This window comes from Hesperophylax consimilis, chromosome 26 (assembly GCF_061612785.1).
Source record: "Hesperophylax consimilis isolate HC1 chromosome 26, BYU_Hcon_1.0, whole genome shotgun sequence".
In the NCBI taxonomy this organism is placed as follows: domain Eukaryota; kingdom Metazoa; phylum Arthropoda; class Insecta; order Trichoptera; family Limnephilidae; genus Hesperophylax; species Hesperophylax consimilis.
This window is the reverse complement of record NC_142861.1, coordinates 1,624,691-1,768,869: the sequence shown is the minus strand read 5'-3', so window position 1 is coordinate 1,768,869 and position 144,179 is coordinate 1,624,691. Positions and strand designations below refer to the sequence as shown.

The 144,179-nt window shown below is 35.0% G+C and overlaps 5 protein-coding genes and 1 non-coding gene across 8 annotated transcripts in view; 2 read left to right on the top strand and 4 right to left on the bottom strand.

The window, feature by feature from the left end:
* The window catches only part of LOC149410960 (uncharacterized), a 6,991-nt gene extending 961 nt beyond the window's left edge, over positions 1-6,030 (bottom strand). Inside the window, exons 1-3 of the mRNA XM_089647604.1 lie at positions 6,016-6,030; positions 4,592-4,936; positions 3,877-3,973 (exon numbers count right to left, since the gene is read on the bottom strand). Of these exons, the coding sequence (XP_089503730.1) occupies positions 3,877-3,973; positions 4,592-4,936; positions 6,016-6,030 (457 nt within the window). The remainder of the gene's footprint in view (positions 1-3,876; positions 3,974-4,591; positions 4,937-6,015) is intronic.
* A 26,153-nt stretch (positions 6,031-32,183) lies between these two features.
* On the bottom strand, positions 32,184-59,012 carry LOC149410959 (uncharacterized). The gene is made up of 6 exons (XM_089647291.1): positions 58,615-59,012; positions 54,527-54,740; positions 51,718-51,845; positions 47,004-47,067; positions 38,794-38,902; positions 32,184-36,417 (listed from the first exon to the last, which is right to left on the bottom strand). Exons 1-6 carry the CDS (start codon positions 58,625-58,627, stop codon positions 36,235-36,237), a joined length of 711 nt encoding a protein of 236 aa, XP_089503417.1. The 5' UTR covers positions 58,628-59,012; the 3' UTR covers positions 32,184-36,234.
* An 8,641-nt stretch (positions 59,013-67,653) lies between these two features.
* LOC149410958 (uncharacterized) lies at positions 67,654-75,427 on the top strand. The gene is made up of 7 exons (XM_089647603.1): positions 67,654-67,738; positions 69,341-69,572; positions 70,236-70,363; positions 71,587-71,650; positions 72,423-72,534; positions 73,226-73,417; positions 75,416-75,427. The coding sequence occupies exons 1-7, from the start codon at positions 67,654-67,656 to the stop codon at positions 75,425-75,427; spliced, it is 825 nt and encodes a 274-aa protein (XP_089503729.1).
* Positions 75,428-76,894: 1,467 nt separating this feature from the next.
* Positions 76,895-114,985, bottom strand: LOC149410957 (uncharacterized). The gene is made up of 6 exons (XM_089647216.1): positions 114,850-114,985; positions 104,865-105,111; positions 103,427-103,554; positions 100,596-100,659; positions 88,303-88,414; positions 76,895-78,548 (listed from the first exon to the last, which is right to left on the bottom strand). The coding sequence occupies exons 1-6, from the start codon at positions 114,932-114,934 to the stop codon at positions 78,363-78,365; spliced, it is 822 nt and encodes a 273-aa protein (XP_089503342.1). The 5' UTR covers positions 114,935-114,985; the 3' UTR covers positions 76,895-78,362.
* A 2,198-nt stretch (positions 114,986-117,183) lies between these two features.
* TRNAR-UCG (transfer RNA arginine (anticodon UCG)) lies at positions 117,184-117,256 on the bottom strand. The gene has a single exon. It is a non-coding gene; the product is annotated as a tRNA-Arg (tRNA).
* Positions 117,257-118,334: 1,078 nt separating this feature from the next.
* Positions 118,335-140,930, top strand: SelR (methionine sulfoxide reductase SelR). 3 transcript variants are annotated; one of them, XM_089647531.1, is made up of 4 exons: positions 118,335-118,432; positions 118,687-118,788; positions 128,757-128,918; positions 137,566-140,930. In XM_089647531.1, the coding sequence occupies exons 2-4, from the start codon at positions 118,704-118,706 to the stop codon at positions 137,748-137,750; spliced, it is 432 nt and encodes a 143-aa protein (XP_089503657.1). In that variant the 5' UTR covers positions 118,335-118,432; positions 118,687-118,703; the 3' UTR covers positions 137,751-140,930. The 3 variants fall into 3 exon arrangements, with proteins under 3 accessions (XP_089503657.1, XP_089503656.1, XP_089503655.1); XM_089647530.1 differs by having other exon boundaries at positions 118,414-118,544; positions 137,602-140,930; XM_089647529.1 differs by having other exon boundaries at positions 118,414-118,544.
* The last annotated feature ends 3,249 nt before the right edge of the window (positions 140,931-144,179 follow it).

Genomic DNA, 144,179 nt, shown 5'->3' with positions numbered 1-144,179 from the left:
AAATTTGGGAAAATATAGACATGTTTAAAGATTCCGTATTAGTTATAAAACGAAATCTTTTTAGTCATTTTACTGAGATGTATGAATGACTGATATTTACATACAGAGACATGGAATGACTCCGTAGTGAATACACTTTTGTTTTTATATTTATATGTTCCTTAATACCAGAGATGAGAATCTTCCATTTTGCATTTTAAATACTTTTCTCAATGCATTTTACATTTTAAATGCTTTTTTGCAACATTCTTCCTACTATCTCCACTCATCTTTTTTTCATAAGCCCCAAATATCAGTCGGTCCTCAACCTCGCTATGAGAGATAATTTACATTTGTCAAGTTGCTCCCTGGTAGGAGCCCTGGAAATTGAGTGATACCATTACAAAAAATACTGATTCAAATACTGAACATGGGGCCATGACGCTGTAATATTAAATGTTAGATAGCAGTTTCTATGTTTTTACGTTGGCAACATTAGTCCCGCGCAAATTTTTTGAGGTTTCATAATCCGTAGTCGTTGTGTTTTTGGATTTACCATCATGTAATATGTTTGTTCTACATTGATGTCCATTATTAAATGACAAAATTGTTTAAAAATTCTATAATTATTTTGATTGTTTAACCTGACAAACCATTTTGCATTTTCAATGCATTTTTTAAATAGGTATTTTGCATTTTGCATTTGAAATGCTTTTCTAAAAAACATTTTGCATTTTCAAATGGAAAAGTTTTGACCCATTTCCATTTTGCATTTCAAATGGTTTCGGGTACCCATTTTGCACATCTCTGCTTAATACATATTTAGTTTTCCGTACTCCACACTATTAATTTGAATTTACCTTAATTTAATCAAAAATCATAATTTATTGTAAACTATGTAACACAACTGTATTACTTGTTAACTACTTTTGTAAAAGTCCATTAGGCCGTAAATAAATAAATAAATGATACTAACCTAAATAAAATCCATTAGGAATACCAGAAATAAGTTTGGTAATTACAACAACATTTGGTAATTGGTAACAACACAACTTTGTTTGCAATGATTGATTGGAAAGCACGGTTTTATAAGTACCATTTTGATTTTGGTAACTAAATATGGAATAAAATAGCAGTTCAAACTTTAAAAAGTCTAACTACTAAAACTAAAATGACATCATAATATTTATATCGAAAATGGAATCACTAGTTATTTTATTTTCAATTATACGTTATTTTGTGGTTAAAAGAAGTAGTTAACTGATTATGATACAGCAATAGCAAAATTACTTTATAGTAAGCGAACTTGGGGCCCTTGTGGAACACCATGTGTCATAATGAAGATTTAAAGTGTTGTGGTCGCTTTGCGTCGGCAATATAAAACACTACTGTTTCAATTTAAATCTCAAGCCGAATTCATGTTTTGAACACTATTATAATTTTTGGAAACATTGCTTTATCCATTGAGATCAATTGAATGAATTTCTCGATTCATCGGGCCATGTGATAAGTCAAAATAACATAAAAGTATGTATGAGTGCAATGTATATTAAGGTGGAGCGGTCTAGTATGGAGAATTTTTTTTTTCGTAATATAGAATTCGACATACGCGGGATTGGTGCTCCGTTATGTACTTATCTTAAATAAAAAATATAAAAAAATATTTATTTTTAATTACGACATCGCCACCACTTTGAATTTTTGATAAAAACACTGAAAACACCAATAATGTTCTCCCGATTCTTAGAAATGCTTATAATTATGTAAAACAAAATTGTGTGTTTTTTTATTACCTATGATATAATTACATTTTTGTTTTATAATATAATTATTAAGTAGGACTGTAGGAACAGTTAAACTATTCCCACACAGCAACGAATCCTTCTACCCCAAACGCGTATCAAACAGAGTGAAGTGTATCGCGTATCATCTTGGCGAAGTTTCCGATCCGCTAGACATTATCTAGTAGATCGGGGTACTGACGCTCTTCCTTCTTGTAGTTTAAACTTTAGACTCTAAAAAAAGGTGCTTCGTCTTCAATTCCTCAAGAAATAATGCAAAGTGAAGCACAACCAAATAATTCTCACCATGAGGTGAAAGACTTCCCTGTTGTGGCCAGAACACTAGACAGATATTGTATTTCAGATCGAGCAGGAGCTGCAATTGTTTTCGCTGTATTACAAGATGTTGGCTTAATTGAATGAATGACGGAAGGACAAAACTTTAAGCATGGAGGACAACCGGTGAAAAATAATAACTGAAGAACACGTTAGTTTAGTAAAAGAACCAGGTAGCGAGTACATGGGACAAATTTCATTAAAAACCGGAAAATCTCAAGCAATAAGTAGTGGAATTATTTCATTACTGTCTTCGAAAGATGTTGCTTTGGAAAAAATGTTGCAATTGGATGCGACGGAACTGCAGTTAATACGGGGTACAAAGGAGGTGTTATTCGGCGCCTTGAATCACATCTCAAACGGCCTTTACAGTGGATTGTCTGTCAATTACAAGCAAACGAACTCATTTTGCGACATCTCTTTGAGAACATCGACGGAACCACGACTGGACCGCAAAGTTTCACTAGAATTATTGGTAAATCTTTAAATAAGTGTTAACAACTTCCTGTCGTGAAATTTAAAATCATTCAATGTTCATTACAAAGTATGACAAATACACAGGATTTAAGTACAGATCAGCTGTATCTACTGAAAATGTGTAAAACTATTGACTCCGGATTCTGCAATGAAAATTTATCAAAAACAAATCCCGGTAAAATTGTACAATCCAGGTGGCTCACTACAGCGAATCGAATTCTTCGGCTTTACATTTCTACCCTAAAACCATAAAAAATATGGTAACTTTAACGACATTTGTACAGTTTACGCACATATGTGGTTCAAAATTAAGACCAAACCATTATGTCATTCCGGTGCAAGGCATTTACACGAAACAATAGTGCTTTCACTGTATTTGCCCAGTGATTTAAAAGATATTATTGATCCAGTAATCCAGCGTAATGGTTTTTTGGGCATCACGAAAATATAATGTTAGACATGTTAAACGACAACCGAAAATACGAAAGAAAGTTGGCGTTGAGAAGAATATTGAAAGAATATTGAAAAATAAATGAAAATGCAATCAGACTTTATTCGTACCTTCAAAGTGCCTGTTTTTGATTTTTCAGCAGATGATTATATTGATGTTATAAAGTGGGAAAATATAACCGAGCCACCAGTAACCAAATTTTTAAGTGACGAGACAATTTTACAAGCCATTACCGATCACACGATAATTGAGAATGTCATACTACCAATGATAAAGAATTTTCTTTGCCACACTCAAGCTACAGAGAGATGTGTGAAAATTGTAACAGAAGCCTCAGCCGTTGTTTGTGGACCCTTGAGGCGAGATGGATTAATAAAAACAAGGTTAGAGTCACGACACCTTATGCCTATTTTTAACACCAAAATGCAGTACCGTTCATAGTAACTTTTGTAAATTTCAAGTTTTTCAATGCGGTAAATAATATATGTACATTTTTTATTTCCACTATTTGTTCCATTTTAACAATCTACGAATGTATTATCTGTAAAATACAAATTTTATATGTGTTTTATTTCGCGTACATGAGCTATAAATACTTAGGTAAAATCGTGAAAATGATAAAATATAAAGCTTTGGCGATGTCCAGGTATTGTGAATATATTTTTTTTATTATTTTTGTTGTAATTTTTAATTTATGGAGCATCTTTCCCAACTATGTCAATTTCGAAATTCTCAAAAAAAAGATTTCACTCCACCTTAATGTATATATGTTAATGGTACGAGGAGTGTGCAATCATCGAAAGTTTGGTTATGTATGTTATTTGTTATATTATTTTTTAGGTTGATTTTTACCTTTGACTACATCTCCATCCCTGACTTCAGACTGTGTTTTCACATCTCCTGTGTGGTGGTCCTTCACTTCGTAGTCGTAGGCGTATGCTGGATAGGCCTGCAGAAAGCAAACAATGTTACAATCAACGTCACAATAAAACCTGAAAGGATTAAAATTAAAACAAAAACAAAAAATAATAATAATAGGAAATAATCGAGTGGAGGCAATTATCACAACCAGTCCTATGGGCAGAAACTGACTTTCTCCATGAAAAACACTACGAAAAGTTAAAACATTATTTTTTTATATATTTTTGAGGAGTTTTTTGTATTGCAGTTGAGAAAACTTTCCTCATTTAGAACATTCAATCTCTTTGAACCTTAAAACACAATGAATGTTCGTAAAGACAATATATTGGTAAATCTTGGTATGAAACCGACACTGCGTGAACCATTTTTTTCTGCCCTTTCTTTAGCAAAGAGCGCAAAATATTGTAGGTTAAGCCCTGTTGTTAGATATTTCATCGATAAATTTATATGACACTACTAAACGAGGGGACGAAGACTATTATTATAAATATTTAGTAAATCTCGGCCACGGAAAGGGTTATTGCATGATACCAAGTTCTGCACTGTAACAGTTCACATTCTGATCGGTAACACGCTTCGCTGGTTGTACCATTATCAAGAGATGAGCTCTTGTGAGGTGTCACATTAAAAAAATATAAATTCTTACATAATGGTCCTTATGGTGTCCGTGTTTTTCCCAGAGACCTTCGCCTCCAAGTCCGCCATATCCCAAACTGTTGCCTCCAAGTTTTCCATAAGCCAAACCAAGTCCACTATGGCTCAGCCCTCCATATTCAAGTCCGCCATATTCAAGTCCACCGTATCCCAGACCGCCATATTTAAGGCCTAGTTCTCCAACACCCAGACCAAGGCCTCTTCCTAGGCCAGCTCCTCCGTAGCCGAGACCTCCTAGACCAAGTCCCAAGGATCCATGACCCCTGACTATATTACTGTGGGAGATGGCCGCGTGCCCTCTGCACAAGGCGACCAGAGCAGCCACGCATACTGACAACTGGAAAAACAAGCAAAGTAATTTAAAAAATATATAATATGTGACTTTGAAGGAAGGTGAAGAAGAAAATGTGACTTTTCAAATGGGTTCCCGAGAGACAAGCTGAGGAATATGTGAACTGACTGTGTAAAAGAGAATTAAAGCCATAAGGAAAGGCTAGAGGACTGAACCAAAATGACTAAGAACCTAAGCAAGTCACTAAGAATATAGAGGAAGTTAAATCTCAACCGGTAAATAAATATATTAAAACTTATCAAATTTAAAATACCATCTTGTTGACTTATAAATGCAATAAGGAACAGGAAATGTCGAAATATGCGTAAGCAAGTACGCATGAAATATTAAAGAATTCAGTCCCTGGAAAAACCCGAAAACCGCAAAACAGATAATATAACAAAATACATACATAATGCCAATAGAATTATGATTAAAATAGCTACTGATGAGACTAAAGTTGTTGATTAAGGCGAAGCACTACGAAGTAATACTAATCATGTGTTTTTGGCTTGAAAATTTGATTGCTTAGAAATATTTAGATGTTTATTAAATACTGTGACTAAAACACATCTTGGTAATTGAAATAATCAAGCACAAGTCTTTTCATAAAACCATGAAAAAATAAGTATCAGACCTATAAAAATTGCTTTAAAGTTCATAATATCCTACTTACGAATCCATTTTCGATTATGGTTTTATTGTATAATGTGGCAAAATTAATTTCTCTAGAAAATGATAGTAAAAAAAATTGAATATAACATACTTTTTGATGATGTTTTTTTCTTTCATAAATCAAAACAGGCGGATGGTGTCAAGTGAGAATTTAAACCTTATTGCCATTTACATAAGGAGTGTTATTGTTTTCATGCTTGCAAGATGTGCATGCATCAGAGTTTCTTGCAATAAATGCTCATATTATTGGGTAATATTTTTCTTGAGAATTACTATAATTTTTTCGATATCTGATGGTGTGTTTTGAAAAATTATTAAAGCTATATTCTAATCCAAATTTCAAGAACCAAATTTGTTGTATCTTCTATAAATATTTTCAAAGTTTAAAAAATTGAGCAAACTTAACTTACCTTGATTGAGATCATTTTGTTGAATTGTAAACACTATCGACTGATTACAACTGATGCATTTCCAATAAATCCACATCTTTATATAACCAAATTGCACCAGCACAGTTTCGTGTCGAGTTTTTGGAGTTTCGTTTCGCTTGAATGGACAATGTTGCGTTATTTACAGGCATTTCAGTTACCTACTTCAACACCTTAATGCATCACGCACTTACCCGTAACATCCGTCGACAAAATGAAGGTTGATCGAAACGAAATTTAATATATTTAATAAATGCAAAGTGTTATGTGTGTCGATTCTGCGTGTGAAGCAGGGTTGGGAAAATGGGTGACCAAATAACTCATCAAAATGACAATTCAACACACATTTAAAAAGTGATATAAAGTGATGAAACAAAAACTAGGTTAAATAGATGAGGAAGGTTAGTTTTTTATAGCTATTATAAATATATTGACTTTATATCACTAAAAGTGTGTTGAATTGACATATTGATAAAAACACACTTTTTAAAGTGATATAAAGTCATGAAAAGAGATGAAAAACACGTCAAAAAGGTCATGTTAGGTTAGGTTACTTTTTTCATCGCTTTTATTGACTGTACATCACTCTTTAAATGTATGTTAAATTAGGTGATCAGATAACTCATCAAAATAACAATTGGAGCAAATTAGATAGGTTGTTAATAAAAACAGCAGAATGTAGATAACTTAAAAATATAAAAGAGAGTGTGAGTTTTATTGGACGTTTGGCTTCGCTGAAATCGGGTTGAGCTTTCATTTCAGACCACGATTCAAGACTATCACTCAGAATTGAAGCGTTGCTTGCAATCCAAATTATGAGGTTCATTCACATGCGATTGAAAGAATCCAAAATAAATTCAGGCTTTCGTAGATTTATTCTGAAATCAAAAACTGTATAATAATGAAATAAATACAAAATCATCCATGTATAAAAATTCTTCCAGTGTCGTTTGTACAGCGCTAGCTAACCTAGTTTTTGTTTCATCACTTTTAATGACTTTATATCACTTTTTAAATGTGTGTTGAATTGTCATTTTGATGAGTTATCATGGAACCGTTAAATTATCATTGTGTCAAGTTATAGTGGTATCGTGAAAATTTGATTTGACGCGTCAAATTGACAACCTCAGCAGGTAAATTCACGTAGAAGTAATGATCTAACTATGAAAGGGTAGGTAGAGAGGAGTGACTGCCAAACAACTTGGTCTTTGCACACACTCTTTGCTTCATTCACATTCATACATCCTCTCATACATACCTATATGTTTTTATTTGTATTTTGAATGTGAATAGCACAAAGAGTCCCAATTGCTCCCAACCGTTTGGAGCCAGTGATACTACGGCATCGGCAAACGTGAGGTGGAGAAGAGGAAGGTGGGGGAGTATCTGGCTATTCTGATCTGGTCACCAAACACGGCCAAAGCAATTTCAAACAACTTTTCAATTCTGAATGGTGGTCTTATGCCAGGGCGATACTTAAGTTGTCTTTCACTCTGGAACGTGCCGCAAGTATAGTTTATATTATTTTAAATGAATCAATTGCGAAATAAGAATATAATATGCAGAATAAATGGGCGCCTATTTGGCACAACCCTGGAATACAAGAAGTACATATTTTCACGGTACAAATGTAGCAAAGGTTTCTACGTTTAACGGGCATGAATTTATAAATATTAATTACACAGTTAAAGTACGCAATTATTGTATTTTTGTTGTTTTCCCGCGAGTACCAAAACGAACTGGAATATTAATTTGATTTAACTTCTGTACACAATAATAATTTTTGTATTGCATCTCACTAAACATAAATCATGTTTTTTTTTCATAAAATAATCAACATCACTAGGACTAAGCCTGTATCGAGGTTAGCAATTTAAATTCGAATGAAGCAAACATAGAGTGATCACAAACATAATACTACATACAAACACAAAATATTTTTAAAATAAAGAAAAAAATATGTATTATATGCGATACCAGATGGGTAATTTGACAGTATATTGTAACCATAACTAATCATTAATTATTATTCCCAAGAAGAAACAAAGTAGATAATAAAGACAGCTAGGGTGACATCCAGTTTTTAGCAAATGGGTCTTATAAATAAAATCTTATTATTTAAGAAAGGACAAGGATGAAAAATATTAAGAAAATCGTCCGTCAATACAAATATCTTAATTAACTTTTTTAATTTAACTAAGGAATTGGTAGACTCAATATGAATTGGAAGAATATTAACCATAAGTGGTGCTTATAATTGTGTATTATAAGCACTCCAGTATATTATATTTATTATTCCATAATTCAGTCTTACGAAGAACGACTCCAATACTTAAACTTTACGACCCTGGATAATTTGCCGACAAGACAAGAAGACAATTTGCTGACTTATGAGGAAGCTACAAGCCAAAAATGTTTACATTCTTGGTGTACCTTATATTGTAGGTAATAGGCATTAAAATAGGTTGACAAAAAGATTCTAGAAACTTTCGATTCCAAGCACAAAACTGGTTTTTATTTATTTTGTAAATAATTTTACAAGAAAGCGAAAAAGTTAATCAAGTGAAACTGTCATAGATAATCTTAGCTATAATAATGCATTTTTTAAAGTTGTTTCATTTACGTGTTCATACATTTATTTCTATTGAAAAATATTCTTTTAGTGGTTTACATTTATTTAATAATTAGAGTAATTTATTATTTTATTTGTAGTCTACTCAAGCGAAACCATAGGAAAACCTTCAATTTATCTAAAGCATATTTTTTGGTATTCATAATGTACATCGATTCGTTATAAATATTAATCAAAATTGTGATTTAGCATTAAGCTTCACCTTAATATGTCTACACAAAATTATTCATGACAAGCTTGAAGCAACTCATTGTGTGAGCAATATTCTTATTAAAGTTCCTAATAGACGTAATCTAAGGAGTCAGAATATATTCCATCTAGAATTATATAAGAACAATTTTGCATACTTCGATCCATTGTCTCGAATGTGTCGTCTGTACTTATTGAATGTAATTACATAGATACTCGTATATACACAAATAGTCTCGCTTATTTAAAAAAGCAAATTAGCAATAGATTCTGAATGTTTGTTTGTTTTTTTTTTATAACTCTATTTGTTTTCTTTTTTTGTTTTATTTTTTTGGATCATATATTGTATCTGTATGTTTTGTTTTTTTATGTATCTTTTTTTTGGAATGGTTCACGTTTTGTTGTATATATTTTTTGTTAATACATAATGTATAATGATACTTAAACTGTACATGATGTGAACATTTTTAAGTACCTGTTGACATCTACGTTTTTTGCAGCGCTTATCTAATGACTTTTTCATGTTAATAGTCTGTAAATGTTCCTAAACAATAAATAAATAAGTACGTGGTCCTGACCAAAGATAATAGAAACAAAAGAGATGGGCCATGAACAATTAATATTATGAAAAGTATCGCCAACATAGTTCACCCATATTACTGCAAATCTCATGTGCGCACAACACCCGCCTTCGTTTCTACCTACACACAAAACTTGTCACATTTATTTCATAGGCGATTTTTAACAATCAATTCAATTTTGTCATAGCTTAGCAAAATCGACACTCTTCCATTCCTAATTTACTTTGTTCACATATTTTTATTTACTATACGGTTTCACATAAAAAATTAAAAATCTATCAACGGTATGCCAATGTAAATGCCTTGTTAATAGAAATATGGAACAAGTTTCATTTTTATCAGTGAGTTGACGAGTTATTTAAATAAACTATATGAATTTCAAGGCGCCAGAGGTCACCTTTCATTACGTAACACATGAAAAAAAGAGTTCAGCTCATAGTGGAAGCTTGGGAAAAAAATAAAGTTGACAAAATTTAACTTAAAAAATATTTATTTTTTACACAACTTTTAATTTTAGTGATTCACATTATTAAAATTATTGTGTACCCCAACTGACAAACAAATTGAAATCATCTGTCTAGAGAAGTAATTGATTTTGTGGAATCACATCCAAAAGATGCAATGTTTATTTTGAGAGGAACGTTTGTGCGGTCATTTTCATACAAAACTTAAATTTGGATTTGAGGTCAAAATACCCAACATAACTGAATAATTATTTTTTCATTCAAAGAGTGCAGCAAAAATCTAGTACATATATATGCTACTTTAATTATTTGTGTTTTAAATTATAAAATATTGGCAGTTAAATAAATCGATTTTTCACAATTTTAGAGGCAAGTTTGGCAATTATTTGTGACATAATAGTAATTACTAAAAAAAAAAAAATTTTTACTACGCAATTAGAATGAAATATAACATAAAAATTTTAATTAATAAAAAACAACTATTTTGAGGTGTTTAAATTTCATTTTCAAACAACCGAATTTATGTCGAATACAAATTTGTCGCATATAAATTTTAAACTCCGACACAAAAAACGCATTTTTAACGTGTTATATTTTTAATTTATATTTCATTGTATTTAAAAAGTAAAAAATACCCACAAAACATTGTTAAAGTTGTCATTGTCAAATCCTCTAATATCGTGAAAATTTTAATTCTTTAATGGCCTATATTTACTAATTAAAAACACGAATAAATAAAGCAGCACATATTCGTACTAGATATTTGCTATTTCTTTTGATAATACAAATAATTATTTGGTTTGGTCAAGTATTTTGGCCGCAAATTCAAATTTAAGTTTTGCTTGAAGAAGGCCGTTCCCCAAAATAATAACCTCTTTTCTTTGAATGAGTGTTCCCGCCAATGTATGACAAAGATGAATTTATAAAAGACATAAGTAATAATTTAGTTTCGTAAGAACTTTAACCACATACTGATAATAAAATCACTTATATTTTCTTCGTTACATTCTAACCACACCTAAAAACACACATATATATTGTTATAATTTGTCGCTGGGTGTAATTAAAATCCTTTGGCAACATCAGTATGTTGTTATCAATATAAAAAAAATTTAAATCACTTAATCCGAAAACACATCATCATTGATATTGTCTCTGGAAGCTTGTTTTTGGTTTGCCGGCTCCGTGCTAGAGCTCTGCCTGACCGGTTTCGGTGGACCATCGTGTATATCAGAGATAAAGAATCTGCTCACTGACTCCTTGGTCAAACTGCGAAGTTCTTGTGTAGAATTCTGCTCCGAGAGAGAACTGATATTGCTGCGAGGAGAGAAAGACTTCCTCTCTCCAAAAGATGGGTGCTTCAAGGAATCCGCTTCTGGGGTGCTTTTCTTGATAGTGCGAAGTATTTTGACTGTGGTTTCTTTAGCTCCATCGTCTCTGATGATTATTTTCTCGTCATCATCGTCTGCTACTGAAGCGTGCAGTTTGATTGATTCTGTCAAAGCCAAAATTCTCGGTGATTCTAAGTCTTCTACTACTAGTCGAGATTTCCTGTTTGGATTCTCCGTTGCTCTCACGTTGATGGTGTGACGTTTGAGAGCTTCGATTTTGGCTTTGTCGGGTTCTTCGTCTAGATTCACATCCGATGAGAGAAGTATATGGGAGACTGGCCGTTTCTTCTCAAATTGGCTGTAGGCACCGAAGTGGGTGCTGTCTGGACTGTTTCCATTGTCACATTTCTCCGCAGCTTGGATAAGATCGTAGAAGAATATCTCTCGAGGACTCATGGGTGGGTTGTTAAGATCGTCGTCTTGCGCGATAGTTTCTACCGGCGTAAATGGGGTATTTATTTCAACCAGATGCAAGAATTGACTGAATTTTTGTTTGTCCATCGAATTCATGCTGCCGATGCTTCCGCTTTTCAATGCCACGGTGTTCGGCGACTGGTTGTCTGCGGGTTGGAAAGTCTTGGAATAGTGTACATTTACAACAGTTGTAACAGAAGGGGGAGTCTTAACACTCTGCTGCCCGAGAGGTATTTTTTCTCCGAAGAACTCCACGTTGGCGTGACGATTTGCCAACTCGACATCAACAGGCTGTAAATTAACGGGTTTTCTATTCTTAACACTGCTAGTCTTCACATTTCCATCTTGGGGTTTGGCGATAACTGGACCAGACGTTGTCACTACTTTTTCTGTTGTTATAGTGACTTTTGTGTCTGATATCGGTTTGGGTGGTGGTTGTGGGGCTACCCTTTTACCTATATCTATCTTTCTACTAACCAAATCCTTTGTACCAGCGTCGTGAGCAGTTGTAAGAACAACAAAACCAGAAGAGCTTGGGCTTCTACTCTTGACGCTTCTCAAACTATGCCTCTTGTTGTCGCCTGAACTAGGTATCCTGGGTCGATCTCGAAAATCCGGTTCATCAGGTTGCTGCTTTCTCAAAGCCACATCGTATCCCGGTCCTTTAAGGATCAAGTCTTCTTTAGGCTTGAGTTTTTGGCAACAGGTGTTAAAACTTTCCTTATTATTCCCACATTTATTGCAAATGTCTGCATCCTTTAAAGTGCATGGACACTTGGCTCCTCCTAGCGGGTGGAAAGTCATGCAATGAATGCAGAGAATTTCTTTCTCGTCTCCATATTCCGGATTTAGAAAGATCTGATCATACTTACTCTTGCTAGACCTGGGCACAGCGCACTTCCAAAGCACCAGCAATACGGCGAGGATGAGGCAGAAGATCAGCAGAGCGACACTCCAGAATAAGTAAGGAAAATCTATCGGCCAATCTGGATTATAATTGTGAACCTTAGACCAAGTAATTGGACAAATAACGAACCAGAAAAGCAGAAACCAGATGGCAACGAAGTACGGAAAATTCGCCCATTTAAAGGGATGAGATCGAATCACATCAGGTTTATATGTAGAACTCCTTTTGCAGCACTTTAAATGCTTGACTTCACTTTTTTGCTTTCCCATTTTCAAACGTTTCTCACACCACTGAAATCCTTTTTCACTACTATATTTTGAGCTACGCCTTTGTTTTACAAAACATGGATAAGTTTAAAGGACTTTTCTATTGAACAATTTAAAATAGACTGGTGCCAAATAGTGGTCAGCTAAAAAGCAAACACAATTAATCTCAGATCCGGCGAGAAATAAAATATTTTATCATAACCACATCCTGTTAATGTAAACCTAACCCAAGGTGCCAACACTTATCAGCGTTACATTATTCCACAATCATTCAGCAGTTCTTATGATCCTGTGGGGATTTGTCAAAAATAACATTATTTATAAAATTTAAACAAACTCTTTTTATTTTAAAAAACTATTCGTTAACTTTTTACCGGAAAGTCTTTGATTTGATTGTGACTTATAATATCGTTGTTAGTTCTGCTTGCAATTAATCTTAAATAATGCTTATTTACATACACATATGTGCATATATCTCCAAATCACGATTAGATGGCATAGCACTATCTTGCACGAACTCCTTCAATGAAATATAGAAAAAATGGTTGTTTGTTGTTTTTCTGTCGGTTTACGGGTTTCAAAAGGCGCCAATATGCCCATGGGCGCCTTTACAGCTTAAGACGGCCCTGTTTATGTTTAACGTCGGGTACACGTCAACTTGATTGATCCTGACTACTTCTTTGTTCCTTCCCTGTAAGCTCTATAAAAATTCAAGCTGCTTAAATTTGCTCCCTAGCTTGGAAAGGGTCAACGCCCATGCAATTAGGTACTTAGGTATAGTATGAAATTGATCCAACTCTATGGCCCAGTTGTTTTGCAGAAATTTACGTGTAACAAAGTCATCAAATGGCCTATCAGTGCCATTCTGTTTTTTAACACTTGAAAGAACCCCGCTACGCCGATTCTAGTTACGTATTTGCATTTAACGGCAACCTTTCTTTCAACCTTTTTTTCTTCAAAATTTTATTGATGTTGAATTATTGATTCACCTACTTTACTACAATTCCTCCCTTTCAATATTCCCTCCGTAGACTGAGAAATAATGAAGTGCTCTTCCTCAATAAACACTCAACTAATTATGGATATTATTCGCCACTGTCCAGAATGTGTAGGCTGGTCAACTCAGGTCAAAACCTAGAATTTTTTGGTGTAAGTCTAAATTATTCTTGTCTGTCACTAAGCAAAAGAAAAAAATTATTATCATTTTGAATTCTTGAGAGGTTTTGACTTGACTTGACCCAACTACTAATCGGTCAGGCGCTATACCTAATGAATTAATACCATTAGGTTAAGTATATTGCCGACCTACAAAGCTATTTTCTGGTTACAGTAAAATGACCGTAAACAAAGTATACCTACGAAATGATCGTAATCAATTGATCGTAACTCTCATTTGATCGTAATCAAATGATCGTAAGCAAAATGATCATAGGCAAATAAAAAGCATATAATAGTGTCTGCTTGTCATGTTAAAATGAACGATACATTTTAATACTTGTCGTTATTATCATATTAAATGTTACAGTTAGCGGATAACTCATCAAAACGACGATTTCACACACCTTTAAAAAGTGATATTAAGTCCTGAAAATTGATGAAAGAAAAACTAGATTAAATTGATTGGGTAGGTTAGGTTTCTGGATTAGTCTTTTTTAATGACTTTATATCAATTTTAAAGCGTTGAATTGTCATTGCGTGGAGTTGCCATGGAACCAAACGTTACGATCAAATGAAAATTGTGATCTTTTTTACATACGATCTTTTGCATTTTGATTAGGATATTTTGCATACCATCTTTTGATTACTATCTTTTGCATACGATCTTTTGATTGCGATCTTTTGCATACAATCTTTTGCATATGATGTTTTGATTACGATATTTTGCATACGATGTTTTGATTAAGATCTTTTGCATGCGTTGTTTTGATTCGGATATTTTGCATACGATCTTTTCAGAGGCGGATTTGCCCTTAGGCCTATGTAGGCCCGGGCCTAGGGCGGCCAGATATTAGGGGCGGCCAATCGTGACAAAAAAGTCACAGATGATAACAAGAAATGACTTCCTAAGTACCTAAATATTGTACGTACGAAATAGCGATATGCAAGAGCGTGTTCACACACAGCACACAGCGCGCCCCCACGCCCCGCACCCACCACACCTATCATGCTCCGTCGCTCGCCCGCTCGCATATTTCCAATCCATTCAGTTGCTCTAGTGACTGAACCGCCTTAGGTATTGTTATGCATAATAGCGTGTTCACATACAGAGCTATAATATGCGTGGGATGGCGTATTTCAGCATATCGCTCGCCATACCTTCCAATTTGGAATGTACGGCAAGCGATATGCCGAAATACGCCATCCCATGCATATTATAGCTTTGTGTGAACACGCTCTTAATCACCTTACAAAAGCTATAATAAATAAATAAATCAGATATTATAAAATAATACAATAATAAGAGGTTATTTATGCCAATTATGAACTTTCCACTGATGATAGTTAATAATAAAGTGTGACATTATAAAGGTATTTTCTTTAAAAAATAAAAAAATATATATTTTTAGTTGAAATCTAGAAAAATGGGGGGGGGGTGGAGGAACGTAGGAATTGGATTAAGAGGCAAAGGATTTTTATTTCTTTTTAGCATTGTTCTAAAGTAGCCTACGGAGTTCGGATTTGTGACATCTATGGTCAAAATAGATAAAGCATTGCAATTTGCAATAGCTCCGTGTTAAAATAAACGGCTGGCCAAGAAAATGTTTTAAATAATTACAATAAATGTTTTACGAATGGTAGGAAATGTGGTCCATTTTTGGACCGAAATCCATCGCAGAAAAATAAAAGTGGTCCGTTGTCCATTTTTCGACCTGTGAAACACTTATATATTATTGCATGAGAATAAACCTGGAACTAGTTAAATAAATTAAACCTAAAACTGTTTTAAATGTTTTATTCAAATCCTTGAAACCTTAAAAGATATTACAAACTAGCAGCTATTATAGTTAACTAAATTTCTGAATCGATTTCGATAAAAGTTGTCAATAAAGTAAATTCATTATGTAGTCTATAGTCTATATCAGGGGTCTCCAAACAACGGCCCGCCAATGTCATCAATCCGGCCTGCGACAATCGACAATTATACAGTAATTGAACTAACGAATTTAGCAAGCGTATTTTTTTACATTAATTCCACACAGGAGGCTTTGAGGAAAATATTTTCCCTCACGACCTATGTCATCTTAGGTGATGCTGTGTGGAGGGTCTTTTTAAGGAAGGGAAGGATAGGAAGTTCTGAAAAGGAAAATGTATGAGGGGTGGGTAGGAATCTGGGGATTAGTGTGTCCAGGAGTGACATACGTATGAATACATCCCTCCAACTGCGGTGCAAGGCGATGGGTCAAGATAGTCCGGCTGGAAAGGTCAAAAAGCCTCCCTCACCCAGTCTCTCTCGATCCGGCCCGCCACGCAGCAGGTGGGCAGACGTATCCACCGCCAAGACCTGGACAAATCTCACCCCATGAACCATGAATGATAATGGCAGGAAAATTAAAACGGTTTTGACCCTAGGAACTTACTGAAAAGTTTGGATACTCCTGGTCAATATGATGGGTACTGAGAAAGGGGCGGCTACTTGGTCTGGGGCCTAGGGCGGCCAGGACTGCAAATCCGCCTCTGGATCTTTTGATTACGATTTTTTGCATGCGATGTTTTGATTGGGATATTTTGCACACCTTCTTTTGCATGCGATGTTTTGATTAGGATATTTTACATACGATCTTTTGCATGTAATGTTTTGAATAAGATATTTTGCGTACGATATTTTGCGGACGATCTTTTAATTACGATGAAAGCGTTGTATACCCTATTTTTCACCTTTATCTCTTTTCTTTCACATACAATCCTTTTCTATTAATTTTGTGTCACTTATTTTGTAAATTCGACTATGTCCGTTAGTAAATAAATAAATAATAAGCGTGTAATGTATGCATAAGTGTCAATGTATGCATGTGCAATGGTGGGGGACTCGGTTAGCAGATGAATTGAACCCACGACGCCTGGGTGGGAACCTGACGCATTTGCTAACCAAACTACGAATCGGTCAAGCGCTAGGTTAAAGAATTAATATGACTCGGTTAAGTCCCTGTAGTAAACGTTTAAAGACGGTTTAAAAGGGATATATATATGTAAATACGAATGTTAGAGGGAGCGCGCTAATATTAAAAAACGATAATATTTAAGCGAAAAAGTTCCCATTCATTCTGATGGAAACTGCTACACTAGCGCCTCCTAGCGGCATGAGTTTTGTGCCTTGGTTTTCTCTCATACATTTTTTTGTTTAATATGAATTCCGCACAAGACTCCCAACTGCTCCCGACCGTCTGAAGCCAGTGATACCATGGTATCCCCAATTGTGGTATGTTGTGAGGCTGATGGTAGTGGGGAGGGGAATGAGATGGGAAAGAAGTTGAGGAAGTACCTGGCTTTTCAGATCTAGTCACAAAACACGGCCAAAGCCATTTATGATCAAGGAGCGGCGGGCGGTCACTGGTGACTTCGTTCGTTCGTGGTCGGCAGGATTTGGGCGACATCGACAGCCGCCACACCCCCCCTCACTACTTGCCGCACGGGAACAATATTTTACAGGAATACCAACAAGAGAAAATGTCATCAACAGAAATCATTCCAGCTGTCATCCCATACAACGAAAGTGAATTTACGATTTACGTAATTAAAAATTAAAATGCTAAAATTAAAAAATATCCCAAATGCAGTCAGATTCCTTTTATAGTAATTAAGGTAAATCAGAAGGTTTTATTAAAAAATATTTCGTATAATCCGTGTCCAGCGATTCCGAATATTTACCCATTTTTTATTGTATTTTTGAGTTAAGTATGCAGAAATGTTCCTGGATATCATTTTATTCTTAAAAATATTATTGTGCATGCACTTATTATTGTACTCCTGAACAACTTACCTACAACAATGTAAACATGTAAATGCCTTCAAGGCATAAATAAAATTATAATTACTTTATTAATTTTTTTTTCTTAGATTATAGTGAATAACCCAAAGTTTCTTTCTCGTTATGAGCGTGATATAAGGTGGCAGGTAGTTTATTGTCTTCCCCAAAGCTGAATATTGGCCAGTACGTCGTTAGCCACCACGAAGATGTACGCGCTGACGACGTCGCTGAAGGTGTTCTTGAAGAGGACCAGCCAGGCGTTGACAAACTGGCTGATGACCCAACTCAGACCGGTATCCAAGAAACTAAGGCCAAGGAGCTTGCTGAATCTCAACTGAAACATACATTTTCACAAGTGCTTAATTGTAGGAATTATGAATCAATATTTAACCGTGAAAAAAATACCAGTAGGATGAATGTAATCCGCATAATTCTTAATATGCCCGAATTATTTAAATAGCACTTTATTTCACAGTGGCAATAATTGGGGCAAAATTTTATTAAAGTGTCTTCTTGTTCCCATGATGTAACACAGCTTTACCGTTGGATTTTGAATCTCATAACCCATATCTATGAAGAAATATTGTTCTGAATGTGTATGCATGCTAAAATATGTGTTTTAGGATTACTAAAAATATTGATTTGTTATTTCCTAAATTAATAGAGATAATGTATAAGATTTAAGAAACATGGTAGACTATGGTTGTATGATGGATATAAGACCAAATTGCTCAGGATTCCATTGACAGCTGAGAGCACTAAATTATCAGTTCTTGGTATCTAGCAAGGTCGGTGGATAAATCGGATAAATGGTTCATCGTCACCGATTATGACTGCAGATCGCTAACAAACAAACAACAGTTTGCAATGACTAAGTGTTGTTGATTCATTCCACATGAACTTTTGTCTGTACGTTTTCAGGAACAATGACAAGTTTGTTATCGATGGACGGTGCTAGATAGACCTTTGATCCGCGGCAAAACCGACAGCTGTCGATCCTCCGCGAGCTATACACCTACACCTACATACAAAATGCTATCTCAAGCACTCACAACAATTGAATTTGGGAGCCACCTCTGAGCTGAAGCCCCACATTATTTGATAAACCTATGATTCTGTGCAAAGGACGGCGGTCCGTCTGATTGACAATCCGTTGTTAACAGAATTTGATGTTTTTTCAGACGTTGTTTTTAATTTGGGAGGTGGTCAATGGGTACCGCCGCCCCGGGAACCATACTCTGGGTTACCAACACCTCTGCCACAGGTCACCTGAAGTGGTTCGCTACATTTGGTGACTTAGCAGGGGTGCCCGGGCTCATGGAGGGTTGTGCGTTCTGGATCACACTGATGAATGGGTCGGCCTACTTACTGCGGGGCGGGCCGGGCTGGGAGAGGCCGGTTGAGGGAGATCCAGTAAACCGGTTATCGCTGTCCGGGCCGCTGGATAGTACAGGGGCCCGACCCTTGGGCTCACGACCAAGGGTGGGCTGCCCCATCAGCCAGCGAAAAAACCCTGCCGCTGATGTTGTGCCGGTTCGTGACCGGTGAGGACCCAGCATCCAGCGTTTGGGGCGCACTGGGCGACCTCCACAGCCGGACTCTCCTGCCCATTGCCTGGAACCGCAGTCAGAAGAACATACCTTACATTTGGTGTATCCAGTTGCTCCACTCTCCAACTCCCCACCCAACCTTTTTAACCTAATCCTTCCCAACCCATCCTAAATCCCACAAACAAATAAAACAAACTTAAAAACTATGAACTCACAACAAATTAATATAAACTCAGCGACAGCGAACAGTAGGAGTCCTCAGTGTGGACTGAAGATGAAGGTGAATTTCGCTAACATTCGCGGTCTGCACACCAACCTAACTCCTATCGACCACCACCTTCTCTCACAAAATCCCCATCTCCTCTTCCTTACGGAAACACAGATTGCCGAGCCCCCAGATACCTCCTATCTGAACTGCCCAGGATATCATCTGGAAAGCCTTTTCAGGCCAAAAGGAGGTGTCTGCCTTTACAGTCGTGCTGACATCAGCTGCGCTCGTCTCGCAAATATCAAGAGCGCAAAACACGAAGTGTTATGGGTACGTGTGGATCTCACCGGTATGATGAGAATTTATGCGTGCCTATATCGCTCACCAAACCTTGCCGAATCAGACACTGTTGAGTTGTTTAAATACTTGAGTGACACTGTAGATATTCTCTTGCCCCGTTATCCATCGGCCGAGTTTGTAATCCTGGGGGACTTCAATGTTCATAATGAACAATGGCTGAAGTTCTCGGGCCCAACAAACTCTGCCGGTAGATCAGCGGAATCCTTTGCTCTTATCCATGGACTAAGCCAACTCGTAGAATCTCCGACCAGAATACCAGACATCCCATCACATCGAGCCAACCTACTCGATTTGTTTCTCACTAGTGAGCCACTCGGGTACAGAGTGGAGGTGACAGCGCCCTTAGGATCCTCTGACCACTGCCTGATTACCACCTCTGTCCCATCCTCCATGAACCGTCAACCCGACAAACATGTAAAGAGGAAGGTATGGCACTACAGGGCAGCAAAATGGGACGGCATGCGGTCTTTCTTCGGCGCCTTTCCTTGGAGTACTGTATGCTTTAGCTCCGAGGACCCATCAATTTGTGCACGCGAGGTAGGAGAAGTAATCACATCAGCAATGGATTGCTACATTCCCTTCTCCGTCAAATCCTCTGGAGCAGGCACAAAACCTTGGTTTGACCATCGCTGTGCTGAAGCTGTCAGACTCAAAAATACGGCTTTTAATACACTCCGGAAGATTAGCTCCATGAATAACCTTTCGGAATACCGAAAACGGGCAAGGGATTGTAAGAGAGTTCTAAATAGAGCTAAGAGCGATCACGACCAGAGAATTGCGAAAAAGCTGGCCGACTGCCCCACTGGTAGCCGTGCTTTCTGGTCACTCTCTAGCTCGATCGGAAGAAATTTCTGCAGAACCACTTTCCCACCTCTGACCAAGCCTGATGGTCGGCTGGCTAACTCGGCCCGCGAGAAAGCTGAATTATTAGGCAAAATTTTCGCGGAAAACTCAACTCTTCAAGATAACGGAGAGACTCCCCCTTCCATTCCGCACTGCGGTTTTCAAATGGAGGAACCGAAGATCCGGAACAGAGAGGTTCTCCGAGTCTTGAACGAGCTGAAAGTCGACAAAGCCAGTGGGCCGGACGGAATACCTGCCTTGGTCTTCAAGAGGTGTTCTGCAGAAATGACTCCAGTGCTCGCGAAATTATTTAGGCTCTCTCTCAAAGGTGGAAAGGTGCCAGATCTTTGGAAAAAGGCAATCGTCCACCCAATCCCAAAAAAGGGGGACCGCTCCGACCCTTCTAACTACCGCCCCATAGCCATCACTTCCATACTCTCGAAGGTATTAGAAAGGGTGGTTAACAACAAATTGCTCACATATCTCGAGAATAACAATATCCTAAGCGATCGGCAATATGGATTTCGTCGAAATCGATCGTGTGGCGATCTACTCGGATATGTAACGCATATTTGGGGGCGGTACATGGAACGTTTTGGTGAAACCCAAACCGTAGGGTTGGATATCTCCAAAGCCTTTGACAGAGTCTGGCACCGGGCGCTTATCGGGAAGTTACCATCGTATGGGATCCGCCCAACCCTGCATAGTTGGATTGCGGACTTTCTGAGGGAAAGAACAATTCAAACCGTGGTTGACGGCTCTTCTTCCTCACCGCACCAAATCAATGCGGGGGTGCCACAAGGATCTGTGCTGTCTTTATTCCGACGCTGTTTTTATTGCACATCAAAGATCTCGTCGAATGTGCACCAATTCACTGCTAAGCTGATGACAGCACCGTTCACGAGGGTTATCTTTTTGACAGGCCCCCTTCCACCTATGATGTCCGCTCGATAACAGCTCGGGAAGTTTTGAAGCGAAAAATTGACCACCACCTCGAGATGGTTCGTGCCTGGGGTAAGGCCAACTTGGTCAGTTTCAACGTCTCAAAAACCCAAGCGTGTCTGATTTCGGCAAAGAGGGAGATCAATGACTGTCTGGTGCAATTTGATGGGAGCACTCTCCCCAATAAAGACTCCATTGAAATGCTTGGAGTTACTATATCAGACCAGCTCAAGTATCGGGGATCCATAGAAGCCCGAGTAAATCAGGCCTCCAAAAAGTTGGGCGTCTTGTACAGGGCTAGGAGATTCTTCAACAGTGACCAGCTGCTGACCCTGTACAAGTCTCAAGTCCGCCCAACTATTGAATTTGGGAGCCACCTTGTGCAAAGGAGAGCGATCCGTCTGATTGACAATCCGTTGTTAACAGACCGATTGCCTTCTCTAATGCATAGACGCAATGTAGGCATGCTGTGTCTGTTCTACAGGTATTTCAATGGAGCCTGCTCCAAGGAGCTAGCAGCATTGATCCCTAATGCACCGGTGCACGTGCGCGAAACTCGACGGACACGAACTGAACACCCGTTCACGGTTGACGTTGGCTTCATGAGAACGGGCCGTTTTTACGACTCGTTTTTGTGTAAGTCGGCTCGTATGTGGAACGAGCTACCGGCATCTGTTTTTCCTCCCTCCTATAATCCGAGTCTCTTCAAGGCCCGCATTAACAAATCCCTTCCTACAGCCCCTACCTTACTCCGCCTCACAACGCCGCCCAACCGGGTGGTGACATAGTTCCCCTGTCTGTGCACTGCACAGGCAGGGACACTCTTGTGAGGTGTCACATAAAAAAAAAAAAAAAAAAGACCGATTGCCATCTCTAATGAATAGATGCAATGTGGAAACGCTGAGTCTGTTATAAAGATATTGGAATATGAATTGATCCTGCTCTAAGAAGCTAGCATTATTGATCCCCGGTTCATCGGTGCAAATGCGTGAAACTCAGCTTAATGGAGCATAATTAGAAAATACACGATGAGATTAAATCGAACTATGAAATACCTTAAATACCTTATTGTTTCTTATATCCAGAGATACCTCGAACCCATCGAGAGACAGTGCTAGATTGGGGCCCGCAATGTTCAGAGCCCCCACTACCTTACCTTTGATGTCTGTGGACACCCAACTGGAAAAATATCATTATTTAAAATTATAACTCCATTTTGTATATCCATCCTATCCACATATTCCTGCTTTATCAGATTGTCATTTTCGTGTTCTGTATGTATGCAGTGCTGCCATCTAGCGAACTTCCAGAAACCTGGAGAAACCTGTTGCTTAAGTACCTACCTATCGCTTGCTACCAAACCCCTAAGTATAAATTACATTTAAGGCTCCATGGTGAGCATTCAATACGAAGAGGAAGATGCTTTAAAAGGAATATATGTAAATATCATTGTTACATGAAAATAGTGAAAATATTTAATAAAACACGACTTATTTAAAATAGGGGAAAAATCTCTCGGCAAATGCCTAAATTACATTTGAAACACTGTGAATTTTTTCAAACCTATAACATATTAAATAACAGAACAAAATGTGTTTTTAAAAAATTTTGGAGCATACTTTGCGATTTTTTTCTATCGTTTCGGCTCTACAAATGTACAGATATTATTTTCAAAAATAACATATATACTTTTAGGAACTCAAAAACTTTAATTGTTAAAAAGAAATATGTTAGAATCAGTAGAAATTCGGAATGCAGGGCCTTAACAACGACGCTGCTGACATGATGTGATTTGAAATTTTCACGGCCAAAAGTATTATCGTGATTTATTTTCGGGGTGTCATGCCAGAACGAAAAGAATCTTAGAACACTTTCGAGCGTGTAAACTCGGCCATCCTGACAAATCGGAAATTGCCGAGTACTTAATTGAAACCGGCCATTACTTTGGATTTGTACCGAAGCTCTGGGAAGAACCACGAACATCGAGCGTGTCCAATTACGGAGGCAATTGAAATCAACACAAATCTGATAAATGTCAATAACGCTGAAAGCCATATTAATTTAGCTAACTATGCTGAAATACCAGCCCTTTGAGGATTGGAGCGCAAGACTGCATAGCTTCACTCGTACCTACATAAATACACACTTAACCACCATCTACACATTTGCCCTGATGATGGGCGCTGTAATGCTGTCCAAAAAGTTGGTTAAAGAAAGAGGAATCGCAACACGGCATAATACCCCAAAAATAATCATGATAACGATGCTGCTTTTCAAAATTGATTTCTCAAGACTTCTCAGTTCACTTCCTAGATACGACCGTAATATTACATTTTGAGGTTTTACTAATTAAGTTATTCCAAAAATATATATAATTTATTATTATACGCTATGCACTTTGCAGCAACGCAATAGTTGTTGGAAGTGGCAACATTATTTTCTGAGCGTTATGGCGATAAAACAAATTGTTGTGTCTCCGGGTTTTTCTCACAAACTCTCTTATTCAATAAAACACCGGCTTCACCAAAACACTTTGGCGGTTTGGAATAATCTGGACCCCGACCTTGAGATTGCCAACTTATCTATTATTCTCGACAGCTAACGCCATCTATGGTTCACTTCACATACTAATCTAGTGATATCTATAATAAGCGAGCTAATATACTAATATCAAGGATATTACACAAAGTAGGTACTTACGTCACATTTCCATCCAGCCGAAACGGGACAAATCTTACAATACTAGCGTCAAAAATATAATCCACTGAAAGTATTAAAAAGCAATTAATATCATATTCAGAAATTCATTTCAAATACTTGTTTTGCACATATTTTTTCTTCAATAATTGAAAATTTACTTTATGGCATCATTTTAATTAAATAAAATTATACTTTGTATCCTGATGAAGAAACCATTGGTTTTGAAACATATTACATTCAAATTGATAGGGGCAAATTGACAAACTACAAATCGAGTAAACAAAAGTTCGGGCTTCTTTCAAAAATTGAAATTACCATTTAGTTCATATAATTTACCCATCTCATTCATTTTTAGCGTCGTTTTGCCAGGCGGTTTGTTTAAAAATCGACATTCAAATTCTGTGCAGAAACGTCCCACAACGGACTGCGCTGCAAACCGTTGGCTTATTTCAGCGAACTTTACTTTTCTGTGCAGGGTCTGATTATTTCAATGTGCGCTCTTCGGCGGTTAACTTATGACTGACGTAGTTTATTCGAAGCACTCTCGGACACTTCTGGTGCCAAAAATATGGTCACGTGCTTTGCCTCCAGCACGTCGAAATGATACCCAGATTTTATGTTGGGGAAATTCTATCAATTTGAATGTATATGCATGCAGATAAATTTTATTAAATAGTGGTGTAAATACAGAGTTTTCCAATAAGAGGTGATATTTTGAATAGCCCGCTATTTCGGTAGATGTTACTTTTGAAACTGTCATTTTTTGACATTTGACAAGTAAAAGCTACGCCATTAATAAAAATGGAACAATACACGCTTCAACAACGCATTAAAATTCACTTGAGTGAATCAAATGCAAATCATCTTGAGTGATGAGGCCCATTTCCACCTCGGCGGCTTCGTCAACAAGCAAAGTTTTCGCATCTGGGGCTCGGAAAACCCTAAAGTTATTGTTGAAAAGCCTCTCTATGGTGCGGTTTACGGTCCGGCGGAGTCATTGGACCTTACTTTTTCGAAAATGAGGCTGGAGCAACAGTTACGGTGAATGGATTGCGCTATCGAGAGATGATTAATGATTTTTTATGGCCGGAATTGGATGGTATTGATTTGGACAACGTTTACTTTCAACAAGACGGCGCTACGTGTCACACAAGCAACAAAACCATTGATCTTTTACGATTGAATATCAAAATAACACCTCTTATTGGTACCTGTATGTACACATATTTGTGTTTCATTTTCATTTCATTTCATTTTCATTTCAACAAATTGCTACATACTATAAGTTAAGTGACATTGGTGAAAACGGTTCTCACATTTGACTATTACTTCTGGTAGAGTGAATGCAAAATAAAATCCATACGTATCGTAGTCCACCTCCAGAGCTGTAATTTCTATAATGGACAGTCCAAAAACGTTCATATTCTCAAAAATGATGTGTGCCCTGAAAAAGTACTTATATTATTACTTCTCACTGTACATTTTCTCACAAAACAATTTTTTTCACACAAAAACAACCTCACTAGAGCTGTATCGAGATTAATAATTTACACATTTGAGTGAGGCAAACAAAGTAATCACTACATAAACATAAAATATTACAAGAAAGAAAAAATATTTCATGAGTGGCTAGATGGGTTCTTTGAGAGTATATTGTAACAATATAAGAATAGATTATCAATCATCATCCCCATGAAAAAACAAACTAAATGTGAAGCGTACATGATGGTAAGTTTTCAAAAACGTTTTGAGCGATTTCTTGCCATTATATGCCAAATTTATAGAACCTAAAGATATGGGATATATGGTGAAATCAATGTGGATTCATTGGCTTTAAACCGCAGTAGTTTTATATGTTTGCATCATCGACTAATTATACATCAATTGTTTACATAGTAATATATTGAGGAATGGTATTGAATAAATAATATGGTAAATGTATATATATGACAATATAAAATCTTATTATTTAACTCTATGCACGCGGCCGTATCAACTGTTGTTACGGCAAAAAGTCCATACTCACACGCGGCCGTATCAACAGTTGATACGGAAACTTTGAATGCCGATATTCCAGCGGTCTTTTGACATAAATTTATTTCCCGCTCGCTTGAACATTTGTAGAACTATCACGATGCTGACATCTACAAGAATTTCTCGAAAATAAAATTGTGTTTCATTTAAAAACATCGATAATCAAGTGAGTCTCTTTGCGCCTTCGAGTGCCATAGTTTACAATTTTGTCAACGGATGGCGTTAGTTCAATTTTGTTATTATTTTGTGACATAAAATTTACGTCTCCAGTTTTAGAAAAAGTTTTCATAACAAAAAATGATAAGTGCTCATGGTGTTCCACTTGTGTCTATCAACGCAGTGGCCTAATTACACACACGCCGAGCGAATGGCGGGACCACATTCAAAAGATACGGTACGTCTTTGTATGAAATTTTATGATTTTGTTTTTATAAACATCCAAGAGTGTTGACACACGAGGATTTGTTATCATATTGTGGAGAATAATCTGTTCTGTCTATATAGTCCAATAAATCATGCCAGAATGCTATAATTTGACATTTAATTGCGTGCATAGGTATTTGAAAATATGTACCGCGTACGGGTATAGATAAAACGGAGCAAATTAACGCGTTCAAAAGGTTAAGGAAGGACAAAGACGAAAAATGTTATAGCATTCCTCTGTCAAAAGAAACATCTTAACAATCTGTAAATGTTCTTTAATTACAAGTACCATTTATATTTCTTGCAATATGAATTGTGTGATTGTTCAATGAGTTATACTTGGATGATCTGTGATCACTAGTTAGTTTATTAAAATAATGTTTACAATAATATCGTCGCAAGGGAAGCGTCCTGTAGTCTAGGAGTGATTCTGATCGTTGCTCAACGCCTTCTGTTGCCGGTGGTCACCATTGGTTCCGACCGGAAAGGTTCAAGAATGATTGGTTATGTACGCACCGCTAGTTGCGAGTTACTAGTCGGCAAATGACAAATAATAAATAAGGCCAGTACCTACTTGAAAAGACGCTACACAAGCATTTTATATTTAACCGAAATTTTAATTATTGTTGAATAAAATAAAGTGAGACAGCAAACGCAGAAACACATGCTAAAGACAACCTAGTGACAGTACGCCATATTCTATGACTCTGCTTGCTCGTTTGTTCGTCGAGAAGTAGAGGAAAAGTTGTTTAAAGTGGCCCACTGACAGGGAGCATGTCCGCGGCGAGCAATCCAAGCACGCAATTTATCCGATGGACTTCCGTGCAAAAATGCTCGTCTCTCTCATGTGACGTCATGCTTGCTGCGGACATGATCGCCCGCTAGTGAGCAGCTTAAACTCGCGGTGTTGTAAGGCATGCATACAGAAATGTGGGTGTTCGTAATAATATAGCTGTTACACCCATACACATATTCTTTAAATGACTATCTCTTTCTAATGCGTTCTGTTCCATTTAGTAATGAATGATTTATTTTTTTTAATTGGTCGATTTTTATTTATTTATTAATGTTACTTAATTAAAACAAAGTCCCGTTAAACTGCTAGATACGGGTTCTTAATAACTTATTAAATAACATTACTACATCCGTTTGAAAAGTATGCAAATAATGGGTAGTAACTTACTTCAGTACAAAATCCTTGATGTCCCCTTCAAGAACATCGATTTCCAATGGATCCAAAACTGGACACCCAATTTCAGGAATTCCAACTGCAAAACTAGGCCTCAGTTCCTCAAACACCCCTCCGGCCAGGGGGTCAATTGTCCCCACATCATACGGATAGTCGGACAGTTGCTTGGGCAGTTCTCCTACCCGCATAGAAAACTTTTTGAGTTGGGTGTCTTTAAAACTATTTATGGCCGATGTAATGCTGCTGAAGGGGTTTAAAAATGATAAAACTGAAAGAATGAAAAAAAATTGTTTGTTTTTTTACTATGTACTTAGTCAATATATTTAGCTCTGGCAGTGGCGTAGCTGGCCCCCCAACTATCAATTTTGGAACACCCCTACCATAGGTCAACACAAGTGGTTCACTACCTTTGGTGACTTAACAGGGGTGGCCCAGTTTCGTGGGATGAGGTTTAGACCTTTTGACCTCAACGGCAGGACTCTCTTACTGTACACCGCAATGGGAGGGATGGATTCGTTCCTGGATATATTGACCCCCAGATTCCTAACCAACACTCCTTTCTTTCCATAAAAATACCCTCCACACATCATCCTCAAAGATGACTAAGACGCTGACCCTCCTGTGTGGAACTAATGTTAAAAAAAGGGAGAAGAGGGGGATTGGAAAATTTATTAGAATTTTTTTGGGACTTCTACTTACCACAACTAAATTACATTGATAAAACAGATAGTGCAAATAATATTGTTGTACTTTTGCAGGAATGTAATCTACAAGTACTATTATCTTTTTTTCCTATGCAATACCGAGGCTGAAAGGGTGGTTTTCTGATGTGCTGGAGAAGTCGTCCTTTCGCTGGAGTGAATTTTTTGGCTATGGTTGTTTTGTGTGCTCGTCATTTTTGCGATGGCTGATTTTCATGAATAGCGTGCAGCCGTGAAGTTTTTAAAAATTGGCACAGAAACTCTAAAAACGGCCATCAGAAATGTTAAAAACGGCCTACATTAAAACACATCACATCAAAAAAAACAAATCAGCATTTTCTTGATGTTTGATCTCACTTGACGAGCTATTTTTCATTTCTTTTGGGTACCCCTTATTAAAATTGTTGTAAGGCATATAAATTAGATAAATAAATTTGAACGGCCAAACTAACCATCGCGCCGGCAGAGAAGAGGAAAGAAATCTCTGTGGAATATCAATAACACAAATACTTACACCTTTCTTTGGGACGAATACCGCTACGGAGACCGAGAGATCCTCCTTCTAGTCCAAAGGGAGGTGGAGGAAGTTCATCGCTTCTGAGAAGTGGGAGTTTCAAAAGACGTTTGGAACCGTCTAGTTCATTCAAATCTGGTATCAACTCGTGTTTCAAATCTGGTTTCAAACCTTGTTTAGAACCTTTTTTCAAACTTTGTTTCGAATCATTTTTAGAATTGTGCTCCGACCCTCGAGTCAAATCACTTTTCGAATGTTTTAAATCTTGTTCAAAACCATGATTCATACCTTGCTTCAAATCTTGTTCAGAATCGTCTATCAAACTTCGCTTTGAACCTTGTATCAGATCATCTTTAGAACTGTGCTTCGATCGTGGTGTCATATCGCTCTTTAGGTTTTTTGAATATTGTTCGAAATCTTGCTCCAAACTTTGTTTCAAATCTCGATTCAAATCATTTTTGTGATTCAAAATCAGATCTTGCTCAAAATGTAATTTCAAAACGTGCTTTAAACATTTTCCAGTACACAAATATGTAAAGACAAGGAGTAAAAACATGTACTTTTTCATTTCAAAGTTAAAAACGTATTAATCAAGAATGAAGAAACTAAAAGTTACACATTTATCGTCAACCGATTCAAACAGAAATAACGAATTGTGATTGGCACGAGTTATTGGATTTGATTGTTGAATAAAATAAAATAAAACATCATTGTTTTATTTGAACGTGTCTAATTGCAATTTTGTTCTGCTTAATATTTTAATTGTAGGTTTATTGTAAAATAAGAGTTGATATAACAATAATATTGTAGCATATAATAATTTGACGGTAGACACGAGGTTTGGCATTTTTATCAGTTTCGCTCCAGCATCAGATCATAATTTAGTATTGAAACATTTATTTATGGTACATATTATAATAATGATTTATTTTTGGGGTATTATGCCATATTGCGCTATCTCTTTCTTTAGCCTTCTTTAGATACAGAGAAAAGAAAGCTTCAAGACTGTCTTCGGAACCATGATAAAAATACAAGATTTACTGAGGCCGGCAAAAACCAAGTTTCCTCTCGAGACAGGTGGAGTTTAAAAACTCAGCTGTTCCGATTTGACAAGATTCATGTAGAATGGACGATCTTGAAAAGGATATCGAGCATATAAACTCGGCCATCCTGACAAATCGGCAATTGCCGAGAATTTAATTGAAACCGGCCATTACTTTGGATTTGTTCATGAAGTCCTGGGAAGTAAATAAATGTACAGAGCACACCTAATTGAAATTCACAAAAATCCCATTTATATTAATAATGACTAGGTAATCCGGTAATTGATGGCTACACCAAAACTAAACACAGAAAACCATTTTAAATTATACTGTAATACTAGTACCTAGAGGATTGGAGCTGGCATCACATATTCAGCGCCCTTGAGGTGATTTTGCACAATAACGGCGCTATACAAATCAACCAAATATTATTACTATACACACTTCACCACTATCTTCGATTACACATCTTGGTGATGGACACTGTAATGCTGTCCGAAACGTAGGTGACGCAACACGGCATAATACGCCAAAAATAAATCACTGCAATACTTTCAGTTCAGTGAAAATTTCAAATCTTATCTTGCATATTATAGGATTACAAAATATAGCGGGCTTATCGCTTGGCAACAAATTTTTCAAACCAAATCATTGTTGCGTGAAATGGCTTTAGCCATGTGTAGTGAGCAGATATAATTAGCCATCACCTTTTTCTTGCCCATCTCCTTTCCCTTTACGGACTCCTTCCTTTCCCTTCGCTCTACAAAATTCCCATGAATTGGTGATGCCATGGATCGAGTGACGCTGGTAGGTTGGTACTTTTGCACAGTGTCACATTTAAATATCATCGTCATTCGGCATGCAATATCACGAATGTAACAAAACAAATTTTTCAAGAGAGAGAAAAACAACAACACATATTATGCAGAATCGTCGCCGTGTAAAATTAATATTGTCCAAAAAAAACTAAAAGTTTTAAACAAATATTCGGCTTACTGTGAAATATAAATATAAAAATTCTAATATTAATTAAATATAACCACAATTTAAGTACAGTTTTTTGTTCCTGTTCCGAGTCAGACTGTAGGTACAGGGTTTTCCAATAAGAGGTGTTATTTTGATATTCAAAGAAAAATGCCATTTTTTAATATAAATGATCGAATGTTTATTTCATTATAAAGAAGAAGGTATGCCGTAAATAGTGAAAAATAACATCAGTCAAATGACCACCACGACCACGCCTACAGGACCATATCCTTTTCATGAAATTTTCCATAACCAAATCGCAAAGTGGCTGCCTTATGTCCTCGATAGCCTCACGAATTCCATCTTTGAGGTCTTGAATCGACGCTGGGCTGTTGGCGTACACCTTCTCTTTCACGTGGCCCCAAAGGAAGAAGTCGCAAGGTGTTAAATCACAAGATCTCGGTGGCCAATTGTGATCACCTCTTCGAGAGATAGCACGGTCCGGAAACTTTTCCCGTAAAAGATCAATGGTTTCGTTGCTTGTGTGGCACGTAGCGTCGTCTTGTTGAAAGTAAACGTTGTCCAAATCAATACCATCCAATTCCGGCCATAAAAAATCATTAATTCCTTAATTAATATTCAAAATAATACCTCTTATTGGAAAACCCTATAGCTATATTGATGTTACATCACCATTTCCTAATCTTCATATTTGATGACTGCGAGTTGTGTTACTAAATGTTTTTTCTAAACTTGTTTATCTCAATGTTTTTTGATTTCATTTGATTAAAAACACATTTGAAAAAATTGTCACATTCGCAGAATTGCACGTCGTACAACGATATAGAAATCAATACAAACACAGAATTAATACAAAATAATTATTTATTAATACAAGAATTATGTTAAAATTCGATAGATTCAAACTTAACAGAGGTAAGATCAAATTCAACAGATAAAAACCACACATAGAAAAATACAATATACAATAACTATGAGTATAATTATTATTAATACAAGAATGAGAAGCATTATCCAATTGAGCACTTCTTTGGCTATTATGGTTTTCGTCAAAGTAAAAAAGTTTTTGTTTATAAATCTGCTGTCTCAGTTGACCCAAAGTTGCGTATTATTATTTACTTTACTTGAAAAAAAAGGATTTAAGAAGAAACAGTTGCGTTGCCTTTTTTTATACAAAACTTAAATTTGGATTTGAAGCGGAAATACTTAACAAAAATTATATTTTAAATCAATGTTTAGTATGGATATGTATTTATTTACTAACGGACCGTGTCCAATTCCAACACATTACACGTTACACGAAGTTAATACAAGAAGAAATGTTACAGTACAGAGTACAGAGTTCAAGACTTCTGCCACATCAATACAATATTACTTGACTTTAACCTTCCAGCGGGCGCGCTGTCGTAAAATTTACGACAAACGCGCCTTATCGCTTCCCCCACTCTTGCGACTTAGTTGTAAGCATCGAGCTTCAAGCTATGCTAGAGTCAAATCAAATGTCAAACATTTACCGCAAGATATAAATGCTTTTCTCAAAGTGAATTACGGTAGGGCAGTTGAACCGATAACAGAAGAATAAAACAGAAGCTTTCCAAAATGCGGTGTTTGTCGGTTATGTGCACTGAATAAGAAAAGATCCTCCGCATCAATAAAGTGCTGCCGTTGCCAGTCCTTTACATGCAAGAACCATTCTTCAGTTGAGGTGGTTTGTAACAATTGTAAGGATGAGAATATTGATACTGACTAAATAGGTCGATAAAATATTTTGTTTTGAAATATTTACATGTTTAGAGTGTTGCTTCGTTTTTTTTAAGAAAGTCAAATATATTTTTTTAAAGTACTGCCTATTATGATTTTTCATATCCTTAAAGAAATTCCCTAACGTTTGTATAAAGAAAACACCACTTACATGGAGAAAACTTGATGACGTAAAATTTACGACAAGCGCCCGCTCAAGGGAAATTCCTCAACGCGCCCGCTGGAAGGTTAAGACTTACACCAAAAAATTCAAGGTCCTGACTTGAGTTGACAACTCTGGCTATTCTGGACATTGGTGTATGGTATCCATAATTAATGGAATATTTATTGAGGAAAAGCAAATCATTATTTCTGAGTTTACGGGAAGGGATATTGAAAGTTGATAATGAGTTGCAACAAAGTAGGTTAGTCAATCAGCCTGTTAATAATTTTGAAAATGCAGATGAGATCAAAGCCTTTCCTACGATTTTCTAAAGAGAGATATAATTTTACTTCAAGTTCATCGCATGAGCCCTAACCTCCAAGCAATTTTCCTTAACCTTTTAAACGCGTTAATTAGCTCCGTTTTATCTATACCCGTACGCGGTACATATTTTCAAATACCTATGCACGCAATTAAATGTCAGATTATAGCATTCTGGCATGATTTATTGGACTTTATAGACAGAACAGATTATTCTCCACAGCATGAAAACAAATCCTCGTGTGTCAACACTCTTAGATGTTTATAAAAACAAAAACATAAAATTTCATACAAAGACGTACCGTATCTTTTAAATGTGGTCCCGCCATTCACTCGGTGTGTGTGTACTTAGGCCACTGCGTTGATAGACACAAGTGGGACACCATGATCACTTATCATTTTTAGTTATCAAAAGTTGTGAATGACATACTAGTACTAACGCCATCCGTTGACAAAAATGTAAACTAAAGGACTAAAAGGCGCGAAGAGGCGCACTTGATTATCGATCTTTTTTTATGAAATACAATTTTATTTTTGAGAAATTCTTGTAGATGTCAGCATCGTGATAGTTCCGACGAATGTCCAAGTGAGCAAGAAATACATTTATGACGAAAGAGCGCTGGAATATCGGCTGTCAAAGTTTCCGTATCAACTGTTGATACAGCCGCGTGTGAGTATAGACTTTTTGCCGTAACAACAGTTGATACGGCCGCGTGCAAAGAGTTAAGAAGCGATGCTGTACGGATTCAATATGATTAATGTGAACATCAGAGAATGGAGACCGAATAACGGATATGTGCTACTTTATTTGTTTGTATTTTAAATAACTAACAAACTAACCATCACGCCGTTTCCCCGCAGGGGTACGCAAAGAGTACGGATTGCCAAACAAGTCGGTCTTGGCACACACTCCTTGCATCATTCACATTCATACTCTTCTGTTATTCTGACTCTTGACATGGCCCGAATCAAGTATCTGATTCACTTAATCGTTCCATGTCTTCCTCGGGCCTCCCCGACTTCTGCTATCATTCACATTTGCATGTTTTAAATTATAAAATAAAAGGCCATTATAGAATTAAATTTTTCATGAGAGGCAACTTTGAAAATCATTTGCGAGTTTGATAATTATTTAAAAATAATAATTTTGCTACGCAAATATGATGAAATATAGAGTAAAAATAATGATTAAAAATCAGTTTTTATTGGTGAAAATTTTAATAACAAACGACCAATTTATGTTGGAACACAAATTTGTCATACATAAATTAAAATTTTCATGCATAAACGTATTCTTTATACAATGTTTTATTTTTAACTTAATTTTTCATTATATTAACACAGTAGGAAGGGTAAGATTATTTTTTAATAATTAAAATTAAATTAAATATGATTAAAAAATCCCAAAGTCGCTTCTATGTAAAATTGAAATCTCTAAATAGTATAAAATAAAGTCGCGTCTGTCTGTTTGTGCGCTTAGTTCTTCTTAACTGCGTAACAGATTTTGATAGGGTTTTCACATCATTTAGAGAATTTCTTCCGGAAGGTTTATGTATATAATACATAGATATTATATTTGTAGAAAATAGAGAAAAGTCCATGTTTTGTAATCAAGTCATAAAAATATATGTTTTCGATTGTTTACATTGCTGATGCTGGCTAAACCTTATGAGATACATCAAAACAATGTACAACGGAATTGTATATCTTAAAAAGGCTTACAGAAAAGTTTCCGATGGTATATGTCTATCTCCTAAGGTTAACCCCCAGCAACGCCAGGGGTTAACCAGCTATTTATCTAATAGCTAGGTTATGTCAGCTAGTCTTTAATAATTTAAAACACTAATAAATTAAATAGCACACCCGTACTAGATATTTGCTGTACCTTTTGATTGAAAAAATTATTTTTAAGTTTGTTTGGGTATTTTGGACTTAAATCCAAATTTAAGTCTTGTATGAAAAAGGCCACGCAGCTGTTATACTTAACACATTTAGAGGAGATGTGATATGACACAATGTTTATTGACGTTGTTTTAGAAGAGATGTGATGTAACACAATGTCTATTGACGTTGTTTTATAAGAGATGTGATATGACACAATGCCTATTGACGTTGTTTTAGAAGAGATGTGATGTAACACAATGTCTATTGACGTTGTTTTATAAGAGATGTGATATGACACAATGCCTATTGACATTGTTTCAGAGGAGATGTGATAAGAGACAATGTCTATGATATGACACAATGCGTATTATGTCTTTTAGTCAGGATCGCGAGATGACACAACGAACAAGGAAGACAAATTATGTATTGTAGTAAGCCCATCTACTTGTGTCAAAACGCAGACATTTCTATATTTGATAGAGTGTCAGACCCAAGGTTAACATTTTATATTACTTATTTTCATCGTATCGCAAATCTCTGTTTTCCAGCATGTATCCATCAATGTGTTAAATATGTATTATTAATATACAAATGTATAAAGTCAAAGTCAAGTTATCAGTATTCAAATGCACAATCTCTGAGACCCCTGATATTAAAAAACAAAATTAAAGCTTTGATAGCCCTTATAGCTTTCCGTCAACTCAAAATACATTCTCCGATGAGTTTTGATATCTTGGAATGAGAAAGGCATTGTCCAATGAGATCCAATGTCTTGGAATGAGAGAAGCACTATCCAATGAGATCGGAGAGTGTGAAATGCTTTAGCATGTCGTTAGCCATCTCCACAATGTATTCAGCCGTGGAGGCGGCCATCCAATCCTTCTGTTCCTGCATTGCCTTGTCGCTTATCCTCGTCATGACCCAGTTGCCTAGAGAGTTGAGGACCCCGTTGCCCAGCCCAGTTAACGTCACCTGATAAAGAAATGCGTGAATATAATACAGAGAGAAACATTTACGATAAATCGAAACATTCATTCCTAAAGCTCGGGTCAAATGGTGCGATTCTGTCATAGCTACGTTGGTACAAATGATGGCCAATTCTTCTAGCCACTGGTAGACAGTGACACGGACCTACTGGAGCTGCTAGTGAAATATCCTACAGTCTATGCCGATGACAATTTGAGAAAGCTATTTGAGATGTCAGACAAGATGACAGTAGCTCTGTGTAGTGGAAACTAGGTGCTTTAACTGCCAAGCTCACGCGATTCTGGCGACTAGAATATAATCGCCATTACGTTCAGTAGTTGGAAGAGTCACTCGAAGCGACTTTCTCGTCAGATAAAGCGATATCGTTGCTACCATTCCAATAAAACAAAGGCCGTTTAAAATACAGGATACTTAAAAATAAAATAGGGGTTTTGAAAGCAGATGATTTCATTCCAAATTTTAGTATTTCAAATCGGAATACGTAAATCAAAATATTAAATTTTGAACTGGGTTTAAAATATGTTTTTTTTAGTTTCATGTAAAGTGGTAATTACACTTTTGTGTAAAGTGTAATTAAAAAAAACATATTCAATTAGACAAAGGTATTATAAAAGTTATTGTGAATTGGCTTTTTTTCATAATCAATATATATTATAAAAGTAAGTGTACAATGTGCGTGCCGTTAAAACTCAGAAACGAGTCACGGTACGATCAAGGGAGTTATATGGTGTGTTAGCCCTCTATCCCCCATCCATGAAGAAGATTCCCATTTTTACCTGAAGGGAGTGCCTTTTAAGATATGAGGGCTGGAAGTTTCACCCTCTAGAAATTTCTAGAACAGTCCAGAACATTCGAGAGCATTCCACAACATTCTAGAACATCCCGGAACATTCTGAAATGTTCAGGAATAGTCTGGAACGTTAGGGAACATCCCAGATCATAATGAAATAAAAACGGAATTACAGGCCATTCCTGATAAACTTTTAGTAAATTCATAATCGTGACAATACATTGATATCTCTAAATAGTATATTTATTGAAAGTAGAGAAAAGTCAAGCAACGTCAGGTACACGTCAGCTAGTATAAATATATTTATTACAAAGCCATTGAGGTGATTTTTATTACTATATACACAGAATTATTTCAAATTTTTCGGGACTGCTATGGTAAACTTTTATCTAACAAACAAAGCTGGGTTTCTCTCTTTCTAAAACTGTTTAAATCATAATACAAAATGAGATAGCATGACTTTTACAAGTTGGTATCAGGCTGGGAGAAATATCTCCCAAAAAGACTATACAGGCATGCTGGCCTTAGTAACACCCAGATGGCTTTGCGGCTTGGGGTTAAAAGAATTACGCTCCTTCTTTTCTCGTATGCCGGGGGACAGAGGAAAACATCCAGGTCTGAGAGCCAGTCGAACTTCTTCTCCCTCTTTTCCTAAAAAAAACATCCACACAGCATCCCAAAGATAACCTCCTGTACAGAGCTAATGTAAAAACAAAAAAATGTAGGCACAACGGCTGTGAGAGTACATTATCCTATTTATAACAACGGTATAAATATACCATAAACAATAAATCAAATACAATGACATCAGAAAGTATAAAATGATCAGAAACTCTATAATGATAAGTAAGAGATGCAGGTACACGCAAAACTTCTAAGTAGACTTTCTAGGTTTAATTCATATTTATTGAAAATATATGATATTATAGCCTTCTTGCAGTCAAATAGATCCGCCACATCTGCTTATCTATTACTAACTTCATGTAATTTAGGTATATTTACATTTAAACATTATTTTGGAACGAGTAGCTCGCGCAAGTACATGAAATTCATTGAGGCTAAGTAAATTAGGGCTGCCTATACTACCAATTACGATTTTGAACATTGACAGAGGACCGGAATGTACAAGGCAGTGAGAACCGAGGCTATCGTCATTTTTTAACATGAGTACGACAAAACACGGAAAAAAAGTTACCCAAAATGCGAATGAAGTTAAAAAGGTTAAGGTCCTGTAGTAAGCGTTCAAAGATGTTTCGAAAGGGGGATATGAAAATATTCAATAAAACACAACTCGTTTGAAATAGAGCAAAAATCTCTCGACAAATGCTTTAGTTGCATTTAAAGATACACTGTATTTTTTCATGTCTATAACATATTAAATTACAGAAAAAATGTGTTTTAAAAAATTTTCAGAGCTTACTTTGCGATTTTTTTCTATCGGGGAATTTCATATAAGTATTAACGTTAATTAACGTTTAATAATAATTAACGTTTCTGCATAACAAATGTACAGATATTATCTTCAAAAATATTTTTTTTTTGTAACTTAAGATATACACATAAAACCTTACCTTAGTCTTCTTCAGATCAATGCTATTAGTGAATGCCTTAATATGTAGATGTCCGTGCTTGGTCTCTAGAGTGACTACCACCTTCCCCGTTACTTCCCAAGTATCCATGCTGTAACAATGTTTTATTTATTATTATTTTTATTTATATTATAGAAACAAAACAGTATTTGACCCGGTATATCAGTCGGTCCGTATCCTCGCTACGTGCGACATTCCTCGCTCAAATTTAAATAGTAAGCTGCAGAATACATAGTTCACTTTTTAGACACCAAGGCGCTAGCAGAAACAAATGTCAAATATGCAGTAGGAATTACAAACTTCAAACTCAACAAAATTTACTTTTTTTTATATTAACTCCACACAGGAGGCCCTGAAGAAAATAATTTCCCTCAGGGCCTATGTCATCTTTGGGGATGCTGTGTGGAGGGTCTTTTTGTGGAGAGGAAGGAGTGAACATGGGTCTTGAAGAGTCCCATGTTGTAGGAGGGAGGAAACACAGAGGCCGGCAGTTCGTTCCACAGCCGAGCTGTTGAACTTAAGAACGAATCGTAGAAGCGACCCGTTCTCATGTGACAAATGTCAACCGTGTACAAATGTTGGGCGCGTGTTTGGCGTTTATCCCGACTACGCACCGGTGCCGAAGGGATCAATGACGCTAGTTCCTCAGAGCATCTTCCAATAGCCTAATTTAATAACCTAACGATTCTATTCATCGAGCGATGAAGAATGTTAATGATATTAATTGCTAATCAATCTAAAACAGACAAATAGTCTAGTAAGGTATTATAAGAGGAATTTTTCAACGCCAGGACAGTGTTTTCAGCGGTTTTTTTGTCATAATTTCATGAATAGTGCATTTAACTCCAGCAAAACAAATACTTTTTAAAATTAGTATCCTTCATATATAACACCGTGCTGATTGAAGTGGGGAACTTTATCAAAACATCAACTGGTAAATTAAATCTGCCAAAAATTTTTACATTTTGAAAGCTCTCGATCTCCTAATTACAATAGAGAGCATATATATACCACTCACGTAGACCGTAATTTGGTTTAACATAGAAAAAAGAAGCTCATTCCTCTACTAAAATCATAGACAATATATATAATATTACTGATATCTAGGCTTACGACCTATATACGGATTATGTTCCAAGCCATGATAAGCTTGATATTCCAACCTAGCCGAGCTTAAAATCAACTGATATACCGGGCCTGCAGGTTATGGTGGAAGATATACAATATTACACACTTATATTTCATAGTGGGTGCCAATATTTGTGATAAGTACCAGTTGCGGTTCTTCCCTTAGGTCAATTGGTGTTCGACCCCCCAAAATTATAAGACAACAATAATAATCAATTACTTGCATCAAAACAACTGGTCTTATTTTTAATTTATTTAAAATGTAACACGAAACAGCGGCGGCGACGAGTGACGAGTAGTGACATCTGTTGTCTTTAATAGAAGCATTAATTCACAAGTCCACACGATTCGCTGGGTCAATTTAAAGAATTTCCACTTTGGCATCTTTTGTCCCTATGTGCGCCATAGAATAACCGAGATGGCACTATATTTTTCATCGAAGTAAAAATTTGGTACCGAAGAAAGCTCAGAGATGCTTAAGTCGTGACCGTGGGGGAGACAACACTATGAATATTATATGTTTTACAGAGATTTTGACATAAAAATATATCGGTTTTTCATTTTACACGCTTGTAGTGTGTGGAACAATGGTTGTTTTTCAATTGGATAGTTCGGGAAAGGTTTGGAATAATTCTTTATGTTGTTATAGATTTAGAATGAAGCTGAAGAATGAAACAAAACAAAAAACGTAAAAGATCATTGTCAAATAAAATAAAACTCTTATTTTATTTACTTTAATGTTGTACACAAATACAGGGTTTTCCAATAAGAGGTGTTATTTTGAATAGCCCGCTATTTCGGTAGATGTTACTTTTGAAGCTGCTATTTTTTGACATTTGACAAGTAGAAACTACGCTATTAATAAAAATTGAACGATACACGCTTCAACAACGCATTGAAATTATTAAAATTCACTTGAGTGAATCAAATGCAAATCATCTTGAGTGATGAGGCCCATTTCCACCTCGGTGGCTTCGTCAACAAGCAAAATTGTCGCATCTGGGGCTCGGAAAACCCAAGAGTTATTGTTGAAAAGCCTGTCTATCCTCAACGTGTGACTGTTTGGTGCGGTTTATTGTCCGGTGGAGTCATTGAACCTTACTTTTTCGAAAATGAGGCTGAAGCAACAGTTACGGTGAATGGATTGCGCTATCGAGAGATGATTGATGATTTTCTATGGCCGGAATTGGATGGCTTTGATCTGGACAACGTTTACTTTCAACAAGACGGCGCTACGTGCCACACAAGCAACGAAACCATTGATCTTTTACGATTGAATATCAAAATAACACCTCTTATTGGAAAACCCTGTACATTAAAACTTAATTTCATAAAAATAATTTTGCCGTAAGTACATGGATTGTGTATTTATTTCCAATATACTATATTAACATTGATGTAGATAATAATATATGGGCATTTTTCACAATATCAAATAACGATTAGTCACACATTTTTTTCAAATGACCTACGACGCCTGGATCCCTAGAGTCGCCTCTGTAAAGTGTGTGTTTATAAGTGTGAGTCTTGATGGTATATAGAAGTACAACGATACATATGCGCATTGTATTTATCACTGACAAGATGCTTTTTTCAAAATATCGATGTTAGAGTTTGGGCTTTTTTTAAATTTTTTATTATAGAAGGTAAGAAGAACATGGTTGATTGGCAAATTTGCTTTTACTTTTGTTTTGTAATTAGTGCTGTATGATTTTTGAATAGTGCTGTATGGTTAGTACATCTCAAAGGTTTTTTTTTATTGTACAACAGAACATTCATTCCAGTTACAGTACAATTTTACAATACAGTACAATTTTACATCACATCACTAAAATCTAAATTCTTTGCTAGTTCGTTCAATAGCACCACTCCCCACGTCATGCTATGCTTTGCCAAGACGTCGGTTTTGCCTTTTGGTACTCTGAATAGGTCATGGTATCGACTTCGGCTGTAGTGGACTGGTACATATAAATCATAGCATCCCAAGAGGAATGGGCTATCGATAAAATTGTTCCAAATTTTGAAAGATATAATGGCTAGACTTGCTTTCCGCCTAGTTTCAAGACTCACAGAATTAGTTTCCTCAAGTAAGTCGATATGGTGCATGAACCTAGGATAGGTTCCATGCGTCCGCATATAGACATACCTAAGAAATTTCTTCTGGATTTGCTCTATCATATCAATGTACTTCTGGTGGTACGGTGCCCAAACATCGCTCGCATACTCCATCTTGCTTCTCAGTATGCCATCGAACAATGCTAACATAGCATCTTGGTTATTGAACTGCTTGCATGTCCTAATGATGAACCCAAGAAGTTTGTAGCAAGACTGAGTGAGCTGCAATATGTGGTCAGAGAATTTCAGTTCGGGATCAAAGACAACACCGAGATCCTTTACGGAATTTACACGTGATAGTGTTTCGCCCTTTATCTTATAATCGTAAAGTATAGTATTTAGAGAACGAGTGTAAGACATGGTGACACATTTTTTTGTATTGAAATCTAATTTGTTTATCAACGACCATTCAGATAGTGCATCCAGATCATCTTGCATTTTAAGACTATTTTGTTGGGAGCTTATTTCCATTAGAATTTTAAGGTCATCTGCAAACAGTAGACATTTACTATTCTTAACATAGTTTTGGATGTCATTTATTAGTATTAGAAACAACAGCGGTCCGAGATTAGACCCTTGAGGAATTCCAGAATGTTAAAATTAATTAGGGAAGAAGTTTGGTACGATCAATGTTTTTGCTTAAAATTCTATGCAGAAATGTAAAATCAGCTACTGTTTGCTTTTGTTGCAAAGATTGAAATGTACATTGAAAGTCATAGGTTTTTTTTTTAAATAAATTCATTTTGTTATCACCAAAACTACTGCTTAACCGCTTGAATGCCAGCGTATCCGTAGTCGATATGTTAGCAGCTCAACTGCACTCGACTCGATTTTATGGTATTTTGAACCTTAAATAATGCTCCTAACATCATAAAATATATTTTATTCACTTGGCAAGGAAATAAAATTTCTTAATATTATCTTGTCTTTTCGTCACATGCAAACCAGTGGCGGCCAGCTAATATGTGCTCCCGAGCGCCGAACAACCAACAAGATTTCCGACATGGCTAATCACAATACGAAACTCGGTTCGGTTATAATATCTCATACAAAAGGTACCTACTTATTAAGCGCGCTTAACTTGCAGACCGACTTTGACTTGTGCCTATGTTCGTAGCAGTTCGTTTTCGATTGCGATCCAAAATTTAACTGCTTTGTCGCATATTCTGTGGAACAGTCGAAAGCGTGGGTACATACCAGTTCATGCTATTCTTTGCAAATAATACCTTATCAAGGACGGCGTTCGGGGTTTTACCACCACATCAGAAGGAACGGTTTATTCAGTAGAAAGTTAAACTAAAACGCGAATGTTTGATATTATTGTCAATATCGTGGTTTCAATTTTCCATCTGCTATTTTTCAGCGAGTGTTCCGCTTCTTCGATACAAGCATACAGGATAAAAAATGTCATTAAGAGATGAGTGATGGTCAGATTACTTATTATCAGTTTAGTCAGTACTCGCCGTTGCCGGGTTGCCTCGTTTACTCGCCCATTGTCTGTTGAATAAACTTTTCTTACTCTGCGAAAGTTTTGAAGTTTAATTGCAGGTTATATCGATCTTGTGTATCAATTATTAATAAGGCATATCAATTGCAGGTTGTACTAATTTATGATTACTTTTGTGTTTGTTCAACGTATAAATTAAGAATGAGTTTGAATGTGGAATACATTAAGAACAATAGGTCGAGTTATGAAAACAAAGTGATAATAAAAAATACCGGTCCACCTAAAACCTGAACTGATAATAAAATAAGAGTGCAAATCTGGATCGAAGAAGTTTACTCGATCATTTAACAAAACAATGTATAACAAAGCTTCGTAGCTCTGTGCATGTGATCAATTGAATAGTTTATTTTGTTTTCCGTGTTTAATTTACGATATTGATTCAGTTTGGACAATCAGCGGTGTTACTGATGTAACTCACCTTTCTGAAAAAATCAAAAAACATAATTCTTGTCATTTACATTTACAAAAAGTTTTGAGCTTAAAGGTTTTAGGAAAAGTTGACATCAGAATGCAGTTGGATTCAGGCTACCGTGCCTAAGTTAAACACCATAATGAGCTATTTAATAAAAATCGATACAGGTCAAATTTCCCAGAACATGATTTCAATGTGACGCTTACGTATGACTTCCTAAATAAAGTTCAGTAAAAGGTGAACTCTGTGCAATTTACGTCCGCAACGATTTTTCAATTTTACAACTTTTTTATAGTACTTGTTTATTAGAAGACTTTCCCGAGACTGTGAAATTACTAACTGAGTGAGCTGCAATATGTGGTCAGAGAATTTCAGTTCGGGATCAAAGACAACACCGAGATCCTTTACGGAATTTACACGTGATAGTGTTTCGCCCTTTATCTTATAATCGTAAAGTATAGTATTTAGAGAACGAGTGTAAGACATGGTGACACATTTTTTTGTATTGAAATCTAATTTGTTTATCAACGACCATTCAGATAGTGCATCCAGATCATCTTGCATTTTAAGACTATTTTGTTGGGAGCTTATTTCCATTAGAATTTTAAGGTCATCTGCAAACAGTAGACATTTACTATTCTTAACATAGTTTTGGATGTCATTTATTAGTATTAGAAACAACAGCGGTCCGAGATTAGACCCTTGAGGAATTCCAGAATGTTAAAATTAATTAGGGAAGAAGTTTGGTACGATCAATGTTATTGCTTAAAATTCTATGCAGAAATGTAAAATCAGCTACTGTTTGCTTTTGTTGCAAAGATTGAAATGTACATTGAAAGTCATAGGTTTTTTTTTTAAATAAATTCATTTTGTTATCACCAAAACTACTGCTTAACCGCTTGAATGCCAGCGTATCCGTAGTCGATATGTTAGCAGCTCAACTGCACTCGACTCGATTTTATGGTATTTTGAACCTTAAATAATGCTCCTAACATCATAAAATATATTTTATTCACTTGGCAAGGAAATAAAATTTCTTAATATTATCTTGTCTTTTCGTCACATGCAAACCAGTGGCGGCCAGCTAATATGTGCTCCCGAGCGCCGAACAACCAACAAGATTTCCGACATGGCTAATCACAATACGAAACTCGGTTCGGTTATAATATCTCATACAAAAGGTACCTACTTATTAAGCGCGCTTAACTTGCAGACCGACTTTGACTTGTGCCTATGTTCGTAGCAGTTCGTTTTCGATTGCGATCCAAAATTTAACTGCTTTGTCGCATATTCTGTGGAACAGTCGAAAGCGTGGGTACATACCAGTTCATGCTATTCTTTGCAAATAATACCTTATCAAGGACGGCGTTCGGGGTTTTACCACCACATCAGAAGGAACGGTTTATTCAGTAGAAAGTTAAACTAAAACGCGAATGTTTGATATTATTGTCAATATCGTGGTTTCAATTTTCCATCTGCTATTTTTCAGCGAGTGTTCCGCTTCTTCGATACAAGCATACAGGATAAAAAATGTCATTAAGAGATGAGTGATGGTCAGATTACTTATTATCAGTTTAGTCAGTACTCGCCGTTGCCGGGTTGCCTCGTTTACTCGCCCATTGTCTGTTGAATAAACTTTTCTTACTCTGCGAAAGTTTTGAAGTTTAATTGCAGGTTATATCGATCTTGTGTATCAATTATTAATAAGGCATATCAATTGCAGGTTGTACTAATTTATGATTACTTTTGTGTTTGTTCAACGTATAAATTAAGAATGAGTTTGAATGTGGAATACATTAAGAACAATAGGTCGAGTTATGAAAACAAAGTGATAATAAAAAATACCGGTCCACCTAAAACCTGAACTGATAATAAAATAAGAGTGCAAATCTGGATCGAAGAAGTTTACTCGATCATTTAACAAAACAATGTATAACAAAGCTTCGTAGCTCTGTGCATGTGATCAATTGAATAGTTTATTTTGTTTTCCGTGTTTAATTTACGATATTGATTCAGTTTGGACAATCAGCGGTGTTACTGATGTAACTCACCTTTCTGAAAAAATCAAAAAACATAATTCTTGTCATTTACATTTACAAAAAGTTTTGAGCTTAAAGGTTTTAGGAAAAGTTGACATCAGAATGCAGTTGGATTCAGGCTACCGTGCCTAAGTTAAACACCATAATGAGCTATTTAATAAAAATCGATACAGGTCAAATTTCCCAGAACATGATTTCAATGTGACGCTTACGTATGACTTCCTAAATAAAGTTCAGTAAAAGGTGAACTCTGTGCAATTTACGTCCGCAACGATTTTTCAATTTTACAACTTTTTTATAGTACTTGTTTATTAGAAGACTTTCCCGAGACTGTGAAATTACTAAAACTTTTGTGCACCATTCATGACCTTTGGATTGACCTCAGTTGAAAGCTAAAGATGTTTCTCAACGTTAAAAAGAATAAAATCTTTTTTAAACACGTTGAGCCAGGACATACTGAACGCACTATCAGTGTTTAGCATTGATAGAGGTCTTCGCTAAACAAAAGGAACAGAGAATAGAACTTCTTTATAAATAGGTATGTACCTATATTTAATTTATTTTATGACTGTTGTAGTCCGGTGAACCCCCACATATTTTGACCACCGGCCGCCACTGATGCAAACATATGTATTTTATCTCTGAAAAAGTGCATTGTTATCGTGGAACCATTACTATTGTATTATATATTGTAATTAGGTAGGTACTATGTTTTTTTGTGTTTTGGGTGTGAATACAGCACGAGAGTCCCAACTGCTAAAAATTATCCGGAGTCAGTGGGGCTATGGTATCCCCAACTTTGTGAGGCTGAAGATAGTGGGGAAGGGAAGGATAAGAGGAAGAGGAAGGCTGGGAAGTACCTGGCTATCCAGATCTGGTCACCCAAGCATAATTAAAGACATTTAAAAGAAACATTTCGATTCTGAAAGTTGGTTTTTCACCAGGGCGATACTGAGAGTATCTACAACTTTGGATAAAACATAAAACTTACTCAGCTTCTCCGGTGGGATTGAAGGGAATGAAGGTGGCCACTTTTCCTATTATTTTGTAATTGGCTGGAAAAAAAAAATAATTCAATTTAATATTATTGAGAAATTTAATTAATCTATATTATCTTTTACAAACATTATTAAAGAAGTAAAATTTGTTAAAGTAATTATAAAATAGAAAATATGCAAAGGGATAGTAAAAAAAGGATAGCTAAACATTAATATGTATTTATTTATGAGGTAGGTATGTTATTATAACCTTCTTGTAACTAAATTCCATGCCGTTGACACATCTACTATTTCTGAGAAAGTATTTCCAACTGCTTGCCATCTAGGCATAAGCGACTAAATCATTACTCACTATTATCCAAAGAGTGCAAGGCTGATGTAAGCGTAATGAGTAAGATCAAGAAAGGGGCGCTTAGATGGTTTGGGCATGTAGAGCAAATGAGCGAACAAAGGAGTGTAAGGAGACTATACGATGCAAATGCGAATGTTGGCAGAAGTCAGGGACGCCCGAGAAGACATGACACAACCAAGTGAAGAGTATGTATGAGACAATGTATGAATGTGAATGAGGCAAGGAGTGTGTGCCAAGACCGAGATTGGCAGCCGTCCTCTCTGCCTACCCTTGCGGAGAAACAGAGTGATAGTTAGTTAGTTAGTTACCTTACTAGCAAACATGTTTTGAATATAAATGACCTAGTTGTGATATTGTTGTTGCAATCAAAATGAATTTTTCATTGAGTATTTCTAGTTAGTGTATGGTAGTAAATCTAAGCTAAGTAAATCAGGGCTGTCTATAAAATCATCAACAAATTTTAAAGTGAAAGGAGAAAATGCAGAAAAATTAAAATGCTAATGTTTGCATGATAAAAGACGCCATGAGCAAAATGTAAAAGATGAGTGGTGATGAGAGTAACTAGAGGCATAACGAATTTTAAAATGAGTATTACACCAATTTTGTTGAACTAAAACACTATTTTAAAGTAAATGAATAAGCCTTTGGATTCCACTACGTAATACTACAAGTCTGGATTTATTTCCGTACAGAAATTCTGGGACTAACTACCATTTGTATACCTCATTGCACAGAATACTTATGAAGGGAAATAATTATACCCAGTCAGTGGAGTAATTGGTAGTGGTAGTAAGTGGTAGTAATTTATCACTTAAGGCGATGCACTACGTCGTGTAATATTTTAAATTGAGCCGCTATCAATAACAACCCTTACGTAGATGGCGATAAGGTTTAAATTCCCGCTTAACACCATCCGCCTGTTTTGATTTATGCAAGAAAAAAACATGGCCAAAAAGTGCCTTTTATTTTATTTTGTGGATATTCAGGCATAAATATTTAAAAAAATTTCGATCATTTTATAAATAACTTAATTTTCCACATTATACAATAAAATTATAGCCAAAAATGGGTTCGTAAGTAGGAGATTTTGAACTATAAAGCAGTTTTCATAGGCCTTATACATTATTTTTTTCTGGGCTTATAAAAAGACTTATCTAAAAAATACTCGATTATTTCAAAGGCCAAGATGTATTCTACTCGCAGTATTTAATAAAAGCATCTGAAACATTTCTAGGCGACAAAATTTTCAAACCAAAAACACATGATTTTGCATTACTACGTATGGCATCGCCTTAACAAATACAAAAGATTGTTACTGAGACTGAGAGTTTTGTTATTTATAATAAATATGTACTGTATCTTAATATATAAACATCATGTGTCACACGCTAATCTCCGAAACCGCCCAAACAATTTCAATGAAATTTTGTGAATGTGTATAGTTGGTTCTAGCTTGAAACATAGGATAGTTTTGGACTAGATAGGTGGCGCTGTAGTCAAGATCTAAAAAAAAAAAAATTTCAAAAAATTCTGTTTTTTTTTTGTTAACTTTATCATCCAAAAATACGTCAACTACAAATTTTAACTTCTTTACACCCCTTCCCCCCCTCAATATTTTTAAATGGGATTTTACATATTTTTTATCGGAAAAAAGGGTAGTAATTTATTTTTAAGTTGTGTAAGCTTTATCTATTCATATCGGCAAAAGATGGATTGACAAAAAATATTGTCAACTAAATCGCACTACATTAAATTAACATTCATTACTATAATTTAAAACAACAATATTGTTTAGCTTTAAGAATAAATTTTTATTTAGCTCATTTATAACATTTAATTTTTATCCGTAGTGAATTAAGAATTATCATTTTATTTATTACACTAATCTAACTAATAAAAAAAGTATTTCGAAAGTGTTTTCTATGCATCATATTCGTACGGCAATTTGTCACATTGAGTATAGAATGGTACCGGTCGCATTTTTACTTATTTTCTATCGTACTGAACAATAATCATAATCTGCTGAAATGATCGATATCAAATGAAACTTCAAAAAAATATCTATATGACTTGCGCATGTATTCTATGTATTTCAAATGCATAAAATATCCGATAACTGCGACAACAGATAAAAGGCGGTCTACGTAAAATGAGACAATATAAAATGTGGTCTACATAGAAGGCGATCTGTACTATAATTTTTACTATTCATTTGTAATAATATATAAATGCATCAAAAGAAATATTATATATATGTAAAGAAAAATATAATTTTCTTTAACCCCTCCGACTTTTCGCGAACTTGAAGCTAAAATGTCTTTATCGAAATGTCAATTTCACGAAAACGTTGTGTTATTACCGCCTCACAATCAAAGCTCTATAAATGAAACATTACTGAACGGAGCCGAATAGTAAAAACTGTTTTAGAAAGGTTACAAAATAGGCTTTCAAATTGTTGTATCATAAATAAATATTAACATTTGTAAATATTTAAATTTAGAATGGAAACATGAAAAAATTGTAAAAATGACTCACCTGTAATGTTTTATGTAAAAACGATACTAAAATCACGGATAATGTAAAAAAAAAACACTTATTTCATCGAACAAATGTACAATAAACAATTCTGTCACTTCACTTTTTGACCATTTCATACAAAATATATTTTTAAAAAAATAATTAAACTTGCGAGGCGGGTCGGCACGTCAAACGGCTTTCTTGGCGTCGTTTTACGATTTGGCGGGTAAAATTTGCTTCCACTGAGTAGGTCTTTTTACGGGTTTCTATGGATAACTTTGAATAGAGATGTGAAGCTTCATTCAATACGAATATTCTACTTTTTGTTTTAGGGATGTCACTAGAAGAATAACGGAGTTATGACGATTTTTGTGGAAACACACGCGTTGACGTGTAAACACGCTTATTGTACTTGACTGCTATCGTTATTTTATCGTGTATATCTGCTTACGTTGCTGACCGGTTAAGGGGGGGCTAGGGTTTAAAATTTTTTTTTTTTGCATTTTTTTTTTTATATTTTTAAATAAATGCTTAATATGTTAAGAATATTGTGTTCAAATTTCAAGTTGATTGGAGCAAAATTGACGAAGTTACGAGTATTTTTATACCTGTCGGAATTTAATCCCTACCCGACCCTACGTATAAGCCGAGCAAAGCAGGAAGCTGAGAGACAAACTAAAGAAGGCAGGATTCGTCGTAGACAGGAGCAAAAAGGTGCTTTAGACATCATGGATGATAGCAACATCCTTTATGGACCTGGCATTGATGATTCAGTGTGAGGTAAGCCGATAAAATTTGCTTATAAACGTTTAATACCAGATTTTTTAGTGTTCAAAACTTTATAGCGTTTTTTCCACAACTCACGTTTTCAAAGTCGGTGCCCGTCATAACTTCAAAACTACTGCACCGATCCTTTTTAAATTTTGAAAACTATTTCTGTACATAATTTACGAGGTAACGCTGGAGAGTTTTTTCAAATTTGTTAATAATTATTATTTTACAATAACAAATTAGCCGATTTTTTTCACTAAAAATAGCGTTTTTCCCTTCAAAGTGTTCCAAAAAAGTGAATAATTAAAATTTCGAAAAACCCTCCCAGCGTTACCTGGGAAAAACTATTATCTAACGAATGAACTTTGATTTTTTGATTTCAGATGACCCAGCACCGAGTTATGAGGGGCACCGCCATTCTACTTTTTTTTGAGACACGTCCGAATAATTGCTGCCATTGCCGTGTTTTTTAATATTTCGCTGTGAAAATTTTATACAACATTCTTAAAATGTCATACTTTACTGTCCTATTAGATTTAATAAAGAGATTTTAACTGTGTTGTCACAAAAAATTCACAAAAAAATGCATTTTTTCGTACGAATTAACCCTAGCCCCCCCTTAATTCAAGGCAATGCCGAGCTTGTCTCGTCATTGTGGCTGTGTGTGTCGTGGACTGTCACTGGCTGGATGTGCGCCACAGTACCTACACAGTCGACTCGATATTTCGTAATCTATGGTTTAAGACATAGTAAAAATTATCTATGGGTTGTGACAAGGCAGATTGATGGGAATAATTTCAATAAATGGAAATTGCTATCGTGATTGTGATTAAGGAATTGACATAACAATTAATAACATTAAATGTCGTTTCTTTCCTTACAAGTAATATTTTGTTACTGAATACTTTTCTTTATGTTTACATAAAGAAAAATTTTGTGAGATTAACAAAATAAACCTCTTCTTTTCTTACAGAGAAACTCAATTGTGTTTTAATTGACTGTGTCGTTCAAATCACAGGGAAAATATCATTATATATATATATATATATATATTGTGTTTAACTCACATTTCAATATAAGCTTGGGGAAGCTGAAGTCAAAGGTCACGGTGAGTTCTGAGACGTTAAATGCGAAGCTCTCTATCACATATGTTTTGAGGCCATATATTTTTATGTGGTCCATATACAAATCAGCCCTGCAAACAGTATTACAATAATCATTACCTCATTATACAACATAAGTAAAATAAAAGCGAATGAATAGTTAGTTGGTACATTGTATGCATAAAAATTATAACAGTGAAACTCTTTGGAGGTGATGCACCACAGATATCCCAATTTGCGGCACATTTCTATTTATTTAGAAAAGACATATACTGTAATTTTTAACAGGACAATATAAAAAATGAACTAGACAATTCGTCCGTATCTAGTGATGTGCACCCGGGAAAGGGAATACACCCCAAACTCAGGAATTTATTTTTTACTAAGAAATTCTAAATGAGGTTGTCTCCTCAGTGGTCGAGAGGTAAGGCTCTTGACTAGCAAGCCGGGGGTCGCAGGTTCAAATTCAAGTTTGTTTTGTTATTGCACAATTTACTCATTTAAAATAATATGCAGTATATTTGCGGCAGGTTTCATAGTGGAACATACTCTTAGTATGGCCCTGGTGTAAGAATGAAAACATTGCTAGAAATGGCTTTGGCCGTGTTTGTTGACTAAATCTGAATAGCCAGGTACTTCCCCACCTTCCTCTGCCCCATCTCCTTCCCCTTCCCACTACCTTCAGCGTCACAACATACCCCAATTGGGGATGCCATAGTGTCACTGGCTTCAGACGGTTTGTAACAGTTATATTCGCCACGCCTGCAAGAAAGAAATGTTACTGTATCTCGGCTGGCTGGCAACACCAACACTAGGCTGTTTACGCCTCTCTGGCGTCGTTAAAATTAAAGAAAGAATATAGTTTTGTCGGGCAAACGTGGAGACTTCAGTTTCAAGCGGGCTAGCAGCTGGAGCAGACATTCTGGAGAGACTGGACGAGGGACCTCGGACGGAAATAGCCGAGTTAGTTAGTTTCACCTGTATTTTACTGGACACTATCTTCTTAAATTACTATTGAATTTTGTAGAGATTTATCATCTTTGCATGGCGCCCTATACTTTATTACAGTTGATCTCCTGGTATTTTATGTCACTTTTGCGAATTCATAATGTTACATATTAAATTCGTAGCTGCTAGCGTTCTTCGACCTGGCACATGGCCTTGAGTTGTTATAACCGTTTATTAATATTATTGAGTCTCATGTTTCTAATTTTTAATTAATAAATATTGTTAACTTTACATTCTTTTATTCTTTAACAATGCAATCTTTTCTAATAAAAAACCTTATCTGTTACAATGACGCCGCAATCGCAGGTTTGTCATCTCATTATCTCTTATTACATTACTTGGTATAGATGTTACGTTACAATGGCCCCAACGTGTCATTTGCTACTAGTAAAATTCATCTTGTTACAGGTTGAGAGCAGTTAGGACTCTTGTGCAATATTCACATAAAAATAAAAAGCTTTCAATTTGCTTCCAAAAGTACTGCTTGTATTAAAGAATATGTCGGAATCCCATAGATTTTGATTTAGATTAAACAATTTGTGTATTCTTCTGATTGAATCCCTGACACCAGCATTTGTGCGCGTACGCCTAATATAGAAGTCGCTAAACCTTGTTGTTCGCAAGACAATTGATGTAATGTCCGCATACCGGAAACAGCCAGGAATTTTTTTTTTTTTTTTTGATTTGACTTAGGATTGAACCTTCCAACCCAGGAACTGGAATGAAACTGAATCGAAAACTCTACAAACATTGCCAAATGGCGATCGGGTAGGACCGACATTTATTTAGCATATTAACTGCTGTAATGTCATCCGATTTCAAAAAAATACATATATGTCTGAGTGTGTGTATGTGATTGCCACCAAAAGTTGATATAATGCATTGTAATCGACAACTAGTTTATCTGCGGAGTTTCAGCTCGATCGGATGTTGGGGAGTGGGTTAATTTCCGATTCCAAGATTTACATTCATTCATTACCAAAAACAAAAGTGAAATTTAAATAGATGTTGTTACGTAACAAATTGCTCACACTCATTTAAAAAACCTTGCAAAATAATATTCAACGCAGAACTAGGCGGCGCAGAACGATGCGCATGCATTCCTGCGCACCGCGCCAATAACCCCAACGGTTTTGGCGCGCGTCAGCCATCTCCACTTCGACTCTAGACTCGGCCTCGACATTACGCTCTCCGCGCGCGCACAGCATCGCCCAGCCTAACACGCGCCCGATGGCACGTGTGGACGAACAACACCTTGTTTTCCACTCTATAATGTTCTGGAAGTAACTCCTCGCTGGCCCTAGCAACCCCGCATTCATGTCAGCGTACACCAAACCTTTGCCCATTATGTGCCTATTTAAAAGCCTGTCACAAACGTCTGCCAGACGAAACCAAAATGAGAGATGTTAAATTCAATCAGTCACGATTTATTTTGGATGTATATTATGTGCCCCTTTTGTGTTGTACTATGTGTGTGCTTGTGTAACTGTAAATACACTCATGAATCATTCCATTAGCGTTTCATTTGACGAGAGAGTGGAGTTGAATTGTTGAATCTGTTCCCCGTGTAAAGGCATGATTGCGGGCCCCAACTGAGCTAAACCATGAGTCTCCTGAATCTACCACTGGAGCTGACTGCTGGCAACTCAACATTGGACCCCTTACGTGGCCCTCGAAACCCAACAATGTATTTAAAAAAAGGAAAGCAAACTATAAATAAATAATCACATTTGTGTAATGTTTTAACTGTCACAAAATACCTTACTTAATGATGGCCTTCTGATAGATATAGCTGGTATAGTCCTCCATGTCGAGGGGGTCCAGGGGCGGGATTCCAAGGCTCGGGAAGCCCGTCTCAAAATGGTTTCGGGCCCTCTCCAGTAGGTCCCGCAATCGCTGCTCTACGGAGCCCCCGGGACCAGCCAAGGAGCCCGGGTGCGCCAAGGGACTCCGACAGAAGCGGCTGAACAGGGACTCATCTGGAAATGAATAATACGTATTATATACAAACCATCTTACTAATTAGATTCTTACACGCCCGTTCAAGGTTGGTGTGGTAAAGCCGGCCTTGAGCTTGGTTTAACACCGTTTTAACCAAACGCCACGGTAATGAGTCAAGTTTTTCACTGTTTTGACCTTATGCGCCACGTAATATTTACACCACGTTTTTTAGTAAGGTTGTAAGTAAAAAAAAAAAATAATAATTACTGCGTGTTTGCAGGGCCGGCCCTATGCGGCCACAATTTGAGCAGTCCGCTTAGGGAGCCGAATTGTTAAGGGTATTCTTAAAATATATTTAGAAACTTCACACTGATAGACGGCGTTATTTTCAATATTATCGAATAAAACACTTTTAACATTGGTTTTCGTCTGTACGTAAGATATGTTAATATTTATAAATTGTTTTTTTCTATCTACGAAGCTAGACTCTTAGATAGCAGCATAAAAACACCCAATTTTGTTGCAAAATTAAAATGTAAAAAATAAATTTTCAAAACCTTGCGCAAAATAATTATTACCTAACCAAAACATATTTTCGAAAAAGATTGCTTCTGATACTTTTAATGGTATAATGGTAAGTTTTAAAGACACGGGCGACAAAAGATAGTTAAATTTAGTACATTAGATCAACACTTGGGGAGATTGAATGATTTATAAAAATGGTGTTGTTATATAAAAATGTTATTCTTGCTGGCGTTAAACTAGACCCTTTTTATCCCGCTTGCACGACGTACGATGCTGTCATATGTACAGTCTGGATTTTTGGGTTGAAGAATGTGGTACGTCCGTATTACATGATTCCCGATTCCTTACACATTTTTTACTAGTAATTTTTTTTTCCAACGAAAAGTTTCAAGTTTTATGAGAGATTTTTTTTGAGTTTTATGGGATGAAAAATAAATACTAATTTATGAAATATATACTAATATAGTTACTTTAATAAATGCTAATGTAATAACTTGATTATTATAAGTGATATGACAATGTATTAGGTATTTGCGCCAATCTCATTTTTAGTATTATTTTAACGCTAAAATAAATAAAATAATATCGGTAGTTTTCGAGTGGGGCGTACAACATTAAGGTGCCAAGGCACTGATAATAACGAACAGCTCACAGTCCTAACTCACCGCTCTCCAAACATTATTGATAACTGAAATGACCTACTTACTGTCTAGCGGCTACTGCTTTTGACAAGTGACATCAATATTTTGCTTTATTCGCGCCAGGCGCCGTTTGGATCAGGCCCGGCTCTGCGTCTTTGAAAGAGAGAGTACGAAAAAAGACCAAAATATAGTTGTGAATGATGAATATTTGGAGCAGGTCCTTGAGTTAGGGTGGGTTGTTTCGCAGAAATTCAAATCTAACATTGTCGTCAAATGGCCATTCAGTGCCATTTTGTTTTTTTGAAAGGTGAAAGGTTCCCGTTAAATACCGATTCTAACTCAATCAGCAGAAGAGGACCACTATCATTTTTTTTTTTTTTTAATTTAATTTTATATTATAGAAACAAACAACAGTAAATGATTTACAGAGATGAAACAATATACAGGAATAAGATACTTCATGTTGGGTACCTATGATATGTTTCCTTGTAATGTCTGCTAAGTGGTATGTTTATTTCTTAATTACCAGGTGACGTGTGTAGTATATAGGTGTGTGTGTATTGTATAAGTGAGTGTTTGTGTGTGTGTATGTGTCTGTATGTATGTATGCGCATTGAACAGTTTAAATTATTGACATGATGCCACGTTTGAATTTGGGCAGTGAATCGGAAAAAATGTCAATGTTAGAGTTAAGTCAAATATAATTTAGAGTATGAAGAGCTCGGTTAATTGGCGAATTAGATGCTGCATTTGTTTTATAATTAAGCATGTGGAATAGCACTGTATGTCCTGTACGTCTCAAAGGTATGATAAAATTAATAAGGAACAGAAGTTCGGTGCAGTCAATGTTATTGTTTAAAATTCTGTGAATAAATATTGAGTCAGCTACTACTCATCTTTGCTACAAAGTTTCAAATGAACACTCATTCAGTTATTGTTGAATTTGTAGGTAATATATTTTATAAATTTGTTTTGGATACGTTCTATACTATCTATGTAAAGTTTATTACACTCCGAGTACAGTACAAACACGCATACAGAGCCCTATTTGGCCTCCCCTGGCGATGCAGCGCCTCACAGATGTTCACCGAAGGAAGGGTGCATGGGTTCGCTGCTTTGATGCGCCACAGAATAGCCGGGACGAGTCAGCGCTACCAGAGATCGGACAACACTCTTGTCCAGGCCGTTGCCCAGTGGCAGGGAGCGCCTCTACACCAGAGATGGAGAATTTCACTCAAGCCACCATAAACTCCTAATGTGCTCAATAGTGAATAAAATACTTGAGTTGGGCCACGTCAAAAGATAAGTGTGTATGAGACAACGTATCAATGTGAATGGATCAAGGAGTGTGCGCCGTGAGATTTTAAACAAAAAGATAAAATAGAGTTCTTACCTCGATTTGCAGTTAACATGGACTGAAACGCAGGTTTTAAGCAACGGTCACATACTGAATAGAGTTGGTTTAAAACCTTCTGTTTGGTAGAACTTTCTTTATTGTTTTCGTTTCCAGTTGAATTCATGGAATAACACTTCACACTACGTCACAAAACACCAATAGTCCCAACAAACAATGTCAGATGTGCAAATTGATAACTACTAACTTTGCACATGAACACCAATAGTCCCGACAGACAATGTCAGATGTGCAAATTGATAACTACTAACTTTGCACATGAACACCAATAGTCCCGACAAACAATGTCAGATGTGCAAATTGATAACTACTAACTTTGCACAAGAACACCAATAGTCCGTTACCAATTAAACTGTTTAAAGTTGCCAAAATATCTTTTCCAATAAAATAAATAGGGTTTATGCAAAATATCATAACAATGCCACATTTCTAGCTTTGGAAAACAGTAAAAATAAATTTAAAATGTGCAGAAACGATGCTCTAATGCAAAGTTACCATCTGACATTGTTCCTTGGGACTGACTATTTAGTCATGATAGCTCAATAACTTTACATCTGAACAGAGAAATAAGAAACATTGTTTGTATTGAAACAAACAGGCAAAGAGGACAGACCGCCAAACAACTCAGTCTTGACACACACTTCTTGCATCATTCACATTCATACATACTCTTCTGTTATTCTAACTCTTGACATGGCCCGACTCAAGTATCTGATTCAATCGATCTTCGGTCTTCTTCGGGTGTCCCAGACTACTTCTACTATTCACATATTCTCTTTACACTACTTTCTTTGCGCCCAAACCATCTGAGCATCCCTTTCTTAAACTTACTCACTAAGCTTACATCAGCTTTGCATTCTTTGAGAATCTCCACATTTCTCGCAATCATATATGTATCAGGGATCTCTTCAACAGTATTCAATCTACTTTCATCCTTCCTCTGCCATACATCAGAGACGTACCAGCAGTGCTTTTTGTTAGCGCAAACCATTTTCCTCCATCAATGGAGTTACCTGCATTTACCCCGATTTCAGTATCTCTTTCAGCCTTCCCATCTCTCGTAAACATACTTCCCAAATAAACAAAATCATCCACTTGCTCCAAGTATCCATCATTTACAACTAAATTAAATACTGTTTTCGTACACTGTTTTAAAAAAATTATTTTACGAATTATACAACCAACCTACATCTAAATAAGCTTAAAACTATTCAATTTAACCTAACAATTTATTCAAATGACAGAGGAAAACAAAAGCATGGTATAATGTTCTATATTTAAATGAAGTTACCTAAATAATAAAGCAATAATTTGTACAAAAATGTTTCTTACATATTCGAGACATGGTTTCCTGTCAGTAGCTCTCATGTTATTTTTAACGAATGTGTGTTATTTTTGCATTTAAAATCGTATGCATTCTCCGACGCAACAGAAAAAAAATTAGAATGACGCATTGAGCAAACCATCAGTGCATGGTATATTTGTTGACGCCCGCACGTTCTTATACCAGAATAAATTAGCATAAATCATAACATTATCGACACAAGTACACGGTCTCATTCAAGTACGACAAATCACTTTTCTGCAAATTAATTAATATTCAATGTATTATGCATTATATCTCGTGTAAACTGGCTCAAACTTCTTTAAAATTCCCGCGCGTTTTCATTATAAAAACAAAACAACAAATGAAGTTTATTTTCTTATCGACGTGACAGAAGCAACTTGAACTGAACCTACAATTCAATTACTATTGACAGCTGTCACCTTAGTTCAGATTTTTACCGCAGATGACGCTGATGTAGCACCATGTTAATTTTTATAATGTGGAAAGGTTGGGAACTTGGGAAACTTGGAGGAAAAAGATGTGAACAAAGACTGCGTATGAAATTAACTGATTTTGAATACACAAAATATTTATGATAATGTGCAAAATTAATAACGCTTTAAAAAGTATTAATAACTACTTCAAGGTACCTGCTGACAAACTGCAAAAGCAGTTTAGCAGATTAAAATTTCCTTGTCCAACATCCAAAATCAAATATCTTGGTGTGTAATATAGATCAATATTTTAAATGGAAAACACATATTTGTGAACTCGTCAAAAGGATTAGAAAATGTATTTATATATTTATAAGACTTAGAAATATTCTTAGACTAGAAAACCTAAAAAGAGTGTACTATGCGATTGTTCAATCTATATTACAATATGGTATTATTGGTTGGGGAGGAACATATAATAAAATTTTGAACCCACTTAAAGTAGTTCAAAGATTGGTAATCAAAGTAATTGTGAAGAAACCGTCAAAATTTTCTACCGAAATTCTTTTTACAATATTCAAAGTACCTACAGTAGACAAAATGTATCAAAAATATTCAATACTTCAAATTTACAAAGAAATACAGTCAAATACTCATAACTTGCAATTCAATACATCAGCAAAATTCCAGAAAACTATTAATATCCCAAAATTTAACACTAAGCTCATTAAAAATACTTATCTTTATCTAGGCATAATTTATTTGAATAACCTTCCATTAAATTTTAAAAATATTCAGTAATATTCATAATTTTTTTTAAGAAAAATTTGTATGGCGCTGACATTAAAAATGAGGCTATCTCTGGAATCATAAGGTTGGCCGTTCTATCTTTACATACAGATAATACTACTATTTATTTGTATTTTTTTGACATACTTCATATTGTGGCGCAAGGTGCGATTTATTTTTTAAAAATCCTAAAGTTGAAAAAAAATCTTTTTTTTTGTTGATGAATCATTTTAATGCTTAAATGCTTTACATATGAGTATGCTTTGTCTAGTTTACAATATTTTATTTACACTGCAAGCCTAAAAGCATTTAAGCATTAAAATGAATCATCAACAATAAAAAGGGTTTTTTTCAACTTTGAGGATTTAAAAAAAAATAATCGCACCTTGCGCCACAATATGAAGTATGTCAAAAAAATACAAATAAATAGTAGTATTATCTGTGTGTAAAGATAGAACGGCCAACCTTATGATTCCAGAGAAAGCCTCATTTTTAATGTCAGCGCCATACAAATTTTTCTTAAAAAAATTATGACTCCTTCATTTGTACACGCAATTTCTTCGTACGACATTTTATAGCATAGTAATGATCAGCAGAATCCATTTCTAGCAAAAAAAAATACCCTTAAAAATTCAAGTCTCTATGTCTATGAAAGCCGATTTTCAGCCCACTGTGCGGCGTTGCAGTTTTACGCGAAGTTTTTTCGAAATCAGATGTAGTCAGTAATTTTCCTTTTATTTTGAACTTCAATGAAAACGTATCAAAATTCTGCTAGAAGGGGTGGGAAAAGAAGGTAAGGGGTTTTCGAAATCTCACGTAGACAGTAACTTTCCTTTGTGCAAAATTTCACTAATCTTGGAATAAAACTGTAGATTTGTAAAAAAAACAAAGCTACGCCTTCCACATTAGACACTCTTCTTCAAATACACGGTGTCCGGAAACACGTAGTACAAGAGAGAAACCGTAAATTCTACGTAATCATTTTAATCATTAAGAACCCAAAAAAATATTTTTGGCAATTGAGCAATTCATTTTGTAAGTACCTAGGTATTTACTTTTATCGGCAATTAAAGTGTTTTTTTTAACTTTGGAGACGGGGCTACGCATCGATGTACATATTTTAAAATATAGTAAGCAACTGATAGTAACTCGGTAGCAACCGTCATTTTTCAAATTTAACCTAAAAAATTCCAACTTTGGACCCAATTTACTCGAAAACGAAAACACAAATCAATAAAAGGTGTACCACAAAATCGAATACAAATGTGATGTGGATTCACCAGTTTCCAGTTTGCAGGTGCTACTAGTTTCCTGACACCATTATATATTTTTATCACAAAATCAATAATAATAATACTACTTGGATGACTTGTATAGCGCCGTTTTTGTGCAAAAACACCTCAAGGGCGCTAATGTACAGAATTCACACACGGATCTGACGACGTCATTCTCAGTAGATGGACATTATTATATATGAGCATGATACCCAGTGGCGGTTTTCTCTAAAGTGCGTTTGTGCGGCGAACCCCCATTTTTTTTTTTTTTTTTTTTTTATATTTACTCCACACAGGAGGCCCTGAAGAAAATAATTTCCCTCAGGGCCTATGTCTTCTTTGGGGATGCTGTGTGGAGGGTCTTTTTGTGGAGAGGAAGGAGTGAACATGGGTCTTGAAGAGTCCCATGTTGTAGGAGGGAGGAAACACAGAGGCCGGCAGTTCGTTCCACAGCCGAGCTGTTGAACTTAAGAACGAATCGTAGAAGCGACCCGTTCTCATGTGACAAGTGTCAACTGTGTACAAATGTTGGGCGCGCGTTTGGCGTGTATCCCGACTACGCACCGGTGCCGAAGGGATCAATGACGCTAGTTCCTCAGAGCATCTTCCATTGTAATACCGATAGAACAAGGACAGCATACCTACCTGACGCTGAAAAAAACTGACGCATTAAAAAGATGAGAAAATAAAACAAACTTGTTTTATAATAATATAAGCACATTATAGATAGCACGCTATTAAAATTTCGCCTTCAAAACCCGCGCCACCGAAAAATACGATACCTATTTCAAGTTTGTGCGAGTTGAAATCCGCACCAAACTCTTCATACAAAATAATCTTAGCCGGTACAGACCCTATGACGGTGACATATACAAAATTTGGTCTTTCTTTGCAAAATTAAGACAAAGTGTGTGCGTCGAACACGCGTTATGATATCACGTGACCTCCGAACATTGACGAATGTAACCGAAGAAACCCGAGAACTTCGCGGACTGACCGGCCAACGTTTGACCTTTGAACCATAGGGATGCAAGTTAAGTGTTATTTTTTATGTTATATTATGGTATTTAACTTTGTAGTCATTTTTGTACATATTTTTGTTTTCTTGTTTCTGCATTTCTCCAACCGTTTGCTTATGGCATTTGTAAATCTACTACCTATTGAAGTAGACCGATTTTGATTTCTGTTTTCGTATTTTTTTTTAGATAAGTCGTTATATTCCTTAATTATATTTACGAAAGTTTCGGCAAACGCCCCATTGTCGTCGCTAGTTATGCAATTTTGTGTTTTGTCTTCTCCAGTTCTCCGTCTCCAGTATTCTTTCGGATTTCAAATTGAAAGCGTTTGCGTATATGTTTATTTATGCGTTTGCGTTTATTGATTGTCGCGAATATTTTGTCATAATTTGTTTATACAATGGCGGAATACAGTGTTGTCTATATAAAAAAATAATGCCAATACTTATGAAAAAAGGTTGGAAATTAAAAATAAAGGGCCTCCGCATCCTGACCTCCCATTAAAGCAGGTTTGTGCCGCGAAAACCGAGAAATTCACTCGAGTTTTTAAACGTGAGTGGTACGCGAGGTGTACTTGGTTATGTGGTTGCGAGGAAACCAATCGGTTATCTTGCCACCTTTATTTGTTTTTTTTTATGTTTTAAAATATCTATTATATATTCTACGAAATTATTCTTCTCGAAAAAACAATAATAATTAGCAACATACATTGAGTGCTATAAAAACATTAAACAATTTAATTCCTATAAAACTTTTCTCATTATCTAATAATTGTGTCTAGTGTAAAGTGATTTAAAAACAATAATATGTAGGTACCCCTCCCACTAACTTTATTTAAGTTGTGTGACTGCTGCCGTATTCGACTATTTGACGAAGGACAACAGTAAGTAAATTTTAATTAGATATGTTTATCTTCTCTTGAATTTCTGAACCCCCTGTTAAAAAGACCACGAACCGCCACTCATGATACCTCTTTCAGTGATGGTATGCCCAAAATTTATTTTTCCCTAGTTTACGTATTGAATTCCCCGTGTATAGTTTCCGGAAATTTCCCCAGATTGGCTTTATATAAATATATATATACAGACATACCATCCCCGTATGAGATGTTCGCCGCTTGAATGTCCGGATCTCCACGTGTGTACTTAACTGCCGTCGGCGGATCAAATCCGTGTGTGAATTTTGCGCATAAAATACTACTTACATGGTATGCCAAAAGTCACTACTAGCATAAAATAAATAATGTTTTTTCTTCTTTTTGATAGTTACAATAATATTATTATATACATTGGTTTAATTTTAACGACAAACTAAAGTAAAGTAGGCAACTACGGTAAATTTGAAAACTACCCAGGGCAGGCCATATGCGGGCACCATTGGAGCAGACTTAACCTAACACATCTTCCTTAAGATTTTTCATGAAAACCACGCTACACAAAAATACAAACCATCGAAATAAGATTGATTACAGTGGTCACCTACCTAGGCGTCGTTTTGACAATGAACACCAAAATTTTAGTCGCGCCAGGCGCCGTTTGGCTGCATTATTAGTTAGTTAGAAATGCTAGCTCTTTCAATGATGTCTTCCTTATCTGTAGATAAGTATAATAAGAAATGTTGCAATATTACAAAATGTATATTTACATTACAAATAATGATAGCAATGGCTTTCTTACCGGGAAATTGACACAATATAATTAATTTACTGTTTAGAAATTTATAGAACAGCCCAAAGATAACAACTGATAGATTTACCAGATAAAAAGTTTTAAAGAATTTATTCAGTACTAAACTAATATTGTCATAAGTCAGTTTATTATAGAGCATTGTTAATCTTGCCTAAGTCTTGTGTTGAATTGTGCATATTTACTATATATCGAGTCGTCCGACTGCTAGTCGAGCGTCCTACCCACCAGGATATCGGCCACCTCAAATAAGGTACCTACAACTATAACAGTAATTCTATTTTGTAAAGAAGAGAGTCTGTGGATATAATTTTTACTCGAAATACTTGCCGTTTCTCCGCAGGGGTAGGTAGAGAGGACGGACCGCCAAACAACTCGGTCACACCACACACTCCTTGCCTCATTCACATTCATACATTGTCTCATACATACTCTTCTATTATTCTGTCTCTTGACATGACCCGACTCAAGTATCTGATTCACTTAATCGCGACATGGCTTCCTCGGGTGTCCTCGACTTCTGCTACCATTCACATTTACATCATTTATTCTCCTTACACTCTTCGCTCATTCGCTCTACATGCTCAAACCATCTAAGGGTCCCATTCTTGATCTTACTCATTACGCTTACATCAGCCTTGCATTCTTTGCGGATCTTCACATTTCTCACACGATCATACATGGTTTTACCACACATACGCCTCTGGGATCTCATTTATACAGCATTCAGTCTACTTTCATCCTTTCTCTGCCAGTTCCATGCCTCACTTCCATACATCAGGGTAGGTACCAACACCCCATTGTGGACTGCTAGCTTCGCTTCTTTGGAGAATTTTTTGTTAGCGCCAACTACGTTCAGTCCTCCATTAATGGAGTTACCTGCATTTACCCTTCTTTCAATATCTCTATCATCCTTCCCATCTCTCTAGAACATACTTCCTAATTACACAAACTCATCCACCTGCTCCAAGTATTCCTCATTCACAACTAAATTGCACACTGTTTTCGTACTCTCTCTTTCAAACACCATGACTTTAGACTTACTTACTTTCATCATTAACTCATTCTTCATACATACTTCATTCATCCTAGACAAGAGAGACTGTAGATCTTCCATACTGTTAGCAATCAACACCGCATCATCAGCATGCAACAGACAACATACTTTCAGATTGCTCAAATTCGCGCCCAATCCCACCTCTTTCAATTCTTGTATAGATTGAATAAAAATGGTGACATTACGCAGCCACTGATTTATAAAAACGATTTATGATTTATGTCAACAACTGATTTATTAAAACTATGCTTAAAGAACGGGCAACGCCGGGGACTTCTGCTGGTGAATTTATACAGATGTTTCGACTGTCTATGCCTATCTTTAAAACCTTTACAATGACCGTTACATGTAGTTCTTGGTTGCAGAGTGATTTGATACTATAAACTTTATAGGTAGTAGTACTATGTTGCTTTAGCCATGTTTACTGAGTAGGTACTTTCCTACGATGGAATCCTTAGCATTTATAGCCTCTCAACCATAGACTAAAAACAATCTCTCAACCAAATACAAGTTGAGACACTTATTTATTTATTTATGTCTATTCTTGAATACATATTTTACAAATGATTACAGTGGTTTATATTGTAGTGTAGTACAGAGAAAAAATTACAGAAAAAAGGTATAAAAAATAAAGAACATAGGTTGATATAGGTAAAACTGTGTGTGGGTGATATTCTATGTTACGTGAACACCTCACTAAGAGAACCTATGCTGAGGTGTTAACGTGTTCGTGATTAAGTGTGACAGGTATTTATGTGTTGTAAAAGTAATGTAGAAAGTAATTATAATTATTTTTTTTCACAGACATATATTGAAACATGAAAACACACATTTATATGTGAGTGTATGTACTTTTGGATAATTCTTGAAGAACGTGTATAATATGTAATTTTACTTATTATATTTTGGTAATGTTTGGTTTGGAATTATAATCTTTTGAATAAAGTGAATATCTTGATTTTTTTATCCAGGCTACGATATGTTTTTTGAGGAATTTTTTAGATGTATTTGTAGTCAGTAATTTTTTCAAAGTAATGGGCATACTGTTAAAAAGTTTGGTTGCGTAGTATTGAAAGTGTCTTTGTCCGTGTGTGGTGTGTGTTATCGGAATGTTCAGTGTTTTATTTGTTGAGGACCTGGTTTTTATTATGGCTTTTGGTTGATTTGTAATATGAAGATTATTATGGATGAGGTGTAGGAGAGCATTTTTGGCGTAAAGTTGTCTTATTGACATGGGGTATGTTCAGGTCCGTGCTCTCAACATCTCTGAATTGGTATAACCATATTAGGACGGCCAGTCCAGTAGTCTGGCACTATCGATAATTATAATATACTTGCTGATGTGTACCCGGCCTTGCCCGGGGTGAATACACTAGAATTCACTTGAAAACTGAGTCTAATTTTTAGTTTGAAATAATATTATTCTAAATAATTTAAAAAATGATACTTTTTATGAGTTTTGTTTCACTTGATCGCGTCGTGTCTTCATCAGAGATCACCGACTTCCATCATTCACTACTGTATAGCTACAATATTGTATTATTTAAAAATACATTATGTAGACTTTCATTCGACTCCATATCCCTTTCCAGTTCAGAGATAATGCGATAAAGTCTTAAATGATAGATTTCTTCTATCATTTAAACCTCTATCTAAACACTCCTGATACTAATAAGAACAAACTTTGAAATTTCAGCGAAATGGGTTCAGTAGTTTCATATCTATAGGGGATAAACAGAGAAATATTATTTTTTTATGTACAGGGTTTTCCAATAAGAGGTGTTATTTTTATATTCAATCGTAAAAGATCAATGGTTTCGTTTCTTGTGTGGCACGTAGCGCCGTCTTGTTGAAAGTGAACGTTGTCCAGATAAATACCATTCAATTCCTGCCATAAAAAATCATTAATCATCTCTCGATAGCTCAATCCATTCACCGTAACTGTTGCTCCAGCCTCATTTTCGAAAAAATAAGGTCCAATGACTCCGCCGGACCGTAAACCGCCCCAAACAGTCACACGTTGAGGATAGAGAGGCTTTTCAACAATAACTCTTGGGTTTTCTGAGCCCCAGATGCGACAATTTTGCTTGTTGACGAAGCCACCGAGGTGGAAATGGGCCTCATCACTCAAGATGATTTGCATTTGATTCACTCAAGTGAATTTTAATAATTTCAATGCGTTGTTGAAGCGTGTATCGTTCCATTTTTATTAATGGCGCAGTTTTCAATTGTCAAATGTCAAAAAATGACAGCTTCAAAAGTAACATCTACCGAAATAGCGGGCTATTCAAAATAACACCTCTTATTGTAAAACCCTGTATAAAGATATGACACATTGTTTGCAGTACAGGAACAAAAACTTAGTCACTAGCATCCAAGTCAAGCACCTTAAAACTTCATTATCCTTGCAATGCAAAATCAATAACAAAATGTGCAACAACATAGATAATTATATAGCTAAACTAATCACGTTGATTATAATATTATTTCTTAGAACGTCAGTTGAATCAAAACAAATATTTTGTTCTACAAAAACACTTTATTTATTTAATTTTCTATTTTCTAACCTTGCAATTTATTTATTTAGGAAACCAACAGATTTTTTATAGCTTTAAATAATTAATTGATAAACAATACAAATAATATCTCGTACGCCAATCACCCAACTCATATTCCAGTTATTGACGAGAGCACTCGAGTGATTAAATAAACAAATTTACTGCAGTCCCTTTCTATAATAATAGACATATAAATGAATAATGAAAGTTTACTGTGTTTAATAGGTTAAAATGAAGATCTTCGTAACACTAATCACTCTTGTAGCCGCCACCTCTGCTTTGAAGAAGACAATCTTTAAAGCCGACCAAACAATCAGTAAGTTCATTTTATTAAATTATATTTTAAATTTATTATAAATATCATCTTTGAAAAAACTTTAACGCACCATGTTTAAATAAAATGCCAAAGCGAATCAAATTGCACCACTGAACTCAAAAAAACGCTATAAGATCTTTTTTGTATTCATGTTGTATTATATTAGTGTCCGTGGATTGTATGCATGTAATTGTATAAATATTCCTACAAGTATGTTGACTGTATTATATGTATATGTCTTTGTATTACTTGTGTTATAGATATGTAGTCACTTGAAATGTTATTCTTCTACGTATATTTTCTATATTGTTGCTTCTCGTTATAAGTGGCCGGCATAGTCCAGTGGTAACGCATTGGACTGCCATTCCGAAGGTCGCGGGTTCGAACCCGGCGTGCGCAAATAAATTTTATTTGATTAATTTGTGTTATTTCACAATTAATTAATTGAAATAATATTTAGTATATTTGCGGCACGTTCCAGAGTGGAAGATACTACCAGTATCGCCCTGGTGTAAGACCACCATTCAGAATTGAAACGTTGCTCCAAATGGCTTTAGCCGTGTTTAGTGACTAGATCTGAATAGCCAGATACTTCCCCACCTTCCTCTTTCCCTTCCCCACTTACCTTCAGCCTCACAACATCCCCCAATTGGGGATGCCATAGTCTCACTGGCTCCAGACGGGAGCAATCGGGACTCTTGTGAGGTATTCACTATAAATAAGTGTGCTTTTGTGTTCTAATTAATATTGTGAAATTGACCATGAAGAATAAAAACATCAATGAAGAATAAAAAACGTAATAATTTGATTTCCGTCCTAAAAATTAAAACGATTGCCTTGTTCGGTTTGGAATGTTTTTCCATCTTTATAAGGTCCACATAATCCAATATTAACCTAACTATTAACTGCCTATGTTGCTAGGTCCCTAAATAGTGGATACCAATACTGTTAATGATTTCTTTAAAGCATTTGACATAAAGAATGCCTACCGAAAAAACTTATCTCAAGTATAATATAACTTATCACTTCACTTACCAGCATTTAAGTTACTTAATAAAACAAAAAATAATAATTTGTAACGTCGTTTTTTGGTATTCACCAAGGCTCATGCCTGGGGTCACTTTTATTTCGTGTTTTCGTCAATGAACTCTTCCGTTATTTTGTCACCCGAGAAAGATCGTTACTACTGAATCAAATTCAATTATTCAGTTAACTAAGTAAAAAAAAAAAAAACATCACGACGTTTACCCGCAGGGCATGCAGAGGGGATAAACTACTACACAACAACATGGTGCAAATATGAATAGTCTGAAAGAATGTTGCCTGTTGTAGGTATGCTGATGATGCGGTGCCGATTTCTAGCAGTATGGAATATCTACAATCTCTCGTATCTAGGACGAGAGAGAGTACGAAAACAGTTTGCAAAATAGTTGTATATTATGAATATTCAGAGTAAACGAATGAGTTGGTGTACTTGGGAAGTATGTTTAAAAGCAATGGAAATCAATGCTGGAAATTCCGTAAATGGGGAACTGAACGCGGTTGGCGCATATAAATTCAAGTATTTAACAACACACTGTGTTAACATTGTGTTATTTGCAGGCGATGAAATCTACAAAAAGTTCGACACAAAGCACATTTCCTACAGCCATGGAAGTGTGGTTATAAATGATGTCCCCGAATCCAAAAATGTGATCAATGACAAGTTGCTGAACATGCTAGAGGAGGCCAGAACAAACTTCACTGTTGGGTTCCCGGAGCAGGGCATCCCGCCGCTAGAGCCTGTGGCCATAGACAACTTCCACTTCTTTATTTACCAGTGGGCTGTTATAAGGTAAGTGAATCATACTTACATCTTCTTCCCCTCTTGTCCTATTCTGGTCAAGGCGTCTTGCGCTAATGACTACAGCATCCTCCGTCCATAGTAGACCGAGCTTCTGAAGTTGTTTCTCCCAAAGTTGATCCGGAATTCAGAATTTTTGAGATGTAAGAAAAAGCGGAATTTGATCGTCGGACATTCTTAGGACGGGTTTTTTTTACAGAATTTGAACAATTCATCAAATTTCAAAGGTTATTTTCATCTTCTGTAAAAGTTCTATTCAAGTTTTGTTACTGTTTCAGATACACGATACAGCTGGCCAATAAGATATAATAACAGAAAATTTACTCTGAAATTTGATGATTTATTCAAATTCTGTGAAAAAACCCGTCCTTAATTCATGACAAAACCTCAATTGTGACTTTTCTATGAATAATGCAGGGGTTCAAGTGAGGATTAAGTGAATCTGTTTTTTTTTTTTTTAATTAATATTATGCAAATTGTTGTAGGTAAAACATAATCATTCTCTCCCAAACAGCTTTTGAACTTTATCAATTTCAAAAATTACCAAAATTTTTTTTTTTTTAAGTTTTTTTTTGTTTTCTATTTAATGCAGATTCACCAGTTTTCCTGCGAGTTTCCGGACACCGTATATAATATATATTTGTGTGTTTTCAGTAACGACATAGACTTTGACCGTATAAGGATAGCGGGACTGCAGAAGCTTATGGTCAACAACCTTAATTTCAATATCATTGGTCTGACCATGGAATTCGACTTTACTGTGCCCGAAATTGTTTTCACATGTAAGATAAAACCTTTCTTTAAAATATCGATTAGGTGCCACATTAGTTCAATTTTAACAAACTAAATAATAATATTGGTAATAGTTTAGGGTAAACACAACGCGTTCATAAATGTGTTAATGTAATTCTTTTATGAAAATACACTTTTTGCAAGTTATGCTGAATAATTTGCTGTTACACATATTGTATCGGTGTTTCAATCCAATATCGTATTTGTATCGTTTGTTTGTTTTTATTTTATTTGATAAAGCATCCTAAAATGGGCATTATCATGGCGTAGCTCATATCATGTCGACTTCAGTAAGTGAAATAACCGCAGCACAACGCGTCCAAGCCCACGCCTCAAAACTAGAATCATTTTTCAAAAAATGGCGAATAAGTATAAATCCCTCCAAAAGCACCACCTGTGTTTTACCTATTCGTAGAAAACATCCCTAGGAAAAAAAATTAAACACCTCGCGATTACCTTTGACAGTAAATTTACTTGGGAAACTCTAAACTCAGCCAATAAAACCCTTGCAGCCCTTTACCCCATGATATTCAAAAGAAATAAGAAATTATCTTCAAGAAATAAACTCTTAATATATAAATCCACGATAAGACCAAAATTAAACTACGCAAGCCCAATCTGGCCCACGCTTCAAAATCCCAAATGAAAAGATTACAAACATTTCAAAATAAAGCCATTCGCACAGTCCTGGGAGCCCCCAAGTGGATGAGGGTTTCCCAGCTCCACCAGGACTCTGAAGTCCCTCTACTCAAAGACCACATCATAAGTCTCGCGGAATCTTTTCATTCGGGCATTCCAACCCATGAAAACGCGTCTATCAATTGTCTCGCCCAGAACGATGAAAATATTAAAACTAAACCAAAAAAACCGAAACAAATCTTACGTAAAGTTTAATTATTCCCTAACTGCTGCCATGTGCCATTGCAAATAATTTTTCACAGAAACTAAATTAAATATTTTCCAACAACCATAATTTAAACTAATGATAAAAGAGAAAGGGGCCTTTTCGGCCCGGAGCTCTGTATGCCATTATATTAAAAATTCAAAAAGGCGTAGCTCAGCCACCAATGTGTGGTCATATCATTGTATCAAACCACGTAGCTCTCTTGTCAATCGTGGCCGTGCAGCTTTGTATGCAGCTATCTGTGGCCATCTTTATTAAAATATTTGTGATTTTATGTCGCCTAAATAGTCAAAAAAATTATTTTTTCAGCATTATATAGGTTCAACGGCACAGTGGCAGCCATTATTCCGTTCAACCCCAGTGGAAGTGCCAGGTAAATAACCTTTTATGTGAATTATTAAACGTACTTATTTCGGCTGTCGAGGAGTTTTTTTTAATTTTTTTTTTACTTGGTAAAATATTTTTTTACATTTCAAAGTTTTCCAGTAATGTTGGCCTCACTGGGTGGCTTGCCCGTGCTGAGGCCTCCATTTAGTTGGTTACTAACGAGAAATATTTCTGCGTGATGGTAACATTATTCAAGTACAATTAACTTATTTAAAATTGAAATTACTTATCATATCGGACAAGCGATAAGGTAAGTACCAAAATAATTCAATTAATAAATAATTCTTTATTCAAAATATGTAATTTTAATAAAGTTGATAGGTATTTAAGTACCTGCTTACAATTCTATATTGGTTTTGATTAATTAGATAAGAAGAATAAAAAACCACAAGTCATGCAATAATATGATTTATCTCATTTGTCTGTTTAACTATAACTTTCTCTTAGCATTTTTCATGTGGGTGTATCCAGGGCCGGCCCTGAGCCAAACGGCACGTCTGGCGCCAGTAAAAACCTAAAATGCGTAACGTGTTATGTAATTATAAGCGCCTTGGCTCCTTGAAGCCTTGTCATGGAGCGGACTACCTCGATTGAGCCTGCACAGAGCCGGCCCTGGATATACCGCTTATGGCTTCGTTGTAACCGATCTCTCTTTCCAAACATGGCATGCAGCAAAAATAGGGGTTATATTAGAGCCAAGCTCTTAGCGGCTTATCTACCTACCAAAACACATACAGTACCTACGACTTTGATTTTAGGGTGGACCTTAAAAGCCTCGACATCAGAGCAGTGGCCAGCCTAGGGACTACAAGTAACGGTTACCTGACAATCAAGGCGTTCCATGTTGATTTTGATTTCGTAAAGATTAAGGTAAATATTGTCATCTTCTCTCTGAAATTGCCACTGTCATCTTGTTCGGGACTCCCGTCTTCTAAATAATATCTAATATGTAGATTTCTTCTTTTCTCGTGTGGTGAGGGAATGTGAGCCAATTTAGGGACTGTGGGGAATAAATTGAGCGGTCACTCATTAACCATATGTTCGGTGGTCTGCATCGCACCGTATTTACACATCTCCCACCTACACGTCATGTGGGCACAACTGCTGCAGGAGCACCTGAACCGGTTGATGGAAGACTGAGGCAGTCTGTATTTCAGTGGGGTCGTGTACGAAATAGGCAGGGACTAGGGCTAATCTACCCCTTATGGGGGTATATAATTTTCTACATTAGCCTATGTCGAATTTGACACTGTGTGGAGGGTCTTTTTAAGCAAGTTCTGTGAAGGAAAAGTTATCAGGTGTAGATAGGAAACTGGAGATTAGTGTGGCCATGATTCAGTGCAAGGCGATGGGTCGAGAAAGTCCAGCTGGCCAAGTAAAAGAGTCCCCTCGACAGGCTTTTCCCAATACGCAAACTGAAAAGACCTGGACAAACCTCACCCCATAAACCAGAGTACCCCTGCTAATCACCAAACGTAGCGAAATACTTAGGGTAACCTATGGCAGAGGTGTTGGTTTCATGTTGTATTCTATCAGTAAAAAGTGTCATTCTCTTGCGTAGATTTACCTGAGCGGACTTTTGGGCGATGGTTTCATCAACAGCACGCTGAACTGGGTGCTGTCTCTGGTCAGCGAGGGGGTGGTCCAGTCGCAGAGGAAGAAGATTGCCGCCGCCGTCTCCGAGTTCGGTGCCGACATCGCAAACGACCTTTTGTCCAACATCAGACTGGCTGATTTGATTGGATGGGATGCCGCGGGCTCCAGGACAAACCATCAAATAAACAATATTTCTTTCAATAATCAATCATAATATTTGTGGAAATAACAGAATAAATAAGAACCTAACCTTACTTAACCTAACTTACCTTAGCATAATCTAACCCAACCCTATATAACCAAACCTAACCTAACCTAACCCAACGCTACATAACCTAACCTAACCTAACCTAACCTAACCTAACCTAACCTAACCTAATCTAACCTAACTTACCTTAGCATAATCTAACTCAACCCTATATAACCAAACCTAACCTAACATAACCTAACCCAACCCTACATAACCATACCTAACCTAACCTAACCTAACCCAACGCTACATAACCAAACCTAACCTAACTTAACATAACCTAATCCAACCCTACATAACCTAACCTAACCTAACTTATCATAACCTAACCCGACTCTACATAACCAAACCTAACCTAAACTAACTTAACATAACCTAACCCGACTCTACATAACCAAACCTAACCTAAACTAACTTAACATAACCTAACCCGACTCTACATAAACAAACCTAACCTAACCCTACCTAACATAACTTTTGTCTTTATTGTATCCGGTTACCCCGCGACTGAGGTACATTAATGTCATTTAGACTAAAAATATTAGTTTTTAATTTAAAATACCAAATAAATTTAATAGACTGTCAGATAAAATAATTTGACGTATTTTTAGCTTACTTGTTTTATTAACATGAATAATTTAATTACATTTTTATGTTATACAATTAGTAATAAATTGCAATGATTTGCAAAAACGTATATAATGTAAATACAACTTTTTTCATCTTTCTTAGTGTTATTATTTTTTTTTTTGGCATACAACAAACGATGTTGCACTCCCATGAGTTATCAAACTCATTAAGGGATCGCCAATTGGTAGTTTTGAAATAGTAAAAAAATAAAAAAAGAGTTTTGTACAGAAAAATTAGACCCAACCCAACCCAATGTGCAGACACAATGTATGAAGAAAACATTTCACAGAAGCAACATACAGACACAACATATGAAGAATCACTTTACAGATATGTCACAAAAAAATTGTGTTATAAGACTTTATGAATTATTATAATCGCTCATTTGATTTATGTACTGTTGGTGTCAAAAAGTTAAAAAAGTATCCTCAATGATGGACTATAGAAATGCATAAAAACAAAATCAGGAAAATACATTAAAAAGTACGGGCTCAAAAATAAACAGACCTAATACAAGATGTTTTACATTCAAAATACATGAAAAGATTAAAAAAAGCCCATCATCTCTGGATGTACAAAGTTTGGTATTTGGAGATAATTAGGACGGCTATCAGAACAGAGTTTGTACCTACTTATGACTCGTTTTCCAAATAACATTTAAAAAAATAGGGTTTCAATATATCGTTTCGAGATTTGTTAGAGGCATATCTGTCTTAATTCTTCAGGCAATTTGTTATTGTTAGTGTAGGCAATATATTCTAATGATTTCAGTCCGAACTTTGTTGAGTGTATTTTTGATATATGTAGTTTGTCGTGTATTATATTGGTGAACGTCGTTGTTATAGTTCAGTTTTATATTTGTGTGGGTGTTACACTGAATAATATTTAAAATGGTGTTTGTTATCTCAAAGCTAGGAACCATCTTAAATGGCAAAACAAGTGCGTGACGGTAAATATCTTTAACAGGTATATCCCAAGGCAAGCCAAAAATGTTACGCGTGGCTCTATTTTGGAATATTTGCACCTCCGATATCATTTTTTGGTAGCAAAGCCCCAGATACTCGAAAGATATGCCAAGTGGGAGTGAATCATAGCATAGTACAATGATCGCAGTATGGCTGTGGGAAGCAATCTACGTAGTCTGTACATTACACCGATCACCGGAGCAATCTTTGATTTAACATGGTCAAAATGGTTTTTCCATGTAAGCCGTGAGTCAATTAAAAGTCCTAGATACTTCGCGACATCTGTTTGTTCCAGTTTGTTTATTCCCAGGGAAATGTTTAGGCGTTGTCCTTTCCTATTCCCGAATAGCACATAGTGAGTCTTTTTAATGTTAAGGCTTAGTTTATTGATTCTCAACTACTCGGCTAGATGACCCAAATCCCTTTCCATGTCTTTTTCCATTTCGTTTAAATTAGTATTATGATAGAATAATATTGTGTCATCAGCATAAAGCTGAAGGGTACCTTTCAACCCCCATTTTGCAATATCATTTATATAAATCAAAAATATTAAAGGCCCGAGAATCGAGCCCTGTGGTAAACCACATGTTATATTTCTATGATCACTTGATTCTTTTCCAATAACAACCGAAGAGCACCTACCCGTAAGATAACTAGATAAAAGTTTTAGATTGTTGCCCACGATGCCCAGATATTCAAGCTTTTCTAACAGAATCTTATGATCAACCGTATCGAACGCTTTTTTGAGGTCTATGAAAATGCCCGCTGCATATTTTCCTTGATCTAAGTGTTTTTGAAGAGTTAGTATAAAATCAAAGGCAGCACATTTCGTGTTGGAGAATTTTCTGAACCCATATTGTTGAGGCGTGAGAATATTATTAGTTGAGAGATATTTTGTTAGTCTATTTTTGATTACATGTTCAAGTACTTTGGAGAAGACTGGGAGTATTGATATTGGACGATAATTAGATGGATTTTTTTTGCAGTCTTCTTTGTGAATTGGAACGATTTTTGCTAGCTTTAATTGATCCGGAAACAGTCCGCTTGCTATTGATTGATTAATGAGAATAACAAGATGATCCGCTAATTTTTCTTTACTGAATCCGAGTAAGTTAGTTGTCATATCATCGACCCCTGGAGATGCATTAGTTTTTAGTTTTGATATAATTTTTAAAACTTCTAGTTTGTTTGTATTGGCCATGTAGAGGGACTGTAATGGCTTTGGTTCCATGTTTATTGTATTTACGTCATCTGAATGAGATGGGATGCTCGCAGCTAAATTTTCGCCAACCGATGTAAAGAAGTCATTAAACGCTGTACATATCTGCTTCGGGTCATTTATGTCTATGTTATTGATGGTAAGAGTTTCAATTTTATTTGTCAAGTTCTTTGGACTGTTAGTTATGATTGAATTTATTGTTTTCCAGGTTTGTCTTGGATTATGTATGTTTTCTTTAAAAATATCTGTGTAATATTTTGTTTTGGCGAAACGTCTGTAATTAGTTACCGAATTTCTTGACTTATTTGTACGTGATATAAGAAGACTGTTTAGCGGATCATTTTTCCACTGTTTGTAATTAGTATTTCTTTCTATAATAAGAAGATCTAGTTTTTGTCAAACCATGGTGTATTACCTTATTAGGGTTTCTTATTCGTAACCTTGGCTTAAATTTGCAAGTGTCAATCGCTGTTTTGATATATTTAAAAAATTGATTAAAATTTTCGGTTATATTGGTAGTGTTGTGAGAAAACGGTTGGGTTTCAAAATTTGAAACCGTTCAAAATTTTGAAACTGTTCTAATTGATTTTGCTTATTAAATACTTAACATTGATGAAATTTTGCGTACTTGACCTTCAACAAAAGAGAAAGGTCAATATCTACGCAAGATTTTGAAAAATCACCTCCTTTTCCCACCTCAGCAGAATTTTGATGCTTGATGAAATTTTGCACACTTGACTTTCAAAATAAGAACAAAATACTTTCTGCCCGGACAACACAGCTGATAGAGATTAAAAAATAGTTCTTTGAAATAAAAGTCGTAATTTGGAAGCATCACTCAACATATTTATTTTTCACACCACTGGAGTTTAAGGTCCCTAAGACTGCAATTGGCTGAACATATTGAAAAAATGTCAAACTAATTACAGGATATCGAAAATTATGATTAAGGCCCCGTAGTACGCATTCAAAGGTGGTTTGAAAGGGGGATATGTAAATACTAATGAAAACATTAAAAAACGTTAATAATTAAGTGAACATGGTGAAAATATTTAATAAAACACGACTCGTTTGAAATAGAGCAAAAATCTCTCGACAAATGCTTTAGTTGCATTTAAAGAAACGTTAAATTATTTCATACTTTTAACATATTATACAGGGTGTATCGGCACGTACCCGACAAACTTTAACCAGCTTTTCCTTAGCACATTTGGAGTAAAAAATGTTATGGGCACTTTGCTGTCCGGTAACATTTTTTTTCAATTAAAAACAAAAAATTATTAAAAAAATCCACACTCCGTCACTGTCATTGGCATTGTTTCTCGTGTTCAACAGCTGTTATTAGCAAGTGTGTCAAAAAACGTGTTCGCTCTTTCATACCCACTAAATAATAATAGCTGAAAATGAGACGAATGGTGCCATGCCATTTCGTTGTGATCGTAAAAGCGCGCTAATGTAGGTACGTACGTATATTATTCAACGAAACTCGAATAAAATATTGCCAGGTGGGTTTTCAAACTTTGACAAAGGATAAAACAGTGGTGACATGTGGTGAAAATATGAATAGTAAATTTTTTATTAAAAAAATGTTACCGGGGTGTGTAAATGTTAATTTTTTTATTAAAAAAACGTTTCTCGTTAATGTCGGGTACTTGCCGATACACCCTGTATAACAGAACGAAACGTGTTTTAAATTATTTTCGGAGCTTACTTTGCGATTTTTTTCTATCCAGGGAATTTCATATAATTAACGTTTGGGGCATAATAAATTTATAGATATTATCTTTAAAAAAACATCAATTTTTTTGGAACTTAAAAACTTAAAGAGTTAACGAGAAACTTGTTATAAATCGGTAGAATTTGGGTATGGGGGGCTTAAAAGTTTGCTCAGTTTGACAGAAGAACAGGTAAATAAACTATTCGTAAGAAGTATTGAGAACGACGGGAAAGATCATAAATTATAGGGACCACATCCAGTGGGGAGCTTTTCAGGAGGAGGGCAAATCCTACCCGGGGATATTTAATCACATGTTATGAATTATCCGATGAGATCGCTGAGCACGATATCCTTGATGAGATCGTTGACGATGTCGAACAGCCCCTCGCTGGCCGCCAGGTTGAGCCCTTCCCTCTGTCCCTCGAAGAACTCATCGCTTAGCTGGCTCAGCGCGAAGTTCACCACGCCGTTAAGCCTGTCAAATTTGAACAGGTTCTCGACGGTCACCTGAAAAGTAAAAAAAAATCAGTGTGTGGCAAGCCTACGCACGACGGAAGTGAAACTTTTAGTATTCTTCTCTCTCTCTTTTCATTTCATTCTCTCTTTTTTTCTGTCTATTGACATATTTATAAGTAGCATGTGATAAAAAAAAATTAAAAGTTATAAAAATATGGGATTCGAACCCGGGTCCTGCATAACGAGTGTCGAACGCTCTGCCTCTAGACCGCGGTTATTACGTATTCGACCAAAATATCATATAGTCAAAATATCTAAAAGTCTTTTATCACTTTTAAAAAAAGCATTTTATCACTTTAAAAAAAATTATTATCAAAAAAATCACAAAAAGAAAAAAAAATAGTTTTAACGGGGATCGAACCTCGGTTCTTCACGACGAGAGTCGCGCGCTCTGCCTCTAGACCGCGAAGCTGAGTTTAGAGAGTGACCTAAAAAAGGTATATAATATTGGCTAGGCTCCTATAGCGAAATGATCACGGTTTTTCATGACGGTCATGAGTTGGTTTTACTCCCTCGAAATTGCATAACGCGCGTAAAGAAGTTTCACTTCAATAAAGAAATTAAAATGCGTAACAATAAAGTACAAACGTGTTATGCCATCTAGTTCCTACTGTCAACTTAAATTACATTTATTTCTGAACACTGGCAGAAACGTCTTCTTTAGATCAGCCAAAAGGGGGTATAATTCCGATTGAAAATTAGAACTAAAATATTGTGACGTCATATGATTGCCCAACTATATCCACCAATGAAAAACTCTGAAAGTCTATGGAATAAACTTTCAGAGTTTTTCCTTGGTGTATAGTATAATTAGTAGGCTCCAAATGAGAATTGTACTGTCTATATATTGGCATACCGATGTTTTTTTAAGACCAATTTTTTTCATACAAAAAGTCCGAAGATATCGATCTAGTAAGTGGTTTATTTATGCCCACCTTCAAGTCAACTTGAGCAAAGACTTGCGCAAGTATACTTGAGCGCGTGCAAGACAAATATTGCACAAGTGTGATAAAGTTTCGTTACTTGCAAATGTGTTAAGGCGAAGCTTAATGCCAAATCACTATTTTGATTAATCTTTATAACGAATTTGTGTATATTATGAATACTGAATTGCATTACATAAATTAAAGGTTTTCCTATCGTTTCGCTTTAGTAAAATACAAATAAAAAAATAAATAAATCAACAAAAAATGTAAACGTAAACAAACGTAAAACGTAAAAAAAAAAAAATAGAAATCAGTGAAAGCATAAAGGAAACAACTTTTAAAACATACAGTATTATAGCTAAGATTATCTTTGACAGTTTCACTTGATTAACTTTTTTGCTTTCTTATAAAATTAAATAAATAAAATAGTTTTGTGCTTGAAATCGAACGTTTCTTAACTCCGTTTGTCAAGCGATTGTAATGTCTATTACCTACAATATAAGGTATACCAAGAATATAAATATTTTTGGCTTGTAGCTTCCTCTTAATCTGTATATAGCGTTTACGTGTAACGGAAAAGATATTACATATGACAGAACCTCCAAATAAGATGCTTCGTTTATACACAAATAATTGTGCACACTAAATTCATTAATTAAATTTATATGTGAATACATGTAGATCTCTTTTTTCCGACCACAAAACAGCACGATGTTTTCTGCCTTTATGGCTTTTTGAAGAGTTAACTTATTAGTCTTTTAGTCCTGTGACAGTCAAAGCGTCGTCGATGGCATGGATGAAATTGATTCCACCGCAATGGCACATCCATCTTTGTATGTTGTTCGCCAGAACTGACACCGCACAAGTATACTTGATGGTGTGATCACAAGGCCGATCAAGTACACTTGCGCGAGCCTTCAACTCAAATATACTTGAAGGTGTATGGCCGGCATACTTTCGCTTCCCAACTACGCTGCCCTTCAGTCTTCTTAACTGCTTTCGTTTTGATGATCATCGAGTTTTATAGTTTTCCAAGAAATCAGTAAGTAACTGTTTTAATCCAGGGTTCTTTTAATCACATTACATAATTATTCATAATTCACACAAGCATCATTATTTCGATTATTATCTATTATTATCTGTTTCATATCACCGCAAACTAAGCAGATTTAATAATTTAATTAAATCTAATCAATTCACGATTACTTTACTTACAGATGAGATGAATTGATTAATTTGTGGGCCGGGTCGGTTATTTACAATCTGATCTTATAAATTAGTATCTGGTTATCTGCGTAAAAATCAAATTAAGAGATTGTTTGCTTGATAAAGGTGGACCGTGAACCGCGATGGCCTCCAATCAAGACATAAAGAAGAAAGGTAAAGAAGGGAGTTTTACCCCTTGAACATTGAGGCCGCCAATCTATCTTGCATAAAAATAAAAATGTTAAAGTTCGATGTTAAAAATCTTAAATCTCCGAAAATTCTTCACCGATTGCTTTTAAATATTGACACAACGTTGCATTCGAATACACGTGTCTTTTTAAATATTGACACAACGTTGCATTCGAATACACGTGTCTTTTTAAATATTGACACAACGTTGCATTCGAATACACGTGTCTTTTTAAATATTGACACAACGTTGCATTCGAATACACGTGTCTTTTTAAGTACCTATTTAAAACAAAATTACTAAAAACATTTTTGTTATTTGCTTTTGGGGTGTTCTGCCGTGTTGCGCTAACTCCTTCTTTAGCCAACGTTTCGGACAACGTTACAGTGTCCATCTTCAGGGCAGATGGCGCAACACGGCATAACACCTCAAAAACAAATAACAAAAATACTTTTGGCCGTGAAAATCTTAAATCTTATTAATGGTTTAAAAAAAAAACAGCGACATCTGTTGGACCTAAAAGCAAGACGCGCTATTGTTTCTCTAACGCGTGGCGGGGTACAGCTAATATAATATAATATTTCAACATAAAATTAATTTTTTTGTATTTTTCAAAATTGGAAATGAAGTGTCAATAATTCAGACTATCCAGTGATTGTCACAGATCTGCTCTAGTACCTATAAAGTCCACGGGGTAAAACAAAGAATGTCAATTGGAGACAAATTTGCATTTAAGGCGATGCCATTCGTAGTAATGCAAAATCATGTGTTTTTTTTTTCCATTATTTCTGGCTTTCACCCTTCAAGGGTGTTCTTGGCCATCATTTAAAATTATTGAGAAAGGTGTATTGAAAGGTGAATTTAAATATTAATTTTATTTAAATAGGCAAATTTCAAAATTATAATGAAAATTGGAGTCGAGTTCAGACTTAAAAGAGATGAAATGTTGAATGGAGGGGAGGCAATTTTATTTAAGGCTTGATAGAAGAGAGGATATTTGTTTAGAGAGGGACAACCAAAAAATATGTGATCTAAAGTTCCCACTTCTAGACCACAGAATGTACAATCTGGGGAGTCAAGGACGTGAATTTTAAAAAGATGGGAAGGAACGGAACAATGACCGATCCTCATTCGAATGAGTGAAGAAATTTCTTTTTTGGAAAAATGAGGGAATTGCTGAAACCACGGTTTTGATGGTATAGTCCTTTGTATTGAGGCATAGCAGGCTCCCTTGGATTGACTAGCAATGTGCCAATACTCTGACCAAACATTGCGGGATCTTTCTTTGATGATGGAAAAAATGTCAGATAAGGGAATGTGGTTTACGAGGGTAACAACAGGGTTGGACGCTCCTTGTTTTGCCAAGGCATCCGCAATATCATTACCCATGATACCAACATGTCCAGGAATCCAAATCAGAGTTACAGATTTACCAGAGCTTTGAATGGATGCTATCATCTCTCGAATAAGGCATACAAAATGATCATCAGGATGAAGAAGAGGACTGGATTTAAGTTTTTGGAGGGAACTGAGAGAGTCAGAGAGAACGAGGGAATGTTCAAAATTATTTTTGATTATATATTTGAGAGATTCTATTATTGCAATGCACTCAGCTGAAAATATTGAAAATTGATTTGAAATTGAATGAAATATTCTATCATTAGAATTATTGTGGTAAACGTTAATACCTATACCACAGTTAGGAGAGTCGGGAGATTTGGATCCATCAGTAAATAAAAGAGAAAAGTTGGGCCATTTAGATAAAATAATGTCATTGAACATATTATTGACAGTTCGGGCCGGGAGATTGGAATGACTTTTAAAGATTCCGATCCCTTCTAATATTGTCGGGGATAGGGTGACGTGACTATATTTTAGTTTGTATAAGGGAAGTAGATCATTTTGGATGATGTGGAGCTCTGAGAGAGACTTAAAATTTTTACAGATGTCAGGAATAGGTTTAGTTGAAGCTCTGATTGTAGATGAATGGTTTGAGTCAATGAACAACGAGAGGCTGGGGATAACCTGATGACATTTAGAATTTAAACATTTAAGAACAAATTTGTCAGCAAATAGTTGACACCTTAAATAAAGAGGAGGATCAGAACATTCTACTTGAAGGGAATTGATGGGTGACGATTGCATCGCTCCAGTTATTATTCGCAAAGATTTAGATTGAATTTTGTCTAATTTATTAAGTACATTTTTTGAGGCAGTACTAAAAAGTGGGCAGGCATAGTCGAGATGGCTTCGAATAAGTGCATTGTAAAGCAACTTAATGCAAGTAGGGTGAGCTCCCCACCAAACGCCAGATAATGATCTGATGATATTTAAATTTTTTTCGCATTTAGTAACTAAATTATTAATATGGGAAGACCATTTAAGTTTCCTATCAAATGTTACTCCCAAAAATTTTACTTCAGAAGCGTTGGAGATTGGAGAATTTTTAAATAAAATTTGAACGGGGGGGTTTTTATGGCGGTTTGAGAAGGTGACACACTGAGTCTTTTGGATTGAAAGTTCAAGACCATGTAACGTGAGCCATGTGCAAAGGGCATTCATGGCTTCGTTAAGATATTTGACGGCAAGAGGGATGATTTTGGATGATAAGAAGAAAGCTATGTCATCTGCGAACTCGATAATTTTTATTTGTGGGGGAATAGTGACATGCATATCATATGTGTATATATTATACAGTAAGGGGGACAATACATCGCCTTGTGGTAAACCCTTCCAAATAGACCTACTTTGAGGAGAAATATCTGGAAGTTCAATGAAAATTTTTCTATCTAGAAATAGATTAATAATTGATTGGACAAACATGGGGGGAAGGCCAAGGCCTAGAAGTTTTTTTTTCAGGATTGGGATGGAAACATTGTCAAAGGCGCCTTCTATATCTATAAAGACGGCAAGACAAACTTCCTGTTTAGAAATTGATAAATTAATATCAGTGCTGATGATGGCAAGGTTATCCTGAGTGGATTTTTTTTTCCTAAATCCAAATTGAGATGGAGAGAGAAGCTGTTTACTCTCGACAAAAAATTCTAATCGGTTTTTAATTAATTTTTCATAAAGTTTACTGAGGGTGGATGAAAGAGCGATTGGCCTGTAGTTGGATCCAAAATTTGGAGATTTGTTTGTTTTTAAAATAGGGATGATTATTTGAGAACTCCAGTCATCAGGCATTATACCAGTCTGGAAGATTTTATTTAAGATGCTTAAGAAGTGGTTTAGAACATTATCATTACTATTTTTGATTATGCTGTAAGGTATACCATCTCTGCCTGGAGATGAGTCCTTGACTGTTGATAAACAATTTTTTAGCTCAATTAAGGTGAATGGAGAGTCTAGCCAATGATTAGACATGGGAGTATTATAGATGGGCGTTATTTCATCTAAGTTAGGAACAGAAGGGGGGGCAATTTTGTCCAAGAATTCATCTATCCATTTAGAATGGGACGCTCGAGGAGATGGTGAACTGAAGGAGGATCGAAATCTTCGGATCATAGACCAAACTTCCGAAATTGGAGTGTTCGGAGATACTGAACTGCAAAAGTTGTACCATCCGGATCTTTTTTTTGACCTCAATACCCTTTTGGCATTGGATTCAGCGTTTTTGTATATAAGATAGTTCTCCATAGTCATATTGTAACGATAGGAAAGAGATTTAGCTTTCCGAATTCTTACTACTTTGGAACATTCCTCATCCCACCAGGGAGTTGGAGGGAGTTTTTTGAGAGATTTAGTTTTAGGGGGAGGATTTGATTTATTTATTGCAGTTATGAGCATTGATTTGAAGTTATTATAATCATCTTTGACGGAAAATATATCGGTGGCGGGTGAATTTAGTAGGAACTTGTCCATATGAGAGTTAAATTCATCCCATTTGGTGTGTTTCGTTTTAATCTTTGTCGAAATATGAGACTTGTCCGATTGGAAAGAAGTTTGATAAGTAATGATGATCGGGAAATGATCACTGGAGCAAGGGTCGGGGGACACCACCCACGAGGAGAGAGAAGCCAGACTAGTAGAACATATCGAGAGATCCACTGCACTGGGGTTTGTGCTGGGGCGTGAGATCCTAGTAGGAGATCCGTCATTCAAAAGGAAAAGGTTGGATTGATCTAGGAAATCCATCACACTTCGACCATCTCGGTCGGAGAAAGCAGAACCCCAGACGGGGGAATGGGCATTAAAATCGCCTAATATAAAGAAAGGAGGGCTTAGTTGACTTACAATTTGCAACCAAGTTTGTTTATTGAAGTGGGCTGTTGGGGGAAGATAGACTGAAATAAAGGATGTGTCCTTTATTTTAGCTGCAACCATTTGGAAGTCAGCATTGGGGGGTTTGATATTATTTATTGGGGAAAATGATATGGATTTTTTAATAAAAAGGGCAGCACCGCCGCCCGAACCTTCCGGGCGATCGTCGCGGAGACAGGAATACCCTCCCACATTAAAGTGGGTGGATGGAGTAAACCAAGTCTCCGAGATAGCAGCCAAAGAAATAAAGTTGGAATTTAATAGATTAAGGAGATCAGATTTGTTAGAAATAGCACTTCGGCTATTCCACTGAAGTATTCTGACATCCTGAAGAGCCATTTTGAATAAATGATTTTAATGTGGAAATAATAGTAGCAGCGTTGGACGGTAGATTACTTTGAGAAGAAATAAGGTCAATTAGAAGCATAATAAGAGTTTGGATAAATGAAGAATTGTCTTGGGAGAGTTTTTCAGAAAGTTTAAGAGAGTTCATTGAGGACGGATTATAATTATTTGCACACCCATTTGTGGCATTTGAAAGAGGTGAACCATTGGGATTTAAGAGCAGTGAGTTGTGTTGTTGCTGATCGTATCCAGGAGCCGGTTTAGAGATAGCGTTTTTGTATGTGAATTTAGTTGAACGAGAAGAAGTTGTTGCAGTGGAGGGAAGAGGGTTGGATGAGGAGTTGCTGGATAAAGCCTCAGCAAATGATTTTTTGACAGGCGGGAATAATTTAGAAGCCTGCAGAAAAGACAAGTTCTGAGAGGCCATTGAAATTTTAATATTTTTTGGCGAGATTGTTCTGGGCAAGATGTGTTGATAGCTGTATGTGAGCCTGAGCAGTTAAAACATTTAGGTGAGGAGGAAGAAGGACATTGGTCAGCTGCGTGGTTTTCTCCACATTTAAAACATCTGGGTTGAGATCTGCATGCAGCTTTGGTATGACCAAAACGGCAGCAATTGAAACATTGAGTGGTGGGATATGTATACATTTCAACTGGTAATGAGTTGAAGAATAAATATATATGGGAGGGAAGAGATTGACCTTCAAAGGTGATAACAACAGATTGGGAGGGCTTCCAGGTAATTATACCCTCAGAGGAGTCCTTGTAATTTAGCCTCCTGGCTTTTATGGGATTGCCAATGTGTTGGGGGGTTGAAAGTGAAGACAGAATTTCTTCGATGGACAGATCGGTCGAGATACCTCTGACCAGGCCCATGCGAGTGACATTGAAAGTAGGGATATATGCCTTGAACTTTGAATTAGATGAAATGAAGATATTTTTGATGAAACTGTTGGCAGCTGGCCCTGAGAGGAATTCGACGGAGATTCGGAAGCGACCCTCGGCTTTTACACCTCCAGGTTTGATTGAAAGATTCTTGCTATTTGATAGGAATTTGCCAAATTCAAGAGGGTGGATGGTTTTTCCTTGCTCAGTTTTTTGGGCGTATGCTATGAATGGGCCACGGGAATGAGGAGAATAAAAGTTTGTTGGAGGAAGTTGAGAAAGTGCTGGTGGGGACAGTGAAGTCGAAGGCGAGTCAAGTTTTATTGGGGAAGAAGGAGTAAATTTCCTTTTTTTGGTAGAAGTCAAGATGACAGAATCACTGTCAGAAATTTCTACATTTTCCCCGTCTGGGGGGTCTGGAGAGGGATCTGGGGGCTTTGTAGGGGGTCCAGGAGGGAAATCTTCCTCCATTATTCACAACAGTAAACAACTACAATAATAGTATGAAAAATGACAGAAGTAAAAAAGTTTATAAATATCTGGAAATCAGCAGCGAAAAGTGACTCCTGGAAGATCAGGAGGGAGAAGAAACCTCAAGGCACAACACACTACACTTTTTTTTGCCAGAAAACAAAAAAGAATGGTAAAAAATTAATTTTAGATAGAGCAAAACAAAACAACTGATGACAGCCAAATGTTATTGTTGCAATCCATGTGTTTGCAAAATCATGTGTTTTTGGTTTGAAAATTTAGTCGCCTAGAAATGTTTCAGATGCGTTAATTAAATACTGCGAGTAAAATACATCTTGGCCTTTGAAATAATCGAGTATTTTTTAGATAAGCCTATTTATAAGCCCAGAAAAAAATAATGTATAAGGCCAATGAAAACTGCTTTAAAGTTCAAAATCTCCTACTTACGAACCCATTTTCGGTTATGATTTTATTGTATAATGTGGAAAATTAACTTATTTATAAAATATTGGAAAATTATTTAAATATTTGTGCCTGAACATCCACAAAATAAAATAAAAAGCACTTTTTGGCCATGTTTTTTTCTTGCATAAATCCAAACAGATGGATGGTGTTAAGCGGGAATTTAAGCCTTATCGCCATCTACGTAAGGTGTGTTATTGATAGCGGCTGGATTCAAAATATTACACGACGTAGTGCATCGCCTTAAGACCACGGGGTAAAACAAATAATGTTAATTAAAGAAAAATTTGCATTTAATCAGAATTGATTGTTCAAACGTCTGTATTTTGTTGCTGACAAAATACAGACATTCATTATTAATGATTTTTCGTAGATAATAAAAATCTATTTGCGCGCGAACTATCATTATTCTTGCCTGCCACAAATTAAGAGGAAGCTACAAAGCCAAAAATGTGTATATTCTTGGTATACCCTATATCGCTTTGCAAACAGAGTCTATAAACGTTCGATTTCAAGCACAAAACTAGTTTTAATTTATTTTGTAAATAATTTTGTAAGAAAGCAAAAAGTTAATCAAGTGAAACTGTCACAAATAATCTTTTTAAAAGTTGTTTCCTTTATGCGTTCATACATTTCTATTAAGAAAATATATTTTGTAGTAGTTTACATTTATATTTTTTATTGAGTAATTTATTTTTTTATTTGTATTCTACTCAAGCGAAACTATAGGAAAATCTTCAATTTATCTAAATCATATTTTTTGGTATTCATAATGTACACCAATTTGTTATAAAGATTAATCAAAATAGTGACTTGGCATTAAGCTAAATAAACCGACATAGTTTTTGACAGCGATGGTTGTTTGTAATATAATATTGTGGTACAAAGTATCGTCACAAGGTGTCATTGTTACTTCAATTTGGGACTTTAACTGACGTTCCTTGTTTTTCCCCTGTGGTTCTTAAATAAATATAGGTAATTGTAGTAGATTATTTACCGATGTGGCAACGGCGTCGAATTCAATATCCAACGTTCTCAGAAGTAGAGTACCATTTGAAGTCGCTCCCAGAACTGCATCTCCGGAGATTGTGAAATTGTTCAATACCACTCTGGAAATTGAAACCAAAAATATAATTAGGAATTTATAATGTTCAAAATCAGCTCCATCGCAGATTAACCCACCTGTATCGCTGCGAAAAGCGATATTATGAGGCCTCGAGGGATATTTCAACACATAATTATTATGATTCTAGGCAGTGAAAGCAAAATTGAAATTGTTGGTGAAATTATTGAAAATTTCATTGATATATAACTTCTTTTTTTTTATATTAACTCCACACAGGAGGCCCTGAGGAAAATAATTTCCCTCAGGGCCTATGTCATCTTTGGGGATGCTGTGTGGAGGGTCTTTTTGTGGAGAGGAAGGAGTGAACATGGGTCTTGAAGAGTCCCATGTTGTAGGAGGGAGGAAACACAGAGGCCGGCAGTTCGTTCCACAGCCGAGCTGTTAAACTTAAGAACGAATCGTAGAAGCGACCCGTTCTTGTGTGACAAATGTCAACCGTGTACAAATGTTGGGCACGCGTTTGGCGTGTATCCCGACTACGCACCGGTGCCGAAGGGATCAATGACGCTAGTTCCTCAGAGCATCTTCCATTGTAATACCGATAGAACAAGGACAGCATACCTACCTGACGCCTGTGCTCTAAAGATTGCAGTCCGTTTGTTAAGATTGGGGAATCTATCAAACGGACCGCCCGTTTTTCACTTCTGATTTTATGTCCGGGTTAAATCTTTCCCACAGGAAAAACTAAACCTTTCCACACACTTTTCCACAAATGATCATCTAGTAAATCAAAATTATGCAAGTGCATTACATAAGCAAAATAAATACAAAACAATACAAGAACAACATGTCAACTCACCAGAGATCAAATGGAAAAATAATTCACAGACTCCAGATATTTTCATATCAGAGGGTTCGGCTCGGTAGAACTCCTAACAGGGCCTATAAATCCTACTGATCCCTCAACATAAATATTAAAAAAATCTTTCGTTATCCTACATGTATTCAAAATGACCGACTTTTGCATCTTTATATATACATTTTTTGATAGACCTAATACGCCTAAATTTTTAATGAAGAATGAATTTGCTAGGTATAATGCCAGTAGCCGAAATAACAAATGGTAATATTTTTATAGTTTGAGAATGCCAAATTCTTTTTATCTCATTTCCTAGATCTGTGTATTTTCGTATTTTTTCATTAACAGATTTTTGAATATTACAGAAATTTATACTTATGAGTTGTATTATATTCAAAACCAATTTTTAATAATGACATTAATATTTTGGATGATTTATATCGCGCCATTTTTGTGCAAAATCACAATTAACAAGCATACTGATTACACACAAAAGAAAATTTGAAAGATTTCTTTTTTGGGAAGAGTTTCCAAAAATTTCCAGAAAAACTACAATCACTATTACTACTCCATCATTGCTTCACATTTAAACTACTGCTCCACAATTATTTTGTAACGACAGAGAAGAAAAAGAAGTTGCAAATTCTCCGAAATAGATCAATGAGAATAATACTTGATTTGATATTGATTTTCAAAAGAAACTAAAATGTTCAAGAAACTAAATTGGCTAACAGTGAAATAGATGCTGATCTTGAACGCGATGATATTTATACATAAAATAATAACAACATATTACCAAAATACGTTTCGAAGAAAATTATATATAACCTGGACATCTACAGACATAACACAAGAACTTGTAATAAAATTAGGCTACAAGAAATGGACAAAGCCAACATACAAAACAGTTTACTTCATAATGCTTTAAGTTCAAAGTAATATAACAGTTATATAACTCCATATTGCTCGCCATAAAATCCCTGTATATATATAATAGCTGTAATTGTGGGCGTGGATACAATATGCGCTGTGATCTGCTAGCCAGGCTATATTTGAAAATTATAAACAATTTACGGAGCGCCGTAATTATGCGGCTGTCATCTGTCAAAGTGACAGATCCCATACAAAGATATGATATTCCTCGGCAGTCTTCAAATTGATCTGACCCCCTTTCCTGGGGAAGATTATGGCCCACTGTGTCAGCCCAACATATAATACGTACCTACATGCCACGCCCAATTTATGCCCGCATAAAATAGCGTAATGTGTATAAGGCTTAAACTCTGCATCAATTGATAGATTCAAGCTTGATTGTAAAATGTAAAAATGTACATATGTAAGTTATAATAAACTAGCCATTTGTGAACTTGGCTATATATTCACTAAAATAAAATTAAGAATTTTAAATTAAATTGCTGGTTTTTAATATTTTCGAAGTGTGTGGATGTCCAAAACATCACAGGATGTAATGATCTGCCCTTTCTACTTCAAACTTTTCCTTCTCTTCTTTCTACGATACATTTTCCTTAAGTCCCGTAGGTAACTTTTCCATAAGGCTTTGGTTATATATATATCCGGGGTAGGAAGGTCCTCCCTGCCGTCTTTTCTTTATTACACACCCCTTCAAGTGTGTACATCCTAGTTTGTCTACGTGACGTACGACCTTGAACGTACTCATTTCACGTGACGGTTCAGTATAAAAAGGCTTCACCGAACGTTGTGTTGGGTTTTTGTTTCTCGGTTTAGAAACCTAGTTATTTATGTTTTGTGTGGTATCCCTTGGTTCTTTTGAGATAGAGTGAGTTGAATCCATTACCGCTGTTTTTCAAAACCATTTCATAATCCTTATCTTCTAAGTCGCCTGCTCACCCCCCCCTAGCTACTCGATTCTACCTATCGTAGGGTAATGTGAATATAATAAAGTGTTAGATTTTATATATGTGATATACATACGATAAATTTATGGTGTTAGTTGTCGGCGCCATCCATGTATATATTTTGGGAGGGGAAGGAGAGGAAAGGAAATGAATTTTTTTCAAGTTAAGATTGACTCCTCCGCTTACCAAACAAAACTGATGGATGATAATTCGAACAAGGCAATCGATATCTGCGTGTCTGGATATCACAACCGGCCGGGTCTCCCCTTGTTCCAAATCGGCAACCTTCACGCCAGAATAAAGAAAACCAGGTCTCTTCACCAATTTCAGAATTGCCCCAATCTCAAACACCTCCAGGATAAACTACTTTACTGAGTGTAGAAGGGGAAAACCATAACATCCCTTTATCACGAATCTAGTCGCGAAAGTGTGACACGTAAGGTCCTAAGTTACGAGCCACCTCTAGAAAACATTGTAACTCCCACGTCGTCGGGGATTTACATCCCTTTCTAGGTCAATACATATATAACACACGACGATCTTGTCGACATTTTGCCCGCTTATTAACGATAGGTTGTGTGCCTACCCATTCAGCCAATTATCATGTGAGATATATGTAAGGTCTACTCGATATGCCAAATTTGGGATGAGGACTGTCTGTATTTTAATATTTGGTTCCAGTATTTATTTTATGAGGTTACTAGCATCCTCGTGTATTAGGTATGGGTAACTCCTACTGAATACCTATCCTCTCAGGTAAGGTATAAACGGATAATTGGTTTGATGTTTTGCATTTAATTTAAAGAGGCTGCCTACCTCTCGAAAGATACCTGTTGAGAAAAGTTGTTCGGTTGGTAGTTTTATTTCGGAGATTACCATCTCCCTCTTTCGACTTTAGATTTGTTTTCGTGCATCCCAATTCGTAACTTAGAAAGTCAAACAATAGATGAAAAGTATTAAATTAGAAAAGTCAAATAACAGAAGAAAAGTTTTCATTTTGTTCCGTCTGGTTGCATCCGAACGCTTTCAATTTGGGACGGCATACGCTAGCAAAACTTCCCCTTTGACTGACTGTACTCCGCGCCTCTCGGCCTATATATGAAAAGTCATTGGCCTGTCTCTCACTCACAGCTGATTGACAATCCGTCTAGGGTATTCCTTTTAATGATAACATTATTTGGACGGCAGGTGTCGTAAACTTAGTTGTATCCGTCTTTTAAAGGGGGTCCTCTGGAATTTAATAAATAATATAAAAAACTCACCCAGTTAGGCACCTCTCATTCTCAGCGTGAAGCTTACCTGGTTACACTATATAGCTAAATCACTTTAATTTTCGACCTCCTCCCTACGCTTATAAAAGGGTAATTAAATATTCCTGTAAATAAAATTGTACCTCCCTAATCTGTTAGGATTCGAACCCACAGTTAATAATCTATTTGATTCTCTGGGTTTCGGTCTCCGTGGATAGAATGCCATCTCGCCAAATCAATAACTTAGCCCGATTAAACACTTCCTGCCTTTATATGTTCACTTTGTTTTAAAAACGCGATCATTATTTTTATTATTTTCATGTTTTTAAGACAAGTAATTTAGTTTGAACTACACATTTAAATCAACACAACTTTATAACACAATCGCGATTGCACAACACCGGGCGCCCCTGAGGTGGGTTTTTACAAAACGGCGCTCTACAAATTATCCGATTGTTCCTTATTGTCATTATTATTAATTGTTTTCTCACTGAGTCGAATCACTTTCACTTCACACAAACACCGGATCAATAATCTTTCACTTTAATTCAATATTCCGCAATATTCTCTAATACCATTTGAATTCAATAATTAACTGCAATTTCAAACAACACTTCTGATTTGTATCCCTTTCTCGGGGCTGTCAATCCACCAAAGTTCAAAACTCGACTGCCCTCCGATCTCTCCTTTCCCGTGGGAATCTGTTTACTCAAGGCCTGTCTGTCAATAAATCTTCCGTCGTTGTTTAAACAAAAAATTTTTAAAGCACGTTATTTTATTATTTATCGTTTATTTTTGTGGATGTCCAAAACATCACAGCCTCCCTTTAGTTCTAAGCCCAACGGGTAATCTCGCTTCCTCGTGTTAGTCGATGGGATTAGAAATAACTATAGGTAATTTACGTTTCTCGAATACCTCTGTATTTATTTTTTATTTTTATTTTAAATTTTATTTTAATTCTTCCAAAATGTTGAGCGCCCCTGTTCTTCGTTTCTAACCTAGCATCTGTTTATTTTTTTGGTTCCCGTGATTATCGGCTTGTTCTACTGGTGAGTTTTTTTCCGCCCTCAGCTTTTTCAAGTGTTTCGTGTCGCTATGGGTAGAAATTCAATATGTCATGTCACACTTGTTTATTTTAGAATTTTAAACTCCGAGTTTTGTTTATTACATAACAGTACTTGACTTAACTTTGTGTTTTTTTCATCTCAATGCGTTATTTGTATTATGTTCGAGTGTTATTTATTTTCATGTTGATTTATTTTGTGTCCTCGGCTGTGATCCGATGGTTTTTTGTCCGTCTGTGTTATTTATGACTTAAACATTCTCTGCCTTTTAGATCTGGAATAAACAATAATTGTTTACAGTTATTCTAATATCAACGGTATAAAATATGCCATATACTTCACGATATCCGATGCAATGTTTATTTTAGATTTGTCCCAGCTATCTTATTCTTGTGTTATAATTAATCCGATTTCGATGTTTGTTTATCCTTTGGCTTCGTTGTTTATGAACATTTTAGATGTTTTTTGTCGTCACAATGAATTCAATGTTTTCCGGGTCTGTCTGTTTATTCTATTTTGACTTTGAAGTACGATGTCTCTGTTATCATTTTTGACGATAGGTACCATTTCTTTTGCTGTTAATGTGAATTAAGATCTGCCCTTTCTACTTCAAACTTTTCCATAAGGCTTTGGTTATATATATATCCGGGGTAGGAAGGTCCTCCCTGCCGTCTTTTCTTTATTACACACCCCTTCAAGTGTGTACATCCTAGTTTGTCTACGTGACGTACGACCTTGAACGTACTCATTTCACGTGACGGTTCAGTATAAAAAGGCTTCACCGAACGTTGTGTTGCTTTAAAAATTTTTTGTTTAAACAACGACGGAAGATTTATTGACAGACAGGCCTTGAGTAAACAGATTCCCACGGGAAAGGAGAGATCGGAGGGCAGTCGAGTTTTGAACTTTGGTGGATTGACAGCCCCGAGAAAGGGATACAAATCAGAAGTGTTGTTTGAAATTGCAGTTAATTATTGAATTCAAATGGTATTAGAGAATATTGCGGAATATTGAATTAAAGTGAAAGATTATTGATCCGGTGTTTGTGTGAAGTGAAAGTGATTCGACTCAGTGAGAAAACAATTAATAATAATGACAATAAGGAACAATCGGATAATTTGTAGAGCGCCGTTTTGTAAAAACCCACCTCAGGGGCGCCCGGTGTTGTGCAATCGCGATTGTGTTATAAAGTTGTGTTGATTTAAATGTGTAGTTCAAACTAAATTACTTGTCTTAAAAACGCGATCATTATTTTTATTATTTTCATGTTTTTAAGACAAGTAATTTAGTTTGAACTACACATTTAAATCAACACAACTTTATAACACAATCGCGATTGCACAACACCGGGCGCCCCTGAGGTGGGTTTTTACAAAACGGCGCTCTACAAATTATCCGATTGTTCCTTATTGTCATTATTATTAATTGTTTTCTCACTGAGTCGAATCACTTTCACTTCACACAAACACCGGATCAATAATCTTTCACTTTAATTCAATATTCCGCAATATTCTCTAATACCATTTGAATTCAATAATTAACTGCAATTTCAAACAACACTTCTGATTTGTATCCCTTTCTCGGGGCTGTCAATCCACCAAAGTTCAAAACTCGACTGCCCTCCGATCTCTCCTTTCCCGTGGGAATCTGTTTACTCAAGGCCTGTCTGTCAATAAATCTTCCGTCGTTGTTTAAACAAAAAATTTTTAAAGCACGTTATTTTATTATTTATCGTTTATTTTTGTGGATGTCCAAAACATCACAGCCTCCCTTTAGTTCTAAGCCCAACGGGTAATCTCGCTTCCTCGTGTTAGTCGATGGGATTAGAAATAACTATAGGTAATTTACGTTTCTCGAATACCTCTGTATTTATTTTAAATTTTACCTCCAGGGTTCAACATTAATTTTTGTTCATCCTATCCCGTGATTTTCCAATTGTTTCAAGTAGTTGATTGCCACATTAGAGAGTACTCGACCCTCAAATATCTCAGGCAACTGATGGGGTTTTGTATGAGCACCCAATCAATAATATTCAAATGTTTCGTATAATTATTCGATATAAATCTGGCTAACCCGTGATTTTTCAATTGTCGATTGTGAATGATAAGTATTTGTAAGCACGCAGCTTCCAGCTGTTTCAGGTAACCAATAAAACTGTGCGATTATCTAATCAATAGTATTCAAATGTTTCATGTAATTTTTTGATATAAATCTGGCTAACCCGTGATTTTTCAATTGTCGTTTGTGATTGATAAGTATTTGAGAACACGCATCTTCCAGCTGTTTCGGGTAATTAATAAAATCCTTTGTGACTAACTAATTATGGCCAAGGTCGTTTTCAAACTATGCGGTTGACCCAATTCTCCAGTGATCCTTTGTTTTGTAAACAAATAATATAAACATCTCCTGACACACTAACCTAAATGTGAGATTTGTTTATTTTAAAATTCCTTAGAAGTCATTTGTGCCTCTTTACTTTTATTGCGCACTATTAATTAAAATATTTTTAAATCCTTTATTGAAGTTAAACTATTTTTCATTTTCCGAATTTAGTAAACTTACTAGAAGTTAGGTGAAAATAATATAAATATATATATATGTACACATATCTCGATTGTCAAAATACGTTAAATAAGATTACATATATTAATAAATAAATATAAGGTATATGATTCTACATGGTCTTGAATATTAATAAATACATATTTTCTTTTTCAATAATATAGATATGTCCTCGGGTAGGTATTAAAAATCGCTACCATTTCGATGTTTCGATTAATAAATAAAATACATATATATAATTACATTACTCATATATATATTCTTTATATACAATATTTTATTTTATATTTATAAATATATATACAAATATACAATATACATATATTAATGTGTAATTCTTTGTTTTGTTGTTTTAATTTAATATTCAATTGATATACTTCCACTTCACAGCCCTTCTGTGTCTCCTGGGACCTGAAAATTATTTATAAAAGGAAAACTCACCCACGTCAAGGTATTTCCGGTCGGGTAGTACACAACAACCTTGATGAAGAAATCCTACCTAATTAATTGTATTTTTCAACTAATTTCAAAATAAATCTTTTCGACTATTTATTCCTATTTAAAATTTTATTCTCGCTTGAATCGTATAAATTAGCTGATATTTAATTTTTCTTCCGAACGAAATCCTAATCCAGAAAACCCGTTGATTTTATAACACCTTTCTAGTTTAGGCTTTTGAATGATAGCTGTTTCAAATTCTTTTTCGAAATGATAGACTGATGATTAAAATTCCGGTTAAAACGACAAACACTTTTAACACTGTCGCTATACGCACGATGGATTTTAATTGAACAATTTATTAATTCTAAATTTCTTTTTATATAAATTGATAAGAAAATTTATTCCGAATTGTGCAAACTTTTAATTAACTTCTTAATAAATTAATTTTTTTTCCTCTTACTATTAATTTTAGAACAAAGGTTTAAACGTTTATTATTATCGAATCCCTTTTTTTTTGTTTTTGTGTTTCTTTTAACCTAAGATGAAGTATTTATTACTATTATTATTATTTTTTAACCAAATTGACGTTAAATTATAATCTATTTTTAAATATCAATACGCGATCACGTTCACTTTAGATTAACGATAACAAACTCTTAAATTTAATTTGAATGTTTTCACTTTGAATGAAATAATTATTTTTAAATTTTTAATTAATTCACAATTCACTTTTTGCACTTCACTTAACACTTTTAAGCACTGAGTTTAAATTATATTTATTTTCACTGTTTAACCAAATTAAACTGATTTAACAAAACTTCACTGGTGGGGTTTTCAGAATTTAGAAACTGAATTTAAGACTTTTTACAAAACTTGCTAAGTCCAGGGACTTGTTCAGAATTTAACACTTAGATTATTTCACTAGAATTTTACCAATAGACGTAGTACTGCCATGTAGCAACTTTTCAAACCCTCGGCGCGACTGTCCTCCTGACTGATGAGTTCCATCTTTTATACCCCTCTCAGGTTCCAAAAGACGTATCTGAATGTCTCTTGATGCTTAATTCTATCTCCTATCAACTCGTAAATCCAAACACCCCTTCCATCAATATCGAATGTGCTCCCATAAGATGTTCTGCTTTCCGGCTCTGGGCGGTAGTTAGTTTTTATCTCACAAATCTAAGTCGATAGGGTCCGAATCGGGTAAGTCTGTGTTAATCGCCCAAGCTTCCTTTGTCCTGTGTTCATACAAAATGTAGTTAAATTCTCATGATTTTGTGTTCCTTTTTTTTCTCAATTTGCGATAGGTCCGTCCTCAATAATATATATATACATCTCAATTTTACGCATCTCGTGTGAAAAATACCTAAATCCATGTTGAAATCCCTACTATGCAGTTTAGAATTTCGATTTATCTAAATTCTACTCAATTTTATTGTCACCTATATGAGCTTTTCCATTTTCACCAGTACTTTCTCTCTTAATGCCGCAGATTTGAATTTTTCCTTATCTTTTGGATTTTCTTTTATCCGCGACGTTTTCTTGCACAATTTTCTTCTTTATTCTTATGTCATTTCTCATAACTCTTTAACTAGTTATTTTCCAAGTCGTATTTATTTATTTCACGGATAAATTTGAATTGTATCACTTTTCTCCACTTGGATTATTCTTTATCTCCGTTCTTTACCCTTTCTTTCATCTTTTCTCCACTTTTCCCGATGTGTGTGGTCTCCAGAAAAATTTCATACTTCATCTATTATTAATTAATATATAATTTTCCACACTTCTATGGGAGATATACCTAATTAGACTCTGGGATATCTGTCACTTTTATTGCCTGATCCAATCTCCGCCCCATCCTCCATCCCTCACTTACAAGATTTCACATAAATTATATGTCTGGACACCTGTTTACGTTTAAAATTTTTGTACCAGACTCGTAAATTTAGTTTAATTTCAAACCTATTAATTTTTATCTCTTTTGACTAATCTAAATACTTCATAAGACCAACGTTAAAGTTAATCGCTTTTCCAATCGTTTATTACCTTAACGTAAATAAAAATCATGTTCGGATTTCGATTGTTTACCCTTCAAAATATACATGAGACCGCCAACCTTTTGTCTTGTTTCGATCCCTCCGTAATATTGGGTAACTCTAATATATATCTAACCTAATAATCATGAAAATGTCTACTTTTCCTGAATCTAATCTATCGATATATGTTTAATTTTACTGTCTTCTTCTAATACTCAATTTTCATTTTCCTAGAACCTTCGTAGCAGTCCAAAATCCCTGTACTATCCTTCCATTCGATCGCCGCACTTTTCTAAAAGTGTATTTTTTTGCGAGATTTTTCATTCAAAATTGATTTACCAATATGTCCGTTTCATCTTAAATTGATAACGATTAATTTCCATTGTTTCCAACACTCACTCCTCTCTTTAGTACGATTTTTATCGAACATGACACCCTCCTGCTATCATAAATAATTGCACTACAGTTGAAATTCCGCCAGTAACTTTCCTTTGCTTTTCCCGTCCCTTTTTTATACTATCACGTTTATAAATTTTCCATTGCATTTTCGTGCGTGTGTTTTTCAATTTGTAAAATCTTCAAAGCACTCGATTTCAACGGTTCGCCATCACCTAAATGTCTCGGTTATTGTAAACATTTCCTAGAGTTTGTCGCCTTGAACGTCAGTGTTTATGCCATAGTGCGTTCACCTCTAATTTTTGTGGGAACGGAAATGCAATTAATTATCTTTTTTAATGTCGGGTCCAAGGTTCAATCCTTTGTCTTTCGTAGACACACCCCCCTTCGTTCACTGATTGGTTACTCAAAATTTTTATAGCTCTTTGTTTAGATCTATTGGTTGACAACCTTCATTGTTTATTTTTAGGCCTAGAAAAGGGGAAGCCCTGTCTAGTCCTAGACGATTTTACGACCTCTCTGCTTTCGTCTTAGAACCTCGATATAATTTCAACTATTACAGGAGCCTACCGCAAGCAAGCTGGATCAATTCTTTCTCCGCCAGATGTCGTTAGCATGTCCGTTTTCATAAATAATTTGCATATTTTCTTGCAGCTATGGTTTATCTGTTTTTCTCTCACTGTGATTTAAAGCCTTTCATCACAGTTGTCAATAACAGGACCTCAAAAAATGTTATAAGTACATATATTATTTTAGATACATGCATGTTCTACCCCACGAGTTAAAAATAAATATTGTATATACTATGTTTATAAAAGAGTAGTATTCAAAAATTTTGCTGTCAATCGACAATCAAATTTTCATCTACTGTCACAGAACACATCTCAACCTATATCATCCCCACAGACATAGGAATTAATAGACGAGAAGATAATGGCGAGGGGTAAAATCAACTGTTGAAGAACGAAGGGCGTAAGGCTGACTGTGATTCGTCAATAAATCAATCTGACAGTAAATAGGCATCTCGCATTATAATATCACCATTTACTTCTTAAAAGTAAAATCTGCTTTTGAATGAATAGACATTTTTACATGGGAGCGCAAATTACTCCCCACGTTATGAACAAATTTATTTGCGAAGTCCAAATTCGGCAAAAAAATTCGGTTCTATTTTCAGAGTCGAATATTTCGTTTAAGTATTTAGTTAAGACACTTTTATAAATGTTCATAATTTACTTCCCAGCAACCAACCAGCTTTGTATTTCGCGTCCAGACGTTTCTCGATGTGATATATATTATACGATGTGAATATGCTTAAAATAAAGTAAAATAATGCTTATATATGGAATGTAATACGACAATTGGGTTTATTCTCTTTTTCACATCTATTTTTACAAGTTTTCATAGTAAAAGTCAACATTTTGCCGCGTTATTTCGTAAAATGAACCGATGATGCCTCGACCATAGTTCGCACAAGAATGATGACGTCACGTTTTCAAATTTCACTTGAGGCCATACGCGAGCCCAGCCGGCTCCAATGGAACCGGTATGGGGAGTGGGGATAATACGCTTTTAATCACTTAGGGCAGGTCTACTAATATTCATATGTCTATGATCATCCCATATATTTTTTTTTATAAAATAGCTTTTAAAACCACGTAAATCGATGTACTTTTAAATCTACGTATTAAAAACAAGCAATTGAATAAAATTTGAATAATATGTTTCATGAATCTTACCTGGCGTCTAAAGTTGGGTGAATATCAATGATATCCAAAATATTGGCAGTAACTCCGACAGATGCTGAAACAAATTATAATTCCAACTGTTAACACACATGACAATTTAATTCGTATATTTGATTAAGAACTGACTTTTAATATTAGGTATGTACCTAATATCGATAAAAATTTTAATAATTGCATCACATCATTTCTGGGTAGAATTTATAAAATAAAATATTTTGTGCCTATAAGTACTTTAAAATTAATCCACCTATCTCTGGCTGAATCCACAATCTGTTATGGAATCACTTCTTGGGGACATTCTTGTAAAACTAATATAAGTTATATCCAAACATTACAAAACTCCTTTACAAAATTGTTAATCCATAAATATACAAATACACACAGAAGCGACACTAAATTAATATACAAGTCTCTGAATGTTTTACCTGTCAGAGGATTATTGTTTTATAATATTGTAAGTCAACATCTTATATTGTCTGATTCCTTGTATAGGGAAAGAGTTTTCCATAAACATAATACAAGATTCACCCAAAATGAAGGACTGGTGGTCCCGAAATGTACCAATAAATACGATGAAAGATCCCTAAACTTTATTGTACCCAGAATATTTAATAAACTACCAATGACAATTAAAAATATAAACTTTTTACAGCCAAAGTCAAATTAATCTAAGGAAATGGCTATTAGATTCTGAGGATTTATATTGATGCACTACTGAAGACCTTGTTTTCATAATTGGAATTCTCATTCTAGGGAAATGGAAAATCGTTATAAATTTGTATTACCTTATGTACGAGTATATTAAAACAATAGAAGTACTTGTTGATTATATTCATTTGTTCATATTAAATTCATTTGTGCTTGTTTTGTTATATGAAGCTTATACTGCTTCTTACATATTTATATTTATGCAATTCTGTAATTTAACCAACTTATCATTTATTGTTAATTTATCATCAACATTATACATACCTACATACTGTTTACCATTGTACCATGTTATTGCAAAAATGTTGTCATTATGTACCTGCTGACAAACTACATAAGTAGTTTAGCAGGTTTGAATGTTTATAAATAAAAAAAATTAAAAAAATAAAACTAAGTTAAAACAAATAATTAGGTAGGTACCTCCGGCATTGAGATAATGACTTATTATATTTTTTCACCTGTAAACAACCAACTTTATTTTTGTAGGAAAGGCTTTGTAAGTTCAAAATTTCACACTAGATGGCGTCGAGACATATTATATCTACATTTGTTGGTAAAATATTTGACTTGTCAAATATTATTATTTTTTAATGATAAACTAACGTTCATAAGACAAGGATTTTATGCGTAGCACAAAGGATAACAAATCAAAATAAACAATAATAAGTCGCCTCAAATAACCATAAAAATTTAAAATATCTCCCTAGTAAAAATAGGCCAACGTAGCTCAGTGGTCCAGAGCACCTGACCGGACATCAAAAGGTGCGGGTTCAATTCCCGTTGGCCTCATTTATTTTTAGACGGGAAATATTTTCAATTTGTATGGATATTTCAGGCGACTAATTTTTGCTAATAATAGTTTGTTATCCTTTGTGATTTGCATAAAAAACCTTGTTTATTGTTTATTGTTGTTGTTATACGCCCATAGGGGCTTTTACATAGATTATAAATAAGTTTTACATAAGTTATCGAGTTAGAATTTATACTAAGAGTTATAAAAGTGAAGAATTTTAAAAAAATATACAAGTAGTTTTTGAAGAATATGGCGTAAAGAAACATTTTAAACAACATAATATTTAACAATAACAAAGAACAAAATATAATATAAAACATTACAATAACATATCTAATCGTTAAATCTATTACAATAATTTGTATGATTCCACAAAGTGTTGGTTTAATTTGAATTTAAGATTATAAAGGGAATCATGGAATATATCTATAATACCACCAAACTTGTTGCCCAAATCATGCATCCTATTGGTAAGTGAGTTTGACTGATAGTTGGTTTTATATGTGTCGCAAAAGAATGTTGTATTTTGTCTAGTATTTCTTGTCGGTACATAGAGTTTAATAGCAGCAACGATGGCAGGGCTGTCAATAAGGTTGTTCATGACTCTGTATAATAAAATTAGGTCTGAAATGGTTCTTCTGTCAGACAGCGTAATTAAATTAAGTCCATTCATCAAATTTACATAATTAATGTTTTCTATTGGAATTTTAAGCTTGAAATTTAAGTACCTAAGAAATTTGTGTTGAACCCGTTCTAATTTGTTAGAGTGTACTTTATAGAAAGGAGACCAAATAGGTGAATTATATTCCACTTGGCTTCTAACTAGTGAAATGTAGAGTGTTTTCATGCAATCCAATGACTTAAAATCAGTTAGGGTTCTACAAAGGAAGCCAAGAATCTTTAAAGCCTTATTAGTTATATCATCTATATCTTATAAACATTAGTTAATCATTAAAAAATAATGACTTTAATTTTTGGTCTTAGTACACTCAACCTTATTGGAATGTACTGATGATGATAAACTACATTGACATATGCAACACCAACTCCAATCAAAATGATTTTATAAATAGGACCTGTATCTAGTACAACAACAAACTTGCAAATATAGACATACATGCTGACATATTCACTGCTAGTTATTATTGTTTTAGATGTTAATTGTATCACATTCTTGGAGCGAATAACACCAATTCATGATGATTAAATTAAGATGAGACAATACCCTAAAACAGGTGTTAGGTAGTAGTTTTAATACGTAGCTTAAAAGTTTTTTAAAATTATTTATAATTAACTATAATTAGTATAATTTTTGACTTACTGGTCAGAACCAGGTCTGGTACAATGAGCTCAAAGGTCAAACTCAGGCCGATAATTTTGAAGTTGATATTTTCGATAATGAAATTCTTTAGACCAACCAACTTCAGGTCTTTCACGAGGATGTCCACACTGAAAAACAAGGAAAGGGATATATACATATTGTATTCATTATAAACAAGCTTATGCACAGTGTTAATAATATGGTAATACCTATTTCTGCCCGTTATTTAAAAACAGCTGTAAAGAAATCGATCCACAAATTTTATTATTAACCTAGTTATTATAATGAACTCGGCGTCATAAAAATCGCACTTTTTGCAAAATCTTATGAGGCTCTTTTTCAAGCTCATTTTCTTTTTCAACGGTTTCCCGTTGGAAAACCCGTCGGACGGCAAAACGGTTTATGTTTGGTTGCCGAGCAAGATCACACTGTTGAATTCTTGGTTGCAGTAGTGCCACCACCTGAGCGACTTCGTCAGCAGTGTTGTCCATTTTAAGGGGATGTTTTCACTGTTAATTATTCATGTGTAACCTGTTCAACGTTCAGATAGTGAATTACCTAAATATGATGTAAGCTGCTCCTTTCATAGCTCAGGGAAATGTTTTAAGCAACATTTTTTAAGTCCATTACTATTAACATTCGTATCGTTAATGAAACTAAACAATCGTCTGATAAAAGTTCGTTAAATGTACTTTCAATTGATATCGATATTATTTTGTGGAGATGTATTGGCTCGGAGAAACTAACGCTTGAAACTTATTTTCTAAGGTGTACGATTTTTGTGATGCCGAGTGTAAAAAAACTAGTCTAAAACCTATGCTTGACTTGAACACTTTTTTTTAATCAAATAGCTTTTCAAGATGATTGGTATCGGGAAAAATTACCTCAACCTGCAATAATTAATAAATAATCACGATATAATTCAAAATATTATGTCATAATATTTTTTATTAATCTGCTATGAGCCGAACGTTCTCATACCAAAAAATACAAGACGATTAAACTTATATTTTTCTGCAATGCACGACAATAATAATTGTTCTAATTATGATGGTTTGGAGTTTCTCACCGACTTAACATTTAAAAAAGCTCCTGGTAGATTTGCCCCGTCTGTTTTGATGTAATGTACGTAATTTAAAGTCGACCATGATATTTCAATTTATAAATTGAGTAACATCAGTTTTTTCTCAAAATTTCCTCGCTGTCGTGGCTAGACAATCGTTGCCAGTATGTTAATATCGGACACCTTGTTTCTCTCAAATACAAAACCAACTTCAGGATTCCTCAGGGATCTAACTTTGGACCCCTCATTTTTTTATTATTAATAATTATTGATATTGGCCAGATCATAAAACACTGAAAGTTTCTCCTCTACCCCGACAACAGGAGGACGATCATCTACATAAATATAAAGAAGGTTATTTCTGTAAAAACTCACTTATAGATCTCTTCCTCGGCATGTGACCATCCTAGGTTGAAGGTCACATTGTCCAGTGTGAAGGGGTCTAGAGGGGGAATGCCGGACTCCGGGAAGCCCACGTCAAACTGTTCCCTGGCCGACTCAAGGAAAGCGATGATTTTGTCATCCACGATGTTCCTGTCGATATATATCTTCTGCCCAGGCTCCTGGTTTCTCTTGGCGGTCTTGGCGAAGATGCGTCCGAGAGCGTTGCCGATGACATTATCTGGAACAAGGAAGTAATATAAATAACTCTCAAACGAAAGTGTGAAACAGAAAAATCATGAAACGATTCGTTCGCATCTAGCAATTGAACCCAGTACCTCAGCCTTTGCTCTACCACTGAGCTAACCCGACCCCACCCCCTTCGGTCATATTTAACTGTATCATACTTCGATTACGCACTTCCAACATTATCTTCATTTTCTATACGCGATTGCAAGATTCTATTTGAATTTAATTGCAATCTAGATAGTGTCTTAGATAAATGTATCTATTTTTATGTTTAAGTGATATCTATTGACTATCTCACAAGTCTAGGATAGGCGCTCGTGGCTCGCTCGTTATATTATTGTAAATTAAATATTGATAATTCAAAAGAAAAATAAGATTACTGAAGATGCAAATAACGATTGTTGTGAAAATATTTAATAAAACACGACTTAAAATATTTAATAACATCTAAATGTAGCATTCAAAGAAACTGTGTGATTTTTTGCATTCCTATAGCATATTAAATAAGAGAATCAGATGTGTTTTTATTTTGGAGGAGTACTTTGCATTTTTTCTATCGAAGAAATTTCACACAATTACTACATCGAATAGAGTTTATCTTTCAAAACTAGGTACATATCTTTTTTTAAGAGTTCAAAAACTCAAAGCATCCAAGGGAAGTGTGTTTGATTGCGGGGTCTTTTAAGGTTCTGTAGTGAGCGTTTAAAAGAAGAGGAATATAGTTAAATATTGAAGACAATATTAGTGATTTCTAAACGAAAATCTGAAACAGAAAAATCAGAAAAGGATACGGTCACATTTAGGACTCGAACCCAGGACCCTTGTCTTTCCGGGACACCGCTCTACCAACTGAGCTAATGGGACCCTATCCCCCTCGGTCAGAAATCACTAATATTGTCTTCAATCTTTAAATATTACAATTTGAGGTTTTACTCAATAAAGTTATTCCGAAAAATAAATATTCATTCTAGACTTGCAGGAATATAGTTTAAAGGGGAGATATATGTAAATACGAACGTTACAGGGAGCGCGCTAATATTAAAAAAAACGATAATAATTACGCGAAACCTGTGAAAATATTTAATAAAACACGACTCATTTAAAATAGAGCCAAAATCTCTGAGTTGCATTTAAAGATACACTGTGGTTTTTTTTTCATATACTCGTAATATTAAATAACAGAAAAAATGTGTTTTTAGTATTTTTCTGAGCATGCTTTGCGATTTTTTTCTACCGATGGAATTTCATGTAGTTAACGTTTCGGCATAACAAATGTAAGGGTGTTATCATAAAAAAATAACAAACACATTTTTAGAAACTAAAAAACTTAAAGTTTTCAAGAGAAATGTGTTATAAATCGGTGGAAATTCGGAATGCGGGGACTTAAACCAAAACCTCCTAGATCACCAGGCCGGGACACTCATTCAAAGCACCATCTTATAGAATGGGATTTTACAAAAAATTACCATTTTAATTTTTTTTTATTATTCTTTTTTATTAAAACATCTTAAAATATTTTAGTTAATATAAAAAATATTTTTTGTAATGTTCTAAGTTTAATGAGTAAGATCAAGAAAGGGTGGTTTGGGTTTGAGTGTAAGGAGAATATACTATGCAAATGTGAGTGGTAGCAGAAGTAGGGGATGCCCGAGGAAGACATGGCACGACCAAGTGAATCAGATACTTGAGTCGGGACATATCAAGAGTAATAGAAGAGTATGTATGAGACGATGAATGAATGTGAATGAGGCAATTAGTGTGTGCCAAGACTGAGTTGTTTGGCGGTCCGTCCTCTCTGCCAACCCCTGCGGGGAAACGGCGTGATGGTTAGTTAGTTATTTAGTTAAGTTCCTCGTCAAACTGAGAAATCGAATCTTCATAAACTCGTGGTTACTGGCAAAGTGTTTGGCAGGAGAAGCAGAAGAAAATCACCGATGAGTTGTACTGATCAAGTATCACAGCGACCGAAACGTAATACGATACGTGTCCTTGGCTCCCGCGAGGACTGACAGTCGACGGTACCCACCACTTTCCCGAACCATTTTAAGGACTAAGTTTTCCTAATTTATTCGCCATGAACTGTTGTTTGTACGTTGGCAATCTGCAGTCGTGCTCGAGAACGATGACAAATTATCGACACTATCGATAAATCCTTTATCGATCGACCGTGTTAGATTCCCTACCGAGTCACGAGTTAAGACGCACACAGTTTCGTCGCGCGTATTTTGTTAACGAATAATAATAATAAATATGTCTAATAAGCAAAGCATCGCAGTACTGGATGATTGCTACACGCAACTATCGTCAATGAAAACTAAAAATCTCGAACAGGAGCGAATAATTCGGCAATTATCGAATGAAATAATCACTCAAAATAATATCATTTCGCGGCTCGTTACGAGTATTGAAGTCTTTCGGAGTACCTACAGTGCGAATGACAAGGTGATTACAACGCGATCGAAAACAAAAATCAACCAAAATTCAAACTCAGGTGAGAATATTGATACCATCTCTCTCACACCTGCAGTCAGCCAGCCTCGTTTGGCAAACAGCAGTGAACCAGTTACCGTTTCCCCTGCGCCCGCCCCCGCCTCCGAGTCGGTTACACCGGCTGAGAGCAGCGGCGTTAACGTCAAGCAAACCCCCCGCACCGAGCCGCCCTCCTGCCCATTGTTATCATACAGTGCCGCCTTACGCAATAAAAACAAAATTTTAGTCGTAGGAACCAATGACTCGAGTAAGATTAAAGTAATACCCAAACAAAAATTTATTATCGTTTCACGCTTAGATCCCGACACGACGACGGAGGAAGTCATTTCCCATGTCAAAACGAATACAGCTCTCAGCTGTAATGCTGAAAAGTTTATGGCGTTTTCTAAAGAATACTCATCCTTTAAAATAGGAGTCGACGAGCAGAACATAGATTTACTACTAAAAGAAGAACTATGGCCCCGAGGAGTGGTTGTCCGTCATTTTAGATATTATAATAAACGCATTTCAGGTCAAGAAAACGCGAAAAAGCCGACCGAATCAAAATGACTACTATACCAGAACGTGCGAGGACTCAGGTCTAAGATGAATCAATTTCTAGAAAATGTTCTTAACCAAGAACATAAATTCATCGTGATTACGGAGTCTTGGCTAAACGATTCGATATTTAACGCGCAAATTTTCGACAGCAGATACACAGTTTTCCGAAAAGACAGAAGCACTCAACAAACACGAGGTGGTGGACTACTGCTCGCTTTACTAAACGAAGAAAACATGCGAGCCGAACGACTTTCCCATCTGGAAACGGGAGACGAAAATTTATGGGTCAAAGTCACAATTCAAGGCTTATGTTTATTTATTTGTTCTGTTTATATCCCACCCAGTTCAAAAACGCATATTTACACGACTTTTTTCGAAACTTTAATTAGTAACTTAACTTACCTTGTTGATAAAAAAATCTTAGTGATTGGTGATTTTAACATTAATTCTTCACAAAATCCACGTGCAGTGAACACTGAGCTTTTATATGTTATGGAACTTTTTCAATTGAAGCAGTTTAATACAGTACTTAACTCATGTAATCGTACTTTGGATCTAGTATTAAGTAACTTTAGTATGTTTACAAAAAAATCCGATTTCTGTCTTGTTCAAGAAGATAATTATCACCCGACACTTGTGTCAGAAATTAGTCTTGATCATGACAGACCGTTGAAAAGTCGTTGTTTACATTCAGAAAATAACTTTCGTGGTTGGAATTTCCGCAAAGGAGACTTTGAGAAGCTGTACAGCCAATTGCGTGACCACAATTGGCTGGCTATCTTGGAGATCTCCGATGTTGACGAAGCAGTTAAGTACTTCTACGATACCCTATACGCGTATTTTGACAAATGTTTTCTAAGAAAAAAAGCGCCGCGAAATGAAAACTATCCTAGATGGTTTTCGCGTGAGATTATCGGGGACATAAAGACGAAGCTTGTATACCATCGACGGTGGAAACGATCAGGTTTGGATAGTGAACACGAGTTATTCAAATCCTATCGTACAAAAATTAAACATAGCATTTCAATAGCACACAAAAAATATATTGTGGAGGTAGAGAATAATGTTAAACACGATCCAAAGTCATTTTGGAAATATGTTTCTGACAAAAAAAATGACAGAGGCCTCTTAAATCATATTATTCTGAATGATTGTACTTACAAAGGAACTGACGTACCGGAAGCTTTCGCAAAATATTTCCAATCTGTCTATAATCCAGAAAAAGCTGATTTTGATTCTTACGTACCAGGACAGATTGGATTGACAAAAGCTCAAAACATATCTATAGAAAACGTTAATAACATGGATTTCAGTTTAGCAATAAGAAAATTGAAACCAAAAACATCATTTGGCCCTGATTTCATTCCACCCTTCGTCATTAAGGGTTGTTCTGAACCACTGTCTAATCCACTTCTACATATATTTAATCTTACGATTAAAAACGGAATTTTTCCTAAACTGTGGAAGCTGTCAAAAGTTACCCCTCTACATAAAGATGGTGACAAGTGTCAGGCAACCAATTACCGTCCTATAGCAATTCTGTCCGCACCTGCCAAGTTATTCGAAATAATTATTCATAAATATGTATATGCCAAGGTTGAACCATTCTTGATCGAACAACAACACGGATTTCGACGTGGCCGATCAACCACTACAAACTTGATGGCATATACTGATTACGTGGCGAGAGCGCTCGATAATAATGAGCAAGTTGACACGTCATACCATGACTTTGCGAAAGCTTTCGATAAGGTTGATCACTTAGTGCTCTTAAGTAGGCTTGAAGAAATTGGTTTTTCCGAAAACTTAATTAAACTCTTTGCTAACTATTTAAAAGAAAGGGAACAATTCGTTTCCTATGGTGGTTTTAACTCTAACGCGTATCCTACAAACTCTGGTGTGCCGCAGGGTTCCAATTTAGGACCCTTATTGTTTCTAATTTTTATAAATAATATTCGGGGAAAAATCAAATTCGTCCGTTTTTTACTTTTTGCAGATGATATTAAACTGTTCTTAAGAATAAGATCATTAGAAGACTGTAAAAAGCTCCAGGAAGATATAAATGCAATTATTGACTGGAGTATTGACAGCAAACTCGGTTTCAACTTCCAAAAATGCTCAGTTATGTGTTTTACGAGGTCACAAAAGATCGTATATTTTAATTACAAAATGAAAGATACATCACTAAAGCATACGGTGACTTATAAGGACTTAGGAATTGTGTATGACGCTCGCTTAACATTTCACGCTCACATTGAAAAGATCTGTAAATCAGCTACAAGAATGTTAGGTTTTGTCATACACAATTCAAAGGAACTGACAAACCTTGCAGTCATTAGGCTGCTTTACTTTAGCTTAGTGCGTAGCATTCTCGAGAGTGGATCTCAGGTATGGGGGCCAGAGGACACTGTCTATGTACTAATGGTCGAGAAAATTCAAAAGAAATTTTTACGATACCTCTATATGAGAGAGTTTGGTTTTTACCCATGGCTGTTTCCAACAGCATTTATCTCGGGAATGCTGAATATCTGCAGCCTTAGTTCCAGACGGGACGTCGCATTATTGATGATGGCTTACAAGCTTCTGAATGGTTTAGTATCAATTCCAGACATTCTGTCAAAAATAGGACTTTATGTCCCGGATAATTTCACGAGAGGCCGCCAACACAGGCTTTTAATTCTTCCCAGGTCCAGAACTAACTTACCAATGGTGATGCCCCTGGGAAGACTCACTAGGTTAATTAACTCCCTTCCAGCTAACTTGGATATTTTCCATATGTCCTACAACGACTTTAAGCGCGAAATATTGTATTTGTTTTAACTGTATACTTATGTATAATTTTTTTTTCCATATTTTGTTTACCGCTTTTGCATATGTTTTAACTGTATACTTATGTATAAAATTTTCTTCAATAATTTGTTTACCGCTTTTGCAATGTATTGGTTTTTGTACTGTTTTTGCAAATAAATAAAATAAATAAATAAAAAATAAATAAATAAATACCAAGATAGGTTCCTCTATCGATTCTCAATAAATGATTCTAAAAACCCCGACTGTTCCTACACGACACAACATATATTTACATATACCAAACATGCAAAGTGTTTTCCTCCAAGGCAATTTGTACTTGTTCTTGAAGCTAGTGGAGACACAACATTTATAAAGAATAACATACGTTAGAAAGGAAAAGCATCACGTTGAAACACTTTCCCATGGCAGCGATCAACACAAGAACGACGAGAAACAGTGAACAGTATGACGGGAGGATCCTTTTCAACAAGGATATTGTATTGGGGATCAGATCAGCAGAATAAAATGATCTCCACATCCAAATAGCTCTGTCTTGGCACATACTCCTTGTGATGCATCCCTATTCTTCAGTCATACATCGTCCAATTAACCCTTCAGGTACATTTGTTCGGTTTTTCTAACAGCTGATATGGTCTCATAGTCATTGTGTCTCATACACTTCCAAAGTGAAAAATATGATTTAAACGGTGTTAGAAAAAAAAACACCACACTTTATATTCAAATCTAGAAGTTAACTATAGAAGAATTCAAATGTGCACCTCAATGACACGGAAAATTCGACCGCATTTTGAGTAAAATTTATGAAACTTTGTGAATTTTAAAAAGTGAAGTGACAATAAAGTTTTTTTTTTATTCTAGATATAAGAAAATTACATTTTTCACTTATTTAACTAGAATTAACGAATACATTACACATAAATATATTACACAACGATATTATTCACTTTCATTGTTTTGTTCATTAAGCATAAAACTGAATAATTTTTTTTAAATGTACCTACATTTTTTTCATTTTTAATTTTGTCTGGGAGGCAGTTATATATGTTGCTCCCCTCGTAACCAATGGATTGCTTGCCATAATGAGTATGTATGGTGTTTAAATGTATTTGATCGTGTTGCCGTGTAAAGTGTGTGTGTACTTGGGACGTTTTAATGAGTTCTGTATTTGTATGTATGAGTTTATTATTTATTTTTTAAATAAAGATACATGTATTATATTCATATAATTTTCTTAATTTTAATAGTTTTGTTTCCATTTATAATTTTTTTGTTGATGATCTAGGTTTGAAATGAAATAGATTTTTGATTACTTTGTTTTGTGTTACCTGTAGTTCGTTTATATATGTTTCACATGTATTTCCCAATAAAGTAGTTTATATGTGAGTGTACGAGGCTATAATATAGACTTTTTTAATTTTATTTGATAACAGATATGATATCCGGCTAAATATGCTAATTAAGGGGGTGATTTTATCTTTAATATCTTGAATATGCTGTTTAAAAGTTAGGTGTTTATCAATGCACAGCCCAAGATATTTCTCCTGTATCAGAATTTGCAGGTTGTTATATTCAATTTTTAAGGGTACATGAGGACGAATTATTTTACGAGTTGAGCTTAAAATCATGTATCCTGTTTTTTTAACATTCATTGTTAGGATATTTGATTGGAGCCAACTGTTAATTTTGTCTAAGTCACTCTGTGCATTTTCTAGTAAGATGTTTAAATCTTTACCCCAGTAGAAAATTGCAGTATCATCTGCATATAAAAAAATATCACCGTTTAAATCTAATTGGGAGATATCATTTATATAAATTTGGAACAGAAGTGGTCCTAGTATGGATCCTTGAGGAACTCCGTAGTTTATTGGTAGGTAGTTGCTATTTTGATTATTGATGCTAACGAATTGCTTTCTGTTGCTAAGATATGATTTGAATAGATTAAGAGCAGGACCAACTACACCAATTTTCTCGAGTTTTTTTCTTTTTAATATTTCGACAATTATATTTTTATTTCTGACAGTAAAAATTTGAAAGATTATTTATCCACCTTTCAAAAAGGTTTTTAGATTTTGTATACGTTAAGAAATATTCATTTTTTTGGATTTTATTGCAAAACGGAAATACACTTGAATTCTTCGACCAGAATTCTCAAATATAATGGTTAATATGCTAGAGCAGTCTTTCTCAAAGTAGAAGAAAGAAAATTAGGGGGCGTTAAAAAAATCTAGAGGAGCGACAGCAGACAAATTATAACTATAAAAATCCGACGGAATCTAACTGACTTAAATACGAATAAATTTTTTCACTTCGTCATGACAAAACATTTATAAGATAAGTAAAACGCTAATAATGTAATTATATATTTGTCAAAGTTTGCATGGAAAACAGTATCAAACCATCCACCCTCAGTCCGTGCAGTTTGTGGAAATCAAGTTTATTTTGTATTTATTTATTACATTACATTAGATACATGTATTTAACAAAAAATTCTAAATAATAATATTGCAATAACTGTATAAGTATATTAAAAATAAGTACAAGTGTTATTATGTATTGTAGGTAGGTATTAGTTCCTAGCTAGGCAGATTGCCCGTTCTAAGGAACCAGATGCTGTTAAAATTACTAAAAAATTATTCTGTAAAATTAAAGTGTTGTTTTTTTTTATTTTATTCAAATTGAATATATATTAAGTTTTTACTAAATGAGCCATTAATAAATAACCAAATAAAAATTTAAGTGATATTATTTAATAGTTTTTCAGACTCCACCCTCCACAAGCCAATCAATAATTTCGGTCCCAGATATGTATACGACTTTTGATACTTTGCCGTATTGCTCCCTGGGACCACGAGATCCTTTCGGGTGTGACTTCTTGTGATATATTTATGATCAATTTTATCAAGATTTTCTAGATTTTTGTGTACCTGAATAATAAACCTTTTATGTACCTAATTTTGACGAACATCGAGTACATTAAATTTTATGTAGAGCTGATCGCTAGAGTACCTATAGGTTTTACGCAAAATTACTCTAATAACGGATTTCTGTGCCTTCATAAGCAGATCTAAAATTGTTCTACCTGACGCTCCCCAACCAATGCAACCATACAAGCTTTTTTTAAGGCGATGCACTACGTAGTAATGCAAAATCATGTGTTTTTGGTTTGAAAATTTGGTCGCCTAGAAATGTTTCAGATGCTTTAATTAAATACTGCGAGTAGAATACATCTTGGCCTTTCAAATAATCGAGTATTTTTTAGATAAGTCTTTTTATAAGCCCAGAAAAAAATAATGTATAAGGCCTATGTAAACTGCTTTAAAGTTCAAAATCTCCTACTTACGAACCCATTTTCGGTTATGGTTTTATTGTATAATGTGGCAAATTAAGTTATTTATAAAATGATCGAAAAAAAATTAAATATATGCCTGAACATCCACAAAATAAAATAAATGGCACTTTTTGGCCATGCTTTTTTCTTGCATAAATCAAAACAGGCGGATGGTGTCAAGCGGGAATTTAAACCTTACTGCCATCTACGTAAGGGGTGTTATTGATAGCGGCTCGATTTAAGGAACGCGATTTTTACAACCAAAAGAGAGAAATCGGCTGCAACTTTCTGAACGCGGCGACTTACGGCTGTTTTTAAGTGAATTTGAGCATCATATCAACAAACTCGTCGAAATGCATCAGATTTATCCTTCATATTAGATAAGTTTTAAATTCAAAGCCTGTTCATAAAATACTTCTAAATATGAATAAGTATGGGATTTATTTCCTCTTACTGAAACATTCCTTGATCTCAGAAATAAGATATGGGTAACACACATCCTATCGACCCTAAAAGTAGGCGGTGGTTGAAATAAGTTTGAGAATCTGTGTCTTTACTCACCAATTTGGAAATCTTCCGAAAATAGTCCATCGTCTGCGTTCACCAACGCCAAAGCGGATAAAACGACAATAAAAACCGCCTTCATTTTGAAAATGAACAAAGAAATAAATAAATTAATAAATAACCTACAACTTGTCTACCGCGGTATAGACGTTACACTAAGATGATAATACTAAATCTGCGCATTATGTCATTAAAAGTCTTTATCGGTGATTTGTGATCTTTTCTGAGATTGTTTAAATAATTGATACGCATTGCTTATCAATTTATCAGCCATTAGCTCGGGGTTCTGAAAGTTTTGAGGTTATGAAATCTGGGTGCTTTTTTTAAATAAAAAATTTTACATTTCAAAAAATATTTGATTCACTTGATCATTTTGACTTGGGGGTCCTAGACCTCTTCTGCCTTCCACTTTCACGTTATACATTCTGCTTACTCCCTTTTCTTTATTCATCACATACCACAATTTACCACATTTAAGTATTTCATTTATTTGATCGTGCCATGTCTTCCACGGGTGTTCCCGACTTTGTATACCGTTTACTAATGTATACCGCATTGTAAGGTTTTAAAAAAACTACATAATATCGACTTTATTCGACTACGTATTTCATTACACTGCAAAGATAAAGCGTTTAGTCTTCCTCTAAACACCCACGGCACTAATAAAAACAACTTCAGTAGTTTTTGAGTATATAGTAAAAATAACGCCTTCTAGATTCATGTATTAATAAATAAATAATTACCCCGTTTTTTCAAAACCCTTTGAACTTGACGACTTCTGAAAACAATATTGGCAATATTATTGACATGAGATTGAATAATAAAATTCCAATATCATGTATCGATAATCGAAATCACCAATCTATAACCCATCTAGATTTACGAAATATCTTCTGTGCAATCTTAGTTATACTGATTATTTTTTTCCTATCCGTGCGTCATCAACCAAAACAAACCTTTCTATTTCAATTTTATCAAAAGAAACTATTACTATTATCTTGTGCGTACGCAAGTAAATACACAGTATGAGGGTGACGTTTTTAAAATTGTAACTGATGAAAAAAAATACAAAGAAGCGAAGCTAACAGTCCATAATGGAGGGCTGATATCAACGCTGGTGTAGTAGGTATGGCAGTAAGCAGTGACGCATGGAAATGGCAGAGGAAGGATGAAAGTATACTGTTGTGTTCGTACAAACAGGTCTCCAACTCGTCTTAGAAGGAGTTAATAAATTAGTGGTTCTTTTAGATTATTCAGGGATTTATTAATACTCCGCGTATTATAAAGGTGACTTGATAGTCGACCTAACTAGTAGCTGGCTAATTGGAATCTGAAACAGTAAGTTTCTCTGAGAGCCTTACCACTGGCCCTGGCGACTACTGGCCACTGGCTCCATCTTGCGGACTTCCACGCAAGCTCTACGCACTGCCATCTGTGCGTGCATCTATGAAGCTCTTACTTCCCAACAATGAGTAATAAATAAATGCTGTTAAACCATACTTGTATTATCATAATCGAGCGAGATATGTGGAGGTATATGGATGCAAATATTATTTTCTGCTAGCTATTTCGGTTAGTAGTTGTTTACGTTGCCCAGGCTTTACACTGAGTTTTGAAGGTAAATGTGCAAAATTTCTGTAATCTCGAAATGAAACCCTAGATTTGTGTAAAAATCAAACAAACGCCGCCCGCCCGACCGTCACAGAAACTATCCTCTATACAAATAGGTAGACAGACTAGACGTTTCAATTTGGGAAGCGGGTATGGGTACCGCCGCCCCGAGAAGCATTCATTGAATAACCAACACCTCTGCCATAGGTCATCCCAAGTGGTTACGTTAGGAGACTTAGCAGGAGTTCCCGGGTTCAAGGGGGTGAGGTTTGTCCGCCCACCTACCATCGCCTTTTACCGCATTGGGAGGGATGAATTCAAACGTCCGTCACTCTTGGACACACTGCCCCAGATTCCTACCCACCCCTCCTTCCCAGAACTTCCTCTTCTTCCTTTCCTTGAAAAGACCTTCCACACAGCATCCCCAAAGAGGACATAGGCCCTGATGACAATTATTTTCCTCAGGGCGGAGCTAATGCACGGGTTTGACACACAGTTGTACAAAATCAGATTTAGACAGTGACCTTGTTTTAAAGGTCAAGTGTGCAAAATTCAATCAATTTTAGGAATAAACTGTAGATTTGCATAAAAATTAAATTAGGCAGGCGATACAAATTCGTCTATAAAGAGAATAAATAAATATAATGTAATGTTTTCGTCATGGCAAGTTAGTAAAATGAAATTATAATAGTAAAATGAATAAAAAAGCAAAAAGTTTTTCGACCGTGACAGGACTCGAACCTGCAATCTTCGGATTCGAAGTCCGACGCCTTATCCATTAGGCCACACGGTCACATGGTCATTTGGCCGCTATTGAATTTATTAAACGCTGAGACGCCAAAGCTTATAACTGAAAAACACAGGGTATTGATTTTATTAAAAATGAAATAAATATATTTTTTATTATTCACCGGAATAATGTAATGACTATATTTTTAATCGATGTGGCTAATTGTGAAATCAGTTTTGCACGTCCAATATTATATAACGCTTATTCCAGCTTTCTAAGTTTTTTAGTTTTTTTGTTGACTGACTATAAGCTTCTGTACTTCGTTCCCAGAGGTCATGTGTTAAAAACTTATAAAATGTAACTAATGTAATTTATTTATACTTAAAATGACTTTAGCTAGGTATGTTCAATGACCAGAGCTGAATAGCCATGTACTTGTAAACCCTCCGCGTACTCTTCTGATTTCTCTCCGCTACAATAAGATAAAAACCACATAGGTACCTATTTATTTACCTACATAGTTAAAAACATTTGGCGGCAAAATTCTAACCCAATTTTTTTTTTAGTATTTGACTGAAAAAACACTGACGTAGTGTGTTGCGTGGGTAACTACCGTTTTAGCGGGTCCACCATAAAGAAAAAATCATATTAACCTACTTACCACTTAGGCAATTTTATTATATATTATGCTTTTATAAACAGGAAATAAGAGGTTATGAGCCGTTAAGGCGTATTAAAAAACCCGAAATATAGGTGTTGCAAATAATTATTATTTTAATTGGCTCCCTACTGGTAATGAGTAACGGGGATTTTGGTTAAATTATTATTTTGTGTTGTTCGCGTGTTTGCATTTCAGATTGCAGAGTGTATCATCCCATTGAATAGAGACATCTATTGAAACATGAATAGAGCACTCGTCAAAGAGTGCAACTAAAAATTATTACCAATATCGGTAAAAAATTCAAAGGAATCAAATTGAAACAACAATAAAAGCTTGAAACTAAAATGTATTTAAATAAAATACTTTATTTTAAGTTTAATTTTAATTATTAGAAGCTTAAAGCTTTATAATAATTGGTTTAAGAGAGAGATTACCTTATTAAACGAACACCTGATTAGGGTATTTTTTTCTACAAAAATGGCATCACCGGGGTATCATGTGTCATCAATTTGACATAACGCGACCAATCTCAGTTAATCAATAGTGCATTACATCGTATTATTCGTGATTTCCCGGCGGTACGTATTATGTATTCTTTAGCGAGAAATCGGATAACAACCGCCGGCCATTTGATAAAGCTAGCAGCCAGGATAAACAGTTCCAACTCCATTCTCAGTCTCAGCACGTCAGGTGGCCAACTTGCTTCCTATAGCGTGAAGTTTTTTACGTTTTAATTCGGTCTTGTTACCTTATACGGCGTGCATGCATTAGTATTTCTGGAACGTAGACGTTGTGGTTGGCTTATTCATTTATTCGTTCTTCTGCTTTTCAGCCGTGTTAACCGACAAAATGGATAAGAAAAGTTTGAAGGAGAGGCTGACTCCAATGCAATATCATGTCACGCAAGAAGCGGGCACAGAAAGACCTTTCACAGGTTGGTTTTCATTTTTATTATCATCAAACAATTCTAAAAAGTTAATAAATCTATCAAAATACGTTGATTAAACATATTGATTTAATTATCATTAATAAAATCTTCTCGTAGTATTATTTTTCTTGTATTAAAATCATGTTATCATATTACAAGACACAAGGTTACTGTATCAGTAACCAATAGTAATAAATATTTTTGTGGTCACTATGAACCTAAATTTTAATTACTTTTTATAATTCATAACATGTTTTGATTAAAAAGGTTAAATATACAGAGAATAGGGACATTTTTAATACGCATATTTTATTTTAAAAACACTTTGTATTGCCACTGATATTCCAGAATATACTAAGTTTTATGTCCCCGATAACTTCACCAGGCTTTTTATTTTCCAAGAGGTAGGACCAACCTACTATTTATGACATTTTTTTAATAAGAGGCTGCATCAAAACTGATGTAATTAATGTATGTAATTGATTAATATACTCAAATGTATGTTATTAATTGTAAATGTTGTGAAATGTTACTGGAATCACTGTTTTTCACAGTAAACAATAAATAAATGAAATTGAATGTGAAGTTATGCATAAACGTATATTATTTTTTGTGTAAACATTGTCACAATATTCATACCGTTGGCAGGAGAGATTCCACAGCATTATCAAAACGTCAACAAAGCTTTTTTTAAATACTTCATGTTATATCAACCTGTCTCTTGTCAGATCTGACCTAAACATGTCTGTAAAGAAATTAAACAATATCATTTTCTTCTGCATTTTACTACACTATTATTTTGAAAGTGGAACTGATGATGATGAACTTCTAGATGTGTTATAAAAAGAATAATATACAAATTACCTTATTTTTATTTATTGTTCTTTAAGAGGAAGCGACAAGCCAAAAATGTGTATATTCTTGGTATACCTTATATTGTAGGTAATAGGCATTAAAATCGCTTGACAAACGTTCGATTTCAAGCGCAAAACTGGTTTTTATTTATTTTTTAAATAATTTTATTAGAAAGCAATAAAGTTAATCAAGTGAAACTGTCACAGATAATCTTAGCTATAATACTTTTTTTTTTTTTTAAGTTGTTTCCTTTACGCGTTCGTACATTTGTTTCTATCAAAAATATATTCTTTTTAGTATTTTACATTTATATTTTTATTTGTATTCTACTCAAGGGAAATGATAGGAAAACCTTTTATTTATCTAAGGCATATTTTTTATTGTTCATAATGTACACCAATTCGTTATAAAGATTAATCAAAATAGTGATTTAGCATTAAGCTTTGCCTTAAAGTATTATCCCGATAAACTACAAAAGCAGTTTGTCAACAGGATGTACAGTACAATTACAATCTAAATTATTTTTTTTTTGTTTTATTTTTTATTTACATACATTTGTTAACATGTAATTGTTGGGTTATGTAATATAATGTGTATTTGTTGGGTTAGCTGGAAGAAATAGGATGTAACCTATAAGCTATACCCTTTGTACTCTGTATTTTTGTTCAGTAAATATTTTTTTGAATTTGAATTTGAAATATCTGTACGTAATATTGTTACTTCTTATAAGATATTCAGATTATTATTATTGGCACACATAATCTAAAATAACACTAAATCTAGATGCTAATAAATAACAACTATTGATTGATAGTGATGATTAGTATATAGTATTTCTACTTATGAGCCATGTTTTCAGCATATACAAAGGACTATCATGTCAAAACCGTGCTTTCAACAATTCCCTCGTTACTCCAAAAAATAAATTTGTTCGCTTATTCGAATGAGGATTGGACATTGTTCCGTTCCTTCTCAAAAAACACCGGTTTGTGCAAATTGCACATTGCAAAATAAGAAATTTGGTGAGAAAAATAAAACAGACCACCCAGCTTTCAGTAACATATGTCCCTACAAAAATAAAATGCTCAAAGTAGCAAGAGACAGAATAGACTTTGAAGAAAAATGACAGTTTTTTTATATGACGCACTAGACGAAAAAAATAATATTGACGAAAAAACATATAACAGCTATCAAGAATACCGTACCCACCAAAACGATCTCAATCTCAGCCCTTTAATTCTACATATGAACATAAGAAGTTTGGAACGGAACATGGATGAATTTTTGACAACAGTAAATAATGATCTCAGGAAGCCCGCTTGCATTGTGTTAACGGAAACACATTCAAGTGGCGTACTATATACCGGGATATACCTATGTATCTACTACAAACCGAATGAACAAAAACAGTGGAATCGTTATGTTCGTACAAAATAATTGTGACATATTGTGCGAGGAAGAAATTAATGTGAATGGAACAAACTGCCTACATGTACAAATGAAGTGTTATAACAAAAAAATTGATTTTATCTCTCTATACAGAACGCACTCGTCTACTGTCTGTTTGTTTATAGAAGAATTAAGACATGTGTTATTAAACTACAGAAACGCGAATACAATAGTTTTAGGTGACATTAATTTAAATATATCGCACAATTCTTCGCACAGTTCTTTTCATAATTTACATAAATGAACTTTGCAGCATGGAAATAGATGGAGAAATAATTAGTTACGCAGACGACACAGTTTTATTATTTAAATCTAAGGATTGGAATAAGGTTTATAACATAGCGAATCTAGGAATCACGGAAGTGAAAAAATGGTTGGACTCAAATACACTCACACTAAACATATCGAAAACAAAATTCACAACGTACAGCATAACTAACACAGGACAGCCAAAAAACAATACAAACACCATAAAAATACACGAATGCATAAACACCAACATCTGCGATTGCCCCCCTCTAGAAAAAACAGAACAAATAAAGTATCTAGGAATCCTAATTGACCATAATCTTAGATGGACACATCACATCAAACAAATCACAAATAGACTCCTCAGAACAATACACATTTTCCTAAACATAAGAAACATATATAAAATAAAACAATTGAAAACAATATATTATGCACTATGCCAATCAATAATAGAATATGGAATAATTGCTTGGGGAGGAGCAACAAACGCAGCTATCGCTCAAATAGAAATCGCACAGAAAACGATATTAAAGGTAATACTCAAAAAACATAAACTAACCGACACAGACCAAATATTTAAAAGCTGTGACGTACTTGATATACGCCAATTATATGTTAAAACACTACTAAACTACATTTTCGACCAAAAAAACAAACCCCAACAAACACAAAATATCACTAATAGACCGGTCAGACAAGCGTACAAAGAAAACATAAAAACTCCGACGGTAAACACTACCTTTGGACAAAGACACCATAAATACCACGCTATTAAAGCATTCAACAGTCTTCCACTTGAAACAAAAATTGAGGAAAATAAAAATAAATTCAAACACAAAATAAAAAAATGGATTAAAGAACAAAAAGACAATATTACCAAAATACTATAACATAAAAGAATAAAACATATACACGCAACACAAAAAAAAATATATAAAACACACAACACGCACAAACACATATAATATCATTATAAATGCCGATTTACATTCTCTTTTGATATTTTTCTTTTAGTGTTATAATTATATTTTAATTTTTAATCTTTATTTATTATTTTAAATTTATCTTTATTTTAATGTTGTTTTTCTTTTATTTTTTTTAAATGTATAAATTCTTAAATTATAAAATGGGGGCCTCAGCACGGGTAAACAACCCAGTGAGGCCAACATTACTAAATTGAAATATGAAATATTGTAAAAAAAATGTATCAACAATAAAAAAATAAAAATAAAAATTATACATCGAACGATAAAGATAATTACTTAAATATGAATTGAATTATGTGTCATGTATAAACTCTTACACCAGAAACGTCAATGGGCAACGTCCATCATGCATTGATCACATTTTCACAAATATCAAGGATATAAATAATTTAAACTCAGGAATTATAAAAACCTCAATTACCGACCATTACATGACTTTGCTACATTACAATTCAATAATACCTCAGGCGATAAACAAACATTGCGGACAAACTGCTAATAATAAGAAAGAAATATCTGTTGTTAATATCGAATCTTTGAAAAATAAATTGTCATCTGAATTATGGTTAGATATTCTCCGAAGTGATAACGTCAACGAGTGCTGTAAAATATTTGAAAATAGATTAACGAACTTTATAAATGATTCAAAAAAAATTATTCCAAAAGGAAATACAGCCAAATTTCATAAAATCAAACCGTGGATAACACATGGGCTTGTTGTGTCCATAAGACACAAAGAATGGCTGAAAGTCTGAATTCGACTCCAATCTTCCATATAATTTTGAAATTTGCCAATTTAAACAAAATTAATATATAAATTCACCTTCCCTCTCACCATGATTTGAAATGATGGCCTAGAACTCTCTTGAAGGGTGAAAGCCAGAAACAATTGGAAAAAAGTAGTTTCTTTGTAAAAATGTGGTTTTATAACTTAGAATGTTTTTTAAGTAATTTTGATTCGATCTAGTATGATTTATACGCAGTGTAGCGTAGGATTCCATGTTTTTGAATATTTTTGGCATATATTTATTTTACATTTGGTAAATGAAAATTTAAGTCGAAGGCGTTCCTATGAATATTTTCATTTACATTTGTAAAAGTGTCTAACTAAATAGTGTTACAAAATATTCAGTTTTGGAAATAAACCCAAACTTTTGCTAACCCGATTTGGGATATGTAGTTAAGTTTTTTATGCAGCCAGCAATTTGTGCGCCATTGTAAAAAGGACTAGTAATTCGTAAACAGATTTTATTTTTGCACACTAAATGGTGATATTACAATGCGAGGTGTCTGGACAATGTCAGATTCTTTTATTGACAATACACGTGGGACACACCCACACCATTCTCCCTGCTCTGCGCAAGTTGGTTTGTTCCCCTCCCAACTGTTGTTTACAACGGTTTACTATATTCACATAAACCAAACCTAACCTAACCTAATTTTTTTTTAACGAAAGACAATCATTCCTGGGTTACGAATAACCTGACAATATTTGAAAATCTCCTACTACCACCACAGTAAGCGGAAAATGTTGCTTGTGTCGTTGTAATGGAGGATTTAGCCAGCCACTGCTATTAAATTTAGCATTCCAAATTTCTACCAAAATAATATAACATTCTTCCCTTGAACACTCACAGTTTTTAAGCTCTTAAAAAAATGTCCATTCGTTAGCCGAGTTGAAAGTAATTATATGAAATTAATAGAAAGAAATGGTGCAAATTATGCTCTGAAAATTATTAAAAACACATCTGGTTCTGTTATTTAACATGTTATAGGTGTGAAAAAAAATCACAGTGTTTCTTTAAATGCTACTTAAGATATTTTTCAAGAGGTTTTTGCTCGTATAAGTCGTATTTTATTTTATACTAGCTGTACCCCGCCACACATTGCTGTGGCTCAGTCTGTGTTTGCAGATAGAGAACAATATTGCATGTTGCTTTTACGTCCAACAGATGGCGCTGTTTTTGAAAAAAAATATGTTTTTTACCTGTCACTGGTGACATCTTTATGAAAGGTATATAAATACACACGCGTATTCGATTACAACGTTGTGTCAAAATTTCAAAGCAATCGATGAAGATCTTTCGCAAATTTAAGACTTTGAACAAACGAACATTTACATTTTTATTTATGTAGATTTTCACAACAGTCGCTTATGCAATTAAAGTTAATATTTTTTTATATACTAGCATGCTCTCTCTATCATTTGTATTTACATAACTCCCTTACAAACCACTCTTCGGTAATTTCATTCAGGCATCATCATAATCGTAATTAAGGCATCTGTTTTTTCCTCCTTCATATAATCCAGGCCTTTTCAAGACCTGTATTAAAAAATCCCTTTCTACAGCCCCTACCTTAACCTGCCTCACAACGCTGCCCAACCTGGTGGCGACATAGTTTCCTATTTACAATATACAGATAGGGGCTCTATTGTGAGACACACTTTAAAAAAAATCTTCTTTTTTAATGTTTTATTTATTTTTATTTTATTTTATATTATAGAAACAAACAGTACATGATTTACAGAGATGAAACAATACACAGGAATAAGATACTTCATGTTGGGTACCTATGATATGTTTCCTTGTAATGTCTGCTAAGTGGTATGTTTATTCCTTAAGGTTAAACGCAACGCTCGTTGTATTCTACGTGTTCACAGATGGCGTTAATTAATTAATTTTGTTTAAATACGCTTTTGCAAGGTATTGCTTTACAATATTAAGACAAATCATTTGTTTGCGCCCGTATATACGCAATATGAATATGAATCAATAGTTTTGTTCGTTTAAAGACTTAATTCTTTCGAGAAAGGCACACAAATACAATATTTTACCGATGATTCAATCCAATATTGTATTTGTATGCCTTTCTCGATAGAATTGAGTTTTTATATAGACAAAACTATTTATTCATATTCATATTGCGTATATGAGGGCGCAAACAAATAATTTGTCTTAATACTGTAAAGCAATACCTTGCAAAAGCGTATTTAAACAAAATTAATTAATTCACGCCATCTGTGAACACGTAGAATACAATGAGCGTTGCGTTTAACCTTAATTACCAGGTGACGTGTGTAGTATGTAAGTGTGTGTGTTTCTGTATGTATGCGCATTGAACTGTTTAAATTATTGACATGATGCCACATTTGAATTTGGGCAGTGGATCTGAAAAAATTTCATTGTTAGAGTTTTACGGAGCCTTACTATGTTAAAATCTGGATATTTAACCTTTTAAAATACATACTCATATAATTCGAGGCTCTACAGCTTGTGATGGAAAGGATATTGGGAACTGAAAATGTTTTAATAGATTTGGAAATTCCATACAAAATAACTGTACAATTTTCACGACGGCAGAGCTCGCCGTTCGAGAGTTTTTGCTGCTTCAGATAGGACGCAAACAGATTTTCTTCTTATAAAATTTTCAATTCATCAATATAAATACAAAAATCTTTTTTCGAAATCACGATTTGTTCCAGTAACCCTGGTCTTCCTTCTTCCGTGGTTCACTTGATCGTGCCACCTCTAATAAAAATGTCACTATCTTCAATCTAGAATCGTACAGAATGCATTTAATTAAATAATGACAAAGTTGACCTGTTGGTCTGATTTCATAAAAGGTTAGGTTGTCCTATTGAAGGCGAATGAAGGTCAATCATTCTATTCAGGGGATAGGTAACTGTTATATATTGACCTGATGGTCATTTGCTCTAATACTTAAATTGGTTTTGTGTTGAAAAGAGTTGTGTAATTTAATTTAAGCTGATCAAAAAATATTTTTATTTATTTAAAATTTAAATTCTGCTTTTGTGGTTTGTCTGCGGGTACATATTAAGAATTAATACAAATCTTGGAGGTAGAAATTATCCCACTTCCCAACATCCAATCGAGCTGCAACTCGGCAGATAGACTCGTTGTCGATGACAATGCATTCTATCAACTTTATATATACGCATTTCCTTGAAATTGGATGACGTTACAGCAGTTAATATATGAAATAAATATCGGTCCTACCCAATCGGGATTTGGCTCAGTTGTTAGTGCTGTTGACTGTGATCCCTGGGGAGAAAGGTTCAATTATCAGACAAACCAAAAAAGTATATATTTGGAATTGGCTACTAGCGGGCCCCAAGAGATGGCGCAACTAGGTCAAAAATTAAAAATAGATTCATTTAAAAATATTGAGAGTCATTTAAAAATATTTTATAACATCCTAAAAATATGGGATAAACGTTAAAATCTTGTTGGGTTCATTGGCTTTAAACCGCAGTAAGCAGTTTGTACGTTTCTATATTAAACGGGGTTTTCCAATAAGAGGTGTTATTTTGATATTCAATCGTAAAAGATCAATGGTTTCGTTGCTTGTGTGGCACGTAGCTCCGTCTTGTTGAAAGTAAACGTTGTCCAGATCAATACCATCCAATTCCGGCCATAAAAAATCATTAATCATCTCTCGATAGCGCAATCCATTCAACGTAACTGTTGCTCCAGCCTCATTTTCGAAAAAGTAAGGTCCAATGACTCCGCCGGACCATAAACCGCACCAAACAGTAACACGTTGAGGATAGAGAGTCTTTTCAAAAATTACTCTTGTGTTTTCCGAGCCCCAGATGCGACAATTTTGCTTTTTGACAAAGCCACCGAGGTGGAAATGGGCCTCATCACTCAAAATGATTTGCATTTGATTCACTCAAGTGAATTTTAACTTTGTTTTTCTGTTCTATTTTTTTGTTTTTGATCATATATTTTTTTGTATCTCTATATGGAATGTGTGAGACTGCACTAACCTCCCCACATACCGGAATAAATACTTTTATTATTATTATTTAATAATAAATTATTAATTGTTTTAATTAGCACATTTACTTTATCATTTGAAATAATGATCACCTCATGCTTAGAATGCTTGTAAATTATAATTAATTAAAAAAAATTGCAATATCATCTCAGCTATGTTACGTTAGCAAAAAGATTTTTATAAATATTGTGTTTTTACAGTACGTAAAAAAATATTATCTTTTTACTACGATAATAATACCATATATCTGTTATCTTCTAGTTTAGATTATTCTGTTGTCTTTATTTAATACTACGCATTATCAGTTCTAACCTTCAACCATTATCTTAACAATTCTGTTTCTTAACTGATTTTCCAGCCTAAACAGTTTTGTAATTATCTTGTTTAATTTTTGGGTTATAATGCTGTGTTCGCTTCCTCCTTTTTTAGCCAACGTTTGGTTCAGTATCCGGTACTTGTTGGCTACACCAAAACTAAACGCCGAAAACCACATTAATTTAACTAATTATTATTTCATTTTATTTGGTGTTACGCCCACTCGGGCTTTTACATGCATTTTTGAACAGAATATATCTAGTAAGCTATGGATATTTTATGGATAGTTATTAAAATTCACTTGAGTGAATCAAATGCAAATCATCTTGAGTGATGAGGCCCATTTCCACCTCGGTGGCTTCGTCAACAAGCAAAATTGTCGCATCTGGGGCTCGGAAAACCCAAGAGTTATTGTTGAAAAGCCTCTCTATCCGCAACGTGTGACTGTTTGGTGCGGTTTATGGTCCGGCGGAGTCATTTGACCTTACTTTTTCGAAAATGACGCTGGAGCAACAGTTACGGTGAATGGATTGCGCTACCAAGAGATGATTAATGATTTTTTATGGCCGGAATTGGATGGTATTGATCTGGACAACGGTTACTTTCAACAAGAAGGCGCTACGTGCCACACAAGCAACGAAACCATTGATCTTTTACGATTGAATATCAAAATAACACCTCTTATTGGGAATCCTTGTATTTTGTAATTTTTTAATATGCCTCATAGATTCAGTTTCTTCTGCTGTTTTCAAGTGACAAACATAACTTTCATCTAGGAATGTTTAATAATGGTCAAATAATTGTGGCATTTTATTACGCTGTGTGATTTTCAGTGATACTTCATGGATCACATATGTATATGACATCGGCATATGGGGATAGCCGCCGAAGGATCACATATGCAACAGCCGCGTAGATATGGTTTACAACGTTTTTAGCGCGTTCCATGAGACGCAAATTGCATATTAATAACTCTTGCGTTTTCTCTAGTAAACAAGTTCAAACAGTGTCTTTGACTTCATTCTCGTGCTTCAAAGTTAAAATACTGTTTTTATTTATTACCAGGCTGCTATTTCTTCATTTTTGTGCTTCCAAGTGGAATTATTTTGTTTCCATTTATTTCCAAGCTGCTTTGACTTAATTATTGTGCTACAAAGTGGAAATATACTATGTTTCAATTTATTTCCAGGCTGCTTTGACTTAATTATCATGAGCGATGAGGAAATATAGTATGTTTCAATTTATTTCCAGTCTGCTTTGACTTAATTCTCGTGTTTCAAAGCGTCAATTTAATATGTTTGCTTTTATTTCCAGGCTGCTACAACAAGGTTTACGATGAAGGTATGTACGTGTGCATAGTCTGTCGCCAAGACCTGTTCAGCTCCAAGACCAAGTACGACTCGGGCTGCGGCTGGCCCGCCTTCAACGACGTCCTCGCCAAGGAGAAGGTCACGCTGCATAAAGATACCAGCACAGGTATACCTCCTAACCTAACCTAACCCAACTAAAGCATTTTGTATTATACTATACTTATTGATACAGCATACTCTTTCTCAGCAGTAATGCATCCAACAGAAAGAGAGGTTTCAACCTAACCAAAACAATTGGAATTAAAATAATTGATACAGTGAAACCCTTTTATATCGACAATCTTGAAGAACTAAGTCGGATGTGCAAATGTATGGTTTTGATCAAGAAATATAGTGTTGTTCGATATCTTGTAGTAAGCCCTATTTATTTAATTGGAGAAATATATGATCAAAAGCAGTAAAAACATAGAAACTCAACTTTAAACAGCTCAACTACAAAGTTGCACATCCGACATTGTTCTTTGGGACCGTCGATATGGTTTTATATAGACAGTACCTTTGATAACATCTCTCTCTTTCTCAGCAGTAGTGCATCCAATAGATCTTAATCTACAAATAATTGGAAATAGCTTATTGATACAGTGAAACCCTTTTATAAGGTTTTCCTAGAGACAATACCGTTGATAACCTCTTTCTCATCATTAGTGTATCTCACAGAAAGAGAGATTATATGCTAACCTAATTTAACCAAAGATTTTTTTTAAATTGCCACAGTGAAACCCTCTTATAAGGTTTTCAATAGACTTGTTACAAATTCTATGTAGAAAATTGCAATATGGGGGTTGGAAATTTAACTGTGTGCGTGTGTTTTTTTTTTTTTTACTTGTTACAAATAAAATTTAATACATTCTGCAATAACGATTGTGGAATGAATAATTATTTACAATTTACTGAATTTTTGCATAATCAAACATTACTTGTTTTTCATATTATTCTTTTAAATTCTTTTGATAAAAAATACCTGTTGTTTTCTTGTCCTAAAAAAACATACAAACTTTCAATGTTTTTAATTATTTCATTCCATCTGTCATGGTGACTTGACTTTGGTGTAAAATTTTTATTGGATTTCCATGATTTGCAAAATTTTTATTTGCTTGTCGGTTTGTCATGTAAAATAAAATGTACGTTTTACCGTTAAAAAAAACATATTCCAAAGGTGTATGAATGTGAATGAAGTAAAGATTGTGTGCCGATGAGTTGTGTGGTGATCCATTATCTCTGCCTAACCTGTGGATGGATGTATGGGATGATGATTAGATCAGTCGGTGGCTGAGTTGACATCGTGTTTGGGTCCCACCCAGGCGTAGTGTGTTCAATTCCTCGGCTGGCTAAGTTCTCCATCACAACACAAGCAACAGTTTTAGTCAGTCTTTCTTTTAAAAAAAATTAGGTTAGGTTAGGCTTAGTTTATGTGAATATAGTAAATAGAGTAAGGAAGAGACAGAGCTGCCTGTAAGGGCACGGGGAACAAACCAACTTGCGCGGAGCAGAGAAAATGGCGTGGTTGTGTCCCACGTGTATTTGTCAATAGTTGAATCTTACAGTATACAGGCACCTCGAATTGTAATATAACCATTAAGTGCGCAAAAATAAAATCTGCTTACGAATTACCTGGTGCACAAATTGCTGGCTGCGTAAAAAAATTAACTACATATCCCAAATCGTGAGAACAAAAGTGTAATATTTTGTTACACTATTTAGTTAGACACTAAGACAAAAGTGTCAAATTTACTAACCACACTAATTTTTAGCGTCTCTGCGTAAATTCAGTTATATAACTAATTAAATTTTTATGAACATTCTGATCCTGCGCAGAAAAGTACCACAATGGACTGCGCTGCAAATTGTTGCCTTAATTTAGCAAACTTTACATTCTGCGCAGATTTTGGTTATTTTAATATGCGCCCTAGTTCTCGTTCGACGTACGACTGATGTCATAGATTATTAAAAAGCATTCTTGAACCCTCTTGGTGCCAAAAATATGGTCACGTGGTTTGTCTACAGCTCGTCGAAGTGATACCCGGATTTCATGTTAGGAAAAAATCAATATAAATGTATATGAGTAAACCACATTTTATTTGTGACACAGCAGAAAAAGTCTTTCCCATATAAAGTAACAGATAATATTATATTATATGGTACTTTGCATAGTTAAGTCACATGTTTATGATAAATGACTTTATTAACACATAATTATATATCAATCAATTATATGTCACGCTCTAGACAAGATGATTAATTTTAGCCTCGGTTTTTGCATGTCACTTTGTTCTTGATAACAGTGTTTGTTGTAACTCTACTAAGTAATTAAGTCTGTCGTTTATTGAGTATCATTGGTGTCAAGTGATACTAATTAAATTAATTCGTTTTATCAAAATATCTGTTGATCTTATTATATCTTCAGTCTTAAAGCATAAATATAAACTACACTATGTTTTAACTACCCCACAGCCAAGTGGGGTAGTAGGTAGTACCCAAAATTACTATCATCCTTATATTAGCTTAAACACTTGACATATCATTTTAGTATCTTACGTATTCCTGCTCAAATACATAAGTTACTATTAATAATTGACTGAATAATTGGGATTTCTAAAGTTTAACTCTTTGCACGCGGCCGTATCAACTGTTGTTACGGCAAAAAGTCCATACTCATACGCGGCTGTATCAACAGTTGATACGGAAACTTTGAATGCCGATATTCCAGCGGTCTTTCGACATAAATTTATTTCCCGCTCGCTTGAACATTCATAGAACTATCACGATGCTGACATCTACAAGAATTTCTCGAAAATAAAATTGTATTTCATTAAAAAAAAATCGATAATCAAGTGAGCCTCTTTGCGCCTTCGAGTGCTATAGTTTACAATTTTGTCAACGGATGGCGTTAGTCCAATTTTGTTATTATATTATGTGACATAAAATTTAAGTGTTCAGTTTTAGAAAAAGTTTTCATAACTAAAAATGATAAGTGCTCATGGTGTCCCACTTGTGTCTATCACCTAAGTACACACACGCCGAGTGAATGGCGGGACCACATTCAAAAGATACGGTACGTCTTTGTATGAAATTTTATGTTTTTGTTTTTATAAACATCTAAGAGTGTTGACACACGAGGATTTGTTTTCATATTGTGGAGAATAATCTGTTTTGTCTATATAGTCCAATAAATCATGCCAGAATGCTTTAATTTGACATTTAATTGCGTGCATAGGTATTTGAAAATATGTACCGCGTACGGGTATAGATAAAACGGAGCAAATTAACGCGGTTAAAAGGTTAAAAGCCCATAAGACAGAAAAATGCATGGGGTCGTCGGAACACCCACTTGGTTACAGACGTTTTGTTTGACATCTTGGCCTGGCAAGAGTTAAGATCATTTTTCATGTAACTAATTGATAAAAGCACGGTGAATGATAGAAAAAGTCAGGGAAACCCGAGTGAGATGTGGCACGATCAAGTGATTCAAATTCTTGTGTCAGACAATGTCAAAAGTCATAATATTAGAGTAGATATTTTTTTTTTTTTTTAAGAAAGACAAACATTCCCGGGTTACGAATAACCTGACAATATTTGAAAATCTCCTACTACCACCATAGTAAGCTGAAAATGTTGTTTGTGTTGTGATGGAGGACTTAGCCAGCCGAGGAATTGAACACACTACCCCTGGTTGGGACCCAAGCGCGATGTCAACTCGGCCACCGACCGGCCATATGAATATGAATGAAGCAAGGAGGGTGTGCAAAAACAGAGTTGTGTAATGATCTATTCTCTGCCCACCCCTGCGTAGAAACAGCATGATGGTTAGTTAGTTAGTAGAGAAAGCAATTCAGAATCGAAACGTGATTTGAAATAATTTTAGTTACGATATGATTTGAGACTTTCACGGCCAAAAATATCATAGTGTTTTATTTTTGGGGTATTATGCCGTGTTGCGTTACGTCCTTCTTTAGCCAACGTTTTGGACAGCATTACGGTGTCCATCATCGTGGCAGGTGTATAATCACACAGATTACACATTGACCACAATCTACACATTCCCACTGACGATTGACACTGTAATACTGTCCGAAACGTTGGCTAAAGAATGATGTAGCGCAGCATGTAATATAATACCCTAAAAATAAATCACTATAATAACTTTAGCTATGTTTACTGACCAAATCTGAATAGCCAGATCCTTCCTCTTCTCCCTCTTCAACCTCAAAATTAGGACCCATTGACTCACGGCTGTTAGGACTCTAACGCGGTATGTAATAAAGTAGCGAATTACTATGTTGTGAAAGTTGATGGAAAAGAAGTCGGAACTGACTAATGTAAATCCCGACGTGACTAATCTAAAATATGTACGAATGTGGATGAAGCAATTTTTTTTAAGAAACATACTTTGGACGGTGTGTTTCACAGTATTTTAACAATTCATCAAATTACAATGTTAATTTTCAAGTTCTGTGAAAGTCCTATTCAAGTTCTGTTATTATTTCACTGTGGGCTAGTTGCTTCGTAGAACTGAAATAAAAAAAAAACCTGATGAATTGTTCAAATGCTGTGAAAAATCCCGTCCTTAATTTTTTCTTTTAAGGCGATGCCATACGTAGTAATGCAAAATCATGTGTTTTTGGTTTGAATATTTGGTCGCCTAGAAATGTTTCAGATGCTTTAATTAAATTCTGCGAGTAGAATACATCTTGACCTTTGAAATAATCGAGTATTTTTTAGATAAGTCTTTTTATAAGCCCAGAAAAAAATAATGTATAAGTCCTATGAAAACTGCTTTAAAGTTCAAAATCTCCTACTTACGAACCCATTTTCGGTTATGATTTTATTGTATAATGTGACAAATTAAGTTATTTATAAAATGATCAAAAAAAAATTAAATATTTATGCCTGAACATCCACAAAATAAAATAAAAGGCACTTTTTGGCCATGTTTTTTTCTTGCATAAATCAAAACAGGCGGATGGTGTTAAGCGGGAATTTAAGCCTTATCGTCATCTACGTAAGGTGTGTTATTGATAGCGGATCAATTTAAAATATTACACGACGTAGTGCATCGCCTTAACGCTTTTGGAATATCAATTATTACATGCAGTTATATTTTTTTTGTTTACTGCATTGTCATTTTTTATATTTTTACGCATGCTAAATCCATTCCCACTATTTTTTATTCATTATTATTTGTTACTGTAATCAGAACAATTTATGCCATGTATTATTTTCATTAAGTACAGTAATATCCCGATGTTAGATTGTCAAGGTGCAAACAACCAACCTTCATCGTACCCATATCCTTCCCTTCTTGACTTCCTACAGTCATACAACACTTCCTAAATTGGGAATGCCGTAGTCCTTAAGTAATGCTTATATGAACAACGCAACAAAAGGAATTACTGTATTTAATAAATTATTGTTTGTTTAAATATGATTAAAAGTGATTATTTTACTGCCATTTATTTGTAATCATATGTCTTCAGTCCAAGTTGTAAATATTTAATTATGAATCTCATGATTTCTCTCTCAATATTTTCACTGTCAAATTAAAATTTGTTTAATTGTAGACAATTTTCTCTAAATAATAATCAAAGGTGACGGATATAAAAATTACTTATTTTGCATTTTATAAAAAATCTTTCAACTCTCTAAAAGGCGTTACATACCTCCCGGCAATCAGAGACAATATCGGGGCAGTGGTGAGGAGCATCTTAGATCGCTTACTTTATCACCACGACAGTAGACAAATCGGGACCGATATCTAAATCGCCTCCGAACGTAGGGACGTGTGTAAAGCCTTTAATACGGTCCTAGAACCTGCATTTAACGTGGACCTTTCAAATGTCAAAAAAACAAAATGGCACTGATTGCCCATTTGAATTTCTGCGAAAAATTCAAACCTGAATGTCAATTTAAAATGTGCTCAATCACATTGGTGGCACTGAAATTGTGCAATTGAGCTTAATTTATCTTAGAAATCGCTCAGTTTGATTGGCGCCAACTATTCCTCTATTCCCTTCAAAATACTAAGTGAGAATAGACAACTATGTGAAGAATTTGATATTGTCGTGATTCATTTTTGGGTTATTAAGCCTTCTTGCTCTTCTGTCTTCTTTAGCCAACGTTTCGGACAGAGTTACAGTGTCCACATCGGGGGAAAAGTGCGTATTACACGCATTAATAATCTTAATTACGTGGGCAATTAAAATCGACAAAAATTAAATTAATATTACTAGGGACAATAGGGCTAATTTTAATAGTTTTTGGTATCCGGTATTTGACGGCTACGCTAAAACTAAATGCTGAAAACCACATTAATATAACTAATAATTCTACTGAAATACAAACAGGCACTAAGAGGATTAACGCATTCAACACGTTATCACTTCTACAAACATAAACACACACTTCTCCACAATCTACGTAAATACCCTGACGATGGACACTGTAAAGCCCCTAGTACACATTGAGCCAACTTTAGTGTCAACCCAGCAACGTGTGAACGCTGTTGGCGCCAAGATCCTTTGATGTGTGCACAAAAAATGACAATAATCAGGTTGGCCGGCCAACAGCAAATATACGCCATGTGGTCCTGTACACGTTGAGCCAACGCATCGGACACTGTCCGAACGTTACACTGTGGACTATTTTACTTCGACAGTTGGCCAAAACTATGGAATGAGTTTTTTTCGCAATAAAACATATTTTAGGGGCATGAGACACAAACAAAAAAGATTCACACAACGACTGCGATAAGACTGTTTTCCGGTAAGGTAATATGTCAGGGATGGGGTTGAATTGTTAAAATGGCGGCCATGTGATTTAATGACCAGAATATGCCATTTTTTTGGGTTTTTAACGAAGTGACGGCCTTCATGGTCGAGGGGTAAGGATCTCGACTAGCAATCAGAAGGTCGCAAGTAAATTTCATATGACAACTTTGTGTTATTTCGCAATTTATTAATTTAAATTAATATATAGTATACCTGAGGCACGTTCCAGAGTGAAAGATATTATCGGTATTGTCCTAGTGTCTAAGTACACCATTCAGAATTGAAACATTGCTTGAAATGGCCGTATTTGGTGACCAGATCTGAATAACCAGGTACTCCCCCACCTATCTCTCCCCCATCTCCTTCCCCTCCCTACTAAATTCAGCCTCATAACATACCCCAATTATTGGAGAAACCATAGTCTCACTGGCCGCAGACGGTTGGGAGAAGTTCGGACTATTGTGTGGTTTTCACTTATGGCCAAAATTATCTATAGTCATACTCGTCTGTGCGTTAGCTAATGATGGAGGAAACGCGACAGGGCATAATAACCCAAAAATGAATCATGGTAATACTTTTGGCTGCGAAAATCACAAATGTTAAATACATCAACAACAATCATTCTGTATATCGTGTGTGTCTCTTGGTAACTTGATTGAACTCATTGGTGAGGGTTTAAAAAGCTTTTGTCTAATGTTTACTATTTTTCTTCCTCCCTTACCACTGCCTTCCCTGTCTGTTATCCTTCTCTCCCTTCAATTTGCTTTATTTATAATTATTCTTTACCTTGTTTGCTTTTTTTCTTTATGTTTACATTATGTATCACTTATCACCACCTAATTACATGGCTTAACTAACTTTTACTGCATCTGGGTTATCTAATTTCCCTCTGTTAACACTTATTAACGCATTCATGCATGAACACGTGCACGCACTAATGCTTTTGCATTTCGCATTAATAAATTCACTTCAAATCTGTCAAATGTAATCATTTACATTAATACACAACTTTAATTATATCTCAAATTATTTGCAAAACATTTTATAACTGTTTGAATTATCTGCAAAAAATTAATAACCCTGTGAAATAATATTACAATGCCGACAATAATTATGTAATCTGGATTGATAAAACTCCATTGTTGAATACTTTTTTTCCATAATATTGTTTAACTCCATATCTTGTCCTTTCTGAATTAACCTAACCTAACCTAACATCCTTTGTACACCGTACTCTCGCTCTGAACACGTCCTTATCTCTTACTTTTATAAACCCTTTCTACATCTTCTCTTACTCATAAAAAACATTTTTATTCCGTTACTCTTTATTTACATTCTTCCAAATACCTTTTTCACTTATTTTTATTACAAACTTATTTACACCTATTCCCATCCAAAATTCGTTTTTATTCCTTTATATCACATTTATTTACTTCCAAAAACCCCTTTTTACACCTATTTTTATTCTCAACAACTTATTTACACCTATTCTCACCCAAAATTCGTTTTTATTCCTGTATATCACATTTATTTACTTTAAAAAATCCCTTTTTATTCTTAACAACTTATTTACATCTATTCTCATCCAAAAATTCGTTTTTATTCCTTTATATCACATTTATTTACTTCCAAAAACCCCTTTTTACACCTATTTTTATTCTCAACAACTTATTTACACCTATTTTCATCCAAAATACGTTTTTATTCCTGTATATCACATTTATTTACTTCCAAAAACCCCCTTTTACACCTATTTTTATTCTTAACAACTTATTTTACACCTATTTTTATTCTTAACAACTTATTTTACACCTACTCTTCTCACGACTTTCTCGTTAATTTACGTTCTAACATATTATTTTACACTTATTATTATTATTTGTGTTAACCCGACTAAATATCCAAACTATGCAAAACCAAACCATCCCGAACCCCGTCCACTTCCCCTCCTTGTCTTTCGGCAAACGATGGGCCGATTGTGGGCGCTAGTTGGTGGCAACATCTTACTGATTATAACGCGCCCAGGCTCGGTGCGCACGGAAGTCCGGTGCTCCGCGTGCTCTGCTCACCTGGGGCACGTGTTCGACGATGGACCCGCCCCGACGAAGAAGCGATTCTGTATCAACTCCGCCTCCATCGAGTTCATCCCGGCCGGAGGAGAGGTTAAGTCATGATCGCGCCAGCAGACACGGACGACGGTAGCCAAGCAGACCTGTGGCCTCTTGTAAATGTATTTATTTTAATGTTTCCTATTGCTGACAGTCGTAAAGTTGCGAAACCTGCTATAGAATTTTCTGCTGATTTCGAGACAATTGCAAAAAACCTTTTAGAACTGAACATAAACATAATATAAGTTTTTTTTATTAATATCAATATATTCAGCATTAAATGTACATTATTTTTGTATTCAAGTCGTTCAACACAGTTTTTCACAACTGTCTCGAAATCGACAAAGTATTCCAGAGCATGTTTTGCAGCTCGACGATTCAATTGTTCGTTGAATCTGTGGATTTCTGTTAGACGTGCCATCGATGGGTGTCGTTTATAAGACAAAAAGAGTTACAACGGAGCGATAGGATTAGTCCTGGATACATAATATATTTTTGTGGACTCGGTGGCAGCACAGAACAGTGACAAAATAGAGCATCTTATTGTCTTGTTCTGTTTAGTCTCTAATCTGTTTTATCCGATTATCATTTTTGTGTTTGGTGACTTGACTGACACAATATTTATTTGATTGAGAATATTTTCAATGCCTGTGAGTTCATTGTATTGTATTTACATGTTTGTCAATTTTTATTGGAGCATAATACATATTGCCCTATTCATTAAATGTATCAATATAAGTTATAAGAATTTAAAATATTGATGGATCAATGCTATAATTTTTGTTGAATTATTTTTCATGCAACATTCAAACACTTTTGTATGGATAAACACCATCACCCCCAATACTCTTTTCATACATAAGTTGTAATTTTAATAAAATGATTTGTATAAATATCAAGTATATAACGGACCAACAAGAATACATTTAATTGGCAGATTGTTTGTCAATACTGTTTGTCAGACTCTTCTGTCAATCAAGTCATCACCGCAAATATAAATATTAATTATTTTTTGGTTAAAATATGAAATGTTTAAAAACTAGCATAGAAATATAATTTTTTACCATCCATTTTCATTGTTAATTTATTATAATGCTCTTCTAAAACCAGATATCATACAATGTAGAAAATAGTGACTTTATCATGGATTCCAGACCTTTAAAAATTAAAATTGAATTGTTCATAATATATTTGTGTACTCAGTAGAAATAGCACTTCTTAAATAACTACATGCAATTCTTGATTGTCCGTTCGAAAAAATTTAAATTTACATTATTAGTTCCATACAAAATATACTAATTGAATTCAGAGCAGTTAACAAAGTCAAAATGTAACTATTCTTCCAAAAAAAATATACATACTCCATATTTTTAGGTTAGGTTTAAAATGTAAAATAAACTACTTTTCAGTGATTGGGAGAAGTAAAAGCAAGCTGTCCAAAACTAGTCGATAAAATGGCAAAGCTGTTAACAGGTATAATGATAATATGTTTTATTTTCATTTATAAAGTCTAGTATATTATATTGAACATTATTTTTATACAAACGTTTGCGACATTGATATTTTTGCTGTGCATTATCACATAGAAACCGTTTTAATATTATAAAACTGTGGATTCGTCGGACATATCGCAATGAAAAAAAATGCGTAATAGATTTTCTATGGACGAATTTTTTTTTTAATTTTCGTCTAGCAGAGCCATCTGTTGGCGATACGTCCAAATAGGGACATATTTTTTGGCCTATGTATTGAATTTATACCCAAAAAAGGTTGTGTTAGATATAGGTATTGCAACCGGAGTTGAGTGAAGTACTGCTATACTTCAACTCTTGTTGAGAGACCTATAAATGGTGTAAAGAATTTTGAAAAAGAATTTTGTAACATGTTTACAATCGAAATGACGCCTTAAAACTGTAAATACTCGATGTCAGACGATATTGAAATCAAAAATTCAACTAATTTTATCGAGTTTTAATTGTTTAATGAGAGATGCCTTCTTGAAATCTGAATTTAGTTCAACCCACTTATAATAATGTGTACTAGAGAGATGCAACGAATATTAGGCCACTATTCGGCCGAATGCCGAATACCTAATAATGAAAATAAAAATGCATTATAATGCTCCTTTTATATGTAAACAAAACGTCTATTTAATAATAGAGTTAACGTTATACAATATTTCAAATCAATCAGAGGCAAATTGTGGTGAATAAAACCCAGTTTTCTACGTTTGATGATAACAGACGAGTTTTTCTTCGTAGACCATTATACCAGATTCTGAAATAGACTCTCACTATAGTGGCGCAAGGTGACGAAAGATAAATTTTAACGAACTTCATTAGGTGTGGATATTGTTTTGCGTTCGCAGACCACCAATTGTAAGGATTTGCCTTACGGTTGAGACGAGCACTTTTCAAATAAAAATCTCTTTTGCCGTTGCACTTTTCTCCATCTATTCATTTTACATATTGGCAGCAGCAACTATTCGACGCTTTGGCGAAGAGCACTGCCGAATATTCGGTATTCGTCCAAATCACTACATATTTTTAGCATCTCTAATGTGTACTATCTTGATATTTCTCTATATGTATATGTAATTAGCCAAATTTTGACAAATTTCATTCCTAATAAAGTTTGATAATATTTATGACCGTGCTAAAAAAAAATTATAATATCATCTCAAATTGATACACTTTGCAAAATGATTTACTTAAATTACCGAACAGATTGTAATTATGAATTTCAATCTATAATCTATTCATTTTGTAGACTTACACAGCAATCAAACATACTAATTTCGGTTGTCAGTGATGTGATTCTTGCTTCAAAATATTCACATTCAATGAACTCAAATTTAAGTTTCATTTTCAAAATTTTAACTGATTGTGTGAAGAATAATTGAAACGAGCAACATAGTACCATGTACTGTGGACCTGTAATATAACTTTAACAGAAAATTATTAGACTTATTGTCTTTTTCAAAATTGGAATCATAATATCCCGTGATTTTTCACGGAATCTGCATCGGAACATACTGATTAAATTTAGGAAAGATATATTATTTTATATTTCTAAAGATTATCTTTAACTAATCCTGCTTCAAGCAATTAAAAGTTTTGTTCTACTTAACCTTTCATTTTGATATCATCGAAATATGTAATTGCAAAAAATGGTTCCTATATTTATTGATTGTTTTTTTACCATTTTTGAAGGATAAATGTATGGTTGTATGTATTGGGTGAATAAACAAACAAACAATTTAAAACAACAATGTTTTTTTTTTAAATACCTTTCCACTCTGTAATCTAACTATATACTCGTATATAAAAAAATTATAATATTTGTAATTTAAAAAAAAAAAAAAAAAAAACCGCGCCATCTGTTGGACGTAAAAGCAACACGCGCCATTGTTTTTTCTGCTTAGACAGATTGAGCCAGATTGGTTCAGCTAGTATTTTTATAAATACATATCGTAGACTGCGTAACTCCATTTTTCTCGAAAATAAGATTTTAATGCCATCTAGTGTTACAATTAGTCCCGCTCAAATAGTAAAACTTGTAAACTTGTGAAAAATTACTCTTCGTTTTTAAACACAAATCAGTAAAATGTGCATGGCTCCATTTTGCAGAATTAAGTAAACTTCCTAACTCTGTTTTAAAATGGAAAGCCTTAAATTACAAATGTTTAATGATAGAAAATAAATACAGAAAAATATGGTATGTTCTGTACATAACTAAAAATAAGAACCTGTCTTTAATTCTTTTTTTACTTTTTAGTTGTCTTTTCCAGTTGTTACGCATTCTACGAATTAAGCGACGTTATTATATTCATCATACAGGGTGTATTATGTACCTTCCATTCAAGAGTTAGAAAAACTATACGTCTGAAGCGACAAATTTTCTTGTCTGGAATCGTAAAAACTTGCACACCTTTTTCTCGTCTTGAATTTCTTTATTATTTCATTGAATCTTCTGTATACGTGGCTTGGGAGGCTGGTATAGATACCGCCGCCCCGGGAACCATCTATTGGATAACCATCTCTGCCATAGGTCTCCCCAAGTGGTTTGCTGCATTTGTTGACTTAGCAGTGGTGCCCAGGTTTATCGGGTGAGGTGTGTTCGGTTCAAGCAGACCTTTTGACCTCTCCATCTGTTCTCTCTCGACATATCACCTTACATCGCAGCGTGAGAGATGGATTCAAACTTCAGTCACTCCTGGACACTCTTACCCCTAGATTCCTGCCCACCCCTCACACCTTTTCCTTCCCATAACTTCCTCTTCTGCCTTTCCTTAAAAATACCTACTAATTTTTAATTTTTACACAACAAGACTAAGATCAGAACAAAGGATGATAGTACCAAAAATGAACACATCGTTTGGACAACGTTTCCATGTATTTCTGGCTCCTAAGGTGTATAATGGGTTCAAGCAGCAATGCAGTAAGATTAAAACAGGCCCTCTTCAAAAGAAAATAACCGTATGGCTCATAGAATGTGGCAGAATGAAATCGGAAACCTTCCTGAATTAAATTATTGTCTGACTGAAGAAAGACCATTAACCCGGAGGCTGCCGTGCGCATCTATGTTTGATTCAAGATTCCGGGCCCTCGCTGCCGCGCGCATTCATGCGTGATTTTAATTTCATCTTGTGATATCTCGGAACTTTCTGTATAGATGGCGCAAAACTCGGGCTTAAAAAATAATTTGAACCTTTATCTAGCGACATCTCTACACAGATTTGACAAATGATTTTGTTTATATTATGAAAGAACTCGTCAAACTGGAGACTACAATATTTCCCCTGCCAGTGTTTGAATTCCCCGCGCGCGCGTAGTTGTGTTAGTGAATCACGTGGTTCCTTCTTATCTCGACGGTTCGCGAATACTTAGAATCTGCAACGAATCGTGGTTCTAACGTTATTATTTTAACAAATTTTTATTAACTACTCATATTTTTAGTGCAAATAAGTTTTGTGTTAATCAACATGTTTTGTTATTTTAAATGAAATAAGTTGTTATATCCGCCTTTCGAGTGAAAAAATAATCATATACATTTTATTTTAATTATCTGTGTTTAGAAACTAATTATTGTGTTAATTTGTCGTTTTGCCTAATATTTTTTTTTGTGTAACCCTCTATCATGGCTCGACGCGACTTGTCTGATGACCAAATAAGGGAATATTGTCTCTATCTTATATCTGTAAAATTCTTTTATTTTACACAACAGCATAAAAAATTCAGGTATGAGCTTCTCCGATTATCAGTTATGTGTGATAAGACAATTAATCGCAAAACACCACAAAAATACTCAACTCGACTCTACTCCTCATTCGTCTCATCATGACACACCATTACGTCTGAGCCAATACCGGCAACATCAAAACAATCCAAGCCATACAGAGCCGGCCATGTTTGTGCGAATACAAAACTTAAACAAAGCCGTAGAAAAATGGCTCGATATGTGTTCCCAGTGTAATGTGGCATTGTGTATTCATTCCTGTTTTTAAGTCTACCATTCGAATAAAAACTATAAACATAAATAATGCGATAAGAAACTGTAAATAAAAGTTGAATAAATAATGAAGTTTTAAACAATAATATTATTACAAGTGAATCGTGAAAAATGGTGAGCCGTCGCAGAGGTCCCGCTTCAGAGACGTGACTACTGATATTACTATAGTATGTCTGTATGTGTTGGTGAGATTACTGATTTGATAATGGCGGCGGGTCGAAGTTTGTTGATGTTTCATAGATAGTTTTTATTCGTCAAATAATGCATCAATTTATAAAGATATCTTGCTTAGACTTTTCAAGAGTGTAACGTAAACAAGTTTTTTTTTGTTTTGGTAATAATTTACAATCTCTAAGTGCTGAGGATAATAAATAATGACGCAATATAAAAAATTCTAAAAACCCTTGGCGTGAGAGTATTATCTTGTGTTTACATTCGGGCAGCAAAAGGGTTAAGTGAATTCATTCCGACTTTATCCATATTATCGCATATATATTTATTATTTTTGTTTTTGTTTTACCATTTGTATAACGATATATGGACAACATTGTATAATTGTGTTTATATTTTATTTTATATGTTTTATTATATTTTCTTATGATTTCTTTTTTATATTTTCTTATTTATTACCACCATAATACGGGCATTTGCCTAGTTTGGGGTATTAATAAAAAATAAAAAATCTCACCTTCCACACAGCACCCCCAAAGATGACATAGACCCTTAGGGAAATTATTTTTCAATGTAAAAAAAACATGGTGCCTGAAAACTCGAAGTACAAGCGTAAAACTGGTGAATTTACATCACAAAGAGATCCCAGATAACTCCTTTTTTTACTTTTTCCTTTCTGGGCTTTAGAAAAATGTTCAGGATTCCATCCAGAAAGACGCACAAATGTGTCCATTCTAGCAGAGCTAGACTAATACAATAGATTATCAACCGTCGGCCTACCGTGTATTTTCATTAGTTTAGACACATTGCTCG

What these genes read in the sequence shown, in the direction of transcription:
- LOC149410959 (XM_089647291.1), bottom strand. An exon ending in CCCCAAGCTTATATTGAAAT is followed by an intron (nt 47,068 to 51,717) that starts GTGAGTTAAACA and finishes TTTTTTTTCCAG; the next exon opens with CCAATTACAAAATAATAGGA. An exon ending in AATCCCACCGGAGAAGCTGA is followed by an intron (nt 38,903 to 47,003) that starts GTAAGTTTTATG and finishes ACATTGTTACAG; the next exon opens with CATGGATACTTGGGAAGTAA.
- LOC149410958 (XM_089647603.1), top strand. Translation starts at nt 67,654, where the DNA reads ATGAAGATCTTCGTAACACTAATCACTCTTGTAGCCGCCACCTCTGCT. An exon ending in GCCCGAAATTGTTTTCACAT is followed by an intron (nt 70,364 to 71,586) that starts GTAAGATAAAAC and finishes TTATTTTTTCAG; the next exon opens with CATTATATAGGTTCAACGGC. An exon ending in AACCCCAGTGGAAGTGCCAG is followed by an intron (nt 71,651 to 72,422) that starts GTAAATAACCTT and finishes CTTTGATTTTAG; the next exon opens with GGTGGACCTTAAAAGCCTCG.
- LOC149410957 (XM_089647216.1), bottom strand. Translation starts at nt 114,934, where the DNA reads ATGAAGGCGGTTTTTATTGTCGTTTTATCCGCTTTGGCGTTGGTGAAC. An exon ending in TTCGGAAGATTTCCAAATTG is followed by an intron (nt 105,112 to 114,849) that starts GTGAGTAAAGAC and finishes TCCTTGTTCCAG; the next exon opens with ATAATGTCATCGGCAACGCT. An exon ending in GCCGAGGAAGAGATCTATAA is followed by an intron (nt 103,555 to 104,864) that starts GTGAGTTTTTAC and finishes CTTGTTTTTCAG; the next exon opens with TGTGGACATCCTCGTGAAAG.
- SelR (XM_089647529.1), top strand. Translation starts at nt 118,442, where the DNA reads ATGTATTCTTTAGCGAGAAATCGGATAACAACCGCCGGCCATTTGATA. An exon ending in CACAGAAAGACCTTTCACAG is followed by an intron (nt 118,789 to 128,756) that starts GTTGGTTTTCAT and finishes TTTTATTTCCAG; the next exon opens with GCTGCTACAACAAGGTTTAC. An exon ending in GCATAAAGATACCAGCACAG is followed by an intron (nt 128,919 to 137,565) that starts GTATACCTCCTA and finishes TGTGGGCGCTAG; the next exon opens with TTGGTGGCAACATCTTACTG.